Source organism: Watersipora subatra, chromosome 6 (assembly GCF_963576615.1).
Source record: "Watersipora subatra chromosome 6, tzWatSuba1.1, whole genome shotgun sequence".
Taxonomy (NCBI): domain Eukaryota; kingdom Metazoa; phylum Bryozoa; class Gymnolaemata; order Cheilostomatida; family Watersiporidae; genus Watersipora; species Watersipora subatra.
The window spans coordinates 19,602,006-19,723,627 of record NC_088713.1 but is presented as its reverse complement, the minus strand read 5'-3'; the positions used below and the strand labels follow the sequence as shown (position 1 = coordinate 19,723,627).

Here is a 121,622-nt window from a genome sequence, read left to right as displayed (position 1 = left end):
AACGTACCTACTGGCTAATAGCGCGCAGGCTAATAGTGAGCAACTCTCACTACTTCTCATTGTTTATAAGACAAAACACTTTTCTCAAATCCATTTTTTGTCCAAAGACTTTTCTATTACCCGGACAACGCCAGGTAGCACAGCTAGTCTGCATATAAATTCATGTCATGTAGTTTTCTGCGTGATGTGGGTTGTTATAATTGTGTGAGCCAGTCTTTGATGCAGTGATTATTACGTATTTGAAACAAATAACATTGAGTGGACATAGCTATAATCAACTTTTGCAGCCAATATAGACCAACAACTTCGTTTTAAAACGATGCATTGATAATATAATGCCGATGCACCACCCGGGCATAGGGTTTCCAAACAATGCATCTTAGCAATCGTTGTAGTTTTTTATTCTATTAATCATATATAAAAACAGCAAAAAACTAAAAGTTGTATTTTTAATAGCAATTGCGGCAATGTTGTCTTGGAACCGCCAATCAACAGAGTTATCACCAAACTGACCATTACTGTATTTTATCTCACTTTACTTGGCACCATCTATAAACTTTATCACATGTACATGTACATGCTAAGACATATGTTTTAGTTTGATTCACGATAAATCTCAGAAAGTGATGTCATTAGCAAAAAACCTTTTACGATTTTTGTGTAAAGATATGCTAAAAAAAGAAGTTAATAAACATATACATGTAGTTATTGCGGAGATGTGTTAATATAGAAAAGCATTAGGGAAAACAAGGGAGACAAATCATAAAAATAAAAAAGCTTCAGGTTTTATAAAGTTCATCACTAATCCTTAATCTCTAACCAGAAAAACATGAGCCAACTCTAACCTTAAACTAATAATGATATATAACCTGACATATTATTGTCAACCTAATCGGTGTTGTTACCATGGTGATACATTCTGGTTGAATGTTTGTCTGTAAACAGATAGGTTTAGTATTCTTTGCTCTCACAAACACTTATCGTTGTAATAAAAGTCTAGCCTCAAGATACTATATGGAGGTTATTTATATTCTGTTTGTATTTGGTAAGTTGTTATAAAAACACATATAAAAAGAAAAGGCTGCTGGTTTATGAAATTCTGTGTAGAAGTCACAAGAACTTACTATTAAAGGGACAGAATAATTCTTTTAATGATATTTTTACTTTTCTAAAATTTTTTAATTTTTGTAATTTTTAAGGCTGTTTCACCCCTATCTGTTAACATTCAAGCTCAAAAGATGCCACTTGTCACCAATATACTTATTCTTATAGGTTAAATTGGTAATGTAATTTAAAAAGAAGAGCGAGAAAAACTAAAAAGTGTTCAGTTCATCTTTTACTTTATTTTACCACGCTTTGTAGAACTACAATATTTTTATTATTTCCTGTACACATCTTTAGTAAGTGGTTTCTTTTTTCAGTTGACGGTATGCTACAAAAGATGGTAGAAGTTTTTTTTATCTCCAATCAGGAGTCTTTCAAATTACAAACTATCTTAGACCTTCTAAAAAGAGATTCCTAGTAGATTTAGTAAAACCTTTGGTGTACACATGAGCACTTATAAATAAGATCTACCTTCATTAGAAAGACCTGCATTACTTCCGCAAGATGTCATGGTATATTTGACTAGCTAGGTCTAAATGAAGACTAGCCTTTTGTGTTTGAATGATGCAGATATATAGGTTGTAGTCTAATTGTAGTTAGAGGAATAGTGGTTTAGTGTGATCATCAAACAACAATATTTTCTGGTAGAATCTAATGGTAAGATATATGGTGAGGCTTGCAGTTTCAGATCGATTCATTAACACTTAGAATGGTGAATTTCAGCACTTTGCAAATGCAGCTAGCTGAGCCTAAATGGAAATATCTTAGTCCTTTGCGTTGAAAAAAGTATGAAGATGTGAGAAACCATATATAAACTATAACTCACTATCACACATATATATATCTACTATATTATTCAACTTTCATCTTGCAATCTTGCTTTAAACTAATGCACCAAAGAGATGACTTAAGCAGTAATCAAATCTTTATTATATATAATTTTTCATTTATAATTTTTATGAAACTCAAAATATGACATAATCATCATAGTGGCATGCTTCTGTCATGTCGAGACAATGCTTGATATTGTTCTCATGTTCTCTAGTAAAGAAACACACCACCAGACACACCACCAGAACTAGTTTTTTTATAAGCTTTATTGAATGGTTCTAATACTTGTTAAGGCCTTCTTCTGAAACTGTCAGATTAACTCAAAGTGATGTGCTTTTGAACACGTCCAGTTTGATGAAGCCAAGTGACCATTTCACTTGCCCAATGTGCAAAGGACTTAGGTGGATCTTTAATGCGCTCTGGTTTTCAGTGTGGTACACGGGGCCTCCAAGTTATGGTCTAGATCCGAAAGGCTCAGCAATTCATGGTTGAATGCTTGCTGAGACCTTTTTGTCAGATCTGCATCAAGCAGGGCTTGCACCACCAAACCTATAGTTGATAAGTCCAAGGCACTACCACTAGGCCCCCCTGACATCCTGGAACTCAAACTGTGACATACAGCTTAAAATATCAGCACTACCACTTCTACCACTATATTAAAAATTTTAAAACTTACACTTTCTTTCTAAATGTGCCACTATCTATCTAATTAAAAATTCCAAAAAGTGCTTTGCATGCCATAACAACATTGCCCTAAATGAACGCATGGACAGATTGTTGTCATAAATGCCGTGCAGCAATTTGCTTGATTATTGAAAAGAAACCTGATCATCGCCGACCTTAATGCTAGTGAAACATAAAAGGGTTCATGAAGTCATTGTTAAGCCCAAAGAATTGGTTGATAAAGGAACTTAAGACTCTCTTTTTATACTACTAGTAAACTAGTACTAGATATATATGTACGGTTAGTATAACTGATGTTCAGGGGATTAATAGTTTAGCTTAGCAAACAGCTTGTCGTCTGTAATCAGTTCTCAGCCATGGTGGCAACCATGTTCTTCTGTCTGTGTAATCTCTTTAAACTTGGTAATAAAAAAATGAAAAAGTATGGCATTTTAATATTGTGCATTTAACCAACTTCTTGTTCCTTTGTGATACGAGTCACAAGATGGCAGATAGATAGTGTTGGCTATGGAGTTAATCTCTAAAAAAACCATAGTACATTTAGAGATTATGTTGTGTTTCTAATCATGTTTAGATCTAGCCAAACAAATTGGTTCGTTACTTTGAACTAACCTACAGAGAGTTCTAGACAGTTTTACTGTTTTTTTATGATTTATTTAACTAAAATGGTTTGCAAATTATTTGTTGACTAATCTGCTGCACCTTGGCTTGCCGTGTTAACTTGTTAGAAAACACATTTTAGTTCTGATTACCTCATAACTCATTGTTATCAGTTTTTCCTTTTCTCATGAATGTGCGTTTTACAAAAACTGCTAACGAGATTTTGCAGCAAAGATAGATAACCAGTCTAACGTCATTAATGGTAAAATATGGACAAGTATATAAATGTATACATTGTCAGGTTTAATTCATAACTCATGGACATGTTAACCAGAATATAATTAAACATTTATACAAATTAAAAATGTCTGAAAAGTATAAAAAATATCACAAGCCGATAAAACAGTTGTATGCAGAGAATATCAACACAATTTTAAAGTGCTTTGATAAATAAGAGATCAGATGCATTTTCAAAATTGTATCTCTTTGTTTGGACGTTAGTCAGGTGATACAAAAACAATGATATCGCAATCTTTGTTTTGCTCGAGTGTCTTTTGACAATATTCTAAAGAAACTATTAAAAGATGCAAATATGAATAAGTGACACTCCCAGTACTATCAGGAAGTTACTAGTGCAAGTAGGTGACTCTGCTATTACTATCAGACAGTTACACTGCGATGAGTTGAATGTCTATAAATAATGATACTCGATCAGGTTAAACTAGCTTATGCGGTTTATGCACAATTTTTATACAAACTACAAATACTCCCTGGCTTGTCTGTTTGGTTTAATAGAATTCACCTTCTGAAGACTTTGAAATACCTTTCAGATATTTAGTTGAAATTTCATGTGCAACCATGAGGAAAATATTAATAACATATTTCCATTAGAGTCGCTAAACCAGACTTCACATGGATAATTAATAAAACTACTGTCACCTTATGTGAGTTATTACTAAATTTATGTGAACCACAGGAATAACATAAAATTAATCTTATTGTAAACAACCAGTTTTCTTAGTAAATATTGCTTATTAAAAAAAAACAAAAGGTTTGGAAGCTGCTTATTCTGGCAGGGTTGTAATGGTAGGTTAGTGGTGCAGGCAAGACATATGGCTGGTGGCAAGGGGGAGCCAAACATGTACATTGTACAGAGCTGGCTACCTAACTTTAATAAAACTTTACCAAAACATCAACTTTAAAAGTGCCATCACTCATTGCGCTTTATAACTTACCAACATAAAGATATCGGTCTAGAAAGATCACTTCCTGTTTTACAATAACCAGCCACTATCGAAAGGAAAGATGAGTATGTATTACTTTCTTGTACAAATATGAGGGCGATTCCTGTTTTTTGATGATATACATTGGCAAAATTATATATTACAAATAACTTACCAACTTTTCACAGATATTTTCATATAAATATATATTGTTAATGTCAGAAATATTGATACTTATTATATGATATAGCTGCATTCAAACCTCGTCCCACGACTTTATGACCACCGCTACATGCAATCTTTTAACTTTGTGACAGCGCATGAAGAACTTTTAACATACAGTATTAAACATTTCCTGAAATATAAAAATTAAATCTATGAAAATAAAAATTGAAATTTATCTAATACAAAATGTGTAAGTTAGAGTAAATTATGCTACATATTTTTATCACTCCACTACACATCGCTGAATCTATATTTCTATCCATACATACTTACGGTATGATGACAATTGAAAGGTTTTAAACAATATTACTATTTTATTCTTTTATTTTTATTTTAACTTTTTATTTTAATTTTATATTTTTAATTTCTATTTTTTATTTTGAAATTTCTTTTTAGTGTTTTAAACAGCTTGATGTAAAGATTTCATTCTAAAGCTAGAAATAATCATTTGAGTTGTTTATCATTGCTCTATGCTCTAGAAATAGTTAAACAAGAGATAATTTAGTTTTATAAAAAATATTTAGTCCAATTATGATGGTTCCAACATACCAAGCAAAGATAGAAACAGACTTCTTCTGTATGTTGAGGGTTTGACTGTAACTCTGTTTACAGTACTAAAAGTTTTGCCTTGTGTCATCGTTATGTCTTTTACCCATTGTGTTAACTTATTGTTATCTTTAACAATCCAAGGCATTTCTAAAAGAACTAGTTTTAAGTTTGTATTTTTTGTATCAGGGCTGTTGGTTGGAGGATCTCAGGCTATAGAATGTTACAACTGTGCTGACTGTGACAATGGAGAAGGCGTGGCCTATGACTGTGCCATTTTGAACTCTGACTCTTGTTTCCTCTCTAAGATTGTATCTAGCGGAGCCGGTGAGTTCAAGATTTAGGGTCACTTCTTACTCTGGGTTCTATGAACCTGCTATCAAAATGTTGAAATTAAAGTTTACTTGCTATCTGTGTAGTATGATCCACTAGAACGCTTGAAAAATTAAAATTAAATATTTCAGAATTGTGACAAATGTGTTTTATTCCTTAAAACTAAATGACCATCAATGACATAGAAAAAAACTCAAATTTTAAAATGCTATATCAAAGATTTTTAAGAATTGAATTTTTGTCATTGCTGTTTAATTATATTGCAAGTATTTATCACTCTGTCGGAGCTTCTGTTCTCAACAGCTGTTTTCCAACGCAATAATTTATTTTAAACAAGTCTAAAAGCAAGTTTTCTAAAAAAATTGCTACACATAATTTCAGCAAAAACGGAAAAAATTTAAAATTATTATATTATAAAACTCTGATTTTGTAATTGAAGTGAAGAAACTATCGAGGTGAAGACATCATAAAGACAGTTGTTGAAATGTGTCATAAATTGATGTTTTGCGCTTGTCTAGAACCCTTGCTATTCAGCTTACGACTCCGAAACTGCTACTTGTGCTACTCAATGGCCTTCCAAAGTTCAAGAACATTCTTTAGTATAATAAGTTTGGTGCAGCGTGACACTAAAGTATTCTCATGTAAGGGAAGAGTTATTAGGGTAAACTCAGTGGTTTAGCGTGCAAAGAGAAGCCCACTTCAAGCTATGCCAGGCTTTAGTGGCAAATCTTAAAAATTTAGTTTCTCATATAAATGTGCCTCGATGTATCAGATGAAAAAATCAAACATCCGTCTTCGCACGAAGTAAGGACAGTTGCCTTACTGACGTAAAACTTTGAAATCTATTATATTATTCAACTCTGTTCTTGTGATTGAAGGGAAGAAACTGTTGAAGCGAAAACATGATATAGGCAGTTACTGAAATGAGTCATAAAACAATGCTTTGCATTTGTCTAGAACCCTTGCTATTCAGCTTACGACACCGACACTGCTACTTGTGCTGCTCAAGGGCATTCTAAAACTCAAAAGCTTATATTAGAATCATAAAGACCGGTGTAGCGTGACACTAAAGTATTCTCACGCAGGGGAAGGGCTATCAGGGTAAACGCACTACCCTTGTTTTGTTCAACCTTACACTTGTTTAGCATGAAAAGAGAGGCACACTTCAAGCTATGCCAGGCTCTATTGGCAATTCTGAAACTTTCATTTTCCATATACATGTGACACAATCTATCAGATGAGAAAATCAAACATCCATGCCGACATGAATTAAGGACAGTTGCCCTCGATAAGTTTACATAACAAGGAAGCTTGAGCATTACAATAAATAAAATTTAAAATTCATATTATGTAAAAGATTTAAGCTAGTAATTAGCATCCATATACCACAAATACTTAATATACTGCTTTCAAGATGAGCCCAAATGTGTAAATTTAATGAAAAAATAACTTTGTCAAAATATTCCTGAACCTGACCCTGAACTTGCAACTATGAATCACTTCTCCACTTTTTCAGAACACACAACCGCTCGTAGAAGCTTCATTAGAGTAACAGTGACGTCTGTCTGTTTGTCTGTCTAAAACCATGCAAACAACATAAGCAATAGAATTTCATCTAATGGGAATTTAACTTGAAATCAGATATTTATTTTTGCAGGCAGCCGCACTAACCACCGTGCCCCTCAGCCACCTTGTCATACTAGGGAACAATTATGCCCATAGTTATTAAATGTGACGATCGCTCACAACTGCAAGAGTACGACTATAGCTTAATAGTGCCACAGTAAAGCTACTGAATATTAGAAACCTTGTATTAATAGTTCACTATGGTAGTCATCTCCTTCATATATAAATAAATGATGTATGACTATCATTTCATATGACATTCTTTTCTGTGTTTTAGTCAGCAAATCCTGTGGAGTAGAGGGTTTTAACATCTTCGATGTGTCTGAAGGATGTCGTCAGGAAGGGGATATAATCTTCTGTCGATGCTTCACTGACTTGTGTAACATACGGGACTTACTTCCTGCCTCTACAATGCCACATAATGTCAGCTCATTTATCACAACAGCTATGACAACTCGAGCAGGTGGTTTTTATTGCTATCAGTGTGACAACTGTGGATCTTCAGTCGGAGTTCTTACTGACTGCTCTACTCTCTCCTCATCAAGAAACTGCTACCTTTTGATGGAACCAAACGATGCAAGTATGTAGGAACTTATTACGGTGCGCTTGGGAGCTTGCTGACATGCTAGTATGAGCAAATCTTTGGAAAAAGAAAAATACTGCTGGCTTGATAGTAATTTCAAGAAAACTCTGTTATCTAAAATAAGGGCAGCACCAGAATGTTTGAAGAATATATTAAAAGCAGCTGTGGATTCTGTTTTAACAATAATTTCACATACAGACTTTCCTGTATGTATTTAATTCAGCATTGATGCTTTAAAGGAAAGCACAAGCTCTTTAAACAAAACGGTTATTTTCAAAAATGTCCATTTTCAGTTGTTAGTCAGAATGGATAGGTAAAAGTTACATACCATTGCTACACTCAACCGGTTTTATCCCCAGAAGATAGAGAGAAATAGTTATCATTGATATGCAGACATTGATACAAGTACTGTAACTACAGCTAGCTTATTTAATGACCTCTATGATAGTCATGACTAACAGCTCACTCTGACCTTTATTTAGAACTGACTCTATTTCAACTATTTAAAACTAGTCCAACTGTCACGGTAGTCATGATCTGTCAATATTACTTTGTTGTTATTTATACTTTTCCTTCGAATAAGAAATGGGAGTAGCAAATAATGCTACAATAGCTAGAATGGCGTTACCATTTTAAGATAAAAGCATGGTTTATAACTACTAAAAAAACAAGGTAATTTCTTTGTGTACACAATTTTATGTTTTTTCTATTCATACATGGATAACTTCTACATATATATCGGTGGATTCTCATTGTTCATCACTTCAGAAAAACTCATAAATATAATCAGGGTTGATAAATTGATGAAGCGAAGAATGAAGTACTTATGGTAATAATAATAATGGCTCTTTCCTAGACTTTGACAACAATGTGAATATCAAGATTAACTATTTCATCACAGTTATTTTAGTTTCTATTATACTTGGTCTATTTTATCAAGGTGTTCAAGATTCTCTGTCAGTAGCCTTAATCTAGGTTGGTAACTTTTCTTATGTTCATCTGGTATACTATTTGTACCTTTGTTATTCTGTTTATATTTAATCTTTTGTGTGCGATAATTTTGCTTTTTTGGCTTCAATGAAAATTAATAAGCAAAATAAATTGCATCGATTTGTTCAATTTTCTGCTTTTAGTTCTCAGGACGTGTGGAACAGCACTCTTAGACGAGCAAATTCTTTCCTTAGGCTGCATCACTGTTGGAGGTTACACCATATGTAAGTGCAGTGAGTCAGGGTGCAATGAATATAGGAATATCACCCCAGTAACAACTCCTATTAGTAGAACCACAACTACTAGAAGAACCACAACCACTACAACTACAACAACAACAACCACCCCTACCAGAAGAACAAGCCTGCCTTTTCAAATTACAACAACAGTAGAAAATCAAGATGACTCTCCTTGGTTCTGCTATGCTTGTGTTGACTGTGGCTCCTCCATAGGACAACTAGTAGAGTGCTCATTGTTCTATGAATCTAGAACTTGCTACTACCTCAAAGAACCCAACAATGAAGGTATATTTAAGTTTGAATTTTTATGAACTCTGCATAGTGTTTGATAACTTTGGTAAAGTCTAAGCACTGAACAGAGACTTGAGTCTTACTGATAGTAAGTTGACTTTAAAATGTTTAGAATTGTGTTAATTTTTCTGTCTTCTAAATTTTGCTTAAAAAGAAATTGTAGGATACCAAATATTCCAGGTTTGTATCTAGCTAATCCTGACACTGACATAATTTCCCTGCTCTTGATGTGGTGAAGAAAGCTAAACAACCCACGAATATATTTTACAAGTTTTGCTCAGCAAAGACAAATGACAGAGACATAAAACACAGCACAGTTTTTTACAGTATATATTGTATTATCATGTTTAGAAGCAGTAATTCCTGAAAAAAATATTAAATTAGTTCAAATTGTTTTAAAACTTAAAACTCATCCTTCGTGAGCAGTTGGCTGAGTAGAAGTTCTATGGTTGGTGTATTATAACAGCTAAGGTTGTCACTATCTCTTTAGCTTCAAATGATTCTATACAAACAAGCAATAGCTCTCTTATAGCTATAGTATCTAATAAAATAATCAATTGCGCTTTTATTTACTCTACAAATACTTAAAAGGTGACTACAAAACATCTGTAAGTCTACCTTGTAATCTTTATGGTCAATATTTTATTCCAGTCTTACGAACTTGTGGAACTCCTGAACTTGATGAATTGGATATCAGTGTTGGCTGTGAAGAAGATGATGGGTACACATTCTGTAAGTGTTTAGAATCAGGGTGTAACGCCTACGCTGATGGTTCATCTTCTGGAGGAGACAGTCCTACAACAACAGCCCTATCAGCAACAACTGCATCTTCCGGCTCGTGGTACTGTTATGTATGTAGTGATTGTGGGTGCTCAGCAGGAGATCTCACAGATTGTTCAATTATTACCAGCTCAAGATCTTGCTACCTTGGGAGATCACCAAGAGGCATCAGTAAGTAGTAAATTACTAGCTAGGCACTTGTTTAAGTTTAGGTTAAATTCAGACGTTAAGCTGCACCAATTTTACTAATGCGTAGTAATAACAGTAGTAACTATAATAAGACTAAGAGTACAGTAGCTGTTTGCTATGTCTGGTACTACTGAGTATGTTGCTACAAGTTGTAAAGAAATTTCAAAAAATCACAAGCTAATTATATAAACTTTTGTCTCTTGGCTACATTGCACTTTTACGTTTACAGTATTTCGCTCTTGCGGCTTAAAAACATTGGATGAGATAATTGTACTTTCTGAGGGTTGTGGCACCTCAAATGGAGACACCATCTGCAGATGTTCTGAGAGTGGATGCAACTACTATGAAGAGTATTTAGAATGCACAAGTAGTGATAGTATATCTACAACGGAAATGGCTGCTCTTGGAGGACACTCTTTCTACTGCTACTTGTGTGTAGATTGCGGGAGGTCTGTAGGAGAGCTGGTTAAATGTAGGAATACACAGTCCTGTACACTTCAGATACAGAATGGCAAAGGTATGAAGCTACTAACCACAGTACAGAAATATACATATTTTATTACTTATGAGATGCTTTAAATGTCAAGGATGAAAAACTGATGGAGGTAGTTGCCACAGCAACAGAGATTTAAATAGCCAATCACCAACTAAGTATAACCAAGCCATGTTAATATTCTATTAATAATGAACTCATTACGGACTTTGGTGATTCTAAATTCACAAAATACTGTTTCAACATTCAAAACTGGGCAGTGAAACTACTTCTAATTGTCATAAGTTACTGAATACCAGTGAGTTTTGCCAGATTCAAGCATATTGCCTGATGTATTCCCATGTATCTCAGCCATTTCTATATAATTTTAGTATCCAGATCTTGTGGATCTGACGAGGTGGACAGACAACTCCCTAGTAGTGAAGGATGTATGTCAACAAGTGATGGTCAAATTTGTAAATGTTCAACGCTCAGATGCAATGTTTATGAAGAAATCACTGGAGCCAGAGCACCGAAAGATCATCCAAACTCTGACAACTCATGGGCAATATTCAACCCTACAACATCATCTGCCATGACCTTTCAACTTATGCCTATTTTCTTGCTGATTCTTTCTGTCACCATAATCATATGTCTTTACTAACACAGTATAAGCATTCTATCATCTTTTCTAAAAAAATTTATTTACTAACACATCTTGTAATGCATTTATATAAAGATTTTATTAACCATAGCATTTTATAATCTATAACATTTTACTAATCTTGGCTTTTTATAACTTATAACATTTTACTAATCTTGGCATTTTGTAATATGTAACACTTTCACTTGTTTTTTCAATTCTCTCAATATATAAAACTTGCTAAACATCAAATCTCAGCAAAATGTAAAACACATTTCATCTTTGCCATCTGGGCCATAACAACCTTGTGGTTAGTCGCTGGAAGCGGTCTGTTTGTTTGTGAGATGATGGAGTGGCATAGCAAACCTGGTGAAGTAAAGGGGTGTAGTGAAAGGGTTGATGTGGGAAGCTTGGTGTGTAGTAGGATTGTAGCAAATGGTGTGTAGTAAGATTGCAGAGAATTATTTGTAGTACAATACTAGCGAATTGTGTGTAGTAAGAATATGAAGGGATTTGGCAGAATCCGTATGAAGGAGTGCAGTGTAGGATTAGAGTTTAGCCGGAAAAATCACTGCAGGATAACCCTGTGATGAGTTTTAGCTGTTGACATGTCTGCATATTTTCTTATTATTGGGCAAACTATTAAAGCAATGTGAAAGAATGTTGATAAACTAATATGAACTGATAGAAAGCAGCATGGAGGTTGAAGCAGCAATTACTGCTGTTTACATTTTTGTAAAATAGAGTGTGTGTTCATTATCTTAAACATATTTGTTGTGAATAATGTTAAGGTGAATAGCGGTATTTTGTGATAGAATTCAAGCTCTGATTGGCTAAATGCATATAGACATAAGCTACACTCCAACTTTTTTTTTATTTGTTTCCATACTGGCTCACAGATCATAATTGAACTTAACATTCATTGATTCTATAACAAAAGGAAAGTACATGGTTTTTTTCTTAACAGCACAAATAATTGAAAATTCTCATTAAAACACTGAGGTTATCAACAAGTGTAAGAATTATGGTTATGTTAGACCTAGTACCAAACGCTAATCTAAAAGTTTCCTCTTACACAATATACCCTTAGTAACAACTTGCTTCACGTAACTGTTAACTCATGAAACATAAAAAGAGCTGGGTGTTGGGGCACCTGCAGCACTTGGGATACCTAGGACACTTGTGGCACCCGGGGCTGTCTGGGACACAGCAAAAAAGCTGAAGACTTATACCTTTTGCCTGTTCACCTTATCAGACAGTTTTGTTTGGGAAGCAGAATGCGTTCACACTCAGAGTTCAAGGAATTATTCTTATTGACATAGTTTTCGATGTACATATCATGAGGAACCTTTTGGTTATACACTTATGTAGATGTACATATCATGAGAAACCTCTAAGTCTTATACCGATGTAGATATACATATCACGAATATATTTAAAAGTTGTATACCAATAGAGATATACATATCTTGAATAACCTTTAGATTATTCGGTACTCTAAATGTACCATGATGAAACTTGAAAGGAACTTGTCTAAAATACACCTGCATAAATATTAGTTATCCCTTATTGCACAAGAAATCCATCCTACTCATATTGTTCCTAACTAGCCACTGCGTTATGCACTTTATGCAATCAGAAGGAGCCACGCTGAAGACGCCTTATTCCTACTTTCAAAACACGATTTTATACTTCTTTGTTATACTGCCAGTGTACACTATATATTCTCGGTATGGCTGAAGATGAGGGAAAATTGATTTACACCGTAATGTGCACACTCCCCTAACATATTAATCACCCTGTAAATCAACCACTGTCAAAGAAGTATTTTTTATCTGTGAATTGCTAGCCAAAGGCTTAATATTTAGGTTAATTCTTGATTGCGGTTGTGAATGGGTCGGTAAATCAACCATTTAGCTGAAATACTTAGTTTTACTGTGTTTATGGGCCTACCTATATGTACTTACACACAGGTTGCTATAATATATTAACCTGTGTGTAAGTACATATAGATAAGTAGGCATATTATAGATGCTTCAGTGTGTTTATACACCTATACTAATTTGTACTTACACACCGGTGATTGTTTTGATGTTTCAGTGTGTTTATAGCCTATACCTATATGTACTTACACACAGGTTATTATAATATAATGACCTGTGTGTAAGTACATGTAGGTAGGTAGGCATATTATAGATGTTTCAGTGTGTTTATGTACCTACCTATTTGTACACACACACAGGGGATTGTATTGATGTTTCAGTGTGCTATGGACCTACCTATATGTAGTTACACACAGATGATTGTATTGATGTTTCCATGTGTTATGAACCTACCTATATGTACTTACAGATGATTGTATTGATGTTCCCATGTGTTGTGTACCTACCTGTATGTACTTACTCACATATGATTGTATTGATGTTCCCATGTGTTGTGTACCTAACTATATGTACTTACTCACAGATGATTGTATTGATGTTCCCATGTGTTGTGTACCTAACTATATGTACTTACTCACAGATGATTGTATTGATGTTTCCATGTGCTATGGACCTACCTATATGTACTTACACACAGTTGATTGTATTGATGTTTCCATGTGTTATGGACCTACCTATATGTACTTACACACAGTTGATTGTATTAATGCTTCAGTGTTTTATAAATACTAGCAGCAACACAACTTGCACATCCTCTCACCTAATAATGCACCAATGCATAAATACGATAACACAAAACTATATAAATGCACTAATATTGTATTGTACTTATGCAGTAACGCACTAGTATGATAACGCTGTAAGACACAAGCTAAGTTGAGCACTTACTATAATATACTAAGTATTTAGCAATATTTGGTATATTATACCAAATAATAGAACATCATTTTCTGATGACGCTTCAGGTTAAGGTCCACTGGCTATTCCTACATTAAGATTTACCGGCAATTCTCTGTTTTAGGTTCACTGGATATTTTACCTTAAGGCCGGCTGTCTATTCTTACCTTAAGGTCCACAGGCTGTTCTTTCTTTAAGGTTTACTGGCTCTTGTTACCTCAAGCTCCACTAATTACTCTTAGCTTAAGGTGCAATATCTACTCTTAATTTAAGGTCTTCTGGCAATTCTAACTTTAAGGTCTACTCGCTATTTTAAACTTTAATTTCACTGGCTGTTCTTATCGTGTGGCCCATTGGCCATTCTTACCTTATGGTTCAATGCCTATTCTCAGTTTAAGGTCCACAGGCTATTGTTGGTATTAGCTCAAACCTTACCGACTACTCTTACCTTAAAGGTTGACTTGCAACAAAATTCACATTACAGTTTTTTTGATATGAAAAGGTTCACCATGTCTTACTCTGTTGTGTTGAAGGTGCAAAATATGTGGAAATGTGATTACAAGCTCTTAAAAGCTCTTAAAAGCTCAAAAACGAACCGTTAGCCGCAGCCATTACAATTAATCGCAAAAGATGACAAAACATTCCAAAAGTGCAAAACCAGGAGAGATGTCTAGTGTTCTATTTTATTGTCATTGTAATGCTGTCACTTTTAGCACTGGTATCTTATAACTTACTGTAAAAATTTGTTTAATTTTTTAGCCTTAGCTTGAAGGAGTACATATCATTGTCTGATAATCATGATGAGCCTGTTGGTTACTTGTGGTAATCGAAAAGTGCTGCAGAAGTTATTTGCGAAGTATTGGGTCACATGATCAGATTACGACTTGCCGATTAGACCAAACCGAAACAAAACTGTAAAGTAGCGAACATCTATGTTTGATACAAGGTCTTTGGTAAAACCCGAAGTGTTTGTCTTAAACTAGCGCTACAATAAGTTTTATATTGAGCTTTTTATTGGCCTTTCAATTCACGTGAGAACATCATGAGACAAGACAATAACCAAATTTCATGACTACGTCAGAGAAATAAAAAGATTCAAATCTACGGCGGCTTTTTTTTTTGAGCTTTTAAGAGCTTGTAATCACATTTCCACATATTTGGCATCTACAACACAACAGAGTAAGACATGGTAAATCTTTTGATACCAAATAACTGTAATGTGAATTTTGTTGCTAGTCAACCTTTAAGAATATCACTCATTATTGCTTAAGCGCGTCATATCACTGGCAAACGAACTGTCTAAAATAATGTAAAAACTAGGCGATACTCCTTTGCAAATCATCATCCAAAAGAAGCTCAGCATCGAGCTGCAAAGTTTTATAGAAATCATTCCAGCAGAAAAACGCTTCTCAGAGTATCTAAATAGCAACAAAAATGGTATAAACTCTCTTGACAAAGCCGTCGATCAAAGAAACAAAGAGATGATTCAGAAAATCTTGAATAGTTTGAACAAAGACGAGGATAAATTGACGCTACTTAGGACCGCAAATAAGTGAGGCTGGACTGTTTTGCATAGAGCTGTGGACAAGATAGATGAGAGCTTAGTGAAGGCATTGTTGGACATTCTCCCACCTGCTCTCAGCAAAGACTGTTTTTTAACAGCTCATTCTCAAGGCTGCTGCCTGCTGCGAAAAGCTCTGCAGTTTTCTGACACTAAAATGTTCATGTACATCCTCAGTTTAATGTCTGATAATGGTGCTGACAATGGAACGATGAAGGGAAAAAATATGTAGAGTTGTTGAATAAGAGAAACGAAGATGGAAACAAAATTTTGCCTATCATAGCCATGAAGGGTAACTCCCAACTTCTAAGCCATGTTATCAAACAAGAACGGTGTGACATCAATCGCCAGTGTTGATAAAAGCCACTGACAGTAATAAATGTACATTGCTGCATATTGCTGTTGAGAACGCAGATGTTGACCTTCAAACGACTCAAATCAACAAAATGGAGGTTTGACCTACTTTACGCTGTCAATAAAAGAGCTCAAACAGCTCTGCACTACGCAGTATAAACTGAAAGAATCGGTAACAGCAACAAAGAGAAATCAATGCTGGTAATCATGCTTCAAGCCGTAACCCCTAGTCAGCATGTGACACTCTTACAAATGGAAGATATGTCTAAAAACACTGCATTGCACGGAACGTTCAGAGTGAAAAACACTCTTGGTATCAGTACAATCGTAGGGTCAGTAGGCCAAGTTTCTCTGAACATGATGCTCCAGCCTTTTAGAGGCGACAGAAAAATGCTCGCTGTCTTGGATGAAGTTGTTAACCAGGAAATAAATAAAGCGAGTCAACAAAGTTCAAATAGTAAGTTCATCGTACTTTCAGGTACAGCCCTCCTGAGGATACGGTTAACCTGATATACAATTTTTTAACCTTAAAAAGTGGAACATGATGATTTGTTTCACTTCACCATATGAATCTTATTTTACCATTCAAATTCAACAAAATGTTTGATAGGGCTCAAATTTGGCAGTTGGTGTCCTCATTATATACACTGAAATAACAAAGACACCAAAAATGAATTCACAACGCTTTAAAAGAAGACGAATTTAGTCATTTTAGCAATTCTCTTTTGTAAAACGGTAATATTTTCCGTTTACAACCATTAGCAAAATTGAAGTTGCGATCCTTTCAAAAAAGAAGATTCAGTAGTCAGACAAAATATTTTAACCTGCTCAAAAACCTACTATCATTACAATTATAAGAGCTTGCCAAATTAAGTTGAAAAAGGTTTTAATGATGCCGGTTAAAGCTATATTTAAAATGAAGTAAAAAACTGATAGATGATAAAATTTTAGCGATAAAAATTTGAAATTCAGTAAAATAGAAAAAAATACATACTAAAACTTAGCTTTGAGTTTGTATTTAATAAACTAAACTTATTTAAAGTGAATTCAAAGTTTATGTTGTATGTTCTTCTGTCTTGAAGGTAAGAAATTTCTATGGTATGCATTACACAGCACATTAAAACTTTAAATTTTAATGTGGATCCAATAAATAAATAACCAATAAATACACTAAATACAATAAAGTTACTGTAGGTAATTATAGTTACTAAGGTTAACATGCTATTTTGCTTCTAATTATTTATCATTATCACGTTATTACATGTGCAGACAACCATAATATCATCTTAGTAATAAATGTCCAATTTTTCATATTACCATTATAGGTGTACATGCGGAAATATTCATATAATTATCACAATAATGCATATAGAGATGATAATATTATTATCATAGAAGTACATGTAGATATAACCATAGCGTAATTGTGAGTAACATTTGGAAATAATTATACTATTATCACAAAATTTCATGCGGAGATAATGATATCATTATCACAATAATACAAAAGGAAATAATCATGACATTATTATGTAAAGATAATTGTACATGTAAAGATAATCGCATCATTATCTCCACTACTTAATAACGTTGGATTTGCCGCTGTTCGTGATAGTGGGTCATGTTCATTTCCTTCAGCAGCCGAGTTACTAATTTTTTTCCAGCTACGAGTAGGCCTACTGTAACTTACTATTACAGAACTTTCACGAGTACTCCGAGGGTTGCGATACGCTATTGTGAATAGAAAGAGAGCAGCTGCTATCGACTTACTGTCACCCTGCATCAGCCATGACCAGCTATACGTCGCCTGCTCAAAAGTAGGCACACGCCTAAAACTGTTTCTTCATACGCCCGACAGAAAAACCAAAAATGTTGTCTATCCGCATGTGTTGCGTTGAACTAAGGGAGAGAGAGAGAGGGAGAGAGGGAGAGAAAGAGAGAGGAAGAGCGAGGAGGAGAGGGGAGAGAGAGGGAGAGGGGAGAGAGGGAGAGAAGGGGAGAGAGAGGGAGAGCGAGGAGGAGAGAGGGGGGGGGGGAGAGAGAGAGGGAGAGAGAGAGAAAGAGGGGGGAGAGGGGGAAGAGGGAGGGAGAGAGGGGAGAGACCGAGAGAGGGGAAAGAGAGAGAGAAGGAGAGAGAGAGAGGGAGAGCGAGGGAGAGCGAGGAGGAGAGGGGAGAGAGAGAGAGAGGGAGAGAAAGAGGGAGAAGAGGGAGGGAGAGATAGAGGGGAGAGACGGAGAGAGGGGAAAGAGGGAGAGAAGGAGAGAGAGAGGGGAGAGAGGGAGAGACGGAGAGAGGGGAAAGAGGGAGAGAGAGGGGAGAGACGGAGAGAGGGGAAAGAGAGAGAGAGAGCGAGGAGGAGAGGGGGGAGAGAGAGGGAGAGAAAGAGGGAGGAAGAGAGAGGGGAGAGAGGGAGAGACGGAGAGAGGGAGAAAGGGGAAAGAGGGAGAGAGGGAGATGTGACTGCATATTTGGAGTTGTTTTACCGTATGAAAGACAACTCTCAATAAACCTTATGCTGCCCGTGAATCTGCTCCTGTAGACGGGTAATGCAGCTAGTTAAAGTATAAATGAAAAGTTAATCATAACCTTATCACACAAATACATGTTGAGATAATCATATCCTTATTACAGTAATATGTGGTATATATACATTAAACATGATTATAAAATAACAAAGTATAAAATAATATATCTAATAATATATATATTTATATATATATTTATATGTATTTATATATATATTTATATATATTTATATATAGAATATGAAAACCTATGCAGCTCCGATGACCACCATAGACAATGCATTTAGCCGAATTTCCCTCGATTGTAGTAGAACCAAACACTAATGATGATAAACCTATCTGGCACACCGAACCTCTCTTTGGTGCTGACCATGATTTGAGGTTGGTGGATCTCCATCAGTCATAAATGTGACTGAACAAAGGCGCTAATACATTTGCTAAATCAATAAGGAGTTGCACATATTCAGCGCCATTTTTAGTGATTGTTATTGGTATTGCGGAGAGTTACTGCAAGAGTGTGAGTACAGAATAATTTTGGGCTGTCATTTCTTGGTAAAGTTTTATTGGTGTAATATGTTTTTCACAGCCTCATCACTAATCTTGTGTGCAAGTAAACCTCTATATATTTGACCAGTAAATTGTTGCCCATTAATGTTATGATCTGGTAGAAAGTGAGTATGTTTCAGAGCATTTGAACAGAGTCATCAAGTAAAACAGACTAAATACAAATTCATGCAAATTAATCGTAACTCGTATTTATTGTGCAAACTAGAAAAGCAGGAACAAGTGAACAAAAAGTTACCAGCTTGTTTATCAAAACATTCAAACAAACATCAAAGTGACGAATATGCTAGGTACTATTTTGTATAATACAAGTACCTGGTGGTCGTATGTACCATTCAAAATCGTTAAGGGTAGCGACTATCTCCACAGTTATTCCAAAGTACATTGATGTGGTAGAGTATTGGTCTACCAAGCTGAAATTCACTAGTTTAAATCTTGCTGAAAGCTATTTTTCCTAACCTTTAAGCATGGTTTTGTACACGTGGTCAAAGTAAAGATTTGGTATTGTCATCTTCCTTCCCCTTGCGTATGGCATCCTTTTCTTCGTTTTTTGGTCAGCAACTTTTGTGGAACCCCAAAATTGAACTTCCTCAGTGTGTCTAAGGGATGCAAAAACAACTCTTAAAATGGTAAATCTTTCTGCTTCCCAATATATGATGACTAAACAACTTAAAATGCAAAAATAAAAGCATGACACGAGTCAATCACAAACTAGAAAAATAAACGATTAGTATGACCAACTAATTTTGTTTGAGACACATCGACAGAAGTGAAAAGTAGTCATAGACTACGATGTACAATGTAAGTGTGGGTAGAGGCTCCTATGTACAGCTGAAGTGTGTTTTGCTGGTTTATGTCTCTGTTCTGTATTTTATAAACTATAATAAATTTGTTAAACAAAATAATGGCGGCTTTTTTGCATTCATTAAGTTTATATAATTTCTAGATTGCAGTATATTATTAATGCTAGGAATGACAGAGTTAGCAGCAGAGATAGGCGCTCAAATTAACACACTTGCTTGAGTAAGCCTTAATGCTCATCTCACAAATGAGTTGGATTAAACCTATCCTCTGGTATCTTTTACTTATTGTAGAATTGTATTGACACGGAGCATCAAATGAGAACTGAATTTGAATCGACTCTTTACTTTCACCATATGTGGTTTGTCTCAATTCACTATGTTCAATAAACGAATCTATTTGAGTCGAAAAGCATTGACGCTTCTCTTTATTATTACCACTTCTGTCATTGCTACTGCTTTGAAGGGAAATCCATCACAAACAGTGAGATTTTAAGTAAATCTATCTATTAGTTTCTGAGCATAAAAACAAAAATGTCAGTGCTGCCCCATGTTTTCAGCTGCACACATTTTTACAAATACTCGATACCACTGCGTTTATTTTGTTAGTAAACAATATGGACATCACACAAATATAGAATAGCTCTATGGTTTGCCTGTGTACTAACGCTAAGCTTATTTTTTTAGCTTTGTAACTGCTCACAAATATCATTCATTTTGCCAAAAATCCTTTATAGTGACTCGCCTTTGTACTTCTTCAAAGTCATTTATTATGGACCACAGTATTAACTGACCCACCCGAAACCTTGCCACAATAAATTTACAAAGTTGAGTTATCATTTTGCCAAAAAATAAAACAAACTGCTTAGTCTTACTTTTACTCACAGAACACAGCATAAAATCATGGTTTCAAATTTGTGATTTCTGGTTTAAGACGCATAAAAGAAATTGTGAATTTTGTATTCTGCTAGTTAAATTCTTCAACGCTGGAATTCTAATATTTTTAACTACTACATTTTTATATTAGATATTGTGTGTCAGAGTTTTGGTTCAACCAGATAAATCTTTGAGCACATGCAAGCCTCTGTCACCAGGATAATGTGGTTTGGTCCATAAGCACATGCTTTGCTCTTTCACTAAATTAATGTCGTTTAATTTATAACCACTTGCTTGCTTCTGTCAACAGGTTAACTAGGTTTTATGTTAATGCACATTCCTACCTCAACTGAAATTTTATCAAGACAGTGGCATTGTGACACAGACTGTCTAAACAGTCTAAAGGCACACATAAGTGAAAACGGATAGTGGGAATTACATTTATAAAATATATATTGTCTATCAGATGGAGACTCAGATGAAAATAAATTACCAATGCGAGCTTTGCTGCTATTAATAAAGAGTGGCCATAAATAGACGCAGATAAATGTGTGAACTACACTAGGAAAAATTTTTACTGTCTTTTCTGAATTTAATTAGTTTATACTGAATTTTTATTGGAGAAAACATTGGAGAATAATGTTATGTAGACCGTATCAGCAAATTATATGAACAGATCAAAAACAGGTTGGTTTATAACAAGGAGATTCAGAGATTAACAAGATTTTTTGCCGGTTAAAAGATGTATAAACCCAAAATAAAAACGTTGACACGTAGATACGATGAGTAATTTTAATGAACGTGTACCAATAGAACTATTGCTAGCCAAAAACTATGCAAACAAGAAACTACGTGGCTCACAAAGCAGAGTCATTCTCTGATTGGTCCAAGCAGCTCTTTACCTGTTGAAGATAAAATATTACTCCATTGCTGAAACTGCTTTTAGTCTGCTCCAGATAAATCAGTAGGTTATGTATTTTCCAAGTTTTATCCCTACCAACAGACTTTCTCTCAGTTTAATTTATATGTATTTACTTCAAGGGTCTCGTAGCGTTGTGATTGTCTGTATTAAGCAAATCTTCCTATTGCATGACCAGGTAATAAATATTGTTGCTCAAGTTTACAAAGGGCTATCTAAATGTGAGAAGACAACTCTGTAATAACCACAATTATATAGGTAGTTAGTACTGTCACTCTGAAACCTACTATACAGTTTATCCGTAGTAAAGCTAAAAATATTCGTGATTTACTTTGTTGTCAATCAAATAATCTGCAGCATGTGTGAAAATATTTGATGCTAACTGTTACAAAGTTTTAACCACAATAATTTATAAACGTATTCATTGAGTGCAATTGTCCCTAATGCATGCTCAGAAGTTTTTAGGAGTTTCTGATAGGATGGCAGTTTAGGAGGTAGATTCTTAAAAACCAGACAGAGTTTTGGAATCAAACTTTTAAGCAACCTTATCAGAAAGCACAAGGCACACGTATGTAAAGTTTTAATAAAATTGACCAAAAAGAGTAAAAACACATCTCGTTTATAGAAATTATCATATTCATACTATTTGTTGCAACGAACAAATTATGGATTATAGATTAACAATTATAGATTCTGGTAGCTTTTAAAAATTTAAAGTTTGCCCATGGCAAACAACAATATTGATATATGATATATATAACTATATAATATTGACATATGATATATATAACTATATAATATTGATATATGATATATACAACTATATAATATTGATATATGATATATATAACTATATAATATTGATATATGATATATACAACTATATAATATTGATATATGATATATATAACTATATAATATTGATATATGATATATATAACTATATAATATTGATATATGATATATATAACTATATAATATTGATATATGATATATATAAAACTATATAATATTGATATATGATATATATAACTATATAATATTGATATATGATGTATATATAACTATATAATATTGATATATGATATATATAACTATATAATATTGATATATGATATATATAATTATATAATATTGATATATGATATATATAACTATATAATATTGATATATGATATATATATATATATAACTATATAATATTGATATATGATATATATATATACCTATATAATATTGATATATGATATATATAACTATATAATATTGATATATGATATTTATAACTATATAACATTGATATATGATATATATAACTATATAATATTGATATATGATATATATTGATAGGGAACAGCTATACTATAACTGAAATGTTTTGCAGCCAAAAGCACTGTCACCAGCCAAAAGCATTGACCAATAAAAGGGAATATAAAATTGTTATATGTAAAAGTATTCAAGATTGTTATTCATAAATTATTTATATGCAAAAACAATTGTTGGCTTGTACAATTATTTATAAATTGATACTTTTTAAACAAACACTAAAAAGCTTGCCGAGTTCACTTTCTGCTTTTGGTCATTTTACAGATATAAATCACTACAACTCAGCATAAAGCTGGATAGCTTGGCATTCTGCTAGTGCCAAAATATCATACTATGTCCTATCAATCTCTGCCAAATTATATAATATTATATCATATACTACAATATATTATAATAATATAGTATATTGTATTATGTTATATTATATTATACATTTTATTTGGTATTGTATTACATAATATTGTCAAATATAATAACATATTTTATTATATTTCACTATATTGTACGGCATTATATTTTAATATGCTAAATTCTGATATGTCACAATATATTCAATTATATTAAGTTATACTCAACTATACTTTATTGTATTATGTTGCATTCTATCAGTGAGAGACTTCTCGCCTAATAAAGATTCTAACCTTTTAGTATTTTATCATCACTTTGATTGAGTTAATTTCTCATTATTGTTTTTTGCGTGGCTTATTATAATCTAATCTTGCTGTTGTATTTCACTTCTCTATTTCCTTTTTCAAAATTACTAAATAAAAATATAATTTGTTTAAAACATAAATCGAAGTGTATTGAGAATTTGTAGTAAATTATTATTTTCTGTCACAATTAAAAAATCTTATATTATATTACATTATATATTATGATGTCACATTATATAACATTTTACGGTATTTTAATTTACTATGTTACATGATATTATATCTTGTTATAGTGTATTGCACTATTTAACATTATGCCACATCATATTATTCCATGTCTTGTATACAGTATTGTGTTGAATTATATCGTATTTTATTATATTATAGTGTTGTATTATTCTTTTTTATTTTTCGCTATATTATATTATACTGTATTATACTAGATTGTAATATAAATTACCATAATTTCTTATATCATATAATGCAGTAAAACATAATGAACAGAATGTCATAAAATGATTAATAAACTATTTACATTATTTGTTCTCTCTAATTTAATGCAAAGAGTAGATGAATGATGCTATAGTTGTGACAAGCTTGTGCATTAAACAAACCTATGTTCTCTGCTCCCAGAAAGATTTCCAAATGCTTGAAAAATTTAATGAAAAACGCTATAAGAACACTGTACACTATATTTGCAGTTAATGGCTAATTTTTATTTATATCAGTAACATTTTTAAAATCTTAGTTGAGAGACCTAGCTGCAGTACTGTTAGCTAACAGGAACTGATACAAATTCAAGCAGAAACTGCCATTTTACTTGTGCAAAGATTGAATAAGTGATGATGTTATTAAACAATTTTCCACACGAAATAGTTAACAATTTTCTGCAGTGATAGCACATGCAAGATAAAACTAGGGAGAAGGTAACAAGTCTTCATTTTTGCCCATTTAATGAGAGTCTATAGTCAGCTACAGTAATCTTATTCAAACATTGTCGATGGCTTTTTATAACATTAATAACACATTATTCTCTGGTTGTAAAATCTTTTGGCATGATGGAAGCATTCTAAAGTATTTTGGTTTTGCATGATGCAGCTTGGAAAACAAAACTTTTGAATATTGCCATTGCAAGTAAATTACGTTGTTTTTCCAGTCATAATATAGAAATTAGCCAAAAAGTAACATAAGTTACTAAAATTTTAATCAGCTCAAAAAAAAACTGAAAGCTCTCTTCCCTTTTTTCTAATCTATTCAATCTCATTATCCTTTAATAGTTGATGTGTACAGAGATAAACCTTGTTAGTTCATAAGTATATTTCTATTTTAAGTTAATCACTGATTAATTTTTTTCCAATTTAGAGTGTTGTGGCTGGCCACTTTATAAATAAAGATAATATAAGGATAAGCTTGGATAAAGTAGAAGGAGAAAATTGGAACAAGAAAAGATACAAGTGAAAAGTAAGATAGAAATATATATAATCAACATTTTACTTACTCCATTTTGTGGGCTTCTGATCTTCCTGAGTTATAAACATTAGGACACAACCATCCTACTCTATTTCATATTAATCATATGTATGAGATGTAACATCTTGGTACAAATTCTTACAGCTTACCTTTGAAAGGCCTTTGAAAAAAGCTAGACTCTGGCTAGGTTTGAACTTACAAGCATTCTTAAAGATGTTGAGATTCTGGTTACAGCAATATGTTTTGATTCACCTCATGTACAGTGTACTTATGAACTTGTTGTGACAGCAGTGGAGAAAATTGCTACCTTTAGGGATACCCAAGAAAATAATCTTTTTTGACAAAGTCTGTCTTTTTTACAAAAAAGATAGACTTTAGCTGATTTTGAACTTACAACTATTCCAATGGATGAAGAGAATCTGGTTGCTGAGCGATGTTTCTATTCGTTACATGTATTTATACACAGGGTTGACAGCAGTAGAAAAAATCAAAGGTTTTGGGGCTAACTTGAGATGTGGTTAAATTTGACATGCCCTAAAATGAAGACCTAACTGATATGATCATCACATTCCTTATTGGTGGCTGTTTGCAACTTTTAGGATTTTATATCATCTTCACGCTGCCTGCATATTAACCTTTATATCAGCTTATCATATATTTTTACAGAATAATTATAACTGCATGTCCTTTAAGTTGTCAGTAACAGGCCCTCTCAACTGTAGTAAAACTACATGCTAGTTAGTGTGCAAGTTGCTATATAAACACAGGTATGACTATACATAGATTTGTTTTATAGCAGAATTGTTTAGAAAACACTGAAATATTGTTGGTTGATTAACACCTAGGTTTTTAATATCCATAGCTTGACAATGACAAAAGAGCAAATACTCATCTATATCTGGATCAAACAAACTTTATCTCTAGGCCTCACACACTTTGTTACTAACATTATGAACACAGTTCCATATAAAACCAATAAAAATGTTGCTTAAGACATAATTCCCGACGTAGGAAAATCTTTATGAAACCTACACTGAGCAGTCAAAGATGTTTTGTGACACCCTTGTGAGTATAATCATACAAATCATAGCCAGTTCAAAACAAACATAGTTTTGTGTGGTGGATAGATACAGTGAATGCATTTGAAAGGCCTTGAGACCAAAATAAGTTCATAGCACAATGATGCAAATATGCTACAGCTGTTGTATTATAGTATTTTGTGAGGCTCAGGCTATATTGAAATCTGTGCTGAAACCAGTTGCAGCTGGTCACTGCAATTATGGTGAGTAAATAAAGCCAGTAGATTAGGTAGTATTAAGCAGTATTTGGGTAGTATTTAACAGTACATAAGTGGGTAGAAATAATTTCATCAAAGTAAATAAGCTTGTTTATACAACATGGCACAGCTGACAAAATTTTAAGTTTTAGGAGTTAGTTAACAAAGTAATACTAGTACTGATGATGAGTTAATTTTAACAATTGATGGTACCCTTTAACAGGCGCGCAGGTGAGTTGATGTGTGGTGTAGGCTAAGGTGAAGTGTTAGTCAAAGCTATGAAATGTCAAAGCTTGCAAAGTATGGATGTTGGAGATAAATGGTTAAATAGTTAAAATTTATTATTCATGAAGGAGGTGAGAATTAAACATAAAAGAAGAGGAAGTGTAGAGTGAATTGCGTTAGTAGTGTAAAGAAGATTGTGTTACAATAAAACTTGGTTATTCAAAATGGCTATTTGGCAAGCATGGTAAAGGTTTATGGAAACTATTTGTAAAAGAGATGAGTTTGTGTATCAAGAGTGCAGTGGAGAGGAGAAGCAATGAAGGTGGTAATAGATGACCTATTATGAAAAAATAGAGCATATTTACTGCCATTGTCAAGAGCTATTGGACATAGTAGTGGAGATGTTGAAAGGCGTAGGATTTGATGTAGATGGTGTGAATTCTATTTATGAAAGGCCCGTAGTATTTTGCTGAAGTGTTATGGGAGACAGAAAAGTATGCTTGTAAAAGGGCTAAGGTTCTACGACTAGACAGGCAGTTGGTGAAAATGATAGATAGTTTTTTGCGATGAGTTGTAAGTTTCAGCATACATACTGAGGTAGCTAATAATGCTGAGAGAAAGAGAGGTTTGCAGTGATAATAGCAGTTGATGAGTTGAGAGATAGAAAAGTGAAAAAAAGTTGAAGAGTGCTGATTTAACATAGGATAACTTGAATGAGACATCGATGGCTTGAGAGATGGCGAATAATTTGGACATCTTTTTGAGAGCAGAGAGTAGAGATAGTGACTTGAGAAGTTAGAATAAGGAGATTTCAAGGGTGTCAAAGGAAAGCAGTGGGGCCCAGTACCCTAAAGATAGTGATAAATGGTATGATTCAGGAGGTATATATTCTTCTAAAGGTAGTCCTAGAGATAGTACATAGCAGGTATAGGGCGATGAGCCGAGAGTATAGTATGAGTAGGGACAGTAAGAAGTATAGAACTAACAGCAAGGTGAGGTGTGTCTCAAGACATTGAGCAGGTAATAGAGAAAGTGGAGTGAGAGTTTGCTACAATTTTAAGTGGAGTAGTCATTAGATACAGAGTTGTTCTACCATGAAGTTTTTTTTGTAAACAGTGAGGTCATGTATCGGCGACTGTAGGGCATGAGAGGAAAAAAAACGAGGTATGATGTGAGTTAGCAGTAAACTAAAAGGTAGGCATGATAGCAGCCCCAAAAAGTTTGGTAGCCAAGATAATAGGACAAGGAGGTGTAGAGGCAGAAAAAGCCTTTGTGAACTGAAACATAAATGTGGTGGATGTAGGAATAACAGTATAGACCAGTGTAGGACTCAAAGTCCTAGTTGTGAGAGAGACAGTCGGTATAAGAAATGAAAAGTGAATAGATATGACGAGAGGTTGAAGAGAAGAAGCAGAGGTGAAAATGTAAAATTATTTTGCTCTGGAAATAAGTATATTAAAAACCAATAACTATGCCCGAAAATGTGCAGTTTTTTAAATACCAATAGCGAGTTGGTTGAGTTCACATTTGATACTAGGGCTGAGGTGTCGATAGTAATTGAGGTAGCAGCTAATAGGTTAAGCCTATGGTTGATAAACTCATCAACAGCTTTAGAAAATGCTAATGATGATGGTTAGTTAAATGTAGTTGAAATGGCGATAGTTTATTTGGAAAGTAAACACAGGATTTTGGATGCGAATGGTTATGTGGTAAAAGGATTGAAAACACACCTTTTGGGTATAACTGACTTAAAGATGTAGTTGCGTCAAAATTTAAGTTGATCTTAAAAGAAAGCATTTTTTTTTCTCTATCAGTTGATATGTTGTTTGTTGTGTTACGCGATCGCATTGCCAAGATATTTGAAGATTAAAACCGAAAAAATCTGATCACCGTAAAAACGCTCAGGCCACAAAAACGTGCCCAGCCTCGCCAAAAATGATGTCACGCGTTTGGCAACCTCTCTCTATCTCTCGTATTCACATCGGCTATTTGCGATAAAAGTCTAGTCTTACGCGGCTCTATTGGCATATATCTTATTTTGTATTTGCTCGTGTTGGCTAGAATAAAATTTTAAATCCTGCTACAGATGCATTATTATGAATGTTTAAAAGGCCTCAAATAACGAAAATTGAAAGTTTGTTCTACTCACTTTCTCCAAATGTTGTGTAAACATTTGGGTACCGACTACCAATTCTACCGGTCTATGGTAATTCTGTCTAGTCACTTTATGTAGAACGCGGTCTTTGTATCAGCACAGTTCTGCAGCTACCCATATAAACGATATACAGCCTCCCATAAGCCCCGCCCACATTATGTCGCCTATTACCTATTGCCTACGTACTAGTTTCTTACTAGTTTCTTACTACTAGCAAGCCACCTCTTTGAAAAGAATATAGACAGGGATAGAGTTTTAAGGATGAGAAGTCTGCTGCAAACTGGATTTGAACTCACATTCTCCAGTTCTGCGGACACCCATATACCATATCCGATTCACTACAATATTCTGCAAATCATGTTTTGCATTATCTTCAACAATATTATTTTATTATATAATTTTACAAGCAAAAATATTTTCATCTCGGCATAAAGCTTTTATTAAAAATATTCATCAAGTCGTGGCCACTCACATAGTATTAGCTGATACAATAAGACAAATTCATCTACTGCAACGAACTCAAACAAAACATCATCCAGCACGCATTCAAGTCTTGCTTTCTCCTTTATAGCAGTTTCCACACTGACAAAGCTTCTTCGGCTGGTGGGACGACATAAACATTCTGTAATCAGTAAAACAAGTAAATGTAAACAAAGTAGATGCAATAAATATGTCATTCATAGATATGTCATTCTAAAGCGTATCCATTGACAGCTTCCAAATTGGGAGTTAAATAGATTGCGAGTGTAATTTTAAAAACGAATAAACATTTAATAAAGGCACAAGTACGCCAAGCCAACGATTCAAAGCTTTGGTTCTGGAAATTAAAGATTTGTAATGATCAATCGATTTTACCCACTTCCTACGTGTGAAAATAATTTGTAATCATGATTCTAATTTACCAAAGAAAATTCGGAAAAAATATTATAGCTAGGTAAAACGGCAGATAAGCTATGAAACGATGATTGGAGATAGCAAAGAATTATCATTTTATTAATTAGTATATGTATTTATGACTATAAAAAATATTACATTTACTAAAGTATAGAAGACTCTAAGTTAATTTACCTCCATTCTGTCTTCTTCTGCAGCAAAACGCTGCTGACGCCTGTCAGCTTTGGCCATAGGCTGTCTACTCTAATCTTTTACTAAACGTTGCTCAGATAACTCTGAGTAGCGGTCGCTCGAACTTGAAGCCATTTTGAAACTATGTATAACTTAGTAATTGTTGAAACGCGTTGAATCAGTAACGATGAGCATGAATTCTCTAGCGATGAGACTCTTCGAGATCACAGACAACGCGTTTTACGAGTGATAACATTTATTACGGTCTATATAAAAATTTCGCAATCGTGATTGGCTAACGAAGCGACCTCATATTTATCGCTCGTGGTTTCGTTTCAGAAAACAAGCTAGTGACGTCACGAATTTGGCACCCGCTGGAACGTGAGCTTTTTAAAAAAGGGCCTCATTCAAACGCATATATCTCTGGACAGGGTCGGTCTACAAAGACAAAAATGGCATCAAATTGTAGCTGATGTTTTAGCCTTTTATGGGTCCTAATTTCATTTTTGACGCAACTACATCTTTAAAGCAGCAAAAAATATTGGCTGTTGTGAATGCGCGATGTGAGAGCAAGCTTGAGTGGACACAAAAGAGTTTAGTGATACTAAGCAACTTAGTTGGTTCTTTGTCAAAAGTCATTAGTGCTGGGTTTTGTTGTGCTTCAGATGATGTCAAGTTGAAAAACCTGACAAAAACGTCTGAAATAGAGGACGATGTTAAAAAAAGCTGTACGCATCGATGTTGGTGAATCAATGTAATCAAAATAGTGATGAGTAGAGGAAGTGAAGTAATAGAAGTGTATGTCGGAGACCAGCACAAGGACAGTGGTGGAGATACTGTTAACCAAAAGAGGACAAAACTATGCACCAAGACAGTGGTGGAGATACTGGTAACTGAAAGAGGACAAAACCATGCACCAGGAAAGTGATGGATATACTGGTAACTGAAAGAGGACCAAACCATGCACCAGGAAAGTGGTGGAGATACTGGTAACTAAAAGAAGACCAAACCATGCACCAGGAAAATGGTGGAGATACTGGTAACTGAAAGAGGATCAAACCATGCACCAGGAAAGTGGCGGAAATACTGGTAACTGAAAGAGGACCAAACCATGCACCAGGAAAGTGGTGGAGATACTGGTAATTGAAAGAGGACCAAACCATGCACCAGGAAAGTGGTGGAGATACTGGTAACTGAAAGAGGACCAACCATGCACCAGGAAAGTGAAGCAGGCTATGAGGTATAACAGAGGAAGCAGTCATGCTGAGGTGAGCGAAGGTGCTAATAAAGTAGCGAGACTTGTATCTGTAATGAAGATCTTGTGGTCGTTTTTTGCTGAGGTGTCCAGTGATGGAATGTTGAACAGAGATGGTTATGAGAAAAACCATAGATATAGTAAACCCTAGATTGGCGAATAGCTATCATTACAATGGAGCAAAAGTGAGGCCTATAATTGGCTGTTGTTTTCACGACGTTACGTCGTAGTGATGTGCATCACAGCATCAGAGCCTTCTATTGAGCAATGAGTTTAATAGTGAAAGCACGCTTGGCATGCTAGTTTTTAAGTCATAAACGTAACAATAAGACCGAATTCTTATTGAAATGTCATCAGAAGAGACCACAACACCCCAGGTATATCCTGAATTGCCCATAACAAAACAGAACTTCAACTCAAAACAAGAAGTTCTCAACAATATCATAAGCTATCAATGCCGATTAAAGACACCAAGCTGAAAGCTGCTAGTGGAAAATAATAGGAAAATCATCATCATTTCGTCATTGGTTTTGAGTCAGCAGCCAAATCTGTACATGGCATTGCTCAATATCTTTTCAGCAACTACCCTTACATCAACTACTTCCTAACCTTTAAGATCAACCAGGATGCATTGAGAATCTGTTTTTAACAATACGATCTAAGGGTGGCTATAACAATAACCCGGATGTGCAGTGCTTTAGATCTGCACTTCGAGCACTGTTCATAAAAGCAGATATCACACCAAGTCCCAATGTTAACTGTATTGATCTGGATGTGAGCAGGGCTGGAAAAACTGGCCAACTTCTGCTACCTTCTCTGGCTAGAAAGAAAAAGAAAGAAGAGACAAAAGCTGAGGAAGGTGAAGATGAGGAGTTCGGTGTTGAGGATTGTTTTCTAACTCAAATGTGATGAGTGTATCAAGTTCTTGACCGATGTCGAAGTAGTGGGAAGTAGAAATAGTGATGACATAACCCTAATCTCAGTTAAAAACAGAGGAGGATTGGTGACCAGATTGATAGGCCGAATAGGTATTGCTGCAGAAAAGTGCCTACGTTCACACATGGAAAGCTGTGGTAACACACAGAGAGCTTTTAAACAAGTAACATCACAGACAGTAACATCTATGTCTTATTGCATAACTTCCATCAAGGTTTCACATGTACAGTGCATGCCAACAGTCCACTCAAAACTATAGTAAATCGCTATACTAAAATCAGAATACACTATGTCGCTTCAAAGCAGGAATCTCGTCTAGTTATTTTCGGTCATGTCTAATGGGTGTTTAATACAGTGGTCCAGCGTAACTGCTTCTAAATCTCATTTGATTCATTAGTTTGTTATTAGTTTAATTTCTATTTGGTCACTCTTTGTATTATCACTGATATAGAAACTTCTAAATCATTGGTATTATCTATTACCATTTGTCTAAGATTCTTGCCTTTCTCATCCAAAGTCATTACAGTCATACTTCGACTTACGAGCTTAATGCGTTCAGAGACTGAGCTCGTATGTAAATTTCCTCGCATGTTGGTGCAATTTATTTATATATAGAACAATTAAATATATATTGATTGTTTTCCATACTCTGAAAATGCAAATAAAACACTCAAAACAATATATTGTAACAGAAAGAACATGTTGGTTATTGTCCTAACTTACCACATGCTTTCAAAAAGCAACAAATAAAAATAACGCAAGGAAATGTGATTAATTAAAATGTAAAATTAAATACATACAATAGCATCTAACGCTAGCATTTGCCAAAGAGGGAGAGATAAGTTATCCTTCATTACAACAGTTGACTTTGATAAATTTAGATTTTATCCAAATCTTAAAAGACAAACTTAAAAGCAAACCTAAAAGCAAACTTCAATCTTTAACTTAACGTAGTTAAAATTTTTTCAGCGTTCATAGTTTTAAGTTTCTTGCTTGTTAGCTAATTTTTCTTTTGTTTCGCTCTCACAACCAGCCGGTCGTTTTAAGAGAAACCTATCTAAGGACGTTTGCCTTTGTCGCCCTTTCAACATGTTGCGATCAGAACGAACGCAGGTGTTGTCACCAAGAGTTAATGCACGACCGCTAGCCAACTTGTCCGAATGTCTATTTTTTATAGTCTTGATAGATAGCACCGGCCTTTTTACGTAGCATCGTTTCAGTTACGCAGTCACCGGCCAATTTTTTGTCTTTTATTCAAAGCCTGAGCAATCTCTCCATCAGTGGTCGTGACGATCGCTGCATCGTTTAGAAACTATGGTTAATTCTTTTTGTAGACTAAATGCCTTGAATATAATCCTTGTGTTTGATAATTGTGGATGTATTTTTGTCATATTGCTGAGCTAGCTCAATCACGCATACATCTTTTGCAAATTTTTCAATAATTTTCCGTTTAATATCAATTGTTATTATTCGCTTTTTTAACTATAGAAAAATTGAGCAGTTTTTAGTGCTAAGTCAATAGGAGTTAATAGATCAGCTGATTCGCTTTGCACATCACCATGACGTTGACTCATGCTAATTATAGGCCTCACTTGTTTTGATTATTCGCATATCTAGGGTTTACTATATCTATGAGAAAAACGTAGTAAAGATTAAGAGAGAGAAAGAGGAGGTGCAGAGAAAGTCCGATGAGAGAATGGCTATGATAAAAACTAAGTATGAGGCAGCAGTCACGGAGTTGAAAAATGCCGAGGCTTTCAAGGTGGCTATACAGCAGTTGGCCAAAACTTGGATGATGATTGCAGAAAGTAGATTTGTGCTAATTAAAATTCAGGCTGAGAATAATATTTCTAGACTTATCACAACACCCTGGACCACTTCCTGTGCAGTGAGGTACAATCCAGAAGGAGCTTCTTCACAAGATGCATGTCAAACTTACCTTCCTAAATGAGAGCATTGTTAAGATGGATAAGATGGTATTGACTCAACCAACATACTAGTCAGTAATGGCAGTAAAATTAGTTGGCAGTAACATTGATCACGGTGTAAGTGTTGGTAGTGACCGGGGTCATTGTAGAAGTATTGGTTGAGGCGGTGGTCAGGGTGATGGAAGAGTGAGTGCGTACAGGCAATGATTCTGGCAGTAAAGAGGAGAGTATTTTTGGCAGTAGCACAGGGTAAGTCACGCCAGAGGCATAGCCTTTGAAGACAACCTCAATGAAGCAAATTAACAAGCATCCTATGTAAGGGAAGTTACCACAGGTGCTCGTTGGTTGTTATGGTGTGGCCTCTGAAAAGAAATAATGTTGTTTTATGGGATTTATTGGACTCAGGCTATATAGGTGTCCGATATCAAAGCAGTAGCAGGTGGGCACGCCAAATACAGTGAGTAAATAGAACCAGTGGATTAAGTAGTATATAAGTAAGTAGAAAGGAAGATGAAGCCTTCTTCTTTGCTACAACCTCATATGAGTACATTTATTTATACAAAAATAGCAACCCTTCACTTGGGATAGTACATGTACTTCGATTTAACATATTTCGCTTCACAATTTATCACTTAACATTTTCGTGATGGCATTTGCTTCAAGCATTAATTTATTTTCCTAATCTATAACTCTTAAAATACTCCCATTGTTTGCGTGTTTAATTTGCAGTTGAACCTGTTATTGCTGATCTTAATTTGATGCCTTGAGTACTGATATTTTGGTATGTTCTTGGAGAAAAACTAGCAAGTAGTATTTTGAATAGCTAACACCAAAATGATTTTTTAATGACTGCATGAGAACACTAACATTTTAAAATTCTACCTCAATCTTTTCTTGGTGTTGAAACCGACTTCACGCGTATTATGTTGGATTCTTCTATTTATTCTAGCTCAAATATATGATGTTAGTTTTTATCGAGATTAGCTCTGTAAGCAAAAACTATCTTATGCTAAATCAAAAGTTCTCTAACCCTTTGAACCGTGGCCGTTCTTGTTAATGTGTGCCAGTAACCCTGGGCAATTTGTCAAGCAGCACAAAGTTTTTAAAGTTTTATTAAATATATCTAAATGTGCTCATAATACAATGATATTTAGTAAAACACTAGTAAAGTAGTCAGCAAACCCACAGCAAATCTCACCAAACAGAAAAAAACTTGATTTCAAAATTATTTGGGCTGAAACTATAAAAGTTCCAACGATTTCAAAAACTTGTAAAACCATTTACAGTAGTATCATATCTATTGAGCACATGTTCACCATAATACCTTGACTCAGAGTATGCTGAAAAATTATAGTTAGTATTATAAAACTTTTCATTTACAACACAATCATTCAAGATATGGTATTAATGCTTAGACACATTCCAAATTGTGTTTTACAATTAGTAAACAATTACGCAATCTTAATTAGAGATTCCAGTGGCTAGTTAGCCCATTGCTTGTTTACTTTTGTGCAGTTTCAATGTCATGAAAAGCTTCATATTAAATAATTAAAATTCAAACAGATGATTAATTTTTATTTGTTTGTAACAATTGAAGCAAAATACTTGGTTGGGTTAAAAGCCGGTTGGTGGTAGTCGTTTCTCACAGAGGTGAGCTATGTGGTGCTCACGCTAGTGAAACTTTCTGAAAATACCTATGGTAATGTACTCATAGACTGTTACTTTGAGCTACAGTTGGATGTTGTTTAAAACATTAGCCAGCCAGCCTTGTGCCGGATTAAGCAAGCAAACAGTTAAACAGGTTTTAATCGGCAGCTTTTTAAAATTTGATCCAAAGTCAAAATTATAATGTAATTTGTTTATGTTTATCGATTAGTGTCCTATACCGATGTTATTTAAAGGAACTCACAGCCAGAAGGAAACAGCCAAAATTTATGTTGGTATTACCTTGTTGAAAAGCTGAAATAGAAAACTGAGATAATAAAATTTTTTTGATGTAATGATTTTTTTCCCTTTAACAAAACAAAAAACTTAGTTGGTGCTTTTGTCAATTGTTTTTGATTTTATTTTAAATAATAATTCTGGAGAATTAACAAATAAACATTGCTTCATCTTGTGTAATTGTTTTTATAATAAACTTGATACCTAAACATACTATATACTTATACTAGCTGTACTACCTGGCATTGCTTGGGTTATAAAAAAGTCTTTGGACAGAAAATTGATTTGTATTTAACATATAACAACATTTGCCATTCTAACTTTTAAACTACATATCATGAGAGAAGTGTTTTGTGTAGTTGAGAAATGAAATAAGAGAGAAAATAAAAACAACTGTAAAGGTTTTCAAACTTGGTCAAACAACTGTAACTTCATATTATGGAGAAAATGTTTTGTGCAGGACAACTAAATTTAGAAATTCATGTAAATAAAACAACCGTAAAGGTTTTCAAACCATTGTAAATTTAAAACTTCATAACTTGAACAAAGTGTTTTGTTGAAATAAATTAGAAGGAAAAACAAAAATGTAAAGGTGTTTAAATGTTAATGTAAAATCATTAGTGAGTAATGGCTGAATATGGTTTATTTCGCTACTATTACGATCTAAAATTATTTAGTATAAAATTATATGACTTCAATTCTTTTCAGTGTTGGCATGCAAAAATTGGCATGTAGGCTAATATCGTAGGCTATAGGTACTAATCATCATCGTCAAAAATAGTGCCAAAATGCTGTGTCAACATTAATAACTATAGGTACCTACATTGACTTTAGTAAATTTTGTGGTCATGATCTGCGTACCCAAGATAATATAACATTACAATGTACTATGTGGAAAGTTTTTACCTTCGAGACAGATGTGTAATATAAACGCTGAATCTAACTTAAATGAGATTAGTTTACTAAACACATACTTGAAGGAAGTTGTAGTATTTATATTAGTAATTAGGATATTAGAATATTTAGAATACGGATAACTCACTATGGCAAGTTCAGCGACGTATATCTTTTAATAAGGTATAAAACCAGTACACAACTCACCAAATTGTAAGTTCGAGATAAATAATTGTCGATATTGTGGTGCTGAATAAATTAGTCCTAAAAAAAATGATGAAAAAGCACCGGGTTGCATACACTTTGGTTCCAAAATATCTCTGAACAGAAGCATCGTAACTCGTGGAAGCAAAGCTAAAATAATTAGCGCACGCATGGGGGTAGCCAGTATATGATAACGTAACTGATTACTATTTCGTTCTGGCTCAGTGATGGAGCACCCATCCAATTAAGAACCTTGGTGATGCGTTCGCAGTGAGTTCAAATCCATCAGAAAGCAGAACTTTAGTATCATGATTTTAAGATCTATAGCTGGATGGACAGACATACTTTGAGAAATATATATACATATGTATATATTACTATACAATTACTGTAAAGCCCCACTGTTTAGAATTACATTGATTAGACACAATGTTGTATTAACAAGGCATATATATATATATATCGTAAATTCTCATGCTCAAGCCGCGCAGCTTGTTGTTGGGCGGGGCTTCTGGTTCAAGGTCATAAACCGCGGCTCAAGGCCATTCTTTTAAAACTTACGTGGGGCTCAGGGCGGCTTTTCGATAAATGCGGTCTCTGCTCAGCTCCCACGCTATAACCATAGAATCGCATTCATGATACACTTTTATGTACGGGAATTTGGCGACCTACTCATTTATTTTTAAGATCATGTTTATGGAATACTCAAGACTAAAGAAGAACTTTTCGAGATGAATTTGTGACACACGAGTGATAGACAAGTGGTTGGGAGCATGTTAATACCTGCTGACATCGAAGTAGAAACTATGGACCAAACTGAGTGCAAAACAGTTTTTCTTATTCAAGAGGACAAGGGTATAGCAAAACCCGTCTCAACACTCTTGCTCCGGAATGGGTCAAGGATGACAAAACCTCAGTCGTTAGCCACGGTCTGTGGTAGTCTTGGGCCGGTATTGGGTTATCCCTCTTACCGATACTGAGGGATTCTCGGTATCCGAGGAAACCAATCATTTTCGGTGTCAGCTAGGTATCCGCGGCCTGTTTGATGTGATCGGTATTTATCCGTAAAAGCCTACCGGTAAATGGTTATACGGATATCCGGAGAAATATTTAAAACGCTTCACGATGAACATGCTAATCTCAGCACGCATTGGCGAACAAATTCAACGAAAATTTCCACGCTTACTGTATCTACTATTATATTACGTTACATTGATAATGCCACCAGCCTCGAAGGTTTGGGAGTTCTACACAGATTGGAGGACGTATAAAGACTCTAACGGGACTGGACTCTAATTGGACTGCGTATAATTATGTGATTACATTACCTGATTACAATATGTGATAGTAAGATTTTTTTAAACTGATTCAGTATGTTTAACAAAGAAAGCCCCTTGCCATTATCTATCTGCTCTTTATTATACATAAAGTTTGTATCAATAACTATATTTTTTAATAGAATAAACAATAAAAATATGTATCATGAAAATTATAAATTTCCATCTTTTTTTTCTTTTTTGGCTTTTTAAAACAAGGAGTTTCTTTGCCGTAACAATATACTGCTGACTAAAGAATGGTTTTTTTGCACACGCTACTTTTTGCACAACGATAAAAATTGTTCGAGACAGTTATGATTTAAAGTTTAAACCCTTTAAAGACACACTGATAACCAGATACCAAACAATAGTACCGACAATACCAAACTTTCTTAGTTGGCAAAGGATACCGAAGATGGTAAATACCGAAGATACCGATACCGGGAAAACCGATAAAAATGTGCAAGGGTATCCGATCCGGCACTAAATTAGATACCGGCCCAACACTAGTCTGTGGGCAAATGCGGCTTGTTAGTAAGGGCGGCTAGATACCACAGACGGCTTGTTGGAGGGTTATTTTTTCCTTCGTGAGTCATCTGTTTGTGAGCACAAGCCGGGCAGCTTGAGCATGAGGACTTACGGTATATATAGGCCCTATATATAATCGATGTAATCATCTAATTGATGTAATTATAAACAGTGCGGCTGTACAGTGTGTTATTTGATTAATGTCATCAAACTCATGGAGGGATGACACAGATCGTTGCTTTGTTCTGTTTTATTGCCATGATTGGTAAGTGAAGTGTTCAAAAGATAACGCTAGGTAACAATCACAGGTAGTCTCTTCTAGCTATTGAAAACAAATTGGTTTAATAATAATTTCTAACTAAAGTTTTATTCAAAGTATTTGATTAAATTTAACACAGAAAACCGATAGGTCTATGTTGTGGAATAAGTGGTGCTTAATTGGTTATTATTTCGAATGTTCTAAAAGCTTTTGCTAATCTGAAAAGTTTTTCTGTGCATAGTTTAATCAGTTTGCCAACTTTGTTCCTTTAAACATTATGCTTAGCTTAATTTAATAAATGACTGTTTGTCAGCAGAGTTGAAGTATTTATTAAAAGTTGCATTAAACAGGTTTAGCAGCTCATCAAAAATGTAATTCTAGATTTATACACAACAGAATCAACAGAAGCCAAAATAGAGTTATTGCATTAAGCAGTGTATAGATACAGTGATTTTAAAAAAAGATGTACATAACACATCAATAGACTCAAAGCTCACCTCAAAAAGGTGTAGTAATAAATTTAGAGATTTAATAATATTTAAAACAATTTCAATAAAACCAAACAATGTGTTCAATAACTATGAAGAACCCACCTAAAGAACTGAACGAACCACAACTATATTTAAAACTACATGAACAATATATATTTATTTATAAGCCAGAGCTAAATAGCACTTCAATAAAATTAAATAGCTTTGTGATAAACATAAAAACGTTATCAATAGAGTCAACTTCAATTATAGAGTTTCAATGGGAATACAATAGAGCTTAGCAATGCACTCACTGTATTACCCTAAATATAATTTGTATTCACATAAACTAAAAACGAAATAGTTAGACAATGAAATTCAAGTCACATAAAGAGCTTTTTAGATGAAAATATAATTAAGGGAGCTTGGAGCTGATATACGGTATCAGCACAAACCACTCAGAAAATATTACTGCAAATGTAAACAAAATAAAGAACTTAACTAACAATATTCAGAATTATTATGTTTAATTTATTAAGCTGTTGTAAGATTTCTCTTTATAATGATATTACAATATAATATACATTTATACTCTTAACTACAATAAGAATCATAGTTAACAAGATAATCTCATGTATATAGTTTTCAAAAAATAGAAGTAACCTTTCCAGGTAATCCAAGTCATTCCTACTGTAGATGGTGGAGCATTTCCTCCTTGATACCATTTGCCATTTAGATTACAAGCAGTGCATGACTCGTACCACCAAGCTCCTACAAATAAGTAATTTGGAAGCCTTGCTATAAATATGACCACAAAACCAATCTTTGCTGGTTTTAAAAGTTTGGTCTTGTCTGCAATATCGCTAATGTTTTCTTTGGAGTTTTCAGAAATATTGTTTATGCTTGCTTTTTTCAAATATTGCTTTAAACCTCGTCTTTGCTTAGTGAAGGCAAATTCTAATCTGTAATATCTCCTTACCTAGTACTTTCGTATATATGCCTAATTTGATAAAATAGAATTTTTGTACGTTTTAATCTTCTCACCTCATCAACCTCCCTAATTCTATTCTGTTTCAGCATCACAATTTTACTTGTATAAAATTATTACCATGAATTGCCAATAATTAATTTTTCGGTAGTTTGCATAATATTTGTAATTGTCAGAATTAGGAAAAAAATTAGAGAAAATGTTGAATAATGACAAACTTTTAATTTTTGTTGGTTTTGAAATTGGAAGTATTTAAAGTGCAAGTCATGCAAGAAAGTATTGCATGACAAAAATATTTAAACAGAGATATCATGAACACACTTCAGGTTTTTCAGATTTTTTTTGACAGGCAATATCTTCCTACGCACAGTAATATACTAGTACATACCATGAAAATCTACAGCACAGTTAGCAGAACTAATGTCATTGTCTTTATCAAATGTAGTAAATTTCATGTTGTTCAGATTATAGTAAGCTGTCCATTAGTCTCCTGCATCTCCAGTATATCCTGATATCTAAAACAGTATTGAGCTTGTTACACGATGATAGATCAACTTTTAGCGAGCCTAATATCATCTACTTCAAGTTTTGATATGAGGTGTCGCTTGATTATGTTACTCCTCTGAGCTACAACTTGCTTAGCGGTTAGTGGTTAAAGGCGCATGTTTATCCACAGTTGACGCATCCTTCCCGTGTACCCCACTTTTGAGGTTCACTCATTAAGTAGCACTGCATGAGGTCCGTGTTATCAGTTTGAGTCCATTTCATCAATTTTGAACCAGTAGCCATTTTTCACCGGCTTGTCCTGGTCCAGCTACAGGCAGCGCAAACCTTGTTTGACCGGGCGACGTCCGAGCCGGCATGGATTTGGTTATTGCACTCATCATAGAGGTTGTAGATGTTACACAAGCAAGGGTCTTGTCTAAGGACCCCCAGAAGGGTGCAGTTGTTGGGGTTTGAACCGAGGACCTAATGATCACTGTCCCGATACCTTACCAAATGCGCTATCTGCCCTGTATATATATATACATATATATATATATATATATATATATATATATATATATAAATATCCTTGATCCTTGTATATAAATATATATATAAATATATATATATAAATATATATAAATATATATATATTTATATATATATATTTATATATATATTTATATACAAGGATCAAGGATATATATATATATATATGTATATATATATACAGGGCAGGAAGTCAACTCTCATTGGTAATGGGATTTGTGTCCCTTGCCTAAGCTCTGAGCTGCACTGATAAGGCTTCAATAGCCGAAACAGTACTGTCTGTAGCATGAGTATATATAAATATATATATATATATGTACAGGACAGATAGAATACTGTCGTTTGTAGTTATTTTGTCACAAACTATTTTTCTTAGTTTTAGAAAATAGTATTGCTGCAACTGACTCTGTTATATTAATACAGCATTAGTTTAATATAATATGTATAAGATACAACAGCACATCTGCATGTATATAAACCTTAGTGTTTGTCTTTTGTTTGTCATATGTTGGTCATTTGTGTGTCCAATTAAACTCTAGCAATAAAAAACCTGCTTGCCATAGGATTTGATCTCAAAAAACCAGGTCTAGACCAGCAATCTAAACCACCACGCTATTATCATTTAGCTGAACGTATGGATGAATGATTGTCATGACATTGATTACATTGGTTAAAATACTCGCGCTCCAATTGCTTAGTGTTATCAACTAATAAGCTTATTGTTACACGAAACAGTTAGTAGGCTGGTTTAAAAACTGCTATTGTTTTAGCAAAGATTTTGAATGCTAGTTCATGAGGCAAGTTCCCCGTATTAATTGGGTAATCATTTTGTTATCCGTGAAACGCCGGTAATTTAGTTAGTTTAAATATAAATGATGTAACAAAGTTTTACATACATTCAGAAGGTGCCTATCAAGATAATTCTTTTAAATTTGAGTAGTCATATATTTTACATTCAGTGCCAAATTTTGAGTTATCTCTCCTTCCCTTCTACGTTAACGACTCCTCAGTAGAGGAGTCGTTAACGTAGAAAGAAGAATAGTTGGCTGTTCTAACTTCCCCGTCGTGTGACTCAAGGTAGATGCTAAGTGTACAATTTGTCTTCGTGAGATGGTGAATAGCCTCTAGACCTTAAAAGGCAAACATATCAAAGTTACTCTAATACACACCTAGTTACTCGAGTTAAATGTACATACTCCAATTATGCACAGTTTTTGCTGTCTTATAAGTAGCCTTGTGAATATTATAATCCTCAACATTTGCTGCAAAAATAATTACAATTTTGGCTGTCAATAAGCTAGTATTTTTTAGAAGAAATAATTCTATTTGTAGGAAAATTATACTGATGAAGCAAAGCTTTTAGTTTTTACGTTAAAAAAATTATTGTTCCCATAATACGCTGACCTACAATGAAGAATATATACACTGATTGTTTACAATATCAGTGTGTTATCCATGACATTGTAAATACATACTAAAAATACAAAATATACATCAATACATCAGTGTATTGAAAAATGGGTACAGCAAAGTGTTGGAAGACAATGTGCTGCTCACAAAAATTACTGGTGCCATGGCAAAATGTGCTGCAAGTATTCATTCTAACTCTCAATGCTGTCTGACCCTAGGTTTTTTAGCATCATTTGCTAATAATTTTTCTTATTCAGCTTCCAACCGAGTATTTACTGTTGGCAACTTTAGAGTTTCAGTAGTAGATGATTTAAAAAAAAAGGTTATCTTCTCTTCTTTTTCACCACCATGAATGGTCTATCTGCAACAACCTACATTGGTGTCGGTACATCTGGTTCTGCGTTTTCCCATAAGAACTAGCTAATTTCTTTGCTACATGTTCTAACTTCAAGGATATAAAAACCAGAGAGTTCTGGTCTGCATCTCAAGGCTCTCCAGAAACCAGTTTTCCATTCTTCATCTAGTTGTTAAATTTATGGAGTTATCAAAGTTTTGATTAAACCGGAGAATGCGGATTTGTTTGACGGGCCAATTCCAAACCAATTCAGCAGATTTATAGGCGATTACAAAAACCAGATTTGGTTGAGCAAGACCATACGTTGAAACATTTACTAATATGGTGACCTAAAGACATTTGCTGTTTTTTTGGAAAAGTGCAGTAGATGATCTCTTCAGCTTTCTTGTAGTCTTGCACTACAAGGTTTGCATAGCTCATTAGTGCTCTAAAAACTGTCTCATTGGTGACAAAGTTTACAATTGACAAGTAAGATGATATGTGTTCACCAAACTGGCCTATACCAAGTACTATATATATATATATATATATATATACAGAAGTCAAAAGTTTTTAGATTTCTCACCTACGTAGTTACCATGACAGATTGATATAAGCAAACATACTAAAAGTTTGCTAAAGATCTTGTAAACAACAACTTAACTTGGTTTGTAATAGTCAATCTTTGAATTTACTTAATGTATACTAAATAAAATAATATTGATGTTTATAAATAATTTATGTTGTTAGTAGAAGCTATATCTAAACCATACAAAAAACAACAATCACATATCCACTTACCACACTTATCAAAATATTTTTAGCTTCTATAATATGCACTGCAAAGTGACTAAGTGAACCCAAGTAGTCTTGATGCAATACCAAGGTACTCATTTAAACATATTAATTTGCAGCCAATAGATTTTCACTGACAAACTCCATATCAACTGCATAACAATATCAGTTAACAAAATTATGTACATGTATATACTTACACTTATGTATGTTATGCTAGACTATAACTGTATACAATGTATATACATTTTGATATACGTGTATAAACTAGCGGAATGTCTGGCATTGCACAGGTATTAAAATTAGCTTATAAACAGTGACAGGTAATGTAGTTGCCTGCCATTTGCCATTAGCCTAGCACATTGCCAAATAGCTGTATGCTAATTTTTATCTGCCGGGCTACATCTTTACCTGCTTACCTCTTGACTTCTCTGTCACTAACATTGCTAGCCTCAAGCCTTCCACTTTTAAATGAAGCATGGAGAAGCAACTTTTGCTAAACCTTTTTATCAGACGGGTTAAAATATTGGCAGAATAAAATTTGATGAGCTCAACTCGAAGAGTTAACATGTTTTCATGTCTTGAAACTGTTCTATAGACAGTAACTATTATGTGACATAAAAAAACTATTTTTGACCGTTTTAAAAAACTAAATTTTGTTTTTAAATTGCTAATTAATTATAGTTAATTAAATTATTTTAGATAATAGCATTTGTGCAGGTAACCCACCTATCCAGTACTCTCCATTCATGAGCCCAAACCCATCAACATATTTATCCCATCCTCTGCAGTAGAAGTCAACACTACCATCCAATCTTCTCTGTATGAGAGTCCAACCAGATTGATGGTCGAACTGACAGACAGCTCTAATCAGTCTTCAGCTTGGGTCAGGTTGAAGGATATAAACTGCTCCAGACTTTCGTTCACCATTTTCAAATGCACTTTGACAGTCTAAAATAGGTTTGTCTGTTAGATGATCATAAGAAGACAGTAAAATAAGTCTTGGGTGCAATCTAGGTACTATATATATTTTTAATACGTGTACATGTATATGGTTACACATTTGTATGTTATGCTATGCTAGACTATAATTCTATATAATGTATATATAGTTTACATACATGTATACACTAGCGGAATGCCTGGCATTGCGCATGTATTAAAATCAGCTTATAAATAGTGATAGATAATGTAGTTGCTTGCCAATTGCCGTTAGCCTGGCAAAGTGCCAATAGCTAAATTGAGTATGCTAGTATTGCTAAACTTGCTAATAAGAACCGTGAGAGCAAGCTTTAATAACTTGCGTAACACATAGCGCTATGCGTATTTATACCCAGATATCAACCCATACCTCTCAATGAATCCATCAGTCTCGGGTAGCTCAATGGTGTAGTATATCGTCTGGAAATGGGCGGTTCCGAGATAAGATTTTTTTGTGTTACATAATCTTTATTCCAATATTTTAATAGCTAAACAAACTGAATTACATATATGCGCACTCGCACACACACGCACGTGCACAAGCACAGGCACACACACATGCATAAGCGCACAAACTTTGAGATTGATTTTTATTAAAGAGACCTATTTATTAAAAATATATATACATCATATAGAGTTGCAGTATAGCATAGCGCAACATATATATGTGTAAATATACATACATGTATATATATATGTGCCTGTTATGTTATGATTACAAACTATGTCTTAACATGAAATGTTTTACTTTAAAAGCTAGACTTATACCACAGTAAATATTTATTGACAATTCAAACATTTTTACTTTGTTTTCACTTGGTCAACTTTTGGATCTAATCTGATTATACTATAATTACTTTATATTGTAGCTACTTTATATTGTAACTCCTGCTATCTTATAGTAAAAATATTGAAATTCTAAGAATAAAATAATGTAATTATAGTATATTTGATCTTGTTTGCTTATGTTAAGATTTCATACACAGTGAGTTAGGGCTCCATGTCAGTAAGCAATCAACCCTCAGTGCATTACAAACACCTCATCAATGAGTAGCAGTTCACATGTTTTGAGTGATTTGTTCAAACCAACAAATTATGCAATGATTTTGAATACTAATATGATAATTATTGCCGATTATAACTGTCACTAAAAAATTAAATGTTTACCCGAGTTAGAATTTGAGCAAAAACAAATATTTTAAATTTACCTTGATAAATCTTTCTTGTTGAGAAACATCCTGGTAGTTTGTCCACATAGCAGCAGTTCTTAAAATTAAAAAAATAATAATCCACGTAAAAATCTAATTATTTCTTTGTAGAAAGCCTTATATAGCCAATATAACTTTATTAAACTGTGTGATAATGTAAGCATAATGTGTGTGAGATAAGTAATAACAATCAAAAAGTTGGTCATCATACAGTAGTAATTGCTTGGGTAGAGACTAAAAGTTGGTACAAAATTTATTATGCTATTAATAGCTGCAACCACTTTGTTAGGAAACCTCGATGGCCTGAAATTGCATATTGAATAGGATGCTGTAATTTTTAACCTTGCTACAAATAAATACTCAAACTTTGTATTCTTAAGTAACTCCCAATATTCACATTATTTTACAGATCTAAAGGTAGTGACCCTCACTTTCACCGCTGGCCAGTATATAATTAATGGCAGCTTGAAAGACTATGTATTAACATTCCAATAAACATCTTAGTAGAATAAAAACTACAAGCCAGACTCATTAACTTTTAAATTTAATCTGATTTTACATTATAATCACTTTATATGGTAACTATTTCAACAATATAAATATCTACTCAAGCGACAAACTCCTTGTAATTTGGTTATAAAAATATATATTTAAAAACAATGCGATAAACAGTTAACATTAGCTCTGTAACAGGATTGTTTTGTCATATGAGTCGAATTAGTAATGAACGTAACATATAATTTTTTAAATCTATACAATTTAGTAAAAATATATTTCAATCAGTTGGTGTTTTATAGTCCCAGCGGCTTACTTTGGTTTTCTTTTGAAAGTTAATATCTTTGTTTACGTTTTCAATTTTTAAGTTATACGGCTATCATTTCATTTCCTTCAGTTCATATCTTTTACTAGACTATTTAAAGCAATTACAATTACCTTATGGTAATCATATGCTAAGAGAACCACACATGATTGAAAATCATTTTTACATCAAATCACACAAGTTGCATACATTTAATTCATATATTGACTGGTTAGAACCTGTTTGCTGAATATCTGATCTGCTTGAAAATTTTAGCTTTTTCTACGTTGGACAAGAAAAATTAAGGAATCTTTTAGCATAAAGGACTAAATGGTGAAAATGAAAAAAATGTAAATGTAAAAATGGGGTGAAGCTTTTATTCCTTCTAAGAACATTTAAAACTGTTTGCACAGACAAATTTCATTATGCATTGACACGGAAATATGATTCTTGAGTGTATCTTTTGTTATTTGCATCAGTTTTTCTACTCGAGGCTGTCAGAGAAAATGAACGACTTCCAATACTTAAGTTTTTAAACTTATCTGTTTGCTTCATTTGTATTCTCCATGTATGTGATTCCAGTACTCATGTCACTAGTGTTTATTGCTAAAGGTGCTGAATACAGGTGACATCTTTTCGCTCCTTCATCGTTCATAGCAGCAACACAGTTTTTGTCATATGTACACAGGTTTACGCAGTGTGTAAGAGAGAACACCTCTGCAAATAACATCATTGATAGCCAGTAAAGTGAGGAAAATAGAGGTAGGGTCCAAAAGTATTAGTTATGTTTTTATCAACCTCAAACAGAACTGAGTTTTTCGGCTTATACATAATGAAATATAACAACCATCTAAACAAATTCTAAAAAAGCCAAACACACAGAATTTTGTGTTTGGCTTGTTCATAATGAAATTTATTAACCGTGTAACCAATAGGTCAAAGATGCCATTCCTTGAAAATCTGTCTTTTAAACATTAACAAAGAGAAATGTACAATAAACTACTGATGATTTTAATAATTACTCAAATAAAATCCTACCCTTTATCTCAAATCCTGAATCTTTGTGTTTGTCAGAATTCACAACATTTCGTTGTATGCAGTAAATTTCACTCCCAGATGCCACAGTCCATGAAAAATGTAAATAAACAACGTAAGTCAAAAGTGCAGCTTCAGTTACATACAGCTTATAATGATAGATGCATGTGTCAAGCCAGTGTGACATCTGTAACCCAGCAAGCTTTAATCAACACTGAATTTATTTGTAAATTGTAGAGATAATATTGGATATTAGAGCGTTTAATTGGTTGGGAGTGGCTGCAAGCCACTCACAACCAATTAAACGCTCTAAAATTGTTTGATTGATTAGGAGTGGCTGCAAGCCACTCCTAATCAATCAAACAATTTTGATCAATCAAACGCTCTGAAATACAATATTATCTTTCTAAACGTTTCATATGACTAATTATAATAGTTCATCAAATTAATATGATTAAACAGTCAATGTGCACTTTGATTGGCCTGCCTGCTCAAAGCCTATTAGTGACCCGTTCACATCATCCTATAGTAAACCAATTATACCATGTTTTAAAAGCTCAGCCTGAATCACAAACGTTTTATAATAATAGTTTCACATTGAATGATGATAGTTTCACATTGAATGATGATAGTTTCACATTGAATGATGATAGTTTCATATTTTATGGTAATTTAAACTGCCATTGAGTAAACCAATATAACAAAATTTCAAAACAATGAGATCTTTCTTTGTTTAAATTACCATAAGATTAGCTCACATTTGTTGAAACATATTTTGATATCATGCAAGTAGGTACTTGATGGCGCAATCAAAAAATAGCAAATTTTTGCATACAAATTTTAGAATATATGTGTATAAACTAGAGTATACAATATAGTTCTGTAAAGAGGTTCAGTAGAAGGAAAATAGAGATGTTTCTTATTTCTGCTGATGAAAAGGAAACCAAAATATTTTGCTAAAAATTAACTGGTTCGGGTCTAATAGGCAATGCCTAAAGCAGGAAAAGAAGAGCAAAATTGCTCAAGCCAAAAACTAATAACTGGGGTTTTCTCTCTATTGATCATATGGTGGATTTAGGTTTCATTATTATTATATATGATATCTTTGTAAATGTAGCTTCCGTCTAGTAGTGCACCAGTTTCCCAAAATGTTAAATAATTTATCTACAACTATATATTATTTCTAACTTATTACTAATACGTACACTTTATTCCTTATTTGTATACAAACTAAATCATAAGAAACTAAATCCATAATATTATTTCACAAATAGACAGAAGATAATGCTTGACATGGTAATGCTTTTATGTTAATCATCACTTCATACATGTAGTTGTTACTATATTAGTTGGCAAAACTAAAATGTCAAATTAATTGAAAAGCGAAATATCATGCGATATATGCTATATCACGCTACTTAAATTATGGGATTTCCACTATTTAAAGTTTTTCCGAGGTTTGCTAGATGTGGAGCTGCAAATCAAACATTATTATCCTATACAGTTACTATTTTTAAACCACTTGGCTGGTATTGCTGCCAGCAGCATAAAAAGATCCTTGACAGTTCATCATGATTTGTGAGTGTGTTTATAAATACCAATACATCTTTTATGATATTATTTTTGCTGAGGAAACGATGTAATCTTATTCAAAACGTTGCCATTATTATTATTATTATTGTTGTAAAAGTTTTTCTTCACAGTCGTGTGGTGGTAGGTGACTGGTTGTAGTCCATGATGAGTCCGGGTCTTAACAAAAGGCCAAAGGATCCAACATCTTCCTCAACTCCACTAAGAGAGGACCTTCCTCAAAATGTGAGCTGTTCCTAAGATGGCCGTCTTCTGTATAGTCTCAAAAGACATGTTCACTCCCACCTCTGCCAAGTATGCTATATGCCTCATTGATATTGTCCCGAGTGCACCAATTACTATGTGTATCACTTCGGTCTTCACCTTCCACAGTCTGTTTATCTCGAACCCAAGCTCTTTGTATTTACCAATCTTCTCATCTTCCTTCTGTACTACCCTTGTGTCTCCAGGTATTGCTATGTCTATGACCTGACACTGTTTGGTTTCTTTGTTTATTAGTATCAGGTCTGGTCTTCTAGCTTCAATAACCTTGTCTGTCTGCACATTGAAGTCCCATAGCAGCTTCACTTTCTCGTTCTCCAATACAGCTTCTGCACGGTGGTCGTACCATTTTTCTGTGTGGGGCAACTCATGTTTCTTGCATATGCTCCAGTGCACTGCACTTGTCACTTTGTCACTTGCCATTACTATTATTATTATCATTATCATTCAATTATTATTATCTTATATGTTCTCAACATTGAAATATAGTACCAGTAATCCAGACAGTAGTAAACCAGGCGGTGCTTTTCTGCTTTGCCTGCCTATTAGAGAAGTTTTTTTTAGAAAAAAAAAGAAAAACAAAATATTGAATTAACTATCATTAATCAACAAGGCTTTGATCTTTGCTGATATGATATTTGTTTGTCAGTGTTTTTAGCTATAAAGCTAAGAGAATAAATATCAGTACAATTATTTTAAAAATTAATAAGCTAGTTTACTTGTGGAGCTTTATTTAAAGTGTAACTAGTTTAGTTACTATTTAAAGTAATACTTTGTCAAGACTTTCACCATTTGCTTCAAACAGATAGAGAGATAGAGCGATGCAACTCTTTTTTTATAAAATATAGCTGATATGCAAATACATAATTGATTGAAATGTTATCTTCATGTTCATATTACATATGGCGTAAATAGACTTTGTAAACCTCAGATAATAGCCTTTGTAGTTGTAATTTTATGTTTACTTTGACTGATAAATAGTTGGCTTAAATAAAATTAATAAATTATACAAACATGAAATTTGCAAACAGGTAGCTACTGTTAGCTTGCCTAACCTTTGATCTGCCAATTTTTAAAATCTGATCAATCTAAAGTAAATATTATTAAGTAATTTATTCTTCTCTATTGATTAGTGGATATGGAACCCCTACACAGCTTTAGCTTTACAGTGGCATGCAACTACTAATGCTGAAACATACTTAGAAAGAGGTTGATACAAATATTATCTTCTTGGGTATAGAGCTTGGATGATGATGGTTTTTATGATCTAAACCTTTATTGGTTTTAACAAAATAAATATGTGCCTTACACTTTGAACTATTTTTTAAAACCAGGGTGATACGTTTACTATATTTTAGATAATAAATAAAACAAAAATATGAAAAAATATAAATAGATTAGAAATTCCCCTGTCATACAGCCCACGACCAATGTGATATTGGAAAAAAGAAAGGGGACTGATGATTGAGAACTGCAATATTAGTAGTCAAATAGCACTGCAGTGCAATAGGAGAACTGCAATGATAGCTGTAATGTACTGGGTGTTATTATGTACGATAAACAGCCATAATGAAAGAAAAAAATTATATGCTTATATCTCTCCCCTGCAATAGGAGAAATGCAATATTAGAAGTAAAATGCACTGATGTTGTTAGAATAACCAATATTAATAATATAGTAATACAGTAATAATAGAAAACCATTGCACGATTATGTTTACATTTCAAAACGTCATAGCTAACAATATCAAGAAGTTGCGATATTTATAGATTTAAAAAAAATCTATTAACCAAAACTTTTTAGAAAAAATCATAACAGTAATATATTGCCCAACATCAGTCTTATATACTTCGACCTTGTAAATTTGAATGCTTATTCTTATAAATAAATCTCATAAAATCGAATAATTATTCTTATGATTAAATATTGTAACAATCTCATAAAAATTGTTAGAAGAAATATCATCGTCATTTCCTTTACTTCCACTGCTTTGAACGTCAGTTAGAATACCAAAGTACTCATAAGTGTCCAAAATGTCAGTGACTTTGAAATCGGAAAAAATAACCCCTTACTTTTCAGTCCTTTTACGTTAGTTGCAGACACCTTCAGCAATTGGACAATGCTATATACAGGTGAAATTTGCACGCTTTTTTTGTGAAATGCGCAAAACTTAATGGTTCTATGCTCTGTCGCTCGACGTTTTGTTGACCGGTCTCAATTTTGTTAAAAATAAGGTTTGTCAAGTTTTCATAACGAGTAATCTGTCTATTTATGTATAGTCTGATCAGATGGGTAAGGTTTAGGAAATTTTCTAGAAATAATAATGACTTGGTAACATATTAAAATAGGCTTATATGTGTTTTGTATCGTTATTTTACTTACACGACTCCATTGAAAAATGGTTAAATTTGTGATGAGATTTCGGTACAAGATTTTGCGACGGCCGTTGATAAATAATTTTCATGAGTTGTGTGCACATATGCATTCATCATAAATCTCCCAAACAATCACTTCGCTCGTGTTTGGTCGAGGGAAAATATTATTGTGTCTGTCCATATTTTTGTACATATGAAAAAATATTACAAGGGAAGCCTTTCACACTTATTGTCTTTTTCTCAGAGGCCAAAAATAATTCTTCTCAAATAAATAAGTTAGTTTACTTGTGCAGCTGTTGGAGCTTTATTTTAAGTGTAACTAGTTTAGTTACCATTTAAAGTAATACTTTGTCAAGACTTTCACCATTTGCTTCAAACAGATAGAGCGATGCAACTCTCTTTTTTATAAAATATAGCTGATATGCAAATACATAATTGATTGAAATGTTATCCCATTTTCATATTATATATGGCGTAAATAGACTTTGTAAACCTCAGATAATATCACTTTGTAGTTCCAATTTTATGTTTACTTTGACTGATAAATAGTTGACCGAAATAAAATAAATAAATTATACAAACATGAAATTTGCAAACAGGCAGCTACTGTTAGCTTGCCTAACCTTTGATCTGCCAATTTTTGAAATCTGATCAATCTAAAGTAAATATTATTAAGTAATTTATTCTTCTCTATTGATGAGTGTATATGGAACCCCTACAAAACTTTAGCTTTAAAGTGACATGCAACTACTAATGCTAAAACATACTTAGAAAGAGGTTGATAGAGATATTATCTTCTTGGGTATAGAGCTTGGATGATGATGGTTTTTATGATCTAAACCTATATTGGTTTTAACAAAATAAATATGTACCTTACACTTTGAACTATTTTTTAAGACCAGGGTGATTTGTTTACTATAGTTTAGATAATAAATAAACAGAAGTATCAAAAAATATAAATAGACTAGAAATTCCCCTGTCATACAGCCCACGACCAAAATGGTATTGAAAAAAAGGGGACTGATGGTTGAGAAATGCAATATTAGCAGTCAAATGACACTGCAGTGCAATAGGATAACTGCAATGGTAGCTGTAATGTACTGGGTGTTATTATGTACAACAAACAGCAATAATGAAAGGAAAATATTATACGTTTATACCTCTCCCCCGCAATAGGAGAAATGCAATATTAGAAGTAAAATGCACTGATACTGTTAGAATAACCAATATTATTAATATAGTAATACAGTAATAATAGAAAACCAATGCACAATTATGTTTACATTTCAAAACATCATAGCTAAAAATATCAAGAAGTTGCGATATTTATGGATTAAAAAAAATCTATAAAAAAATCTAGAAAAAACAATAGCTGTAATATAATGCCCAACATCAGTCACTATATACTTCGATCTTGTAAATTCGAATGCTTATTCTTGTAATTAAATCTTATAAAATCGAATAATTATTCTTATAATTAAATCTTATAAAATCGAATAATTGTTCTTATAATTAAATCTTATAAAATCGAATAATTATTCTTATAATTAAATATTGTAATAATCTCATAAGAATTGTTAGAAGAAATATCATTGTTATTTCCTTTACTTTCACTGCTTTGGACATCAGTTGGAATACCAAAGTTCTCATAAGTGTCCAAAATGTCAGTTACTTTGAAATCGGCAATAAAGAACCGATTACTTTTCAGTCTTTTTACGTTAATTACAGAAGCCTTCGGCAATTGGACAATGCTTAGACTGGTGAAATGTGCACGTTTTTTGTGTGTGAAATGCGCAAGTCTTAATGGTTCTATGCTCTGTCGCTCGGCGTTTCGTTGGCCGATCCTAATTTTGATAAAAAGAAGGCTTGTCAAGTTTTAATAACAATTAATCTGTCTATTTATGTATAATCCGATCAGATGGGAAAGGTTTAGGAAATTTTCCACAGGTAATAAAAACTTGGTAATATACAGTAATACTTCAACTTATGAGTGCTCCAACGTACGAGAAACTTGAGATATGAGCCAGCTTTTAAGCAAGTTTTAGCACTAACATACAAGCCATGTTTGAGATACGAGCACGTGAGTCAGTTGCCAAGTATGCCGGAGATGTTTTATGAGAACAGCATCACTCTGTATTTTTCAACTGCTCCGGTTATACTTTTTGTACCTTGTTTTTGTGCGCGATTTTCAGTGCAGAATTATGTGAATTAAAAGTACAGTGTGTAGACCGAAAGTTTGCCAGTAAAATGAAAGATGAAATGCAAAGAAAAAGCAAATGATAACAATTGATATTAAACGGAAAATTATTGAAAAATATGCGAAATGTGTATGCGTGATTGAGCTAGCTCAGCAATATGACAGAAATACATCCACAATTATCAAACAGAAGGATTATATTCAGGGCATTTATTTAGTTCGCAAAAAGACTAACCATAGTTTCTAAACGGCGCAGCGATCTTCACGACCGCTGATGGAGAGCATTTATCAGGCATTGCATCACCTCTGCTCAGGCATTGGATAAAAGATAAACAATTGGCCGGTGACAGCGTAACTGAACGATGCTATGTAGAAGGCCGGCGCTATCTATCAAAACTATAAACCTTCGGACAAGTTGGCTAGTGGTCGTACATTAACCGTTTGTGACGACATCTGTGTTCGTCCTAATTGCAATATGTTGAAAGGGCGACAAAGGCAATCGTCCTCAGATAGGTTTACCTTAAAACGGCCAGCTAGTCGTGAAAGCGAAACAAACAAAAATTAGCTAACCAGCGAGAAACTTCTAACTATGAACGCCGAAGAGATTTTAATTACGTCAAGTTAAAAGTGACAGTTTGCTTTTAGGTTTGCTTCTAAGTTTGTCTTTTAAAACTGATAAAATCTAAATTTATCAAAGTCAACTGTTGTAATGAAAGATAACTCTCTATATAACTCTCCAAGATATCTCCCTCTCTGGCAAATGCTAGCCTTAGCTGCTATTGTATGTAGGCTATTTAATTTTACATTTTAATTAATAACATTTCTTTGCATTATTTTTTATTTGTTGCTGTTTAAAAGCTTGTGGTAAGTTAGAACTAAAACCAACATGTTCTTTCTGTTACAATATCTTGTTTTGCGTGTTTTATTTGCATTATTTTAGAGTATGGAAACTAATCAATATATACTTAATTGTTCTATATATAAATAAATTGCACCAACATGCGAGTAAATTAACATACGAGCTCAGTCTCGAAACTCATTAAGCTCGTAAGTCGAAGTATGACTGTATTAAAATATGTTACCTTTAAGAAATAATATGTCTTTAAGAAAAAGAAAAGGTAGAGAAATATCTCCCTCTTGGAAAAGAGATTGAAAAAGTCTAGGATGTAAGAACAACCTTAATTCCAGTAGTCATTGGAGCACTGGACGCAGCAACACCGGCGCATAAAATGTGGCTTGCCCAAATACCAACAGCAATCGACTCAGGTGAGTTGCAGAAAAGTGCGCTATTGGGAACAGCTAAGATCTTGAGGCGAGTGCTCAAACTCCCAGGTCTTTGGTAGGAGACCCGAGTTAGAGCAGAAACTACCACCCATATGGGTTAACCGGGGTGAGGAAACAATTGATATATATAATATATATAGTATTTATATTTATATATAATATATATAATATATATAATATACATGGCCTGAATAGGAGTTATCTCAGCATAATGAGGGCAACTCTCTGATCCTTACTTATAGGCCCTGTGAGTGCCACGCTGGGCAAGCAGACACCTATGAAGCCAACTGACAGGCCAGTTTCAACTACCAGGATCAGAGCACCAAATTTATCATGCAAACAGCCAGACTAAAGATCACACCAAGTAGCGTAGATGCAATGCTTGATTTATTTTAAAGTCTTTGGACACAGTAATGTGAAAAAAATACATGTCAACTTGCCCTAATAATAACAGCAATACAAGGTATGCCAAAAACCAACTTGTCTCAAGTTGTTACAAAATAATAATGTCAAGTTAAGTATAACTGTATAAGCTAGTTGATGCAACTGTTATAAGCTTATAACTGTTATAACAATTATAAGCTCAGTTGATGCAACTGTGTCATTCAAGCATGGAATGTCAATTTTCTAGCAATACAGGTTCCCTATTATTTATACTAATATGTTATGGACTAACTTGTCTAACCAAAAATGTACATAATTGTAGAATAACATCTGGCCAAGGGAGACAAATCATAAAAATAAAAAAGCTTCAGGTTTTAGAAACATCATACTTGAGTAATTTTTAATCCCCGACCAGGAAAAAATGGGCCAACTCTAACATTAAACAAAGAATGATATATATCTAAAATATTATTTGCAGCTTATTTAATAGGTGATACAATCTGGTTGCACGTCTGCCTGAAAACAGATAGGTTTAGCATTCTTTGCTCTCAGAAACACTTACTGTATTTTATCTCGCTTTACTTGGCACCATCTATAAGCTTCATCACATGTACATGCTAAGACATATGTTTTAGTTTGATTCATTATAAATCTCAGAAAGTGATGTCATTAGCAAAAAACCTTTTATGATTTTTGTGTAGAAATATGCTAAAAATAGAAGTTAACAAACATATAGTTATTGCTAAGATGTGTTATTATAGAAAAGCATCTGGTCAAGGGAGACAAATCATGAAAATAAAAAAGCTTCAGGTTTTATAAATATCATGATGCTGCTTAATCTCCAACCAGGGAAACTTGAGCCAACTCTAACCTTAAACTAATAATGATATATGACTAACATATTATTGTCAACATAATCGGTGTTGTTACCATGGTGACACATTCTGGTTGTCTGCTGGCCTGTAAACAGATAGGTTTGGTTTTCTTTGCTCTCAACAACAATTACGGTTGTAGAAAACTCCTTGCCTCAAAACAGTATGGAGATTATTTATATTCTGCTTGTAGCTGGTAAGTTGTTGAAATCATACGTGTAGAAGGAAAAGTTTGCTAGTTTATAAATCCATGTGTATAGAAGTATCAAAAACGCTAAAATGATACTGAAATGTTATGAAGAATAGAAGTCTTTGTTAGAGCTCTTTTTAAAAATAAACTATGTCATAGAGTTTTGAGAAAATTTATCCTTATAAAAAAGCAAATGAACAAAAACCCACCTTCACGCACTACACCACAATTAGGCAATTATTTTAATATCAACATCAATCAATATTTTATAACCTGTTCATCATGCCAAACTGTTTTCTTTTTGATACAAATCCTTTGAGGTTTGTATTTTTTAAAAGATATAAAACCAAAACGAGGAGAACCAAGAAAAACCACAAATTAAATACACTAAACATAGGGCAATAAAGCTATGGTAAGATTTGCCATATTAACTATTATGTGAAACATCGTCAAAAATGTAGTTGGTAATTGAAAGGCAAGATATATGTTTTACTGCACAGGCTGTCATTGTAGACACAAATCTACAGTGTCTAAGACTTGTTCATGCTTGCCATATGGTACAGCTCTTTTATTGCAGTACGAAACTCAATTTTCTACAATATCGATTGTTAATTATACAGCATTTGGTTAAGCTTACATGTAGATAAAGCGCTTTTTAAACTCTGTAAGGGAATTCCTGTGTTTACTTTAGGCTGGAATATTGTTCAATAGCATGCTATTTATTATACAACCTTGTAACCTTAGGTTGTTGCCTAGCAAAAACTTTTCTACTCATACTGCATGCTAGTGCTAGAAAAAAATCTTTTTCTTAATGCGTGCAAAAACTGACCCAATTTGCCCGCTTTACCCATTCAATAAACTGTAGTTATTCTGCTCCTATGACTTTTCCATCACATAAAAACTTGTTAATGTCATGGCAAATCTATTTCATGATCCAGTGAAACCAATCTTATAGGTACAAGTTGAGTACAGTATTTTCTTTGCAAGCTTGCAAATCGCTTCAATTTTTTCCAATATTTTTTTTCAATGCAAATGTTTCAAGGTTACAAGATCAAAGGATCATAATAAAGTAGATTTTAAAATTTTGTCTACCTGCTAAAGTTTGAACTTTAACCTTTAAACTATTTTGTTCTTACGGCATACAAGCAACTGGAGAGACAAATGGATTTTTTGAGGGTTGTAGTACCTCTCAAGAAAACACCATCTGCAAATGCACAGATAGTTGATGCAATTACTATGGAGAGTATTTAGAAGGTACAAGTTGTGCTGGTATACTGCCAGACTGCTGGCAGTCTGTAGGAGAGGTGGTTAAATGTACAAATATTCAGTCCTGTACACTTCAGATACAAAATGGTAAAGGTGTGTTTACTAACTGTAATTTAAGATAGGCCTTTACTACTTTTTGGTGCTTTAAAAGCCAATATCAAAACACTTATGCACTTAGTTGCCAAGAGTGCACAAATTTATTTATCCAAGCATGAGCTTTGTATAAAAACCTTTTGATGTTTCTGTGAGACAATTACAAAGTTTAGTCATTTTAATTTCATAAATTACCATTTCAACTTGTAAAACTAGGCAATAAAACGACTATTGACAATCATAAGTGAATAAACACCTGGTATGTGACAACAATTTATAAAAGGATTCTAAGTAGTTTTGACCATTGAAACTGAAGCATAAGTCTACTATTGATAATAATAGGTGACCAAACCCCTAGTCATGTAACAGCTCTTTGTGAAAGAGATTTGATCTTTACTATTAACAGTTGTTGTACAATTCAGAAGTTTTTCTTACGTGAACATGCTTCCACAATAAGTTCTAATAGCCTTTTAGGCGCTTTTTGTACTTAAAAGTTTCCTAATAGAAAAAAATGCCATTGAAACAGGAAATGGTAAGTTTAGTTTTGACTAGACAAAACTTTATTAAAATGTTATAAATAATAACGAATTCTAGAACAAACCATTTATAAAATTTTCTGAGAAAAATATTGTTTATTTTTATTGGCAATAGCTGACTAAATTTGAGCCAATAAATTAATTTTTTTAAACTATTGCCACATCAAAAATTTATTTTTTTAATAAATATTGTCACATGATGTAAAGTAATATTTCAGCTTATCAGATCTTTTGTCAGATCCAGATGGTTAGTATTCCTATTCATCTCACCCTTTTCTCTGTAATTTTAGTATTAAGATCTTGTGAACCTGACAAAATGGGCAGACAACTCTCTAGTGCTGAAGAATGTACGTTGACATCTGATAGTCAAGTTTGTAAATGTTCCACTCTAAAATGCAATGTTTATGAAGAAATCACTGGAGCTGAAGCACCTAAAGATCCTCTTAACTCTGACAACTCATGAGCATTATTCAACCCTACAACATCTGCTGCCATGACCTTTCAACTTATGCCAATTCACTTGCTGACTTTCCCTGTGACCAGGAAAATTGTAGTTGAACATGAACTGGTGTCATCATAAACATATAAACTTACTAACACATCTCGAAACACATTCATATAGATGTTCTGATAATCTTGGCTATCATTACTACCTAATAACAACTTATGCATAGTCTCTTGCTGACTCTGTCTGTCACTATAAACATAATTGTCAATAAACCCATCATAAACATTCTATCACCTTTGACAAAATAGTACATTAAGTTTGTAAAAAGCTGAACCAAGACATGAGCCATCAAGACAGACTTCATATAGTAGCTTTTACACACAGTTACATTGTTTTCAGTAATCCACAACAACCATGCTCCTAGCCACGTATAACAGTCATAGCCAAAAGTATCAACTTCTCACCTTGATTTTGTGACATAAAGGTAAGGTTTTTCAAAATTATGCTTTGACACCCAGCTTATACAATATACATAACAAATGATTCATTAGAACCTTTTCAATATTTTAACAACATTCTTATGAAGCCAAAAACTATCACAGCAATCATTAGGGGCATGTACAACTGACTGAGTCCAATTATTAAACATTATTAATTATTTGTTCTCCTAAATAATCACATCAGATCATTTATTCAGGTAAATAAATTTTTGTTTAACATGGAGAAGACAATATAGCCATTTGTGAGATTACTTCATAATTTTTTTGTGTAGTTAGTTGCGCTCTTACTAATTTCTTTGGCTAACCAAAAATATACATAATTGTAGAACACCATCTGGTCAAGGAAGACAAATCAACAAAATAAAAAAGCTTTAGGTTTCACAAATATCATGCTTGAGTAATCTAATTCCCGACCAGGAAAAATTGAGCCAACTCTAACATTAAACAAATAATGAAATATGGCTGAAATATTATGGTCAACCTAATAGTTGTTGTTACCATGGTAATACATTCTGGTTGTATGCTGGGTTGTACCGAGATAGGTTTAGCATTATTTGCTCTCAGGAACACTGATTGTCACAGAAAACTAGCCCCAAAACTCTATGGAGATTATTTATATTCTGTTTGTAGCTGGTAAGTTGTTATAAGCTTGCATATATGTAGAAGGAAAGGTGTGCTGGTTAATGAAACCAGCAAACCTTTCCTTCTATATGCATAATACTTTTCACTGATACTTAAATGTTGGTGGTTTATATAACCAAGTGAAAGAGTGTTTTTAAAACTTATGAAACAACAAAAAAACAGCTTCCTTACAATATTGACTATTTAACCAGGTGTTTTGTTAACACTGATGCTAAATATGTACTTCCTGTTATCAATATATTTATCCTAAAAGTTCAAACTGATAAAGCAAACTAAGATGAGGAGCTAGATGAGTTAAAAATAGTTCTGTTCATAATTTATTTTAATACACAATATATTTTAATATTTTATGGAACTTTTCTGATTTTTTTCTGATATTTTAATATTTGATGTATTTTTCTGATTTCCCACATATATTTTTAACTAGCATTGCGTTCTTGCTCAGTTAAAAGTATATAAAAAGAGTTTGTTATTATTTTTGTTTTTATATCAGAATTCATAAACATTCCAAACTAATTAAACTTTCCTGCCAAGATATCCCTTTTAGACTCAATAAAATTGTTGGGAGTCACATGATCTCTCATAAATAAGGTAAACATAAATTAGTAAAAACTGAGTGGTTTGTATGTCTTAATAAGATAAAAATGGCGTTTATAGGATGACATTGTATTGCAATATGTGAATGGAGATGTTGGTGTGTTTTGTGTTTGAATGGTGTGGATGGGTAAGCTGTAAACTTAGGGTTGCAAAGCTGCCAGGCGAAGTCCTATTCATGACAACTTCTGCTAGGGAAGGTTGCTACCTTTTACACGCAGTGTATGTAAAAGTATGGTATATTTTTATACAAGCGTACCCAGCCCATTGTGCAAGAAAAGATAGGTTTTGCTCATGGTGTTAATTTATTGAACATTCCAAAGAGATAAAAAGTTAAGACACTCAAGGTAAAAGACACCATAGTGGTCTTAACCATATCAGTTAACCTAGTCGAAATTAACAAGTAATACTAGTATTATATAAAATTTAATGAGACATACAAGTACTGCTAGTATACTATAGATGAGATATACAAGTACTACTATTATACTATAGATGGGACATACAAGTACTGCTAGTATACTATTGATGAGACATACAAGTAGTACTATTATACTATAGATGAGACATAAAAGTACTGCTAGTATACTATTGATGAGACATACAAGTAGTACTATTATACTATAGATGAGACATACAAGTACTGCTAGTATACTATAGATGAGACATAAAAGTACTACTATTATACTATATATGAGACATAAAAATACCATTAGTATACTATAGATGGGACATAAAAGTACTACTAGTATACTATAGATGAGACATAAAAGTACTACTAGTATACTATAGATGAGACATAAAAGTACTACTAGTATGCTATAGGTGAGACATAAAAGTACCATTAGTATACTATAGATGAGACATAAAAGTACTACTAGTATACTATAGATGAGACATAAAAGTACTACTAGTATACTATAGATGAGACATAAAAGTGCTACTAGTATACTATAGATGAGATATACAAGTACTACTATTATACTATAGATGAGACATACAAGTACTGCTAGTATACTATTGATGAGACATACAAGTAGTACTATTATACTATAGATGAGACATACAAGTACTGCTAGTATACTATTGATGAGACATACAAGTAGTACTATTATACTATAGATGAGACATACAAGTACTGCTAGTATACTATAGATGAGACATAAAAGTACTACTATTATACTATATATGAGACATAAAAGTACCATTAGTATACTATAGATGGGACATAAAAGTACTACTAGTATACTATAGATGAGACATAAAAGTACTACTAGTATACTATAGATGAGACATAAAAGTACTACTAGTATGCTATAGATGAGACATAAAAGTACCATTAGTATACTATAGATGAGACATAAAAGTACTACTAGTATACTATAGATGAGACATAAAAGTACTACTAGTATACTATAGATGAGACATAAAAGTACTACTAGTATACTATAGATGAGACATAAAAGTACTACTAGTATACTATAGATGAGACATAAAAGTACTACTAGTATACTATAGATGAGACATAAAAGTACTACTAGTATACTGTAGATGAGACATAAAAGTACTACTAGTATACTATAGATGAGACATAAAAGTACTACTAGTATACTATAGATTAAACGTGAAACTTTAGTTTAGTCTAAAGGCAATTCAGAGGATTAGTGGTCCAGCATATCCATTAAACCAACATTATCTTTACTGGAGTCAACTTGTTGCTTAAATAGGTAAGGCCGACAATTGGTGGTCCAATAATAAAATTTTAGAATAGGAAAGGCCAGCACTTTGTACATAAAACTAGCTGAGCCCAAACAGATATAATTGAGTTATTTGTATTGAGAAGCAAATGTCATCAAGACAAAATAAACTGAAACTGAATTATCTTACTATCGTACATATATACTATATTGTATTCACATTTTATGTAGTTTATATATTATTATATATTTCATATATTATTTTATATTATTATATTATATCTACCATGCATATTATACAGAGGATTGCTGAATAGCTCAAATAGCCTGCCAATAGTTATGATTTTCCAATCAGTCTTTCCTTCACAGTAATGTCAGTTTCTAACAATTGTGCCAATATTTTCTCTCAGATGTTTTGATAAAGGAGTGGTGATAGATTTAGCTAAATACGTAAGTGGTGCCTCGTTAGATACAAGCAGTGAGAGACTTTACTTCGCTATGTTGATCTAATTTACAGAGCGTTGAAAGCAGTTTTTCTGTTTTTTATGATTTTTTAAAAGTACTAATTGTTTGCAAGTTTTTTTTGACAAACCTGCTGTGTATCTGATTGCATTAACTTGATAAAAAGACATGCTATAAACAAGTTTCCCTTATGGTAATCAATCCTTTCTTTTTTCATGATTTTGACAGTCAATGACATTATCGATAAAATGTGTACAAGTATATAAACTGTAATATTTTTATTACGAGTAACCCATGAACATACCTACCATAATGGAATATATAATGTAGTAATGTATAAGCAAAGAGCTGTATAAAATGTGTCACCTGAAAAGTCTAAAAGGTATTACAAGTAGGTTTCTATCAAGTAGCTAGGTTATCTCCATGTTCTGACTTTAGTTACGTGATACAAAAAGATTGATATCGCAGTCTTTGTTTTACTCAAATTTCTTATTTTTATTTTATAAAATACTATTAAAAGCTGCAAATATAAAAATTTGACACTGTTAGTACTACTAGACTGTGGCTAGTACAATTAACATTGTTAGTACTACCAGAATGTTATTAGTACAATAAACACTGTTATAGTACTATTAGAAAGTTACTAGTACAATGGACATTGTTAGTACTATCAGAAGGTTACTAGTTTGAAGGACACTGTTAGTACTATCAGAAAGTTAGTAGTGCAGTGAACACTGTTAGTACTATCAGAAAGTTACTAGTACAATGGAAACTGTTAGTACTATCAGAAAGTTACTAGTACAATGGAAACTGTTAGTACTATCAGAAAGTTACTAGTACAATGGACCCTGCTACTTCTATGAGACTGTTACTAGTACAATGGACACTGCTAGCACTATCAGACAGTCACTGCTACACTGGATACTGCTACTACTATGAGACAGTAGCTACTACGATGGACACTGTTAGCACTATTAGAACTTACTAGTACGAAGGACACTGCTAGTATTATTAGACAGTTCCTGCAATGAGTTGAATGTCTATAAATAATGCTGCAAAATCAGGATAATCTAGCTAATGCATTCCATGCTAAATTTTTATGTAGCCTGAAAAAAATAGATCTAGCTGGTCAGTTTGTTTTGATGGAGTTTGCCTACTGATGACTTTTAAATACCACTCAGTTCTTTGTCGACAAGTGTCATGTCATGTGCAACCATAAGGAAAATCTCAAAAACATATTTTCACCTGAGACGCTAATCCAGATACTAGCAAACACCTTTTAATCCAAGTAATTAATAAAATTACTGTCATCTAGTTTGAGTCATTAATAAATTTATGTGAACAACTGAAATAACAAAAAGCTAGTCTTATAGTAAACAACCGCACTCAGTTTAAATATTAGATGCGCTATATATACATGTATATATACATATATATATGTGTGTATATATATACATATATATATATATATATATGTATATATGTGTATATATATACATATATGTATATATACATATATATACGTATATATATACATATATATATACATATATATACATACATATATATACATATATATACATATATATACATACATATATATATATATATATATATATATATATATATATATATATATATATATATATATATATATATATATATATATATATATATATATATATATATATATATATATATATATAGATATAGATATAGATATAGAAACGAAAGTTTGAAACCCATGGTTAAAACACTTTTATTACTAATAGTTTCATGATTTGAAGCAGCAGTCATCAAATAAAATTTGTCAATCAACTATCTTTATTTATATAATAGAGGTGAAGTAACTAACAGATTAAAACATTTAAATACATAGAGTCCAGGGTCTTACTCCAGTTTTTGCCTTGTGATTGATTAACACGAACTTGTCTACTTGTCTGCATGTATATGACAGCTCGTTTCACCTGTTCAATGTAGCCAACTCCGGCATTCGAATGATGTAAAACTTTTCCCGCAAGAACATGGTATATGTCATAGTTGAACAGTTAAATGATGTTGCCTCTCTAAGAATTCTCCATCTTATATCCAAGTCAATGTTGTTCTCCTTCAAGCTCCATATGTATTTACTCAATTCAGTGCTAGATCTCTTTTGTGTATGCCTAAAGGTGGAATTATGGTTTGCATAGCGTGTTTTAAAAGTATTATCAGTAAGTCTAACATAGTGCTGGTTCGGCTGCTCATCTGCTGGTGTGACTGTTGTCTTGTAAACTATTGACTTAGTTAAGAACTTTCCATCTAACGGCAATATTCTTTAATTTGGCAGTTGCATTCTATTGTAACTTTAGGGTCAATTTGCAGTAAGGCACTATTGTGTGAATTTACAGTTTGTTTGATGTTTTTCATGCAACTATAACTCACATTGGTGTTGTTTCGGTTAAATATCTTTTGCAGTAGGTGCGTGTTAGACAACTCACTGTCTAGCATACGCAAAAATGTTTTCCAAATGTTGCTGGTCACATTTTTGCTAGAAGGTGGATTATGCCGAGTTATCTGCTTTTGTCTGTTTTTTTCTTTTCCTTGCCTGTTGTTGCTGATAAAAATGTTAGCTGGTGATCATATCCACTTTTTTTAGCGCATTTTGATAAATTCCTGTTTCAATCACAAACGATGACTCGACAAATGAAAGGTTTTTAGCCTTCTATTTATGGCAATTAATAGATTCTTAAGGATTTGTGGGAGATGGTTGGATTCCTGTCTATATCTTGTGGAGTGTTGTTGAATTTGTTGTAAATTTTATGTGTATCGTTGTTTAGGTTCAATGTTACATTCAAGAGGTTGACTATTTTTTTGGTTGGCGTTGATTGTGATCTTCAAGTCATTTCTCCTAAATATTGTGCAAGTTTTTTTCTTGGTGTTTTCGGATTTTTGAGCTCCGCTTTTTATAATACCTGATCCATAATCTGGATATAATCCATAATTATTACCACATTCTTTGCATATTTGGGGTAGAATGTGTGCTCCAACTAGTTCTCACGTCTCGGCTCGATCGCAGCTGCCCATTGTGACCTCAAATAGCTGGTCCGATGTCTTTTTCCCCAGATGTTATTCTGTTCGAATAGTACTGATCTCTTAGTGTGTAACATGACCTCTCTTTCATCATCCTGTATGCTGCCAAACTTAGATGCAAAATCTATAGCAAATTTACATAGTTTTGCAGAAATTGATGGATGGAAATTTACAATGTCAAACCCAATAAAGGTGTATCTATTTTTATTCTGGATGCTGCTGAACCATTAATTTTACATAAACAAAATATAATATTATATATTGTTGGCTTTAATCTTTAGACTACTTGACTTGACATGCTGTTGCATACAGTCACATGATCTCCAGATCATTACAGTTTTATCTGATGAATGGTAGCAACCATGAAACTTTAAGTAGTAAATAGTTTTAAAGTTTACAGTTCTTAATAAAATTTATAAATATAAGTATATATGTGCTTTGCAAGCCTGTTTTTGAATATATATAGACACAAATATAGCACAAATTGAAAAGCACTTGTTATATATAACAAGTGCTTTGCAAGTTGTTACACTTGAACGCGAGGACACAGGCTATAATACAATCACAAATTAATTGCAAGCGATATATCAACTAGCAGAGATATTTTTCGAATTCTCAATGCATATTTATTAAAATATTTTTGACAAGTTTAAAGCTAGTTAGCAGATATATTGCATCCAAAAAGTTTAACATCGCTTTACCGGAAAGAGAGGGCACAGTCTAAGCAACTTTTCATTAGCATGTAAAAGAGCTACAATTATCTTTTTAAAATTCTGACGTGCCATTTGAAAAATACAATATCAGCCTCTATTTGAACCTAATGTAACTATAGAAAAAGGGTTAAAAACTAGAACCCCTCTGGACTTAGAGGTTTTACTGTATATTCAGTATATATATTTAGTATTTATATATTTAGTACATATATTTAGTAAATATATGTTTAGTATATACATTTAGTATATATTTTTAATATATATTTATTTTATATTTATTTAGTATATATATTTATTTAGTTTATATATATATAAAATGATGGATTCAACATACCAAACAAAGATATGGAGCGAAATTGCTTTGTATGTTGACTGTTTGAATGTAACTCTGTTTACGGTACTGAAAGCTATGTCTTCTTTTAGCATTGTCTCTTTTACCCATTGTGTTATCTTACTTTTATCTTTAACTATCCAATAAATTTCTTAAAAAACTTTGCACACCTAAGCTTATGTTCGTGCTTCAGGGCTATTGGTTGAAAGATCTCAGGCTATAGAATGTTACAACTGTGCTGACTGTAATGATGGAGAAGGCTTCACCCGTCACTGCGCCATTGTAAATGCTGATTCCTGTTTTATCTCGAAGTTTCTGTCCAGTGGAACGGGTGAGTTAATAATTGGATTATTTTGGAATTTGTCTTTTATGAGCCTGCAATGACAATGTTGAAATTTTAATATACTAGCTTTGCATTTGAGTCAATGATATAGCTAAAAAAGTGATATCAAATTTTTTCATGATTGAGCCAAATGAGTTTCATCCATCAAAAGTAAATGACAATAAGTGACAGATTGCAAAATATCAACTTTCAAAATACTATTTCAGAGTCTCTTTTAGAATTGATTTTTTTAACTCCGATTGCGCAATTGAATTACAGGTATTTTTTATTGAATACAACCATTTGCCTTCTCATCTGGTAAATTTTTGTGCAATGTCTTATTTGAAAAAATACTTTAGCGCAAGTTTTGAAAGAAATGTCGAGTTTAGCATTAGCATAAACGTAAAAAGTTGAACTTCCTAAAAAGTCCATATAAAACCTCATATATTGCACTCAAAACACCAACTGAGTACAAATTTATACAAATCATGCAGTATCAGCTATCCTTTTTTAATTACTTGTTAATTTCTTCATAACTACTAAGAAAAGAAATTAATGATCTTCCATTTACCTATCACTGTGGTAATAGATTACTGTTGTTATCATTCACCTTATACAAATTATGTATCATTGCAAATTGTATTTCCACCATATACAACATACTTTTATGCATTTTTCAGTCACCAAATCTTGTGGAGTAGAGGGTTTTAACCTCTTTGGTGTATCTGAGGGATGTCGTCAAGAAGATGCTATAATCTTCTGTCGATGCTTCACTGATTTATGTAATACACGAGACTTACTCCCTGAATCTACAGGCTCTACTCAGGTCTCTACAAGGCCACATAATGTCAGTTCATCTATCACCACAGCTATGACAAGTCCAGCAGGTGGTTTTTATTGCTATCAGTGTGACAACTGTGAATCTTCAGTCAGAGTTCTCACTGACTGCTCTACTCTCTCCTCATCAAGAAACTGCTACCTTTTGATGGAACCAAATGGTGCAAGTATGCAGTACTTTATTATGGTGCATTTGATACCTTATTAATGCTCAATTACAAAACAAACTACAAAAATAGATACTGATGGCCTGATTGCAATTTCAACAACACTCTAGCTAAAATACCCTTAGGGCGACGTTTGAACATTTGAGAAATATATCACTAAAACTGCAACACAGATGTATACATAAGTATCTATTCCCACTTTGACACTCCAAAGAAAGGCACTAATTATTTAAACAAAGTAGCTATTTTTACAAATTTTTATCTTGAGTTTTTAGTCCAAACAGGTAAATGAGAGTGACATACTGCTTTTACACATGACCAACAGCATCACCACCAAATCAAAAGCATTATTTGTATTTGAAACACAAGCTTTGATACTAGTAACAATAGCCTGTATTTTCATGACCTAACTGTGATGATTAACCGCTGACTCTAGTCATTATCTAGGGCTGACTCTGTATTTTACTAGCTGCTCTTTTATTCTCTGACTACTTGTTTTTTTTTTGCTCTTTTAACCAAGTTGATGATTGCATTTTTAACTTTCGAGTATTTCATGTTTTCTCCAATTCATTTTCAACTCATTTAGTCTCCATCACATTTTATCAGATCAACTCTATTTTTTACAATGCTCAATATTCTCTATCTATTAACCTAATCATAAGTAAAAAAAACTTTTGTGTTTCCCTTAGGTTTTTCTTATTTACTTATTTACTTTTCTATATTCCCTGATTTCAGCACTAAGTGTTTATGCGGAAAAGACAAACGTATAAACTACATGAAATACTACAACTTGTTCAATTTTCTGATTTCAGTTATCAGGACATGTGGAACCACATCTCTAGACCAGCAAAACTATTCCTTAGGCTGCAGCACATTTGGAGGTTACACCATATGTAGCTGCAGTGATTCAGGTTGCAATGAGTACAGCAATATCACCTCAGCAACAACTCCTACCAGAAGAACAACAACTCCTACCAGAAGAACAACAACTCCTACCAGAATAACAACTATTCCAACTAGAACAACAATAACTTATAATAAAACAACAACTCCTACTAGAAGAACAACAACTCCTACTAGAAGAACAACCACTCCTACTAGAAGAACAACAACTCCTACTAGAAGAACAACAACTCCTACTAGAAGAACAACAACTTCTACTAGAACAACCACAACTCCTACTAGAAGAACAACCACTCCTACTAGAAGAACAACAACTCCTACTAGAAGAACAACAACTCCTACTAGAACAACCACAACTCCTACTAGAAGAACAACCACTCTTACTAGAAGAACAACAACTCCTAATAGAACAACAACAACTCTAACTAAAAGAACCACAACTTTTAATGCGAGAAAAACTGCTCCTACTGGAAGGACTGATCCTTCTTCTTCAATCGCAACAACAGCACTAGGAAGTCAAGAAAACTCACGCTGGTTTTGCTATGGTTGTTCTGACTGTGGCTCTTCTTTAGGAATCCTATTGGAGTGCTCATTGTTCTATGAATCTAGAACTTGCTACTACCTCAAAGATCCTGACAATGAAGGTATATTTGAATCTTTTTTTTTCATTTACCTTCTAAACATCTATAAATGTTTATCAGACAATTATGAAAATTGAGACTGTTTAAAATACATGATAAAAATGTTATAGGGAATTTTCACTTTTACATTTCACAAAACAAAACAGAAACATGCAAACCCCATTAACTGCTATTGCAATGGTGCCCATAGAGAGATACCACTAGGTAAGAGGAAAAGAAAAATTTATACAGTTTTGTGTTTTATGTATTTTACTCATTTTACGCATTTTCTGTGGTTTGGGTATTTTATGTTTTAGTTTTTTTAACTTTCAATTGTTTAGTGGTTATATTTAGCCTGTAAAATGCAAAAGTCGTGACAGCTGGTCGGTAAAGTAGCAAAGGATTACTACATAATCAAACTTGAACTTAGGTATTGTGCACTGGCTAACATCCACATGAGCCTTTCATAATATTCACTCGTTTCTAAAAAGGTTTGACTCTTTTGACTGTACTTGTCAATATCAACTTACATATTTTACTAATGTGCCTGCGTACTACATGTTCCAGCATTAGGAACTATCCAGTCTGGTTGGAGACATAATTTCCTTGATTATTTCCAGCACTCATATAATTTGGATGAACTTAGTAAGTATTACAAGCGGAAATTGTAACTTTTTTATTTGCAAAAGAACAAAGGCTTTGTCCAGCTGAAATTGTAATTTTTGCAGAGATAAGATGCTGAAATCTTTTTGTAACAAGTCTATATTAAATACAGATTTTGTATAAGTACTGAACTAAACATGAAATCTTTTCTTGAAGGGTGAAAACTATCCAGTCAATGCGATAAGAAATATTTTTAACACTTGATAGTTATATTATAGATGCTAGGAATTTTACTGTCCGTTAGATTTATTTGATTTCACAGATACATTCGCAGAAACTCTCAGATAGATTTAGCAATTTAAACTATCTCCAATTACATTTTATTTACTTTGAGTGTGCTGTTGGCAGCATATTGACCAATTGGTAAATAATTAATATTATTTTTGTTTAAGCTTTAAAACCACCATGTTTATCTGATAATATTTGTCATCTTAAATTTTCCATCAATTCACCAGGTGTGATCATAAAAATTACGTTGTCATTTCGCTCTACTATAATTGATAATGCGGATAAGAACTCAAGCTATGAATGTAACTGTCTTCTTAGATTTAACTTTTAAAGTTAAAATATTTAAGGTTTCAAGAGCTTTGCATTAAAAATGCAGAACTTGCAAATCAGTAAGTTTCAGAGGAAATAAAAAGACTAAATAATAATGCAACTTCATCTAGCTCTGATTGCTACATCATGTAGAGGTATGCAAAAATACATTTGTTTTTATTTTGCGAAAAACAGTTATCTGCAAATTTTTTCTGCTTTTTGATGTTGGCTAGCAAGAAGGTTATGTGGTGATTCAAGGAAATGATACCATCATTATGATCTTTACTAAAAAAAAGCTCAGAGTAAACAAAATAGTAGCCTCGTTGGTAACAGTCTCGGGAATACAAAAGTTGTGTAATCACCACTGACGTTTATAATATTTTTGCACAACTCCTTTTAAGGACAAAGAAAATTACTTTTTTTCTAAAATCTATCAGTGCTACTACTACCGCAGTGTCACCACTTATCCTAGCAGCATCGGTTATTTCAGAGATTTTAATATTAAAAACTTTTGAACAAAGTTTTTAATATTAAAAAGTAAAAAACTTTTGAACAAAGTTTTTTTAACGCGTAGTTCAGTTGCATTTTTAAGCTACTTCACTTCTCCAGCTTTACTAGCTAGTACAGCGGTTTTGGTGTCTACATAATGTTTCTCACAAGTGTTGCAGATGTCACTTTGAAGAAATCCAAAAGCATGGTTAAATTCTGTAGTAAGTACAAGGTGGTACAACCAGTACTTACATCTTTATGCAAGTTCGGCATTTTTATCTACGTGTAAAATATTTCATGCATCTTGAAAGCAGTAAGCCAAAAGCCAAGACATTTTTATGCACATTTTTTTGCTTGGCTGTAATGGCTCTCATCGTGATGGGATCGTGATAGGATTTCTAACTTTTGTAGATATCACTTTGAGGAAATCCAAAAGCAATATTAAATTCTGCCATGAATATACAGTCGTATACAGCTAGCTTTGACGTTTTATTGCACTTTTACCCCTTGGCAAACTAAGTGTTTTTTTCTAGAAAAAAACACTAGGATACACATATCCTCGTACATAGGCACTTTGAGTCACATGGTCTTTAAGTTTTAATTAAATTAACAGACTACCAAATATACAGTTTGAAACTATTCAATATTACTTATATTTATTATACTTTTATTTATTATACTAATTATATATTTATTTATTATATAAAAATACATTTTATATATTTTTTACTATTTAAAAAAATTGTATAAGAATATAGACAAAATCTGCAACTGTATGTTGTACTCTTCTAAATTAGCTTAAACTATTTTCTTATTTCAGTCTCACGATCTTGTGGAGCACCAGACCTTGATGATCTTCCCATTCGTGTTGGCTGTATGGAAGACGCTGGGTACACATTCTGTAAGTGTCTAGAGCCAGGGTGTAACGCTTACGCTGATGGTCCTGTTTTGGGCACAGACAGTTCAGTAACAACAACATCTGCAGACCCATGGTACTGCTATGTATGTAATGACTGTGGCTGCTCAGCAGGAGATCTCATGGAGTGTTCAATTTTTACTAGCTCAAGATCTTGCTACCTTGGACGATCATCAACGGGCAGTAGTAAGTAGTAAATTACAAAATAAGCACTTGCTTAAGTTTAAGTTACACTTGAAATTGAGCTGGACAAATGATTTTAGAGTTTTTTAAAATTTTTAATCTGTTAGCTCTTGTTTCGTTTTATTAAAGAAGTTTGTAATTAAATGATACATATCTAAAATGGTTCTAGCCACCTGAATGGGCTCATCTTTTAGACTCTGTATATTTTTAGCAGCTATTTTTTGTACATATACATCTTAAAGTTAAAAAAAAATAGTAAATTGATAAAATGACGATGATAACCCTAATACTAAACAAACTACATAAAGACTTTTGATTTGCTTTCCGAGTTTTGGTTTAGTTTCATTAAAGAACAATGCTCTGTATCATGAGCTCTGTATTAACAGATTATTAGTAAGCTTAAGGTTCCTGGGGTAAAAGCAGTAACGGTGCATCTTAGGTCGGTAAAACGTGCATACAACGCGCATACAACGCGCATACAACGCGCATGCAACGCGCATGCAACGCGCATACAACGCATGCTCCACGCACATACAAGGCACTAGCAATGCACAAACATTGCAGATACAATGCGCACACACTAGCATCGCACAAAAAATGCATTATAGAGTTTGGGGTTGCCATAAACAAAGAGGTTGTAATGTTTTAGACCTGTTTTAAAACATATATTAAATAAAATACTTTGTTTAATGTTTTAGACCTGTTTTATTAACAGAATATAAATAATTTGTTGTTCATGCGTTGTTAATTACTTGTGTCGGCATTGTATCTACAATGTATGTGCGTTGCTAGGGCTTTGTATGCGCTTTGCGCATGCGTTGTATGTGCATTGTATGTGTGTTTTACCGACCTAAGATGCACCGTTACCGTAAAAGCTTATCATTTAGTCTCAGTGAGTTTTGCCCAGCCACATCGCTGTACCATCATTTAGAGTTTTAGCACAACTTTCTTTATGTCTGTAAAAGCCGGAAGACTATCTGTTGTGAAACATTTAAAATGAACAATGAGTAAAGTGAAAATAAACAATAAAACTAGGTAGTAGGAAACTGGCACAATTTCTTTATAAGACACAATTGTTAGTTAAGTTCTACTAAAAGGAATTTAAAAAGACACATTGAATTGACTGATCAAAAATTAATAGCTTTGCTTTTTACTCTTGCAAATTGATTATATAAATCTTGTTTTTTATATAGTGGCCCTGATAGCTTTTTATTCATGTTTGTCTTATTAAAAGATAGAAACAGATTTATTGCCATCGAGCAAATAACAATACTACTTGAAAAACTTCAATAAATTTTTGAAGGCATTCAAAAGTTTGTATAAATGATCTTATTATGTATATAATTTTATACAATAATATGTACTATAATATACGTATCAGTATGAAATATATAAATTAATGGTTTTAGTTGTAACACTGGCTTTTATAGTATTTCGCACTTGCGGTGTATCAGCATTGGAAGGATTGGAATTATCTGATGGTTGTGACACCTCTCAAGAAAGGGATATCTGCAAATGTTCAGAGAGTGGATGCAACTACTATGAAGAATATTTAGAATGTACAGCTGATGTGGCTGCTGTTGGCAAACCCTCTTTGTACTGCTATGCATGTGTAGACTGCCGGCAGGCTCTTGGAGAGTTAGTTAAATGTAGGAATATTCAGTCGTGTACACTTCAGATACAGAATGGTAAAGGTATGCTTGCTAACTATTATTAGAGATAGGCCTTTACTACATGTCTGTTGCTTTAAAAGTCAAGATAAAAAAACTTATGGAGCTAGGGTGCACAAGTTTAAATGACCAAGCATAAGCTTTGTATCACAAAATTTGTTATTTTTGTGTTAATTTACTCATTACAGACTTTTGCCAGTTCAAACTCATGAAATACACTTTCAAACAAAAGAATAAAATTATTATTAATCATCATTAGTGAAAAAACTTCTGGTGAATGGCAGCGATTAGTAACAACGGTTCTCCATGTAATTGTTTTAGCTATCAGCAGCCTATTATAAGATTTAGGGTTCGACTTATAAGATGATATTTTAAAATTAATTCTAGCAACATCTTGGACAACTTTGTCCATAAAAAATGTTGCTGTTGCACCTTCTTATAAAATAGTAGGTGCTTTCATGATGAGATGCGTAAAGGACAGGAAGTGTTTGGCCTATCTTGATGAAAATTGTTAAGTTGATGTATCGTCTCTTTCATCTTTGTCAACCCTATAATGAAACTTAACTGAGGACATGTGAAAAACAAGCTTTATTTTTCAAAAGTGGAAGCAGAAATTTTAACGTCAATTAGCACCAAGCTTCTATTTGCTTTAAGCTGTCGGCAGCAGTTAGTAACAAAGCTTCTAATTGGTTTAGCTGTCAGCAGCTGTTAAACTATTTATACAAATATGTATACTTTTTTGGCATTATTCTAGCAACATCTTAGGTAATCTGCGTGTGTGAAAATTTTCATTGTTGCATATTATTCACTTGATGGTTGCTGATTTTATACTGAAATACAGAAAGAAACAGGAAGTAGTAAACAATGGCAAATTAGAATGAAGTTTTATTAGGTTGACTTGATTATCTGTATCAATTTGCCAGACAACGCCAACTATCAACTCCTAATTTAAAAAAAACAGCTTGATTCATAAAAATAGATAGCTACCAGAGTTGAACATTTCAACTAATAACTTGATTAGTTAATATTATATTTTTAGTTAATAAATTTATTTTGGTAATAAATATTGTCACATCATATAAAGTAAGATGTTAGTTAATAAAGTATTTTTCTAAATTCAGATTACTTGTATTTCCATGTATCTCAGCTTTTTCTGCTTAATTTTAGTATCAAGATCTTGTGGATCTGATGAGGTGGACAGACAACTCCCTAGTAGTGAAGGATGTATATCAACACTTGATGGTCAAATTTGTAAATGTTCAACACTAAAATGCAACGTTTATGAAGAGATGACTGGAGCCAAAGCACCGGAAGATCATCAAAACTCTGATGACATATATGCAATGTTCAACCCTACAACATCTGGTGCCATGACCTTTCAACTTATTCCTTCTTTTTTACTGACTCTCCCTATCACCATAAACATACATACATATATATACTAACACAGTATGAACTTTTTATTCTCTTTTATAAAACCAAATTCCTTAGCAACACATCTTGCAACACATTTATATAAACATTTTAGTATCAATCTTGGCTATCATTGTTGACCAATAACTAACAACATTTTTAATTAGACTAATAGTAATAATATTAATAAGAATAGTAATAATAGTAATGATGCTAAGAATAGTAATAATAATAATAATGATGCTAAGAATAGTAATAATAATAATGATGCTAAGAATAGTAATAATAATAATGATGCTAAGAATAGTAATAATAATAATGATGCTAAGAATAGTAATAATAATAATGATGCTGAAGACAGCAGCAAAGAGTTAGTGATTGGTTGGCTCTAGTGAAAGTTGACACGAAGAAATATTAGTGATTTAACAGACAGTTTTGTTAGGATTGCCTAACATCTTCAAGAAGGTCAATGATAGGATAAATCACCAATTTAAGCTGTGATATAATTGCTAATAAAAATTGTAACAATAATAATCTAATCATACTTTTGGTCACACTTAGGGTACAAATACAGTATAATTTTAAATACTTGTAATATTAGTACCTACTATTCTGAGCATTACCACAATATTGCTCTATTAAAATCACACCAAGTTTAATAAAATGGAAGAAGAGACAGAATGGTGAAGTAACACTCATTATTACCAAAAAACAATTTGTTAGCAGAGCTTAAACAAAGTTAGACAACATTCACAGGGTTACACTGAATACAAATAAATGGCAATAGTTGACAGCGGTAGTGAGAGTAGATTTAAAAACATTTTATTTAATACTCTTAATAAGTTGCATATCGCTATCATAAACATACATGTGAAGACAATCCTATCCTTATCATAGGAATACATGTGAATATAACAATACTATCATTATAGGTATACATTTTAAGTGTTTCATATCATTTTTATGCGTGTATATGTGGAAATAATCCTAAAATTATAATAGTTGCACTCGTGACAATAGTCACATTATTATCACAGGAATACATGTAGAGATAATCATATTATTATCATTACAGAAATGTGTGTTGCGATAGTCATATTATTGTCACAGTAATACATGTAGAGGTTATTATATTATTATCAATAAGGCAACTATATGAGTATAGTAGTCTTATAAAGCTTTCACCTTTTTTATTTTATTGAACTGTAAATCGTGAAAGAAGCAAAACAAAGAATCAAAACCTTTGCAGCCTTAATGAACATCATAAACAAGTTGTTAGTTGAATTTTGTTCAATTTATGTTACAATGTGACCACACACTAATGATGAAAAACTTGACTGGCAGAATAAATCTTTTTGGTGATTAGAACTGACAAGCATCTGAGGTTAGCGACCTCAACCAAACATGCGAGAATAATTGTGAGGCTGAAGAAAAGTGACCTAACGACCAATGCATAGTCACAAATCATGATCATGCTTAGAATGCTTAGATTTTAAGCAGCACTAATGGGCACAGCAGGAATGTGAATACAGATTAATCTTGGGTTGTCCTCTTTTTTAAAATCTTCTTTGGGGTGTATTGTGAAGGAATTTACCGTGCCGGGACCGTGCCACCTTCACTGTTATATGCAAGCCAAGCAAATCACGAAGACTGACTTGTTATCAGACCATACAAAATATATTTATGTGGTAAATAAATTTGAACAAGTATAACAATGGTCAAGCATGCATGCATAAATAATAAACAGTATTGGTGTACAATGTCTATCGTATGCCGGGAGCTGCGCTGCTCTGTCTGCCTCTTTAACGCGTTCTTCCTTTTATGCTCTTCTTCCCCATTGGCTCCGCCCACCTGCAATTTCTGTTTCCCGCCGTAACGTTTGCCGCTACATGACCCGCTTACTTTGAGTCGCCTTTGTCCTTTATTCGACGGCCAGGCCTCCGGGCAAAAGGCGGAGGGCCAGCTTGGCCTGCCAATCGATCCTCATGCTGGCACCGGCTTTGTTTGTGATGCTCTTCCATCACACTCTCCCCCCAAGACTGGCCACGGGGCCATCCGACCGACGGTGCTGTTGAGCCTCTACTTCCCGCTGGGAGATAGTATCCTCCAGGAACAGGGCATCATGGATTTGATTTTGAACATTCCTAAGAGGCTTTCGAGCTCAGAGGGCCACCCGATGCCACCGGCGGCTATCTTCTAAGAACCGGTCGCAGTGGGCCTCTCGCAGCCACCGGAGCTCTTCCTCCTCAAATCGCTCTCCCAATCGGCTCTGCAGTTGGTCTGTTCTAGTTGGTAAGGTAAGCACAGACTGGTAGGTCTCCTTTCTTCTATGGTGGTGAGAAGACTGTCGGCCTGTGGCTCCAACTCTCTCTCTTTTCTAGGTGCGAGCCACTTTCGGCCTGGCCTCTCGCGCCGTGGCCCCTTCTGAGGTTGGTTGTCTTCTGCCTGAACTGCCGAGGCCCTGGCCGGCCTTTCGGTTGGTGTGAGTGTGGGCCAACACTCCCGCATAGGCAGGTTGGTTGCGTGGACTGTCCACGGCTGAGTTTTTTCATGTGGGAAGTTGCATCAACTCCGTAAGAAACACCTCTACATTTTTTTTCATTCGTCAGTCAGCGACAGCACGATATTAGTTTTTCATTTGTACCAGTATCCAGAGGTTCCAGTATTGTTTTATGCAAAAGCTATGAATTCTATTTTTTCTGTGAAACATGATGCTTTTTTGTGTTTTCTTAAACTTTTATTTTTGGTTTTTCGTAAGGATCAAATGCTATATCCACAGTCAAAGAAAATTTTTTCCGCACGAACAATCATAGTATCTCTGTGGGAAAAGCCTCAACATTCTCTCATCGTTCGGTCAGCCAAAGACGGTTCGAAACTCATTTTTAAATTTACACCAGTATCAAGAGGTACCAGTATTGTTGTATTTGAAGTGTTGATGGATAGCTTCTGGTGAACAGGCTTGTACTTCTTGGAGCAGCTGGCCGGTTGAGCCGCCCCAACTTTTTAGGCTTTTTCGGCAGTTAAGTACAGTCAAACTAGAATAGCTCATCCTTGGATAAAATGTAAAATTTGAACTCTAACACTTGGTTAACTCGAACGGATTTGTTTAGCCCCGTTTCTACACAATGATAAATCACTTTAGATAACTCGACCTTAACTTCGTTATCTCAAATAGTTATATGCCCAACGTCTACGGAAACGGTTGTTATTGCTGTAGAGTATCACTTTATCCCAAGTCATAGGAATAAACATCAACTTTTAGTAGTTCTTAGGCGGCATTATTATCATCATCGGCAAAAAATTCTTGTTAATGACTTTTATAAAGATTTGCAAAAGGCGAAGTTTTACCAAACATCCGCTTGGCAATGGCCTTCCGAAAGCGTGGAAACCTTTGGATGAACTTAAAATAAGATAGGAAAAATTTATCTTTGTTGAAACGCTTAAAGGAAAAATATGTTTTTTTATCTGAGCATTTTAACTGCGGTCAAGTTTAGCATATTTTAATCTGCAAAGATCTTGGCAGTCACATCACTTGAAACAAATCTCAAATACCGGTAATAGAAAAATAATTATACTTATCGATAAAATTTTTTAAAACTTGAGGTTGAGACCCTACATGGAAGAAACCTGTTGGGGGAGGGGCTTACACCGCCACCTCTAAACCTCCAGAATTTTATAACTAGTCGCCTAACATTGGCCGACTCAACTTGCAACTAAGGAATACAGGCCTGCTGGTGGAACAGTAACTTTGTTTTATACACACACACTTCTATGCAAGAATTGTTATTATTAATTCAACATATTCAGGATCTTTGCTTTGTTTTTTCAGTTCATAGTAGTTGTATTATTTCCAAATCATCTTTCATTGTAATCGTAACAAAACAGACTTAATTTAACTGTTATTTGCAAATTATTTTACATATACATTTAAACTCTTTTAGTGTTGTTTGGTTTTTTTAATTTATTTGACCTGCACAAAAAAATTCTTCGTTGTATAAAATTTGAAAGTTACAGTTGTTTGACTTAGTTTGAAAACTTTTAAAGTTGTTTTTGTTTTTTCCTCTATTTTATTTTAACTACACCAAACACTTTTCTCATAATGTGCTTTTTGAAAGTTGGAATGGCAAATGTTGTTATTTGTTAAATACAAATCATTTTTCTGTCCAAAGCCTTTTTATCTCCCGGGCAACGCCGTGTAGTACAGCTAGCACTAAAGTAATTGTAGGTACCTATAGTTACTAATGTTGACATAGTATTTTGGTACTATTTGTAATGATGGTGATTTTTACCTGAAAGTAATTGCATTAGATAATGACTATGGGTTTCTATACCACTCTATATACGTCTATTAATAGCCTACAGTATTTTCACATGCCAACACTGAAACCAACTGAAATCATAATAATCATACAACTGTATACCCAAAAAATTTTGATTGTAATCATAGCAAAATAGACTATATTTAGCCATTATTCTCTAATGGTTTCACATTAGACACCTTTACATTTATATTTTTCTTTTAACTTATTTCAATGAAACACTTCTTTTATGTTATGAAATTCTAAACTTGCAGTTGTTTGAAAACCTTTACAGTTGTTTTATTTCTTTTTCATTTAGTTTTCCTGCACAAAACCATTTCCTCATGATATAAAGTTTGAAAGTTAAAGTTGTTTGAAAAAGTTTGAAAACTTTTACAGTTGTTTTTATTTTCTCTCTTAATTTATTTCAATTACACAAAATACTGCTCTCATTATATGTGATTTGAAAGTTAGAATAGCAAATGTTGTTATATGTTAAAAACAAATCACTTTTTTTGTCCAAAGACTTTTTTATTACTCCGGCAACGCCGGGTAACACAACTAGTTGAAATACTAATTTTGTGTATTAGTTGAACTTATAAAAGTTATATTGTGAATATATTGTGAATAAGCAGAATATTGAGCACTTCTATGCAATAGAGTTGATCTGATGGAATTTGATGAAAACTACATAAACTATGGTAAAATAAAGCAAACGTGAAACAATTTAAAGTTAAAGACACAGAGATTTATTTGACTAAAATAGAACAGAGAGAAACAAGTAACAGAACAGCTAGTAAATAGATCACAGTCTGTGAGTTGAATGAGAACTCACAGTCAGCTCTGAGTAAAAGTCACAGTCATAATGAGAGAGCACGAAAGAAACTGGCTTTTGGTACTTGTATCAAAGCATGTAGACTAAAAGAAAATTTTGCTCTTTATCTGGTAGTGATCAAACTGGTTGTTTGTAGTGGTGGTACGTCACTTTCATACAGCTGTTCTGACCAACAACTGAAGATTAAAATTTTATAACTATGTAAGTCATGAAAGAAACTATCTACTGATGCTTGTATCAATGCCTGCATATCAAAACAAAGATTGCTCTAAATATCGTGATGATAAAAATGGTTGTGTATGGTAGAGCTATGTTACTTTCATCCACCTGTTCTGATTAATAGCTAAAGATAAACATTAGGGAAAACAGTAATCACTTGTTCAAAAAACTGCTGCTTTTTCTTTGAGGTTCAAAAACTGAAGTAAATATGTATAGGTAAGTCTGTAAGTAAATCTATATATATAAATATATATACATGTATATATAAATATATATATGTAAAAAAATTGTTTCCTCACCCCGGTTAACCCATTTGGGTGGTAATTTCTGCTCTAACTCGGGTCTCCAACCAGAGACCTGGGAGTTTGAGCACTCAACCGTTTTGAACCAGTAGCCCATTTGTCACTGCCTTGTCCTGGTTCAGCTACAGGCAGTGCAGACCTTGTTTGATCAGGCTACATCCAAGCCAGCATGGCTTTGATTATTGCACTCTTTATAGAGGTTATAGAGGTATATATATATATATATATATATATATATATATATATATATATATATATATATATATATATATATCTATAAACAATAAACTTTGAGAAATATATATATATATATACATGTATATATATATATATATATACATGTATATATATATATATATTTCCCAAAGTTTATTGTTTATAGATATATATATATATATGCATATATTTGATGGAAATGTACATGCTCAAAATGCTTTGCTTCTCTGTGGAGCAGAAAATGTCTTAGCAGTTATTTGTCTTAGTTCATTACTGGGCATTGTAACATTGTCACTTAATTGTACTGGCTACTTTTTGATAGCACTATCACTGTCACTTACTTGTACTAGTAACTTTTTGGTATTACTAACAATGCCACTTATGTGTACTAGTAACCTTCTGATAGTACTAACACTGTCACTTATTTGTACTAGTAACTTTTTGATACAACTAGCACGATCATTTAATTGTAGTAGTGACCTTTTGACAGTACTAACCTGTCACTTACCTGAGTTAGTGATGTTCTCATAGTACTAACGGTGTAACCTACATGTACATATATATGTCAGCAGTTTATAATAGTCTTCCTAAAATATTGCTTACAAGAATTCAAGTAAATTAAAGAATGCTAAATTGTGGTTTTTCATAACACCTGACTAAAGCCAAAAGAAAGATATATACATTGAAAAATACATCTGATCTCTTAGTTTGAGTAAAGTACTTTAATTTTGTGTTCCTATATCTGCATAAAAAGAAGTCTCCAATTTAAAAAAAAAACCACTTGTCATACAATTCTGGTCGTGATATATCCAGACTTTTTATGCCATTCAATTCATAATATCATTTAGTTGTACTCTGGTTGGTATGTTCATGAATTATGCGTCAAAAATTGTAGTGTATCTGTTTATATATGTTTATATCTATATATATTTCTCAAAGTTTATTGTTTGTAAGATTGATTGTCCAGCTATAGATATTAAAATTTTGGAATAAATATTCTGTACCGGAGAAGATTTGACCTCGGACCCTCCTGCCATTCACCAGTCTGACGCCTTACCCACTAGACTACAGAAATCGAATTGCTAGCTTGCCAATATGAGAGCAAATACCTAACAGCTTTGGGTATGACGCGGGTCATAGCCTAACATCACGAGAAGCATTATTAAACTGGCTAATAGCGAGCAACTCTCACTACTTCTCACTGTTTAAAAGACAAAACACTTTTCTCATGATACGTAGTTTGAAAGTTAGAATGGTAAATGTTGTTATACAGTATGTTAAATACAAATCAATTTTCTGTCCAAAGGCTTTTCATTACCCAGGCAACGCTGGGTGGGACTGCTAGTACAGGTACACATTTTACCAGTAATTAATTTCATTAGACTTTGCTCTTCAGACATTAAATTTTTGCTTCAGAACCTCCTTAGTAATCTTTGAAACATACAAACTCTTGAGAAAAAGAAAAACTTAATAAAATGATGTATGAGGCAAGTAGAATTATAACACTGCAAACAAAAGTGCAGCAAAATTGTCAAAAGACAGAATTTCCCAGCATATTTTATTTTAACAGATAAACAACAGGAAAGCCGCTTCTGATATTCAGTAGGTTGAATCAAAGTAACCCAGTTTTCAAGGCACCCCTTACATTTAATTGAATATGCCACCACTCGTTTATCAAAACATCTGAGAAAGAATATTGGCACAGTTGTAAAAAGTTGACATTATGCTTAAAGACTAATAAGGAAAAGGCTAAACTATTGGCAGGTTAGTTTAAACACTCAGCACTCATGTGTATACTGATACTGTATAAAGATAAGCTGTAGAGAAGATTGGCAGTACAACAAATTATATAGATTTTTAATGGTTCTCTTGAGAGGTAAACTCTATAGCCAACAGTATTTAGCAATGTTGCTACTTGATGGCATTTAAACAAGATAACAAAAACTGGCTAAACTAACAATAATAAATGATACATTTTTTCAGTTTTCATGTTACAAAGTTTTTAAAAGTTGCACAAAATAGAATGGTTGCTCCTATGCGTGTGAACATATAACAGACTAGCTGTTTGACAGGCGCGTTAAACCAAAAACCTTCTGAACAGCAGTTACACTATCTGCAATTATTTATCTTGTATTATTATTAGAGCTGCACAACAATTATAAAAACTAATCGCGATTAATAACTGGTCTGAACCAGTTATTCTTCAATTAATCTTAGAATTAACTTCGCATAAACTTGCATTGAAAACAAATAATACAGCTACATACAAATCAATTATATTTGAGACAATTATTGTTAACAAAAGTACATGTTATGTACAATGTATATAAGTTACAATGTATTAATTATTATGAATATGAAAATAGTCCATGAAAGTCTATAGTTAAGCCAGCCAAAAGTTGAGGCAAGATAGTTTATTTACATTATCCAAATGAAGAAATGCCCTCTGCCTACATACAATATTGCCAGCTTTAAAGAATAGCCACTCACAGGGGACAGTAGTGGCGGTAGTCAGTAGTAGTAGCTATCGTCTGTGACAGCCAGTGATGAATTCTGATGAAAATTAGTTAAATGATATTTAATGATGATATGCTGTGGTGGTAGGCAAATTCTGTTTGGCATATATTGCACTTCACATTCTTGTTTATGCTTCCAACATCGTCATAAAATGCATCAGCTAGTACAGAGGACATTCTTCTGCATCCATGTTCCAATAAAGTGTCAATTGTATATTACTATTATTCCAAAGCTGAAATACGATTGTGATTTTTTGAAAAATCAAAATACATGTATAATTTACCTAAAAAAGTTTTTAAAATATAAACAAAAATTAGACTGCAAAATATTAAATAATACTGAAATCGCTTTTGTTGCCATTACCTAAAACATGTTCAAATAACTAACGGCACAGTGTGAAGGATTTTCCTTAATACCTACGTATTAACACACCTGCAAGAACTCACGGGCTATAGTTTAAATGCTGTCAGGCTAATATTAACCCTAATATTTAAATAGGCCTACATAGCTACACTAAACTGTGATGAACAGTGTTAGCGTAGCCACATGACACTGGAAGGATGACTTCCTGGTTATTGATAATGCCCACAGCTACACTAAACTGTGATGAACAGTATTAATGTAACCCCATAACCCCGAAAGGATGACTTTTGTGTTATAATTGCCCCTTCAATAACGTAGTCCTATGTAATTGAGACAATCAATTGACATAGGATAATCAACTTGACATAGTGATATGATGACTATGAAAAGTTGTACAAACTCAAACAATATCTGAGATAATCAGATATTGATAGACCAACGCTGTTCGGTGATAAGCCGTTACAGCCTAGAATAGCATAGCATGCGACTAAAATCTCTTGTCCACAATTTAGATTGATATATATAACAACAAGCTTAATTTCACAGGTTATAATTCCTTTTATTTACTAATTCAGATTAAGACATACCTTGAATATAGAATAAAACTTAGAATGATATTCAGATAAGAGCAGGAAAAAGTCTGAGTAAAAATAAGGTAACACATTATTATATACCTTCTAAACATAAATGGTAGATCAATAAACTTAAAGTCTCTATATACTTGTTTCAATCATTATCCTTTCACGTGTAGGCTGTAGTTCCAGAGTCAGCAGAAATACCAAGCTGACCACCGTTCTTAGCAAACAACATGATTCATCATTTCGCAATTTCAGTCGACCGGTTGTTTGTCATAAAGAAGGCAAAATGCTCAGCCAAAGAAAAATGCCCAACATATCGCAGAGATAATGTATGCTATAAATCCATTACAACGGCGCTTACAACTAGATTGACACGGGCGCTTATTTCGTTGCACAAACAAGTTTTACATTGGTGACTCACCTAGTGTTTTCATTGTTGAGTGCAAAATAATTGTGGTTGTATTTAATTGGTAAAAAAGTGTTGCTTGTCATAAATTAAATGGTAAAAACCTGCTACGTTAATGTTATACTTTGGCATACGCTGGACCAAAAATTTATTTCTGATGTTTTTTTATAGTTTATACTCGCATATAATTACTGTTATATGTATTTTGTATATTGTATCTGTGTTTATTATGTGGTTTATTTGCATATAGTTACTCTTATAGATATATTTTACATATTGTGCCTGTCTTCATTATGTGTCTTATCGCTATTACTTTGTTAGTTTGGCAGTAATTAAGCCAACGTGTTAGCGACTCTATAAATCATTTATTCTTATACGGTTTCCTACCTGGTTCCATTATACGGTTCGGGGAAAATATATGTGCGGTATATGGGAGCGCTCTACCTAGAAGAGCAGAGTAGTCGAAGTTTCACAACTAATTTCCTTGTGAATAAAACAAATGAAAAACCATACTCACTTCTTTTACAATGTATGCAACATTTAGGACTATCTAGATCGTGCCTGAGAAAAGACCAGCAAAATCCTTTATACAATATATTAAACAATACAAAAGAACCACATTATGATCATTACCTCGGTTGCATTTTATTTGAAGATTAATTGGCTCAACTCAGTTAATCGTGTATTTGTATTGATCGCGTTAATCGTTTAATTAACGTGATCATTGTGCAGCTCTAATTATTATACCAACAGTACAAAAATTGAACCTTTAGTGTTTTTATCAACTAATTCTTTAGATTTTTGAAAAAAAGTTTTCAAAAAATGTATGTAAAGTGTATATCACTGACTTGAGTTCTATATAACAAAAACTTTTATAAAAGTTTAATTCCTGTATATATGATTTCTTTAGTACAACTGTTTCAAGCAACATGACAAGATGAGAATTATATTATATAGTACATGTCGATAGATACATATGCTAGTGAAATAATTTAGTTATAGTTTCTTTCATCTTGATAATTTTTTCACTAAAAGTGCTCATATATCTCAATTTAAGCTAAGCTAGTAGGATGTGCAAAGTGCTAAGATTCCATCAAAAGTGGAAATGAATGGACCTTGAACTGCAAGACCTACCATATACTTTATTAGTAGATTCAATTGGGCAAAATCTTTGTTCGATGGACACACTAAACCACTAATCCTCTGAATCAAATTGAAACTACACTGTATGCTGTACTTGATTCATCATCTATAAGATAATAATAGTACTTGTATGTCTCATTTATAGTATACTAGTAGTACTTTTAGGTATCATCTACAGTAACTATAAGTACTTTTATGTCTCATCTATAGTATACTAGTAGTACTTTTATGTCTCATATATAGTATACTAGTAGTACTTTTATGTCTCACCTATAGTATACTGTTAGTACTTTTATGTCTCATCTATAGTATACTAGTAGTACTGTTATATCTCACCTATAGTATACTAGTAGTACTTTTATGTCTCATATATAGTATACTAGTAGTACTTTTATGTCTCATCTATAGTATACTAGTACTACTTTTATATCTCACCTATAGTATACTAGTAGTACTTTTATGTATCATCTATAGTATACTAGTAGTACTTTTATTTCTCATCTATAGTATACTAGTAGTACTTTTATGTATCATCTATAGTATACTAGTAGTACTTTTATGTCTCATCTATAGTATACTAGTAGTACTTTTATGTCTCATCTATAGTATACTATAAGTACTTTTATGTCTCATCTATAGTATACTAGTAGTACTTTTATGTCTCATCTATAGTATACTAGTACTACTTTTATATCTCAACTATAGTATACTAGTAGTACTTTTATGTCTCATCTAAAGTATACTAGTAGTACTTTTATGTCTCATATATAGTATACTAGTAGTACTTTTATGTCTCATCTATAGTGTACTAGTAGTACTTTTATGTCTCATCTATAGTATACTAGTAGTATTTTTATGTCTCATCTATAGTATACTATTACTACTTTTATGTCTCATATATAGTATACTAGTAGTACTTTTATGTCTCATCTATAGTATACTAGTACTATTTTTATATCTCACCTATAGTATACTATTAGTACTTTTATGTCTCATCTAAAGTATACTAGTAGTACTTTTATGTCTCATCTATAGTATACTATTAGTACTTTTATGTCTCATCTATAGTATACTAGTAGTACTTTTATGTTTCAATGATAGTTTACTAGTTGTTAATAGTTAATACTAAGCAAAAGGTTTTAATGCGTCCACTAGGAATCTCTTTGTAGGAAGGTTTAAAAGGATTATTAATATCAAAGACTTTTGATGCAAGAGCGCTAAAACATGGCATCTACTACTAAAGCAAAGTAGCACTACCAGCTAATAATGCATGCAGAAAGTTATAAAATATCTGTAGTCTTATACAGCATAGTAAGCTTTAATAAATGAAAAATATAAATTTTTCAAATATCTTGACTTCTATTCATAACTTTTTTGTCAGTTCAACATATAAGAATAAAGATATTGATAAGAGGGGCATATCTCTAGTATGAGGGTTAACAGGTAGTTGGTGAAATGGTAAATACCATAAGGTAAGGAATTACTTTGTTCTTTTATAAACAAGCTCTTGTTACTCCTCACATGAGTTCATCAACCAGCAGTCTTTTCTTTTTATTAAAATTATTCTGTCCCTTTAATAGTAAGTTCTTGTGATTTCTACACAGGGGTTCATAAACCAGCAGCCTTTTCTTTTTATATGTATTTTTATAACAACTTACCAGATATAAAAATAATAGAATTAATCTCCATAGTATCTTGATGCTAGACTTTTTCTACAACCATCAGTGTTTCTGAGATCAAAGATTACTAAACCTATCTGTTTACAGACAAACATTCAACCAGAATGTATCACCATAGTAACAACACCGATTAAGTTGACAATCATATTGTAAAATATATGTTATTGATATATAAATGATATAGATGATATAGATGACAACAGATTATATATTGCTAAATAGCAATATATCACCATTTTTTTAATGCTAGAATTGGCCCAATTTGCTTGGTTAGAGATTAAAGATTACTCAAGTATGATATTTGTAAAACCTGAAGCTTTTTTAAATTGTCTCAATTTGTTTCCCTTTACCAGTTAGTATTATATAATAATGTTTATTTCTAAGGTGCTAAGGAAGAACAAAAACAATAGCTGAAGTATTTAATGAAAGCGATCAGTTTTTAAACAAAAGAATTAACTAATGCAGTTAATTATGGAAAAATGTATCTGCACTGCAAATCAAATACATACCATAATGTCCATACCAGAATCATGATCATCCTCAACTTCGGTATAAGAGATTGATGGAGTTGATTTCAATGTAAAAACACTAGGAGACCTTTTTTGCAATGACGGAGCCATGCAAATAACTTATGAAAACCTTGAATAATTTTGTAAAGTTTGATGCAATGGCAATTAAACTCGAAGCCCCGCGATGATTTTAAAGAAGTTTTAGAACTCGGCTACGTTTAGTAACTTCTGCCTAGCAGCTATTTTTGCGATGATGTCATTCGACAACCTTGTGACAACCTTGAATAATTTTGTAAAGAAATGTGATGCATTGGCAATGGTGTTAGCTCAAAGCCAAGGCAATGATTTTAAAAATGTTTTGGAACTCAACTACGTTTAGTATTTATATTAAAAATATACTAATAATAAAAACTAGCCTAGCGGCTAGTTTTTAATTTAATGCAGTAGTTGTTCTCCCTTGTGATTAAAAATAGAATTAATTATTCACGAAATTTAATAATTCGCGAAATTTACTGTCCGCAAAATTGCGAATTTTTATAAGCAACGAATATTTTCATCCTGTAGGGTAACAACTGATTATTTTTAATAAACAGACTCAGTTGGTTTTACATGCCCTCAGAGATTACTGTAATGTTTTTGTTTTGGATAATTATTGTGAAAACATCGAAAATCTTCTGAGGAAATATGTCATATGCATACTGTAAGATCTACGGGGTACAAAATTGGAGTAAAAAACAAAGAATTCATGTCACAAAATGAAGTGGAGGTTTGGATGCTTTTGGCCATGACAGTGTTATGTTACTAGGGATATGGTTGTAGCCATATACTATATACATATATATGCATATATATATATAAATATATATATACATATACATATATATATATAAATATATATATAAATATATATATATATGTATATATATATGATTGTTTCCTCACCCCAGTTAACCCGTATGGGTGGTACTTTCTGCTCTAACTCGGATTTCCTACCAGAGACCTGAGAGTTTGAGCACTCGCCTCAAGATCTTAGCTGTTCCCAATGGCGCACTTTTTTGCAACTCACCTGAGTCGATTGCTGTCGGTATCTGGGCAAGCCACATTTTATGCGCCGGTGTTATTGCGCTGTATATATATATATATATATATATATATATATATATATATATATACATATGCATATATATATATACATATGTATATACAATAAAGTATAGGCTAAAAGTCAGCATAGGAGTGTTACACACCTTTTGTGTAATATGAAACTTTTATTAATTTTTTGCTTAGTCAAATTTTAATAAACCTCTTACCAAATTTACATATGTATATATATTTATACATATATATATTATACATATACATTATATATATTATATAAAATGTATATGTGTGTACAAGCCACCATATAAAACTAAAGTGTGTTTTATTGTTTTATATCTCTGTTCAATCTTTTAAAAACTCAATGTGACATTCAAAGATAATAAAGTATTTATAACGTGGCAGTAGACAATTTTGTTTATAATGATAGGCAGATAAGAAAAAAAGAAAGCATCAACCAGAGAATAGGCATAAGTTGGAAGGTCATGGCAGAAGATGTTGTAGGGTTAAATATTGCCCATGAGTTGTCAGCACTTGGATGATCTCTTGGTGCTTTAGCTCCAGTGATCTCTTCATAAACATTACATCTTAGCGTTGAACATTTACAAATTTGACCATCAGATGTTGATACACATCCTTCACCGCGTGGGATTTGTCTGTCCACCTCGTCAGATCCACAAGATCTGGATACTAAAATTATACAGATAATATTGAAATGAATGATAACATCAACCATTTTGATTTGGCAAAAGTCTTGATCAAATAAAACATATTTTAACGCAATATGACAATAGTTTAAAAAAATTAATTCATTGGCTCAAATTTAAAAGTCAGCTATTGCAAATAGAAAATAAATAATATTTTTTCTGATTGTTTACGCTTATGAATAGCTTTGTTTGGCAAGCATTATTAGTTTAACCCCCTTAATAAAAATTCATCAGGTGAAATCAAGCCTACCACTTTTTGTCTTTTTGTGTTTCAACTTGTTTTTTTATTATATCACAACATTTTTTTATTTGCAACAGTACTCGCGGTGTTATTAGAAATTATTATTGAAAGATATTTAAGTCAGGAGAACTTTCAACTTCTACAGCAACTGTTAATATTTGTAGTCAAGCTTTTATAGAAATGGCTGTTACCTGACCAGTGCTTGGTCACCTATCATTAAAAATAGTAAGTTTTGATGATCAACTGAAACTGACTAAAGCGAGGTTGAAAATTGAAGCTACTTTTTGATATTAGAGTGATCAAATCCTGCAAAAAATTAATTAAAAAAATGCTCATTATTGGCCAATTACATCTCCGTTGCCTTGGCAACCCAATCCTGCATCTTGTTTTATTCTTGACCTATAAAGCATTATAAAAAAAGCAAAATAAAGACCTTTCCCAACTAAAAGTTGATAAGTTTGCACCTTTGGTATTCTGTATCTGAAGTGTACAAGACTGGGTGTTTCTACATTGAACTAACTCTCCAACAGATCTCTGGCAGTCTACGCACAAGTAGCAGTAGAAAGAGGGCTTGCCGTCTACAGCCACCTCAGTTGTAGAAATAGGCATTGTGCTCGGGCTATCTAAATATTCTTCATAGTAGTTGCATTCACTCTCTGAACACTTGCAGACAGTGGTTCCCTCTGAGGTACCACAACCATCAGGTAGTCCAAATGTATCCTCGAATAGTGGTATGCCACAAGAACGAAGTACTGTAAAAGTTAAAGTACAAACTGTAGCCAGTAGACCAACTTTTAAAATTTATGATCTTATGAAACTCTGATCTTAAAATTTTAAAACTTTTGCACTAACAAGCAAATATTGAAAGTAGTTGAAGTTCTTTTTAAAATAGTTGTAAAAATCATACAGTACTTAATCTCGTAACTGTAGAATTTTTTTTTAATTCTATAATTCTAAATTTTCAGATATATAATTTTATATATATTATGTAATTTTATAATTCCTTTCACCGCCCAACCCAATTTCAAAGATGAAAAGTAATCTTTATTATAATGTTTCGATGTTTCGGGATGTTAACAAATTCTTGTTTGATGAAAGAGTTGAAAGAGCAGACTAGCAACAGCTTAGTGCAAAAAGATGTGCAAAAATAGGCAAACCGTAAGCAATTTCCGGCTCAACTAGAACATCTAGAACATTCGTTTCCATATAATGCGCCACAATCTACCTGATTGGAAACTAGTTAATCGATCTTTGCGTGCATTAATGACAATTTTTCTCAATGAGCACTTTTACAGTTGTTTTGGGTTGTCACAGAGACCTGAGTGTTGTCAGGCTCAATGTTGGCTTTTTATGTAAGAAAATAATTATAAAATTAAACTATATAATATTTAATATAATTGAAAAATCTTTTACGGCAGCAAAAGCAGCCAAACTAGATAGTTACAATATAAACTAGTTAGTTTAAATGTAGGTCAGGCTTTATTCAAACTTTTTAATTTTTTTTCAAAATTTTTATTTGTTAGTACAGTATATACCTAATCGCATTACCATATATACCCAATCACACTACATTGATCACAAAAAATTTAAACAAATTACCTCATCCCAAGCTTGCTTGTTTTTTGCGTTTGTGTTACCATTTTTTATATCCTGCGTAAGCTAAGCTCAAATAACTTGCATTTATTTTTTCACACAAACAAAACAAATATGATATTTTTGCTTTCTAAAAATAAAATCCTTTGTTCAACAACATATATTTCGGTCTATGTACTTTTTGTTACTACAACTTTTAAGTCATTATCTCGACTCTTTCACATTAGTAAAGTACCAATGTTTAAAACATTTTTGTTAAACTAATTTAATAGTTCCCGATTCCTGCCTTCCAATTTGTTTTGTATTTTTGCATGTAACAAATTATATCATTTTTTTGATAATTAGTAGTGTCATTAAAAGTTATACATGCAATATATTACACTTTATATGACAGATAATCTGTTGACATCAATGCTTCCACAAGCACTGAAAAAACTTAAACTGAAACTTCAGGTGGTATAATAGTATATATAAACGCTCAAAATATACTACGCCTGAATGATGAGCACTTACAGGTTTCTAGCACTTTTCTAAATACGTATTTACTAATTGTATAATCCTATTAACAAAATCTCAGCTTTTAAACAAAAGCCTTCTATTTTTCTTTGTACAAAAATGAAATTTTTTCAGCTCAATGCTAGAGTGTTACTTAAACATAAACAACTGCCTGCAATAAATAAGTATAATATAAGAAGTTGTTTTGCTATATTATATAAGGCACTTTTATAATATATATATGTGGTTAATATTGTTTACCAATTATATAATTCTAAATACTTAGTAATATAATTCTATATATATTATATAATTCCTTTCACCACCCAATCCCTCATATTATATATTAAGTACTTCTATAATATATAAGTTCCTGATATAATCTGTTGACATCAATGATTTCACAATCGCGCAAAAAAGTTAAAATAAAACTTTAAGGAGTATAACAATTTGGCCACTCAAAATATACAGAGTCTGAATGATAATCTTTTGCTTCAGACACTTTCAAGCAATACTAGTTCTTTTCTAGACGCAAAGCTTTTAATTAATTTAATAAAACTTTATTAAGTGATTTAATAAAACTAAACAAAAACTCAGTTTTTGAACCAAAATATTTTGTGTAGTTTGATCTGTAGGGATATTATATTATTAATGTTGTATTGTTGCTTTATCAGCGTAATATAGTCAACTTTGTACTATAAAGAAAAGAGGCAAAACATGCAGAATATGGATGATGAGCTTTCTGATAAGGTTTCTAGTACTTCTCTGGATAAGTATACTTTAATTACATAAGTCTGTTATAAATATAATAACTTTAATTAAATAATTCCTTAAATGAGAACTCAATTTTTAAACCAAAAGATTCTACCTTTTTTTGTATAAAAACAAGCATTTGTTCAGCTCAACATCTGAGTGTACCCTGAACTTAATCAAGTTCCTAGTTTGTAATTTACTACTTACCAGTGCCTGTTGATGATCGGGTTAAATAACAAGATCTTGAACTAGTAAAAATGGAACAATCCGTGAGATCTCCTGCTGAGCTTCCACAGTCAGAACATACATAGCAGTAAAACGAGTCTGCAGATGCTGTTGCTACTGAGAGGGCTGTTGTTGTTAAACTGTCTCCTCCAGGACTAACACCGTAGTTATTGCACCCTGATTCTACACACTTACAGATTGTGTACCCTTCAAATTCACTGCAGCCAACATCAAAGTCAAACTCATCAAATGATGGTGCTCCACAAGTTCGCAAGACTGAAATAAGAATGCCTTCCTGGCTAAATATGATAGGATCCATATGATAAATATCACAAAATACACTTGTCTATAGTGTTATACCCGTTTTCTATGTTTTTGTAGATGCATGAAAGCGAAATCAAAGTTTTCCTTTTTTACAAAAACATATTAGTAAAATAACTAATCTGAAAAGTTGATAGCAGTGAGTAAAATCAGTAGTCAAATCAAAATTTTCAAAGTTGTCCAGACTATGCAGAGTTTAGGAATATTCAACCAGATTTACAAATACCTTCATTGTTGGGTTCTTTGAGGTAGTAGCAACTTCTAGATTCATAGAGCAATGAACACTCAACCAGTTCTCCTAAGGAGGAGCCACAGTCGACACAAGCATAGCAGAACCAACGAGAGTCATCTTGATTTTCCATTGCTGTTGTTGTGATTTGAAAGAACTGAGTTGCTCTTGTAATAGGAGTAGTTCTCCTCACAGTAGCAGCTGTTGTTCTTCTAGTAGCTGTTGTTATTCTAGTAGCTGTTGTTTCTCTAATAGGAGTGCTGGTTCTGCTATTAGTAGTAGGTGCTGGAATGATGTCACTGTACTCATTGCACTCTGACTCACTGCACTTACATATGGTGTAGCCCGCAATTGTGGTGCAGCCTAAGGGAAGGTTTTGTCCGTCTAAGGGTGGTGTTCCACACGTCCTGAGAACTGCAAATAAATAGTTGAACAGTTTGTTACATTTCAATTTGTTTGTATCTTTGTCTTCATCAAAAGAATTATAAGCACAGATAGTGCAGAAAAAGAAATAAAACAGCAAAAGTATAAATGCTACCTCAGATTTGTACAAAAGAATGATCAATTTAGATTAGGTTAAATGATAAAAAGTACTGAATCCTTCAATAAAGTATAGTCAAAGAGTCAGCCTCAGTGGATTGGAAAAATAGGAAATATGTTAATAAAATAATAGTATATTATAGACTTATATATTATATATACAAAAAAAGAATAATATATCAATAAAAAGTGTGCATCCAGAAATGCAGAGACATTCCAAAAAGCTAAAATATCAACTCAAATTTCAATACTTTCAATACTCAATATCTTTGAGAATGGTTGAGGATAAACTTAGATAGAAAGAAAACCAAACTGAAAACAAGAAAATTCAAAACTTTTGATTAGTATGACAAAAACCAAATGAACTGTGGTGAACTTGAGAAAAAATGGAAAACTTTAAAGTCAAAGAAATGGAGATAAATTTGAATAAAAGAGACAATAAAGACACAACCAAAGAGTGCAAGAACAGCTTGTAATTGTGATCGGCATTGTGTTTAGATTTAACCAATAAGAAATTATGCTTTATGTAATATTTTATTACTGTTTATTACTGATTAGCAAGGTGATATCAGTTATCTTCAGTTTTTGTAAGTCAAATTATGTCTATTTTCTATAACTCTATCTAGGTCATACTAAAGCTACATGCAGCATCGACCAATGAGGAACTTGCATGGCTACATCACTCAATATAATCACTGGGAACATATTGCTCAACTGCATGGCTTCAATAAAGTCTAAATTGATTCACATCAGTAGCCATTTTGTTTTATGTCTCATTTTAGGTAACCAATAAAGAAATTGTTCAATAATAATCAAAACTCTTAAAGAGTTACAAATTTGACTCTGTTGTGTTTCATCATTCAATTAATGTGGAAATTGGGTCCACTTTCTTTTCTAGTAACAATATAAAAATGAAAAAAAAAGTTTTTGGTTTAATGCTCGATGCCTATAGCCTTCTTTTTGAATATCAAATCCAGAATGAATTTAGTTACATCATATTTATTGGCTGATTTGATATATCTTTCAAGCCTACAAGTAACACGTTTATTGTACTTAATTTAAAATTGTAATCAAACAAGCAATAACTATTTCTTAGCAAGCTCACAATTGCATCACCATAAAAAATTACTGCATACTTGCGCCATTTGGTTCCATCAAAAGATAGCAGTTTTCTGAAGAGGAGATGGTAGAACAGTCGGTAAGAACTCCGACTGATGATCCACAGTTGTCACACTGATAGCAATAAAAGCCACCTGCTCGAGTTGTCATAGCTGTGGTGATAGATGAGCTGATATTTTGTGACATGGTAGAATTATGAGTAGAGCCTGTAGATGCAGGAAGTAAGTCTCGTGTGTTACACAAATCAGTGAAACATCGACAGAAGATTACATCACCTTCCTGACGACATCCCTCAGACACACTGAAGAGGTTAAATCCCTCTACTCCACAAGACTTGCTGACTGGAAAACACAGAGAATTGTGTCATGAGAAAGAGACGACTGGCAATACATAACTTGCATGATGTAAATGTTTACTATAATAGGTGTCTTATCGGTTCATTTGTCTACAGTGATTGTGGGAGTTTGGAAAAGTGATTGCACCATACAGGGTTTGAAACTGTGACACTTTACTACCAGCACAATACCACATGCACCAGTCATTCATTTTCATTGGTTCAAAAATGGTTGTTCATATGTCTAATTCCTATGCTTCATTGGGACATCTGATGACCTGATGACCTGGGATTTTGGGTATCTATTATAATTAGAGCCATCAGGCCATCAGAAGCCACACTATGAGCACCGGAACATAGATTGCACTACATGGTAATCGGGATAATGAGATTTGGGTTCTTAGACCAAAACACTAATCCCTGTACCATGCAGTCCCCTTGCCACACTATTGAATAACTGTGTATATAGTCAGAGCACATGATCTTTCATGGCGCATGTAACTGCCAGTGTACTGCTGTTAATAATAGTAAGCTATAGCTATGAATATGGTGCTTGTATAGAAAATAGTGATATTTCGGTTCTTCACTATCATTGGTTATTTTTAAATTACAGGCGTGGCCAAAAGTATTAACACTACTGCCTTTGTTGCCTAGTCCATTTAGCAAAAGTCGGATTACCTTTGAATAGACTTTACTTACTGCATAATCTATTTAAGCTATGCATATTACACAACAAAAAGCTAAGGATTAAATATTTTTAATGAGATTAAATCTTTTAACAATAAAACCACTTTTACTGAGAAACTAGCCTCAGAGATCGACTCCAAAATTTCGCATCAATATTTGTCAGGTTCTATTCCTTTAGAGACTTGTGGAATAGTTTTTGGTTTAGATTAATGTTTTGAAAAGATATAAAAAATTTTGAGGCATCATTTTATATGTTTTTATTTGGTTTGGGTGGTACAGAGTGGCAGTAAACAAACAATAACCTAATTAATATCACAAAACGATGAGGTATGTCAACACTTTTGACCATGGCTGTATATTGAGTGAATGTTTGTGTGGTCTGACAAAGTTAACTAAAGTTTTAAATTCTCAGGTTCGAAAACCGACAGACTTCTTTTTTTCTCACCATTTGACCACCGTGATAGAGCTTTAAAATAAATGTGAATAAATATCCATGAAATATTTAAATCTTTATTAAATTCTAATTATATTTCCATATGATTTGAATAAGATTGTTTCCATAACAGTTCTTGCTTAGTTTTTAATGGCCCATTGGCAATTCATGAAAGACAAAGCAATAAAAACTCTCCAATATTGAACTCACCTTCTCCACTAGATAGTTCCTTAGAGAGGAAACAAGAGTCAGCATTCAATATGGCACAGTCATAAGCCACATCTTCTTCATCATTACAATCAGCACAGTTGTAACATTCTATAGCCTGAGATACTCCAACCAGTAGTCCTGAAGCAGGAAACATAAACATGGAACTAAATTTTCAAAATGTTGAAGGTAGCAATCTCTACAGATATGATTACAACACATGCACTTTTATTTGCTTATTTAAAGTCATATACATGTGCATAACCTGAAATAAATTAATAAAAAGCAACTTTCACTAATGATATTGCAAACATGTGTCAGATATAAACTTAGGGTTTGTTTTGTAAATCAAACATGGAACCAATAAGTATTGCTGGTTTTTTGTTTCTCTCGTCGTTTACACTCTGATCTCCTCATTTCACTTTGTTTAAAACTTCATCACTAAGGTTGGTGTTAAGGTCAATCATGCAGTAGAGTTTTTTGGTAGTTGCCTTCCTTGAGTGCACGCTGCGGAAGAAAACATACCTACCTCAACTTATGGCTTGCTATAGTACAAACCTGTCACCTTGCCCACGCCCAAAACAGGCAACGTGTGATACCCACTGTTTTCTTTCATATTACAGTAGGAGCTTACTGTTTCCAAAATACTATTTCATTGTTATTCCTGGGGTTTACTTAATTTTAATTATGAACTTAACTAACAATTTAGTATATTTTATCAGAAAGTATCAGTACTTTTCTATCATTGGTGAATGTTTTTGATGTTTGAGATGATCTGACTGCCAGGAATTTATAAGATTAAAATCGACACAACTAAATTGCAGTACAAAAAGTCCCAAAGAAAATACATTCAAAATGACACCACTAGCTGTGGTTGATAACGGCTATTGCATTCAAGTTGCAACATTACTTGTCTCTATTCTGTTTGTCTATTCGCAACTATAAATGTCATATTCGCACTTTCGCTTGATCTGATAGGTGCAATCAAGTTTTTTAGATTTCGATATTGAAAAATAAAGGCAGTCAGATTAGCTCATGCATGCAAAAATTGCAAACGATATGAAACATCAATACTTTTTGATACGATCTATGTGTACTAAAATTTTGTGTAAAGTCATCATTCAGATAGGTTTGCGTTTACTCATATTTGGTTTTTTAGTGAATCAAGTTGAAACATTTTTGCTAAATTTTTATCCTATTATCGTGTTACACAACGGCTAAGGATCTGATGACCATTCAAAGCCTGCAGTAGGTATTCTCCATTAAACCAACTAATCAGAGATAAAGAAACAGTTTCGGTTTTTTAAAACAGTATTAAGCCGCATAAGCTAGTTTAATCTGTTTTAGCAATATTATTAATGGGACTCTAAAAGTTTCCCTTACTTTAACTAGTAACTTTTTGATATTACTAGCCATTTCACCTACTGCCGATAGTAACTTTCTAATAGTACTAGCCGTTTCACTCACTTGTACCAGTGACTTTCTGATGGTACTAACAGTACCCCTTTTTTATTCTAGCAACTTTCCGACAGTACTAGCAATGCTACTAGTACTAGTTTATAATAGTACTAGCACTCTCACTTTTACTAGCAACTCTCTAATAGTACTAGCTCAATAAATCACTTGTACTAGTAACATTCTGATAGTAGTAGCAGTGTGACTTACTTGTACTAGTTACTTTCTGTAAAAGTACTAGTAAAATTATCACCAGTAAAAACAACAATAAAAGTGCCCAATAAATAGATTTTGTGCATCTTCCACTAACTAATAGCAGTACAAAATAAGATATGTTGCTCAGCCTGATAAACTTTAATTACCATGCAAACTACAGAAAGGTGAGAAATTGTGGGCACAGAATAGTTGAAGATATTATAAATAGATTCCCTGTTTATTGTAGTATGTCAAACCCTCAAACTCATACTGTTTAAAATTGTAGACTGAGTTAAAATTTAAGTACTGCTCTTAAGTACCATACCTATAATATAGCTACCGACACATTTCTTCTCCATTTTTTTAATTTACAGTCACTCTCCTTCTGAAGGAACTTTTTTGTGAGAACATTAGACTGTTGGGGAAAAGTTGCAACTACCATCAGATCAGTTTATACACCCAGCTCTTATCCGTATTCTGGTATTCTGTGACGATTAGCTCTAGGGAAGACCAGCAGCACAACAAGTTCTCTAAATGGTTTTATGGTTCTTTTAAGAGATCAACTCTAAAGCCAACAATATCTAGTGTTGTTGCTCCTAAGTAACTTTTAAAACAAGGTGTTGGCTTATTACAGAGTATTAAAATGATATAACTCTGTTTTCTATAAGGAAGTTCCTAGTAAATCTATGGGGGAAATGCTTGTCTCCCTAAATGAGAGCTGATCACAGGCTATCACTAAACCACTAATCCTCTGATTCAAAGTGGATTCAACTGTCTTGTATGTCTAGTAGCACTTTTCCTGATACTCACTAGTTTAACTGAGGTAGCTTAGACAGTTATGGTTTATACCATTGTGAGAACCTTTCCTTTTTAATAGGAAGAACTCAGATGTCTCTACTTAGGGTCAGCATGTCAAATACAATAATATCTCATAGACATTCATATCTTATCGATTTATGTTTGACTGACTTATGAAATATCATATGACTACATGTCGTTTTGCTGGGTCTACCAAAAATATCTCTGTAGGAAAGTTTAAAATTGTTTGTAATTTTTGAACTTTTGCTATATGAACAGCAATACTTTCATCTTCTATTATATACTTTTTTCTGTGCAAGGACGCGTCACTAGTTAAAAATGCATGCAGGAAGTCATAAAAATACAACAGTTTTATAGTGCATATTAAAACAAAATATATGAATAACAAAAGTTTTAATTCATCTGGCTCTTCTTTTTAATTGACTTTATCAGACTAATTCATAAGAATAAAAATATCAATGAAAGGATGGCACCTTTCATTGATATCTTGCGACCAAATATGTCGCATATCAATGAAGCATAACTATCATGTTGCATAACTCTTATCATGAGTGCTAACAGAAAGTTGGTGAACTTGATGAATAACATCTAGGCAAATAATATATTAGAAATTCCCCTGTCATACAGCCAACCACCAAAGTGATATTGAAAAAATGAAAGGGTACTGATGGTTGAGAAATGCAATATTAGCAGTCAAATGGCACTGCAGTGCAATAGAATAACGGCAATGGGAGCTGTAATGTATTGGGTGTTATTATGTACAACAATCAGCAATAATGAAAGGAAGAGATTATATGTTTATATCTCTCTCCCGCAATAGGATAAATGCAATATTAGAAGTAAAATGCACTGGTATTATTAGACTAACCAATATTATCAGTATAGTAATACAGCAACAATAGAAAACCAATGCACAATTGTGTTTACATTTCAAAACTTCTTAGCTAACAATATCAAAAAGTTTAAATATTTATATAGATTTTCAGTAAATCTATTTACCAAAACTATTTGAAAAAAATAATAACAGTAACATATTGCCCAACATCGGTCACTATATAATTCGATCTTGTAAATTCAAATGCTTACTCTTATAATTAAATCTTATAAGCTCAAATAATTATTCTTATAATTAAATATTGTAATAATCTCATAAGAATCGTTAGAAAAAATATCATCGTTATTTCCTTTACGTTTACTGCTTTGGACATCAGTTGGAATACCAAAGTACTCATAAACGTCCAAAATGTCTGTTACTTTGAAATCGGCAAAAAGAACTGATGACTTTTCAGTACTTCTATGTTAATTACAGAATTTTTCGGCAATTAGACAATACCATAGACTGATGAAATGTGCACGCTTTTTTGTGTGAAATGCGCACAATTTAATGGTTCTATTCTCTGTCGTGCGGCGTTTCGTTTGCCGGTCTTAATTTTGATAAAAATAAGGCTTGTCAAGTTTTAATAACGATTTCAGGCCGAATTAATCTGTCTATTTATGTATAGTCCAATTAGATGGGTAAGGTTTAGGATATTGTTTACACTTTTCAAAAACTTAGTAACATATTTAAATAGGTTTATATGTGTTTTGTATCGTTATTATACTTAAACGACTCTATTGAAAATTGGTTAAATTTGTTGATGAGATTTCGGTACAAGGGTTAGCGACGGCCATTGATGAATGATTTTTGTGAGTTGTGCGCACATATGCATTAATCATAAATCTCCCAAACAATCGCTCTGCTCGTGTTTGGTCTTGGGATTATTTCAAAGATATCATTGGTATCTCATTACTAAAATTACAAGAAATTAATTTTGGAATCTTTTTGGAGTAAATCAAAGATGACTGCTAGTAACAGAATGCTATACAAAGTCTATCAGTAATATTATTGCTGTGCTTGTTGTTAAAGAACAACCTCACATCATGGCAACAATATATACCATTACAAGCTGGAGCTATTGTTTTAGCTAAATGATGACACTTTACCAATTTACTAAACTTGCAGGGAGGCCAAATGAGGCAGCAAAGTTTGTAGCCGTACTAGCTTTAACAACAGCCATCTTGAAAACTATCATGAGAATGTAGGAGAACTCTGATAAACTGATGTTTTTTAACCTAGTTTACTAGCTAAAGTTATTTATATATATAGACATTAGTGTGTTTATGGTATGAGGGCAAATAAATACGGAACAATGCAAATATTTAATTCAATATTTTATATGAAAATTACTGACACTTCCATACTTTACTGGTGTAAATCTGGTGAAACAGGCATAGTGCCAACATAACTTGTTTTCATTCCATTAGCCAAATGTTAGGATTTCTGCAGGCAACAAACTATATGATGTATGCTTATAAGCACTTACCAGATACAAACAGAATATAAATAATCTCCATACTGTTTTGAGGCTTGATTTCTCCTACTGTTCGCGGTGTTGGTGATCAAATAAACATCAATCTTGTCTGTTTTTTGTTAATCTTGCAACCAGAATGTATCACCATGGAAACTACCCTCACTAAGTCATTAACTGACGCATGCATTGGCTCACAATTTTTCTGGTTCTGATTGAGGATTAAAGACTGCTTAAGTATGATGCATAACATTCACTCTAGCCCACGGTTTCAAAACCAGGAAAAACTCCCTACTAGGAAAACATTTCAATATAGAAGGGGAAAACAGGGAGGGGTCTGATTTGTTAAATTTTTAATTTATGTTCTGTAGTGCAATGTGAGTTTGAGTTTTTTCCTTCAACATTTTAGTTTTATAGATAAAAATAGTGGTTAGTATTTAGCTACTAGTCTAAACGCAGATATATGTGAACACATCTATCTGGATTTTGATAGGGTAATAAGTTAACCTATTCGTAAACCAAGTCAATGCCTTGCCGAAGGTCAGGTATTGTTGTGTGTCGGTTACTAGGTATATATCGGTTACTAAGTGTATCAGGTACTAGTGTTGTACAAAAATTAATAATATGTTGTTATGATTTTATAATTTGTATTGGTCGTCTTTAGTCATTTGAGTCAAAGTGCAAAAAGAAACTTAAATACCTAAAATACCTAAAATAGAACTGAGTAAAAAATGTTGGAAAGCTCTTCGCCAACCTTTATTAAATATTTCAACTCGGTACCCTCATAAAAGTACTTTAATGTGGTGTATGGCTATTAAGGCTTTGGTATGTTTACCTAAACATACTAAGGCATACAACAAGTACTTGAACACTTTCATCTTTAAATATTTCTGTCTCTTTAAGTATAAATTTTTAAGCACTCCGGTTGGTTACAAAATTATATTTTGTAAGTGTCGCTCTACCATATTATATTAACATTTCTTACTGACACGTTTAGCGCTTTCAACTGTTGATTCTTCGCTATCCTCAATTTGTCCTGTTTTCACCAGCAAATAACTTTACGAGAAATTGTATACTTACTGTCTTTACATAATACTTGTTCACTATAAATGATTTATAATAGGTTTATTTAGTGTATGTATAGAAAACTATATTTTCAAACATTATGCTTTGTCTCTTTTGTTTCAAATAAATACACTAATAGTGTGTATCAGTGATGGCTAAACGTTTCAAGCATTTCTGTGTCTTTCTATTGTCTCCACAAAACTATACATACATTCCTTTTATGTCTCATGTATAGTATTATAGTAGAACTTTTATATCTCATCTATAGTATACTAGTGGTACTTTAATGTCTCATCTATAGTATACTAGTAGTACTTTAATGTCTCATCTATAGTATACTAGTAGTACTTTTATGTTTCATCTATAGTATATTAGTAGTACTTTAATGTATCTTATATAGTATACTATTAGTACTTTTATGTCTCATCTATAGTATACTAGTAGTACTTTTACATGTATGTCTCATCTATAGTATACTAGTAATACTTTTATGTTTCATCTATAGTATACCAGTAGGACTTTTATGTCTCATCTATAGTATAATAGTAGTACTTTTATGTCTCATCTATAGTTTACTAGTTGTACTTTTATGTCTAATCTATAGTATACTAGTAGTACTTTTATGTCTCATCTATAGTATAATAGTAGTACTTTAATGTCTCATCTATAGTATACTAGTAATACTTTTATGTTTCATCTATAGTATACTAGTAGTACCTTTATGCCTCATCTATAGTATACTTGTAGTCCTTTTATGTCTCATCTATAGTATACTAGTAGTACTTTAATGTATCTTATATAGTATACTATTAGTACTTTTATGTCTCATCTATAGTATACTAGTAGTACTTTTACATGTATGTCTCATCTATAGTATACTAGTAATACTTTTATGTTTCATCTATAGTATACCAGTAGGACTTTTATGTCTCATCTATAGTATAATAGTAGTACTTTTATGTCTCATCTATAGTTTACTAGTTGTACTTTTATGTCTAATCTATAGTATACTAGTAGTACTTTTATGTCTCATCTATAGTATAATAGTAGTACTTTAATGTCTCATCTATAGTATACTAGTAATACTTTTATGTTTCATCTATAGTATACTAGTAGTACTTTTATGTCTCATCTAAAGTATACTAGTAGTATTTTTATGTCTCATCTATAGTTGACTTGTTGTACTTTTATGTCTAATCTATAGTATACTAGTAGTACTTCTATGTCTCATCTATAGTTTACTAGTTGTACTTTTATGTCTAATCTATAGTATACTAGTAGTACTTCTATCTCTCATCTATAGTATAATAGTAGTACTTTTATGTATCATCTTTAGTATACTAGTAGTACTTTTATGTCTCATCTATAATATACTAACAGTACTTGTATGTCTCATCTATAGTATACTAGTAGTACTTTTACATGTATGTCTCATCTATAGTATACTAGTAATACTTTTATGTTTCATCTATAGTATACCAGTAGGACTTTTATGTCTCATCTATAGTATAATAGTAGTACTTTTATGTCTCATCTATAGTTTACTAGTAGTACTTTTATGTCTAATCTATAGTATACTAGTAGTACTTTTATGTCTCATCTATAGTATATTAGTAGTACTTTAATGTATCTTATATAGTATACTATTAGTACTTTTATGTCTCATCTATAGTATACTAGTAGTACTTTTACATGTATGTCTCATCTATAGTATACTAGTAATACTTTTATGTTTCATCTATAGTATACCAGTAGGACTTTTATGTCTCATCTATAGTATAATAGTAGTACTTTTATGTCTCATCTATAGTTTACTAGTTGTACTTTTATGTCTAATCTATAGTATACTAGTAGTACTTTTATGTCTCATCTATAGTATAATAGTAGTACTTTAATGTCTCATCTATAGTATACTAGTAATACTTTTATGTTTCATCTATAGTATACTAGTAGTACCTTTATGCCTCATCTATAGTATACTTGTAGTCCTTTTATGTCTCATCTATAGTATACTAGTAGTACTTTAATGTATCTTATATAGTATACTATTAGTACTTTTATGTCTCATCTATAGTATACTAGTAGTACTTTTACATGTATGTCTCATCTATAGTATACTAGTAATACTTTTATGTTTCATCTATAGTATACCAGTAAGACTTTTATGTCTCATCTATAGTATAATAGTAGTACTTTTATGTCTCATCTATAGTTTACTAGTTGTACTTTTATGTCTAATCTATAGTATACTAGTAGTACTTTTATGTCTCATCTATAGTATAATAGTAGTACTTTAATGTCTCATCTATAGTATACTAGTAATACTTTTATGTTTCATCTATAGTATACTAGTAGTACTTTTATGTCTCATCTAAAGTATACTAGTAGTATTTTTATGTCTCATCTATAGTTGACTTGTTGTACTTTTATGTCTAATCTATAGTATACTAGTAGTACTTCTATGTCTCATCTATAGTTTACTAGTTGTACTTTTATGTCTAATCTATAGTATACTAGTAGTACTTCTATCTCTCATCTATAGTATAATAGTAGTACTTTTATGTATCATCTTTAGTATACTAGTAGTACTTTTATGTCTCATCTATAATATACTAACAGTACTTGTATGTCTCATCTATAGTATACTAGTAGTACTTTAATGTATCTTATATAGTATACTATTAGTACTTTTATGTCTCATCTATAGTATACTAGTAATAATTTTATGTTTCATCTATAGTATACCAGTAGGACTTTTATGTCTCATCTATAGTATAATAGTAGTACTTTTATGTCTCATCTATAGTTTACTAGTTGTACTTTTATGTCCAATCTATAGTATACTAGTAGTACTTTAATTTCTCATCTATAGTATACTAGTAGTACTTTTATGTTTCATCTATAGTATACTAGTAGTACCTTTATGCCTCATCTATAGTATACTTGTAGTCCTTTTATGTCTCATCTATAGTATACTAGTAGTACTTTAATGTATCTTATATAGTATACTATTAGTACTTTTATGTCTCATCTATAGTATACTAGTAGTACTTTTACATGTATGTTTCATCTATAGTATACTAGTAATACTTTTATGTTTCATCTATAGTATACCAGTAGGACTTTTATGTCTCATCTATAGTATACTAGTAGTACTTTTATGTCTCATCTATAGTATACTTGTTGTACTTTTATGTCTAATCTATAGTATACTAGTAGTACTTCTATGTCTCATCTATAGTTTACTAGTTGTACTTTTATGTCTAATCTATAGTATACTAGTAGTACTTTAATGTCTCATCTATAGTATACTAGTAGTACTTTTATGTTTCATCTATAGTATACTAGTAGTACCTTTATGCCTCATCTATAGTATACTTGTAGTCCTTTTATGTCTCATCTATAGTATACTAGTAGTACTTTAATGTATCTTATATAGTATACTATTAGTACTTTTATGTCTCATCTATAGTATACTAGTAGTACTTTTACATGTATGTTTCATCTATAGTATACTAGTAATACTTTTATGTTTCATCTATAGTATACCAGTAGGACTTTTATGTCTCATCTATAGTATACTAGTAGTACTTTTATGTCTCATCTATAGTATACTTGTTGTACTTTTATGTCTAATCTATAGTATACTAGTAGTACTTCTATGTCTCATCTATAGTTTACTAGTTGTACTTTTATGTCTAATCTATAGTATACTAGTAGTACTTCTATCTCTCATCTATAGTATAATAGTAGTACTTTTATGTATCATCTTTAGTATACTAGTAGTACTTTTATGTCTCATCTATAATATACTAACAGTACTTGTATGTCTCATCTATAGTATACTAGTAGTACTTTTATGTCTCATCTATAGTATACTAGTAGTATTTTAATGTCTCATCTATAGTATACTAATAGTACTTTTATGTCTCATCTATAGTATACTAGTAGTACTTTTATGTCTCATCTATAGTATACTAGTAGTACTTGTATGTCTCATCTATAGTATACTAGTAGTACTTTTATGTCTCATCTATAGTATACTAGTAGTACTTTTATGTCTCATCTATAATATACTAACAGTACTTGTATGTCTCATCTATAGTATACTAGTAGTACTTTTATGTCTCATCTATAGTATACTAGTAGTATTTTAATGTCTCATTTATAGTATACTAATAGTACTTTTATGTCTCATCTATAGTATACTAGTAGTACTTTTATGTCTCATCTATAGTATACTAGTAGTACTTGTATGTCTCATCTATAGTATACTAGTAGTACTTTTATGTCTCATCTATAGTATACTAGTAGTACTTTTATGTCTCATCTATAGTAAACTAGTAGTATTTTTATGACTCGTATATAGTATACTAGCTGCATTACCCGTGTTCGGGAACAGATTTACGTAAAGCAAGTTTTATTGAGAGTTGTCTTTCATACTGTAAAACAACTCCAAATATGCAATCTACTGAAATTTTTGTACTAATCAGACTTCATACACATATGCAGTCGGACATGTCAACAATGTTGGAGAGACCAATGAAAATATGCAACGTGTTTTACAGCTACTCTACAATGCATCAGTCTCGAACCACTCAAATCGGAATTGTCCTAATTTTGTACACAGAACTGATAATGAAATTGACATTGCTAGGCAAATTGAAGTTCTTCAAACTGGCAGTATTGAAAAGTTTTCCATATTTTAATAAATTCTAAAAAAATATTTTGCTATTGCACTGCTAAGCTATCGCCAGCATTTATTGAATTGAGACTTCTACATGCTTAAAACACTAATCATGACTCACCAGCTCTTCGTCTATAGCCTGTGTTTTGACATGGTATATACAAACTGTGCAGCAGTAATGTGGTTGTGTTGATAAAATTTATTATCAATAAAATCTGCTATATAAACTACATATATGGCCTCTAGCCTTTCCAACGTAAGGCATTACATCTGGAACATTTTTGGACATTTGTCCCATAGAAAAGTTCGGGCCCTATACTGTCTTGCAGGACTGTAGTCAAGTGCGAAGCTTTCTGCCCATACACGACACCTGGTAGCAGCTGCTGTAGTTAGTGCATCTCGCTGTTGTCGCCGTTTTATCTGCTCTGAAAATTCAGCTCGCCGAGCAGCTGTTGTAGCTAGTGCATCATGTTCTTGTCGGAGGTTTCTGCCGATGTGCCGATAGTAGACTAGTCGTACTTTTATGCCTCATCTATAGTATACTAGTAGTACTTTTATGTATCATCTATAGTATACTAGTAGTACTTTATCTGTCATCTATAGTATACTAGTAGTACTTTTATGTAACATCCATAGTATACTAGTAGTATGTTCATGTCTCACCTATAGTATACTAGTAGTACTTTTGTGCCTCATCTATAATATACTAGTAGTACTTTTGTCTCATATATACATGTAGTATACTAGAAATATAATATATTTATAGTGTGCTAATAGTACTTTATAATATTACTAGCTGTGCCACCCGGCGATGCCCGTGGAATAGAAGAGTATTTGGACAGAAAATTGATTTGTATTTAACATATCAAAACATTTGCCATTATAACTTTCAAAGTACATATCATTAGAGAAGTGTGTCGTGTAGTTGAAATAAATTAGGAGAAAAATAAAAACAACTGTAAAGGTTTTAAAACTTTGTCAAACAACTGTCCCTTTCAAGCTAGTAGCCTGGCATATTGCCAATGGAAAACTCCACTAAGCTAGTTAATAAGGTTAGGCTTCCAATGACGGTAAGCCATGACTTACCATTCTGCATTGTTGTCTGCATTGTTGTCCAGCTCAGCTGTTCTAATAATAGCTATAGCCGGATTTCCAACAGACAGATATACAGACTTTGAGAAATATATATATAGATTTAGTTTAACTGAGATGGTTTAGACTGCTAAGATTTCTCTCATCTCAAGAATCTTAACGTTTTATTGGTTTGTTTAGTTACTTGGAATGTGTCCTAAACTAGTGTAACACTAAATTAGCCCCTTTCTAAATGTTCACAACTCACTTGGTACAAATATATTTACAAAATTCTTATTTCCACTTTTACAAGTTGCTATAGAAAGATCTTTAACTGCCACCTTTGCAGCTGTAAGCCTATACAACCTACCCTCTGCACTCTCTAAAAACAAAAAAACATAACTGCTTATGTTCACCTAGCCATATACACATTTTTGTCAGAGGCACCCATTCAAATTTACTAATTTTTCTTTAACTGATTTATGAGAGATTGTGTGACTCCTATTGGATTTACTTAGTTTACTAGAAGTTTATTGTTTAGAAAGTCTAAAACGGTTTGTAATATGAAAGACTCCAAATTACAAACCCTGTTGTAAAATCAATAGTTTTAATAGGTATTTTCTGAAACATACTTTCAGCTGAGCAAGGACACACTTATCAATAAACGTTTATACAGAAAATAATAAAAATACCGTAGTTTTATAGAGTGTTATATAGAGTTCTGTTCCTTTTTATTAGGCTTTACTAGGAACTTGCTAAAAGAAGATTTTCCTTTAAGTAAAATCTAAAATGGTTGGTGATTTTGAAAACTCCCGATGAAAGAGCAGCAATACTTGTCATCTACTACTATAAATTTTATGCTGAGAAAAAAACATTAATAGTTAAAAATGTGACTGGAAGGAAGTCTTAAAATATAGTCGTTTTATACAGCACATTAAAATGAAATAAATAATAAACAGAGCTTTTTTATTAACCAGGCTCTTTTCATAACTTACCTTATGAGTTTAGTGTTTCTGAATAAATATATTGATAAAAAGAGGTTTATCTCTAGCGGGAGATTTGAAAAATAACTTGTAAATTGTAAATTTTGTTTAAAAGTTATTATTTTGTTTTTTTATTAGCAAGTTTTTGAAAGTTCCTGAAACTTGAGTACATATACCAGTAACCTGTTGCTTCCCTGTGCATGTTTATAACAACTTACCAGATACAAATGGAACACAATTAATCTCCGTAGCATTTTGAGCCTAGAAGTTTCCTTTAACCATCAGTGTTGTTAAGAGCAAATAATGCTGAACCTATCTGTTTACAGACCAGAATATAACCATAATGTATTACCATGGTAACAACACCTATTAGCTTGAGAATAATATTTCAGCCATATTTCATTATTTGTTTAATGTTAGAGCTGGATCAATGTTTCCTGGTTGGGGGTTGACGAACTATCGATTGAATCAATATCAGGATTACTCATGATATTTGTAAAAGCGGAAGGATTTTAAAATTTTATTGATTTGTCTTTTTGTCACATGCTATTCTATAATAATGCACATATTTAAAGTGCTTCTTACCGTTACAAGCAAGTTACCATTTTAAAGTTATAGGCTGCGCATCTATAGTTTACTGAACATCAATTGCTTGTATAGCCACACTATTATAGCTCTCTTTATTTCTTCGAGGTGTTCAGCCATTTTTGCAGTAAAATTATAATATTAACACAACTAAATAAAAAATAAATTTATACTGCTCATAAGCTTTTTACTTGCAAAGTAATTCCATCATCTTAGAATTATCTGATGTAATTATGTATGAGTGAGTATATATCATGATAATTTTGAATACTCAGACTCAGTCACTGTTACATGACCTCCGAGATTGCTGTGAATGTTTTTGTTTTAGAAAAATGATGTTAAAAGATTGAAGATTTTCTGAGAAATATTTGAGATGCATACTGTACGGCCTGGGTGGTCCACAGTTGGGGTAAAAAAGGGTAATTCATGTCACAGAATGAAGTAGGCTGTTGATACTTTTGGCCCTGACTGTAATATGTTGCTAGAAATATGGTTGTAACCAATAGTACACACAGTGTACCATAAAACCTTCAAATGAGCTTCAAATAAGAACTCGAAATTATTTCTTTAGTTACTTTCAAAATTACAATGAAAAAAACAAAAATTTGTCGGAATTGGACAAGAGAATTAATTGTCATTGATGTGAACGATTCACTAATAATAAAATTTTGCATCCACTTTTCTGCTGATTAATTGACATTACGAGTTAGTAAAAATAAAATGTCCAAGTGGCCGTCAAATGGAAGTGGCGTTCAAAAAAGGTTTTACGGCAGTTGTGTGTACATGTTACCACATAAAACTAAAGCGTGTTTTATTGTGTTATATCTATATTCAATGTTTTAAAAATGTAATGTGATAGTCAAAGAGGATAAAATATTTATAACATGTTAGTAGACAACTATGTTTATAGTGACAGACAGATAAAAATGAAAGGGAGAGTCAAAAAGAGAATTATAGGCGTAAGTTTAAATGTCATGGCAGAAGATGTGGTAGGGTTGAATATTGCCCATGATTTGTCAGCACTTGGATGATCTCTTGGTGCTTTAGCTCCTGTGATCGTTTCATAAACGTTGCACCTTAATGTTGAACATTTACAAATTTGACCATCAGATGTTGATATACACCCTTCACTACTTGGGATTTGTCTGTCCACATCGTCAGATCCACAAGACCTTGATACTAAAATTATAGAAAAAAGCTTAAGATAAATGGTAATATCAATCATTTTGGTTTGGCAAAAGTTTTTATTAGCTAAAACTTCTTTTTATGTGATATGACAAAAGTTTATAACAAAATAAATTCATCGAATTGTTTCAATAGTTTGTTTGAAAAATTCAAAGTCAACTATTCTAATTACCAATGAAGATGCAATTTTTTACAGTATAAAAATATCATTTAACTTAAAAAAATACAATTGTATAGGACCGTGAATGGTCCATTTTACTACTCGGTTTTATCATTTTGCTAATTGTATTGGTTTCATCAACCTAATGGAATTGAAAGAATCTAAATTAAGCATACAACATCCTGATTTTTTGTGTTGTATATTGTTTTCTATTGCATTACAGAACTTTTATGCACACAAAGTACCAGAGATGTTATTAAAATTTGTTGCAGTATTATTTCGTTATTTGGTTGTGAATAGATGTTTAAGTAAGAGCTTTGAAATTGTACTTCAGATGTTAATAGAAAGAACAGAATATGTTTAATTTTTTGGGTACTACAATACCGGTGTTAAGTCACCTATTAATGATAGGTTTATCCCTTAGTTCTGTTACACAAGGTGAATCGTTAACCAGAGTGAAAAAGAAAGTTAAAACTGACCTCATAAGTTTTGAGTGATCAAAGTCAGCAATAAATAAATTATTAGGAAAAAATAAACGCTCTTGTTGAGTCGTTTACATCTCTGTTGCTTTGGTAACTCATTCCTCTGTCGTGTTTCACCTTTGACCTTTAAAGCACTGTAAAATCAGCCCAATATAAACAGTTTTCTACTGGTAGTTAGTAAACTTATACCTTGGCCATTCTGTATCTGAAGTGTGCAGAACCGAGTATTCCTACATTGAACCAGTTCTCCAACAGACTTTCTGCAGTCTACACACAAGTAACAGTAGAAAGAGGGCTTGCCGTCTACCGCCACCTCAGTTGTAGAAATAGGCATGGTGCTCGGGCTATCTAAATACTCTTCATAGTAGTTGCATTCACTCTCTGAACATTTGCAGATGGTGTTTCCCTCTGAGGTGCCACAACCATCAGAAACTCCAAATGTATCTTCGACTAATCGGATGCCACAAGAGCGGGTTACTGTAAGAGCGAAAGTTTAAACTGTAGCCGGTAGACATACTTTTAAAGTCGTATGTATGTATGTACGTACGTACGTACGTACGTACGTGCATACGTACATACGTACATACGTACATACGTACATACGTACATACGTACATACGTACATACGTACACACGTACACACGTACACACATACATACATACACCACATTTTTTGTGACAAATAGTCTGTTGACATCAATGCTGTTACAATCTAGCAAGAAAATTAAACTAAAACTTCAAATGGTACAGCCGTATGGCGACTCAAACTATACTGAGTCTGTATAAGCACTTACAGTTCCCCATTGCTTTTCCTGGTGCATAAACCTTAGTTACATAATTCTTAACTATTACTTGTAGGTACTGAATTAAGTAACTTTCCAAATTTTTTTAGAAAGTAGTCAGATTATACAAATTATTTTTTATCACATTTCATTTTAATTTTATTCTCACACTCCATATATATAAATCTAAGTGTTTTTTGGTCTTTACGGGTCAAGTTTTTAATTCTTGGTTGAAGTCAGTTTGTTTGGACTGCTAGAAGTTGAATTTGCGCACTTAACCTACTAAAAATATACTTGCCTTATTATATATATAACATTATAATTTTATATATATGGTATATATAATTGAAAAACAATGCTTAGACTCACAGAAACAACAAGTCTGTTGTAATCAGTATAGTATCAATCATGCAAGAGTAAACACAGTATACAGGAGTAGCCACAAACCTTCATTTTTAAAGTTAGAATGATAAATGTTGCTTATGTTAATTAAAAATAATTTTTAATGTAAAAACTTAGTTATTATCCTTGCAAGGCTGACATTAATAAGTGTAACACAACCTTAAAAGTGCCTAGTTGATAATTTACTACTTACTAATGCCTGTTGGTGATCGTGATAGGTAGCACCATCTAATATTAGTGAAAGTTGAGCAGTCTACGAGGTCTCTTGCTGAGCTCCCACAATTAATACACAAATAGCAGTAAAACGAGTCTGAAGATGCTGTTGTTACTGCGATGGCTGTTGTTGTTAAACTGTCTCCTCCAGGACTAACACCGTAATTATTGCAACCTGGATCTACACACTTACAGATTGTGTACCCATCATTTTCCTCACAGCCAACACGGATGGCATCATCAAGATCAGCAGTTCCACAAGATCGTGTGACTGAAATAAAGACGCCTTATTAAACACATTAAGTTATTAAACACTATGTATAGCTTATAAACATTCAGCAAGTGAATCAAATGATCAGATTAGAAAATACCTTCATTGTTGGATTCTCTGAGATAGTAGCAGGTTCTAGCATCATAATACAACGAGCATTCGACTAGTTCTCCTAAGGAGGAGCCACAGTCGACACAAACATAGCAGAACCAAGGAGAGTCATCTTGGTTTTCTACTGCTGTTGTTGTGATTTGAAAGGGCCGAGTTGTTCTTCTAGTAGGATTGGTTCTCCTCGCAGTAGCGGCTGTTATTCTTCTAGTAGTTGTTGTTCTTCTAGTAGAAGGTGTTTCTCTAGTAGTGCTTGTTCTGCTATTAGTAGTAGTTGCTGAGATGATATCACTGTAATCATTGCACTCTGACTCACTGCACTTACATATGGTGTAGCCCGCAATTGTGGTGCAGCCTAAAGAAAAGTTCTGCCCGTCTAAGGGTGCTGTTCCACACGTCCTGAGAACTGAAAGTAAATAGTCGAACGGTTTGCTACATTTCACCTTGTTTATAACTTTGTCTTCATCAAAACAAATTATAAGCACAGATAGTGCAGAAAAAGAAATAAAACAGCAAAAGTATAAATGCTACCTCAGATTTGTACAAAAGAATGATAAATTTAGATTAGGTTAAATGATAAAAAGTACTGAACCCTTCAATAAAATAAGGTCAAAGGGTCAGCCTCATTGACCTGAAAAAATAAGAAATATGTTAATAAAATAATAATAAATTATATGCCTATATGTTATATATATACAAAAAATAATAATATAATAATAAAAAGTGTGCATCCAGAAATGCAGGGAGATTTTAAAAAGCTAAAATATCAACTAAAACTTCAATACATCTTTGAGAATAGTTGAGCATTAACTTGGAAAGAAACCCAAACTAAAAACAAGAAAATTCAAAACCTTTGGTTATTATGATAGAAACTAAATAAACTGAGGTGAACTTGGGAGAAAATGGAAAACTCTAAAGTCAAAAATATCGAGATAATTTTGAATAAACGAGAAAAAAAGACATAACAAGAATGTACGAGAACAGCTTGTAACTGTGATCGGCATTGTGTTTATATTTAACCAATAGGAAGCCTATTTAACCAGGATTTATGTAATAGTTATCATTGTTTGTTACTGATTTGTAAGGTGGTACCAGTTATCTTCAGTTTTTGTAAGTCAGATTATGTTTATAGTCATGTGACTCTAAGTCATACCAAGACTACACACAACATCAACTAATGAAGAACTTGGCTACACTCTTCATAATAACCACTGGGAACATAATGCTCAACTGCATGCCTTCAATAAAGTCTAAATTGATTCCCATCAGAAGCCATTTTGATTGATGTCTCATGTTAGGTAACCAATAAAGAAAATGCTCAATAGTAATCAACAACTCTTACAGAGTTACAAATTTGCCTCTGTTGTGTTTCATCATTTATATCATCAGTCAAATTTTCTTTTCTGGTCACGAAATAAAAATGAAAAAAATGTTTTTGGTTTAATGCTCGATGCTTTGAGCCTTCTTTTTGAATATCAAACCCAGAATGAATTTAGTTACATCATCTTTATTGGCTGGCTTGCATATATCTTTCAAACCCCCAATACAGGTTTATTGTACTTAATTTAAAATTGCAATCAAACAAGCAATAATTATTTGTGAGCGAGCTCACAATTGCATCACAAATAGCAAATTACTGCATACTTGCGCCATTTGGTTCCATTAAAAGATAGCAGTTTCCTGAAGAGGAAACGGTAGAGCAGTCAGTAAGAACTCCGGCTGAGAATCCACAGTTATCACACTGATAGCAATGAAAGCCGCCTGCTCGAGTTGTCATAGCTGCGGTGATTGATGAGCTGACATTATGTGACATGGTAGAATCCTTAGTAGAGCCTGTAGAGGCAGGAAGTAAATCTTGTGTGTTACACAATTCAGTGAAACATCGACAGAAGATTACATCGCCTTCCTGACGACATCCCTCAGACACACCAAAGAGGTTAAACCCCTCTACTCCACAAGATTTGCTGACTGAAAAACACAGAGAATTGTGTCATGAGAAAGCGACGACTAGCAATACGTAACTTGCATGATGTAAATGTTTACTATAATAGGAGTCTCATTGATTCATTTGTGCAGTGTAATGGTAGGAGTTTAGGAAAATGATTGCACCATACAGGGTTTAAAACTGTGACACTACTACTCAGCACAATTCCACATGCACCAGTCATTTCACCTTCATTGATTTGAAAATAATTGTTCACATGTCTATTTCTTATGCTTTATTGGGACATCTGATCACCTGATGACCGAGGGTAGTTGCCTCTATTATATCAAGAGTCGTATCAGGTCATCAGAAGCCAAACTATGAGCATTAGAAAATAGATTGCACTACATGGTAGTTGAATAATGATATTTGCGTTCTTAAACCAAAACCGTGATTCCTGTACGACGCAGCTCCCTTGCTACACTTTTGAATAGCTGTGTATATAGTCAAAACACAAGATGATCCGTCATGGCGCATGGAGCTGCCAGTGTACTACTGTTAATAATGGTAAGCTATAGCTATGAATATGGTAACTGTATAGAAAATTTTCGTATTTCTGTTTATCAGTACCTTTGCTTATTTTAAGTTACAAGCGTGGCCAAAAGTATTAGCACTACTGCCGTTGTTGCCTAGTTCATTTAGCAAAAGTCGGATTAACTTTGAATAAGCTTTCCTTACTGCATAATCTAATTAAGCCATGCATATTACACAACAAAAAGCTAAGGATTAAATATTTATAATGAGATTAAACCTTCTCACAATAAAACCACTTTTACTAAAAAATTAGTGTCAGAGATTGACTCCAACATTTCGCATAAATAGTTGTCAGGCTTTTGTACCCCAAGAGAATCAGTGGATAGTTTTTGTTTTAGATTTACGTTTTTAAAGGATAGAACTTTTTTGATGAATCATTTGTTATGTAGTATATGTAGTTTAGTCTGGGTGGTACAGAGTGGCATTAAAAGAACAATAACCTAATTGATGCCACAGCATGATGAGGCATGTCAATATTTTTGGCTACAGATGTATTGTAGTGAATGTTTGTGTGCTCTGTCAAAGTAAAATAAAACTTTTAATTTTCAGGTTTCAGAACCAGCCGACATATTTTTCTTTTCACCACTGTAAAAGAGCTTTAAAATGAATGTAGATAAATATCCAAGAAGAATTTAAAACTTTATTAAATTTTAAATATATCTCCATATTATCTAAATAAGCTTGTCTTGGGGAAAAAATCTCCAATATCGAACTCACCTTCTCCACTAGATAGATCCTTAGCGAGGAAACAAGAGTCGGCATTCAATATGGTGCAGTCATAGGCCACGCCTTCTCCATCATTACAGTCAACACAGTTGTAACATTCTATAGCCTGAGATACTTTAACTAGTAGTCCTAAAGCAGGAAACATAAACATAGAAGAGAAGCAGTTTTCAAAATATTGAAGATAACAATCTGTACAAATATGATTACAACACATACAATTTTATTTGCTTATTTAAAGTCATATACAGGTGTGTGACTTGAAATAAATTAATAAAACGTTGCTTCCACTAATGATATTGCAAACATGTATCAGAAACAAACTTAGTGTATGTGTTGTATCTAAAACATGGAACCAACAAGTATAATTGTTGGTTGTTTGTTTCTCTCATTGTTTCAGCTCTGATCGATCATTTAACTTAATTAAAAACCTCATCCCTGAGGTTGATGTTAAGATCAATCATGCAGTGGCATTTGTTAGTAGTTGCTTCCCTTGAGTGTACCTGTGAAGGCAAACATATCTACTTTAACTTATAGCTTGCTATAGTACAAGCCTGTCACCATGCCCATGCCCAAAACAGACACCGTGTGATACCCACTGTTTTCATTCATTTTTTAGTAAGAGATTATTGCTTACAACAAAACTATTTTTATGTTATTTCTGTGGCTCACATAATTATAAAGATGAACTTATTTAACAGTTCGATAGATTTTATCAAAAATTAGTCGTACTGTTCTATCATTGGCGATTGTTTTGATGTTTGAGGTGATCTAGCTGCCAGGATGTTACAAGATTAAAATTGATACAACTAAATTGCAGCAAAAAGGTTCAGAAGAAAACTTTGTTCAAAATGACACCACTAGCTGCTATCATTGCTATGGTTGATAACAGCTATTGCATTCAAGTTGCAGAATTCCATGTCTCTATTCTGTTTGTCTCTTTGCAACTATAAATGATGCCATCACAGTTTCACTTAATCTGAGCGTTTTTACTGCGACCAAATTTTTTTCTATTGCGTTAATTTTTTTGATTTTTCTATCGAAAAATAAGGGCAATCAGATTAGCTTATGCATAAAAAAATCTAAATGATATAAAATATGGATACTTTGTACAAAATCCACAAAAAACTTGGTGCAAGGTCATCATTAAGATAGATTTGCGCTTACTATATTTGGTTTTTTAATTAATCAAATTAAAACGCTTTTGCTAAATTTTCATCCTATCATCACATTACAGAATGGCCAAGGATCTCCATGACCATTCAAAGCCTGCAGTAGGTAATCTCTATTAAACCAACTAATCAAAGATAAAGAAACTGTTTAGGTTATTTAAAAACAGTATTAAGCCGAATAAGTTAGTTTAATATATTTTAGCAATATTATTAAAAGGCACTCTAAAAGTGTCCCTTACTCTAACTAGTACCTTTCTGATATTACTAGCAGCATCACTCACTTGTACTAGTGACTTTTGGATGGTACTCACCTTTTCATTCTAGCAACTTCCAGAAAGAATTCGCAATGTTACTAGTACTAGTTTCTGATAGTACTCGCACTGTCACTTATTTGTACTAGTAACTGTCTGATATTATTAGCACTGTCACTTGTACTAACAACTCTTTAATGGTACTATAGCACTGTCACTTACATGTACAGTTAACTTTCTGATAGTACTAGCAGCGTCACTTATTTGTAGTAGTAACCTTCCGATAGTACTAGCAGTGTCACTTGTATTAGTAATTTTCTTATAGTATTACCAGTATCGCTTACTTGCACTTGCAATGACAAACCTTTTAGAAAAGTGTCCAAAAGACACAAATTAAAGCATAAATTGTGATATCAGTGATTCAAACTTCTCTGTCACAACCATTACAAGGAAATGAAAGAGGAGAAAAATGTTGTTGTCTCGGTTATGTTAAACCATTTGAAAATCATGATGTAATCTCTGAAAGAAGGTGGGGAGAGCTTAGCTATTTTAGCAAAGGTTTCGCAACTTCTTTTTTACTTTGCATGAGATTTCTATTGTAACTATTGCCAGATCAGTTTAAACACTCAGCTGTTATCCTTAGACTGATATTGGTGATGGTTAGCTTTAGAAAGGAACAGAAGCACAACAATTCTATAGACGGTTTCATGGTTCTTTTGAGAGATCAACTCTATAGCTAACAATATCTAATGAGGTTGTTACTTTGTAGTTTTTAAAACAAGCTGTTGGTTTATTACAAAATATTAAAATAATATAACTTTCTGTTTTCTATAAGGAAGTTTGTACTAAATCAAGGGAATAATGCTGAGAGCCAATCACAGACTATCATTAAACCACTAATCCTCTGAATCAAAGTTAATTCAACTGTACTTTTATGTCTAGCAACACTTTTCCTGATAGTCACTAGTTTAACTGAAGTAGCTTAGACAGCTATGGTTTATACCATTGCAAAAAATTTTGCCTTTTTTGTCAAAAAGAACTCAGATATCTCTACTTAGACTCAGTTAGTCAAATACAATAATATATCACAGACATCCATATTTTATTAATTTATGTTAATAAGATAATAAGATAATATAATATGACTACTTTTTTGAGCACGGACACAATACTAGTTGAAAATGCGTGTACAAAGTCATAGAAACACAAAATTTTTATACTGCATATTCAAACAAAATATATGATAACAGAAGTCTTAATTTATACCGCTCTTCTTTTTAATTGACTTTATCAGGTTAATTTATAAGAATAAAGATTTCGATGAAAGGTGGCATAACTCTATCATGCGTGTTAACAGGAAATTGGTAAACTTGGTAAATAACATTTAGCCGAATAATATATTATTTCAAAAATATCATTGGCATCTCATTACTAAAATCACAAGGAGTTAATTCTATCTTTTTGGAGTAAATCAAAGATGACTGCCAGTAACAGAATGCTATACAAAGTCTATCAGTAATATTATTGCTGTGCTTGTTGTTAAAGAACTACCTAGCATCATAGCAACATTATACACCATTAAAAACTAGAA

General features: G+C 32.8%; 3 protein-coding genes across 4 annotated transcripts; 1 reads left to right on the top strand and 2 right to left on the bottom strand.

Moving 5' to 3' along the window:
* The first annotated feature begins 995 nt into the window (after positions 1-995).
* Positions 996-76,576, top strand: LOC137398579 (uncharacterized). 2 transcript variants are annotated; one of them, XM_068084737.1, is made up of 7 exons: positions 996-1,045; positions 5,403-5,540; positions 7,450-7,752; positions 8,889-9,269; positions 9,927-10,226; positions 10,474-10,761; positions 76,264-76,576. In XM_068084737.1, the coding sequence occupies exons 1-7, from the start codon at positions 1,015-1,017 to the stop codon at positions 76,539-76,541; spliced, it is 1,719 nt and encodes a 572-aa protein (XP_067940838.1). In that variant the 5' UTR covers positions 996-1,014; the 3' UTR covers positions 76,542-76,576. The 2 variants fall into 2 exon arrangements, with proteins under 2 accessions (XP_067940838.1, XP_067940840.1); XM_068084739.1 differs by lacking the exon at positions 76,264-76,576 and adding an exon at positions 11,109-11,605.
* Positions 76,577-90,989: 14,413 nt separating this feature from the next.
* LOC137398610 (uncharacterized) lies at positions 90,990-103,454 on the bottom strand. Its single transcript, XM_068084777.1, has 7 exons — positions 103,389-103,454; positions 98,560-98,697; positions 96,913-97,236; positions 95,234-95,650; positions 94,669-94,962; positions 92,085-92,372; positions 90,990-91,362 (listed from the first exon to the last, which is right to left on the bottom strand). Exons 1-7 carry the CDS (start codon positions 103,417-103,419, stop codon positions 91,091-91,093), a joined length of 1,764 nt encoding a protein of 587 aa, XP_067940878.1. The 5' UTR covers positions 103,420-103,454; the 3' UTR covers positions 90,990-91,090.
* Positions 103,455-112,622: 9,168 nt separating this feature from the next.
* On the bottom strand, positions 112,623-119,127 carry LOC137398099 (uncharacterized). The gene is made up of 7 exons (XM_068084207.1): positions 119,112-119,127; positions 118,603-118,740; positions 117,012-117,335; positions 115,360-115,773; positions 114,969-115,259; positions 113,781-114,068; positions 112,623-112,943 (listed from the first exon to the last, which is right to left on the bottom strand). The coding sequence occupies exons 1-7, from the start codon at positions 119,125-119,127 to the stop codon at positions 112,669-112,671; spliced, it is 1,746 nt and encodes a 581-aa protein (XP_067940308.1). The 3' UTR covers positions 112,623-112,668.
* Between the last annotated feature and the right edge of the window lie 2,495 nt (positions 119,128-121,622).

What these genes read in the sequence shown, in the direction of transcription:
- LOC137398579 (XM_068084737.1), top strand. Translation starts at nt 1,015, where the DNA reads ATGGAGGTTATTTATATTCTGTTTGTATTTG. An exon ending in GATGGAACCAAACGATGCAA is followed by an intron (nt 7,753 to 8,888) that starts GTATGTAGGAAC and finishes TTCTGCTTTTAG; the next exon opens with TTCTCAGGACGTGTGGAACA. An exon ending in CAAAGAACCCAACAATGAAG is followed by an intron (nt 9,270 to 9,926) that starts GTATATTTAAGT and finishes ATTTTATTCCAG; the next exon opens with TCTTACGAACTTGTGGAACT.
- LOC137398610 (XM_068084777.1), bottom strand. Translation starts at nt 103,419, where the DNA reads ATGGAGATTATTTATATTCTGTTTGTATCTG. An exon ending in GATGGAACCAAATGGCGCAA is followed by an intron (nt 95,651 to 96,912) that starts GTATGCAGTAAT and finishes ATTTATTTGCAG; the next exon opens with TTCTCAGGACGTGTGGAACA. An exon ending in CAAAGAACCCAACAATGAAG is followed by an intron (nt 94,963 to 95,233) that starts GTATTTGTAAAT and finishes TTCTTATTTCAG; the next exon opens with TCTTGCGAACTTGTGGAGCA.
- LOC137398099 (XM_068084207.1), bottom strand. An exon ending in AATGGAACCAAATGGCGCAA is followed by an intron (nt 115,774 to 117,011) that starts GTATGCAGTAAT and finishes ATTTACTTTCAG; the next exon opens with TTCTCAGGACGTGTGGAACA. An exon ending in ACGATCACCAACAGGCATTA is followed by an intron (nt 114,069 to 114,968) that starts GTAAGTAGTAAA and finishes TCGCTCTTACAG; the next exon opens with TAACCCGCTCTTGTGGCATC.